Source organism: Molothrus aeneus, chromosome Z, assembly GCF_037042795.1.
Source record: "Molothrus aeneus isolate 106 chromosome Z, BPBGC_Maene_1.0, whole genome shotgun sequence".
NCBI lineage: Eukaryota > Metazoa > Chordata > Aves > Passeriformes > Icteridae > Molothrus > Molothrus aeneus.
Window position 1 is genome coordinate 1,115,950 of NC_089680.1, and position 131,465 is coordinate 1,247,414.

The 131,465-nt window shown below is 48.6% G+C and overlaps 1 protein-coding gene across 1 annotated transcript; it reads left to right on the plus strand.

The window, feature by feature from the left end:
* Positions 1-12,458: 12,458 nt before the first annotated feature.
* ZBTB7C (zinc finger and BTB domain containing 7C) lies at positions 12,459-108,065 on the plus strand. The gene is made up of 4 exons (XM_066569675.1): positions 12,459-12,513; positions 29,445-29,502; positions 94,956-96,149; positions 101,589-108,065. Exons 1-4 carry the CDS (start codon positions 12,462-12,464, stop codon positions 102,223-102,225), a joined length of 1,941 nt encoding a protein of 646 aa, XP_066425772.1. The 5' UTR covers positions 12,459-12,461; the 3' UTR covers positions 102,226-108,065.
* Positions 108,066-131,465: the final 23,400 nt, after the last annotated feature.

Genomic DNA, 131,465 nt, shown 5'->3' on the forward strand with positions numbered 1-131,465 from the left:
ACATGCAAGTGGAAGTTTTATGGCTGGATAATTCACAGCCCGTTGGGCATCTTATTAGGAAGGGCTTGGACTTTTAAAAAAAGTGACTCGAGGTTGTTCTTTTAGTGTTGGGAAAGTATCCAGTCTCTAGGTTTTCTTGCTTGATGACTTTATTTTTAAATTTTTTTTTCTTTTCTTAACCTCACCCTTTTTTGTTAACTTTTTGCTCTCCCTTTCTCTTTCCCTCTGTGTACTCTCAATCCCTTTTTCTTTTCCCCCTTTCTTTTCCCTCTTTTCTTCCCCCTTTCCTTACCATTTTTTGTTTCCCTTTTTCTTTTCTTTCTTTCTTTCTTTCTTTCTTTCTTTCTTTCTTTCTTTCTTTCTTTCTTTCTTTCTTTCTTTCTTTCTTTCTTTCTTTCTTTCTTTCTCTCTTTCTCTCTTTCTCTCTTTCTCTCTTTCTCTCTTTCTCTCTTTCTCTCTTTCTCTCTTTCTCTCTTTCTCTCTTTCTCTCTTTCTCTCTTTCTCTCTTTCTCTCTTTCTCTCTTTCTCTCTTTCTCTCTTTCTCTCTTTCTCTCTCTCTTTCTCTCTTTCTCTCTTTCTCTCTCTCTTTCTCTCTTTCTTTCTCTCCCTCTTCCTCTTCTTCTCTCTCTTTCTCTCTATTTCCCTCCTGTTTTTTTTCAATTTTCCCTTTATTTTGCTTCCTATTTTTTTATTTATCTTATTTTCTCTGTTCTTTCCCTTTCATTCTTTCCAGTGGAGCACAAGTTGAACTGAGGGCTTGCTCACCTTTCCATGTGAGAGCTTCATGAACATCAGCTCTGAAGTATGACTCCAAACCCACAGCGAGGACTGTGTTACTATAAGAAATAGATGTAACACTGAGAAATAGATGAGGATTGCAAATAATGATTTTTATCACAAGCATATTTGATATGCCTTTCAGAGGTGGTTCATGCCAACATCTTGACCTCTGGCTGGTCTTTTTGGGCAGTGTAGAGTGAATACCCTAAGCAGATATTTCCAGACGTGACGTTGCGTGGGGGTTCATGGGCAGGGCTGGGAGCAGGGTGAAGCCTCTGGTGCTCCAGCTCAGAGTGATGGGGTGTCTGTGTGTGCTGGGTGAATCCCAGCACAGGAATACCCAGCAGGCAGCTTTGTCCTTTCCTGCAAGTCCTCTCTGGACCAGAGTGTCCCCTGCAGCCACGCCAAGGGCAGGTTATGCCCTTTCCAGCTGCGAGGCTTGAGAACAGATGGCATCTTGTTCCACTTTCACACCACCCCTGGCTTCCTTTCCAATTTTCCTGAGTCACCTTTTTCACAAAAGGGATTGAAAGGAAGAGACTGGCACGTCCATGGGGGCAGGTAGCTTTTTCCCTCCTGTGCTCCCTGGCACATTGCAGTTGGTGAGCATCTGGTCCGAGTTTCTGCAGCGCCTCTCTGCCCTAACGCGTCCCTGCTTCTCCAGGGTTTTCCATGCTGGTTTTCTGTGCCAAGCAGGAGACAGGAGGTGAGCTGCCTTGGTGACTGTCTGGGGGGAAGACAGTGCTGTGGCCTCGTTTTGTGTCAGATGGATTCAGGCATTGCTCCACAAGGAATTCAAAGACTGCTTCCTTCCTTCTCTTCCTCCCCCTTCATCTTCCTCTCCTTCTCCTTGTCCTCCTCTGCTTCCTCTCCTTTGGTGCTTCCTTTCCTTCTCCTCCTCTCCTTTTTCTCCTTCTCATCTTTTGCCTTCTGCCTTCTCCACCCCTTCCTTCCTCTCCACCTTTTCCTTCTTTCCCCTTCTTCCCCTCTTTCCTTCCCCTCCTTCCTTTTCTTCTCCTGCCCTTCTCTCATCCTTTCCTCTCCTTCCTTCTCTCCTTCCTCCTACTCCACCTCTGTCACAACCACTACTACATGCTGGCACATCCTGCTGCTGCAGGATCCAGATGCTGCACAAATCCAGAGCAACATTCCCAGCTCTGACGGTCCACAACCCTTATCCCATGCCAGAGCTCTCCCCCCTTGCACTACAGTGGCAGCTTTTGCAGAATCTGGGAGACCCCAGAGCATCCCAGCAGAGGGCTGGTGGTGTGGGACCCCCAGGAGCACTTTTGAAGGCTCCTCCCTTCAGGTCCCAGGGGTGTTTGTTGCCAGGATCAGTCCCATTGTCACCCTCCAGTTGCTGCTGGGGTGGCCAAATAGGACAGCAGCCTTGTATCTCCTGGTTTACACCTGTGGGTACAAGAAAGGTGTGAAACCCCATGATTGTGAAGGTGCTTTCAGAGGGCTCCTTGCACAGGGACCCATTTTCAACAGTCTTTTATCCCCTGCAGGGTGAGGGCAGGGCTGGCTGGGCTGCATCCTCAGATGTTCAGAAGCTGCTTTGGGTGGTGTGTCAGGTCATAAAACCCAAGTGCTGTGCCTGGAAAGACAGACTGCTGCCACAGCATAAACAAATCTATGGAGCCCAGGCAGCCAGCAAATTCACCATGCGCAACGTGTGTGTTTCTCCACCCCTCTTGTTCTTTCCTGTCCACACTGAGAGTGGCTTGAGCACTGGGGCAAAGTCCTGTGGGGAGGGGCTGAGGGAGCTGGGCAGGGGCTGAGCCTGGAGCAAAGGAGGCTCAGGGGGGCCCTTGTGGCTCTGCACAGCTCCTGACAGGAGGGGACAGCCGGGGGGGTCGGGCTGTGCTCCAGGGAACAGGGACAGGAGGGGAGGACAAAAGCTGCACCAGGGAATGTTCAGGTTGGGCATGAGGAATGTTTTCACACAAGGGGTGGTTAAAAATTGGAAGAGGCTTCCCAGGGAGGTGTTGGAGTCCCCATCCCTGGAGGTGTCCAAGGAAGGCCTGGACAGGGCTCTCAGTGCTTGGGGCTGGTGACAATGTGGGGATCAAGCACAGCTTGGACTCGATGATCTTAGAGCTTTTTTATCTGAGATGATTCTGTGATTCTCTGATTGCTGCCCTCTGGAGAGGGAGAGAGGTGATGTGTATAGGTGGCAGGTGCCTGTTACTTACAGTGAGCCCCACATGGGTCCCACGGAGCTGGGACTGGCATGAGGTGGCACTAGAGCTTTGTCAGAGCCTTTGTCATTCCATCTGCATCAAACTCCTGGAGCAGGAGTGAATCTCCTGTCCTCTAGGTGGTTTTGGAGGAGCTGTGTAACAATTGCTGGAGCGTGGATGTGCAAATCCCTCCTTACAGGTCCCTGAACCTGTGGCAGTGGGTAGGGATTAAAGGCTGTTTCTGTTGAAGGATTGATGAGCTGTGTCTGGCGCTGCTCTTTTGTGCATCTTTTCCATCCCCTGATGGGTAGGGTGCAGTGGCCACTGGCAAACTGAGCAAAAGCTCTGCAGAGCACCTGAAAAGGGCTGTGTCTGTGTGTGTATGGGCTGCAGAGGGGCAGTGCACACCCACCTGGGGGCTAGCAGTGCTTAGAAATGGAAGTTCTCCTTTGGAAGCCTGGTGAGCACCATTTCCCGGGAGTTGCTTAATTTAAATCATCTTTGCTCTGTTTTGTCCTATCCATTATTTTCAGCTGTCAACATTAAGTGCCACAAAGACCCTGTAATAGGCTTCTTTCTGCTTCCCTCTAATAATCCCAGAAGCAGTCACTGGGCCCTTTGTCTGGGGCTCTGTGATGGCTCTCAGTGTTCAATTTGCTGGAGAGGAACCACTTTGTGGAACAGTAGGACAATCAGTGAGGCAGTGGCTCGAGTGCTGCCATCCTCCCTTTGAAGAGGCAAGAGAGGAGCGAGATGGAATTGTGTTTTGCCCATCATGGTTAATGACTTCTAAGAAAAGCTTCAGTGGCAGCTCAACAAAAGTGATCCTGGCTTACAAAAATAGATGCATTTAATTTGCCCCAGAAGTTGTTGGGGTTTAGAGTGATCCTTGGAGCTGAATGAGAACAGTGAGATCTGGTGGTCAGGTCAGGGTTAGGACTCAGAGTCTGCGTCCAGCAGGAGGGTCCAAGCCTTGTATGTCATGGCCAGGATGAAATTCAGCAGAGGTGAGTGTTGACAGATTTTCTTGGCTTTTTTAGGTGTTGGTAGGACCCAGTGAAAGGTCTTTACACTGATACCAGGTCCACTAAAGAAGAGGTGAAAGGTAAAACAGCAGGGTCCTGTCAGTGCTGTGGATCCATCTTTGGCAGTCCTGAACTACACAGACATTTCTCTCAGCGATGCCTGCTTGGGGCTGGGGGTGATCCAGGAGGTTTCTTGAGGGCTCTTTCAGTACTTGGATGTTGCAGACCTTTTGTCTTCCTCGGGGCAGTGTAAGGCATCCCATGCCTAACTCAGCATAGATTGAGGAAACTTTACTCTGGCTTCTTACTCCTCATCTTTTACTGAAGTGGAGAAACAGCAACTGCCTCCATTGCATGAAATGTCTCAAAACATCCAGCATTCCATGTGATTCCATACGGATTTTGTGCTAAGTTTTCCTTATCTTACTTGTGCTGCTGCCCTCAGCCGTGCCCATCTCCTGCCCCTTCTGCCATCAGTTGTTGCTCCAGGTATGCCCTCCCAGTCTGAGGGAGTCTGATTCAAAATTCTTCTTCAAAATTTCTGCTTCAAAAATTCCCCTTGTCAAGGGATCAGCTCAAGGCAGCTAAAAGTACCCAGATTACAACTAAAAGTACTCTAACAGTGCTGCATTGGGGATTAGAAGGCTGTTTGTCTTCACTGGTCAAGAATGGCTCTGTGACAACCTTCTTCCAGAGATTTTAGGGAGAGTAAAGGTGTGAGGATGGAGCTTGGTGTGTTTTTGAGGAGCTCCTCCATGCACTACCTGTCATACTTTTCTTGCTCAGCCCTCTTGGTCCTGGATGTGAAAGGTACAAAGATGGAGGGAGTCAGGGATGGCTCAGAAAGCAGGTGAAGAAGACTAATAATTCAGCTTTTCTGTAAGTGCATAAATTAGCTATTATGGTGGGAACACAAATAATGAGGAGGAAAACTTTGATTTTTAAATTTGAGCTGTGCATGCAGAAGCACAGGATGGTTTCTTCTGAGTCTATTTATCGTGAAACTTAATTCTTACAAGGACCATTGTCAGGGTTTGGTTGGTTTTTTTTTTTTGCATTTGTTTTATATTGACTGGTGCTACATTTAATCTGCCACCACTCTGCTCAGACCCTTTGCCTGCTGCTTCGCTTTCTTGAGTCCTGCTGGAGTGTCTGATGGGTTTTTGTGGCCTCGAAGCCTTATTCCACGCCATGCTAAGACAGCAGCTCAAGGAATGAAAAACGAGTTCAAAAATGCTATTAAAGAAAAGCTGTTGGTGTAACATGATTTTTGCTCAGTCCCATATGGCTTGGGGGTCCTAGCCTCATTAAAAAAACCCACTTAAAGTGTGCTCTGCCTCACAAATGTCCCACAAATATCCCCTTGATGTTAGCATGTCCCACAGCTACACCTGGGTGCTTTCCATGAAGTCCCAGGTCTGCACTTGGGTGGAAAGCTAAAAATCTAAGGAAAACTGTCATGACAAAATCCAGGCTTGTTTAGCCCATTTGGTTGTGGAAAGAAAAGTTGCAAACTGGACCTCTGAGCAATCCCAAAGGAAAAGAAAAACAATATGTTAGAAGGAGGAAAAAAAAACCAAAAAGAGCTGTAAGTGTTGAGGGCAGTCTCATGGGCTTGGGATGGCATGAGCACTCAGCTCTGGCCACGGCTGGCAGTAAAGCTGAAGCTGTGGTCGAGGAGAGAACTCGCCCTTGGGCTCTTCCTTGGAGTCAAGGAAGGTGGATTGTTTTCCAGCGATGAAATTTCCTATTGAAAAATTGAATGTTTCCTTCTCTCCCTTGTGAATGGGATGCCTGGGAAGCGAAGCACGCTGGTTCCAATTACCAGCACAGCCAGCCCAGGTGCTGCAGTCAGTCAGGAATTTATACCTTTTCATACGTTCTAGAAAAGATAAAAACTTTTTTTATGATTATTAATTTTTTTATTCTTTTTACTTTTCAATGTATGTAATGAATTCAGAGCGGGAGCACAGCCAGACTGCTTTTGATTTGCTCCCATGTTAATGTTTTATGTCTGAATATGTGCCTGGTCACTCAAATTAGTCAAACATGCTACTGCAGTTGAGCCCAAAAATATGATCCCAATCAGTGCAGGCTCATTGAGAGGGCTGGAGCAGCTCTCCTGTGCAGACAGTGTGGGAGAGGTGGGATTGTTCAGCCTGGAGAAGAGAAGGCTCCAAGGTCTCTCCAGAGAACTGATTGTGGCCTTTCAATACTTAAAGGAGGCATACAAGAAATAAAAAAAAAAAGAGTTTTTAGTAGGTAGGAACAAAGGGTGATGGTTTTAAACTGAAGAAGGGGATGACTAGAATCTAGGAATTCAGACTAGATGTCAGGAAGAAACTTTTTGCTGTGAGGATGGTGAGGCCCTGGCACAGGCTGCCCAGAGAAGTGGCGGATGCCCCAACCCTGGAAGTGTCCAGGGTGAGTCTGGACAGGGCTTGGAGCAACCTGGGATAGTGCAAGGTGTCCAAAATCCCTTCTCCCCAGGCCTTTCCCTGCCTGCCTGGGCAGGGTGGATGGCCTGATTTACAGGCAGTGCTGGCTGGAGCTGGTGTGAGCTGTGACTGCAGATGGGCCCGCAGGCTCCAGCTTTGCATGATGCCTTCTGCAGATACCTGGCAGAGCACAAAGGCCTCGTTAAGGCAGCCAGTTTGACTGCAAGTGCACACCCCTTCCAGAGCACAATTGGCTAAGTGGTGCTCCAGGACCAGGCTGCTGCACCCCCACGTTCCAGTTGATATTTAAAACAAGAGCATACATCTCTGGCATTGTTTCCATCCAGGATTGCCTGCAGCTCTTCAGGCAGGATCCCTACTTTCCTACAGGGTTACACAAAGCCTCCACAGTGGCAAAACTTGCCCTGCAGTCTGAGACAAGGGGCAGCAGGCAGATCATGGAATCAGAATCCTTTACAATGGGAAAAAGATCTTCGAGTCCTGCCATTCCCCCAGCTCTGCCAAGGCCATCCCTAACCAGTGTCTCGACACAGCTTTTAAATCCCTCCAGGGATGGGGACTCCACCAGTGCCATGAGCAGCCTGTGTCAGGGCTGGACAATGCTTTTCACCAAGAAATTTCCCCCAGTATCCCATCTAAACCTGCCCTGGTGCAATTGGAGGCCTTTCCCTCTCATCCTGACACTTGTTCTCTGGGAGCAGAGCCCATTCCCAGCCTGGCTGCACCCTCCTGCCAGGGAGCTGTGGGGGAAGAGAAGATCTGTTCCCTCTCAGACTTCTTTTCTCCAGGAGTAACTGGCTGGAGGAGAATGAAAGAATACACAAAGCAGCTTACAATGTATGGAAATGTTGCATATAGATGTGTGTGATTGCAGGAGATTCCCGTTGTACGGTTGTGTTACTGGGAGTACACGGTCATTAGGAGTGAGCTGGAGTGGGAACACCTGCAGGGCCAGAGTTAAGGGTGATTATGCAGCCCAGCCCTGGCTTTTCTTCACTTTGGAGAGCTGCAAAGCATAATTTCATCATGGATTTATATACAGCTAATTGGCATATAGTTTGATATGCAAATAAAACCATATAAATATCAAGAGAAGGACTTAAAGCTGTGCTTTCCACTGTCATGCTACAATCCTTGCTTTTCTGGTCAGTCTAATCTACTCGATTGCTCCTTTCATCATCTTGTGTTTTGAAGGCATGATATCTCTTTCAAAGAACATCTGTCAGACGTATATTAATTAGTTAATTTTTCTGCATGGAATGTAAACACGAGAGTGGAGAACCCAAAGCCCTGAGGATCCAATGAGGTGTGTGGCCAAGTAATTATTTTGGGGTAATGCAGAGATGTGGTCTGTGCTCAAGCTGTAAAGGCTAGAAACAGGTTTCCTACCAGATATATCAGTTTATGCTAAAGACTGAAGTGAAATTTTCTTGATGTGGGCACTGGAGCCTGTGCCATAGACACACCGTAGAGATGGCATTTCCAAACTGAGCTTTCTAAGCCAAAGATGCTACTGGCAGTGGTGCTGAAGTATGTTTAAATTCAGTTTTTAATTAAGAATATTAAGTTTCAGTAGTTCAAGAATGGAAGACAGCATGGGGAAAGCCAATATTTTTATGTTGAAGGAAAATTTAAGGTGTAAATTTGTTAGCTGGTAGCACCAAGTTTCACTCCTGACTTGGGGCTGCCTGGATGTTTCTCACGTGGCTCACACTGAGAGCCAGATTTACTGGGATTTTTGTGTTTTGATCTTGGGTGAATGTCTTTTGCTGTGAGTCTTCAATCAGATACATCTTGTGTGATAACAAGAAATAGGTTTTTGTGTGAGGGGACTGTGAAGTGGTGTACAAGCACAGCAGTTGGGCTGTAGAGGAGCTTGGTGTGCAGTTCTGGGGCCAAATCCAGTGCTGGCAGTAGGGCAGAGGGGTGAATTGAGGCAGGGCCATGCACAGGTAGGTGCAGTACAGGAATTCCCAGAGGATTCCCCAATCCCAGAGCACATCACTGGCATTGGAGCATGTCTTGCCATTGGGGACATTCAGAAATCCTGCTAAGGCAGGGTCCTATCTGTCAAATCCCTCCTTGGCCCCTCTGGCTCTCTTGGCAGAGGTGTTCCCAGGCTCACGGGTGGTCACTGAGCTGGGTTCCCATTTCTGACCCTGTGTGGGGCAGCTGCCCCTCTATTCTTGACAGCAAGGCTCTTCCCTTTGGCACGAAACAGAATGCAGTGTCCTTTCAGTAGGATGAATTTTGGATTTCTCCAGGTTGCAGCAAAACAGTGTTTTAACTTCTACCATCTGTCTTTACCACTTCTGCCTTTCCTTGTGTGTCCTTTTAAATTTTTTTTTTCTTTTTTTATTTGCTTCCTGGCTTCCAGTCCTCTTGGTAATGTGTTCAGTGTGGACTATTAATATATCCCAACAGGAGCAACCCTACTTATGTTTTCCTTTTGGAGTAAGGATTAGGGAATATCCCTTAGCCCTCCTTTTTTTTTCCCCATACTTTTTTTATTGTTTTCTTTTTTCCATCCTTCTCCTTCAGAGCTGAACTCCAGAGGAGGCCACGGAGCTGCTGCCAGGGCTGGAGCCCCTCTGCTCTGGAGCCAGCCTGGCACAGCTGGGGCTGTTGAGCTGCACAAGAGGAGGCTCCAGGGACACCTCAGAGCCCCTGCCAGGGCCTCCAGGGGCTCCAGGAGAGCTGCCCAGGGACTGGGGACAAGGCCTGCAGGGACAGCACCCAGGCAATGGCTCCCATTGCCAGAGGGCAGGCACAGATTTGGGGCTCTTGGCAATTAGGAATTGCTGGCTGGGAGGGTGGGCAGGCCCTGGCCCAGGGTGCCCAGAGCAGCTGTGGCTGCCCCTGGATCCCTGGCAGTGTCCCAGGCCAGGCTGGATGGGGCTTGGAGCAGCCTGGGACAGTGGAAGGGGTCCCTGCCTGTGGCCCTTCCATTCTGTGTTTCTGTGAGCTGTGTAATTATGCAGTAGAGTGCAGATCGGTGCTAAGGGCTATTTTTTTTTTTTTAAATAAGCATTGTTTTGTCATACCTGTCCAGCCAGATAATCACAAAAATGCCTCAAGGAGAAAGAGAGGTGGCATTCACCATCAGCTGGGGATCTAAAATGCCGTGTATCACGAGATTGTTGTGAAGCCACGACACTGGCAAAGCTAGGCAGAGGATTTTTTCTGGGTCTCATGGTTTCCTTGCCTTGCTGGATAAAATAAAACCTGCCAAAGCAGCGGCAGTGAGCTCCCATCTATCTGTTCTCATACTCCCAGCCGCTTCTGCCTGAATTATTCATGCTCCGTAAGTGATCTGCAAACAGCTCCTGTGATCTCCCTGTGATCTGTGGGTATGCCAGACTCACCCCTGCTTAGGTCAGGGCATTTTCTTGTTTCCTTCCCCGCGGCAGGGAGTCTGTGGGAATCTCCAGATTCCTCACCGCCTCTTTCTGATTAGCCCCGACGTGTATTTTATTATTTACGTGGCAGGATTTGTTCAGCTGTCCCAGGCACACGGTATTATCAGCAGATAAGCAGGAAGACTCACTGCAAACATCTGTAGTTGTTGCTTGACAAATCCTGTTTGTATAAATAATATTAAGGAGCTGCAGAGGCTGTTGTGGAGTAAATACCCTCGTGACTGAAGGCAGCACTGCCAGCTTTTCACCTGCGTGTGCATCTCAATAGAGATTTACTGGGCTGTTTTACACACACATACATATACATAAAAAAATACTTCAGTTTATTTTTTTTTAGTGTAAAGGCCCCTTCCAACCCAAATTATTCTGCTATTCCAATATATATGTGTATATGTTTTATGTATTTACCTTTTTTTCACAAACTCTTTCCCTGTATTTATTTAATCTTTTAGGGTTTTTTTCTAGTGATTTGATCATGGAAATAGGTTGGCAAAGCCAGGGAGAAGGGCAGTTTATGGGCAGGTTATTGGCAGGTATTTCGTGTGCTCTGCTATCCATATCATTAATGAAATGGGCTATAGGCCCACCTCTTCCACCACCAGGTACCACTTGGATCTGCCTCTCCAGTGTCATCTACTTCAGCCACTCTTTATTTTGGGATGAGGACTGGGATGCTTCAGGAACCCTTTGCCAGTGGAGCTGCAGCTAATGCTCTGAGCAAGGCACGAGGGGCCCCCTGGTCCCCTTGTCCAGCTGAGGGAGTAATTTGGGGTGAAAAAAACTTCATTTAGGCTACCTGCTTTTTTATGCTAACCCATAGGAGGACCTGTGCCTCGTTCAGGATATCACTCACCTACGACATAACCGGGATACAGTGAGTTTGTTAAAATGTCCTGTCTCTCTGCGTTCTGGAAAGAGGATTTTCTATTAAACCTTAGGGAAATTACTGGCCTTGTTAACTAGCGTGGAAGTAATGAACCACAGCAGGGTGACTCGGGAGATTTGGGCCCTCGCTTCGTAAGACTGCATTGTTTCTTCAAATGAGAGAAATAATTTAAGCAAACAAACGAACAAAGAATTTCTGGAAATTAAAGTACGGTACAAATGGGATGATTTGCTCATCCTCTGTCTAATAGGAGCGGTGCAGTGAACAATTGTGTGGTCGACCTCAGAAATCTATCCATGGTAACTAGTCACAGGAGAGAAAAATAGACAGCCTGCCACCAACTTGGTATTAAAGTTCTATTTTCCCTTTTTTCCACGGTTGCGGGCCAGTCAGGGACTTTCCATGAGCAATCAGCACAGCAGAAATCCCCTTCTGCTCCCTAGCAGCCACCTCTGCTCAGCAATCAAAGGTGCTTTTTGTACTGGTTTTGGCTTAAGTGGGGTTTGGTCCCGGTTTTCAGTGGGATCAGGCTGGGGCAGACCCTTCCTGCCAAATGCATCCTGCTGAAACAGGGCTGTCATAGAGCCACAGAATGGTTTGGGCTGAAAGGCACCTCTCAACCATCCAATTCCACCTCCTGCCATGGGCCAGGGGCACCTTCCACCTGACTGGGTTGTTCCAACCTGGCCTTGCCCCTTCTACCCCATGGCTGAGGTGTGTCTGCTCTGAAGGAACCTTTGCTTTTGTCACCTCTACCAGGTGCTGGGTGTTGAATTCCTGATGGGATTTGAGGTCTGTGCAAGCCCTGCATGACCCCAGAGGCTTTGGGCAGGTCCTGCAAAGAGCTCAGAGGAAGGGCAGAAAGACACAGCGAGGCTGAAGTTCAAAAATAAATACAGCAGAAATACTGGGCCTTCAGGCTCGATGGTCTGTTCCTCAAAAGACAATTTTGGAAGGCATCGCTGTGCTTTTGTTCTTCCATTAGGCAGCTGAGGAGAGAGCATTGTTTTCCTCCCCTCATCTGTTCCCCTTGTAGGGGAAGAAGGAGGACTTGGCCACCCTGAGCTTAGCATCCCAGGGGAGCTCCCAAAACAAAGGGCTGCGTGGAGGAGGATTCCGTCATCCTGTCCCCGCCGTCCCCATCCCTCCCTTCACCCTGCCCTTGGCACGGCCGGGGAGCACGGGGAGGGGAACGTTCCTCATCCTCCTCCCTGGAAACACAGCTAACTTCTCTTACCTCCAGGTTTGCTGCTGCCTGTAGGCTTGGCGAGGCAGCCCTGGGTTTGTCTCCTGCCAGGAAGGTGTGTGAGCCCTGGGATGGCGTGGCAATGTGACGTGTCCAGGTGTGCTTGGGTAGCACAGCACTCCTGAGGAATGTGGTGTGGGTGCTCCTGGATGTGGGTTGAGGCTCTGTGGACACATCCCGCTGTAATTTCTCTCCTGTGTGCTGTGGGCATCCATCCTGATCTGCAGAGAAGGCCTGTGGGTTGGGGAGGATCTCCTCAGCCATGCTCTGTGTGACCCTTGAGTTAATTCCCCGTGCAGGAAAATGTGGCTGGCTTGTGGAGCTGGAATGGTTTTGGGTTGGGTTTTTTTTTTTAGGTTGTGTAGATTTATTTACAAGTAGCTGGACTAACACCAACCTATCTTGTTTTGCCCAGGCTCCAAGACTGACCCTGCTGAGAGCCCCTGAGATACTGAACTCTATGAGTGGAGACCACTTGACTGCACTCAGCACCTTTCAGGATCAGGCTCTAGGTAATTGTTCTGATTCTTTGCCTGGATGATGGGGGAAATTTGCTGTTCTGGGCTACACAGATCATGTGAAATGACATTTCTAGTTGTTTGTCCCATGAACCTGTGGATTTTTTTTTCCCTGCTGAAGGTTGTCACTCTAGATCAGTGGCTGGGCACTACAATAAAACCTCTGATCCCTCAAACATCAAGCAAAATACCAGCCTTGCTTCCAGAGGGGGAATCATAGAATGATTTGTGTTGAAGGAGCCCTAAAGACCATCTAATCCAAGCCACTTGTATTGGGACACATTCATCTAGACCAGGTTCCTCAGAGTCACATCCATCTTGAATATTTCCAAGGGAGAGGCATCCTGGAATTGCTGGATCACCATTCTGGTAATGGTCACCAGCTGTGGTGCTTGGGAAGTTCTCCTGAAGTTAACTTGCAGAGAACTGTAAAAGCAAGGAATCAATATCAAAAAAAGGTGTTTGCTACCATCAAAAGCAGTCAAAGGCTTAAAATACCAATATTTTTTGGCAAGGATGCTTGTTCAGATCAGGCTTTTAAGAATTGCTCAAAACCTACAGCTGGAGGAGCCTTCTTTTTAAAATAAACTCAGCATCTTATTTGTCTGGGTTTACAGTAGCTTCATTCTCCTCCAGACCTGACCTCACTGTTGTGCCTCTGAGGATCTTTAAATCCTTCCTCCAAGGTGGATAGATGGAAATGGAAGAGCCTGGGGCCTGGCATTGTCCTGCTCTGCATCTTCATGGAGATGAAGATGGTGCTTTGCCTGGGGGGGTATGGGCAGGATTAGACCCAAGATTTGTGCTTTTATCCCAGCAAGGCCAGCTCAAACACAGAGCACCAGCTGGAGAGGTGAGGATCTCAGGGGTGTGTTTTAACGGGAGCAAGAAGGAAGCAGGATGCTGTGGATGTTACTCCAAAGCACTAAGGATGAAAGATTTCCTGTAGGATTGACTTCCTGAGTGAGATGACATTCCATACAAAATTCTCCACGCTGATAGAAGTATCAGTCAATAGAGGGTTATAATTTTTAACCTGCTTTGCTGAGTTTTTCCCCGAGTCAATAAGAACCAGCTCCACACTGATTTCAGCAGAGGCTCAAGCCCAGCTCTCAGATCAGAGGGGCATGAGGGTCTTGCTGCCCCCTCTCCCAGGGCATCCTCTGTCCATGCAGGAGCAGAGGGCTTTTCTCCATCCCTTGCAGCTCTGTGTGGTGACACTTTCAGGTCTCAGGCAGGAGGACATTGACTGGGTTGTTTCCTGTTTTGACAGTCTCCATTTCAAATCCTCTGTGCAGGGAATTAGAACACCACATCCCATGTCCTCCTCCCTTGAATATTGCATTGGGGAGCTAAGCTCATGTTTCCAGTGGGGAGGGAGAATACACAGGTCATGAAACAGGCTCAGAAAGTGAAAGAGAGGAAAATGAAGAATGAGAAAGAAGGAATACATTCAGCATCAGGGCTGCAGTGGGATATTTTACCGTATCCACGCAGAATTTGTGGGAATGGGGTGCTCCCTTGGTGCCAAAAGTCACGTACTTTGTGTTTAAACTGCTGCTGTCAAAGCTTGGAGAATAACTAAAAGAAAATCATCACAGGTCAAGTGGATGTTTTCCAATTAACCAGAACTCAGTATAAATCCTGGGGAAGGAAATAACCCCACAAACATCCACCAGCCCTGTGCCTGTGTCCCCTGCTCAGGTGCTGGCTGCTGGTGGCAGCAGGTCCTACTGGGACATGCCACAGGCAGGCAGCTGCCTCAGCATCCTGAAACAGTCCTCAGGCAGCATCCCCTGCCCAGTAAATTTTTGTGCAAGAATTGGTTTCAGATTTGATCTAGGTCAGCAATCAGGAGGGTCAAGAGGTTGCTTCAGGTGAGCGTGGAAGGTGAAACAACACCAGTCTGTGGGCTGGAGGCTCATCCTAAGCCCCTGCAACACATCTTCAGCTGAGGGCTGGTGTTTGCTGCTCTAAATTCAGCAGTTTTGGGTAGGCAATACTTCAGGGGAGCATCAAGGCAAATGTGTCTCTGCCACCGCTGCGCATCACCCCTTGCAAAGCCCCCCCCTGAGGTTTTGGTGTGGCCAATTGCTCTTCCCTGAGTTGTAGCCTGAAAATAGGGATAGATGAAGGCAAAGTGTTCTGGGAGCCATGCCAAGCCAAGGCACCGAGTTGTTAAGAGATCTGTATCTCAATAACAGATTTTTTTTGGTCTTTATCAGCTTTTAAGAGAAAACACAGTGTTTGCAGGAGCAGATTGGGATCATCCTAAGGAATGGAGCTCTCCTTTTAAAATTGTATTGCTTTTATTACTATTATTTTAATAATAATAATAATATAATAATAATAATAATAATAATAATAATAATAATAATAATAATAATAATAATAATAATAATAATAATAATAATAATAATAGTATTTCTGCGGTGAAGCCATATATGAGAATGTTATTTGTGTAGGAGCTGGAAATGAACCTGAAATGATCAGCTTTTTTTTTTAAAGGCACTTTACAAGTCATTTGGCATTGGAAAAGGTACAACTATCCATCAAAGCAGGGCTTGGGGATAAAATAATTAGAAATCACACAACCATAGCAAAGGAAGATTAGTGCTAAAATTAGAAGCCAGAGAGTTGTTTTTAGATTAGGCTGGAATCTGGGCAGGCTGCTTTATTGTAGACTGTTACTTTAAAAATGTAAGGTGAGAGGTGTGAATTGTCTGCATTTGGTCATGTCCCAGTGGAAATGCTGTTGTGAGTGCTGGGTGGGATGATCTATGAGGTGAATTTCAGGGAAATCCTGAGGGGATGGAAGTGCAGTCCCATGTGAAAGCTGACCAGCTGCTAACGGAGCTGGGTTCAGTGTCGAGCTCTTCTCCACCAGCGTGTCTCCGTAAGTTTGGTTTGCTCCTAGTTTTGTTTCTGGGTTGCAGTGGCCAAACACCCACACTGCATCCAGAAAAGGTGGTGGGGTGGCTGGAATTTGGAATTTAGGTTGGAATTTCCACCCACAAGTGGGGGTGGGTGTGAGTTGGAGCTGCTCTGGTCCCCAGACGTGAGCTGTGCCCTTGGGTCCAGACAGTGACATCAGGTGGACACAGCCCATGGAGCTTCATCACTTTGTTTTTCTGCTGGACCTCCTCAGGCATGAATAGGAACGAATCCTCTATCAGAAACAAATCCAAAATTCATCAGAGGACAGACCAGGAGAGCTTGGGGTGTTCATCCTGCACAAGAGAAGGCTCCAGGGACACCTCAGAGCCCCTGCCAGGGCCTCCAGGGGCTCCAGGAGAGCTGCACAGGGACCGGGGACAAGGCATGGAGGGACAGGACAAAAGGGAATAGTTTTACAGCAGAAGGAGAGATCCAGACTAGATAGAAGGAAGACATTTTTTGTGATAAAGGGGGTGAGGCCCTGGCACAGAGAGGTGGATGCTCTATATATAAATTCCTTCAGGAGAAAGGGCCTTGGTACTAAAGCCCTTCTGGTATAGCTGGAAGGGTGTAACACGAGCAAGAGATTGGAGGACGAGGTCAGGCACATCCAGGTGTTTTCACTGAGGAAGATGTCTCTATCTCAAGTAGAGATCCCTTCATCCAGAGAAACATGACTTCTTCAGGGCTGATGCCTTTAGATTTGGAGTGGGGGATTTCTGGGATAGAAACCCGAATTTTGTGGGATGTGCTGCCTAAATATGGACACAATTAGGTCTACACCTCTTCCCCTGGTCCCAGCAGAGGTACCAAATGGAAAGGGTCTCAGGTTCCCTGCTGTGTGGGAAGCACCAGCCCTGTTGTGACCACCCACAGCATCTTCCCTGCACGTGCATTTCCCGGTGCCTGCAGGGGAAAAGTGGAGTTGAGCAGACTGCCTGCTCCCCCCAGCACACTCCCCGCTGTGCCTCCAGCTCAGTGAAAGCAGGACAACTCCTCATCGACTCTTTGTAGCCTGAGAACAGAGCCTTGGAAAAGTCCAGCAGCGGGAACTTTACTAATTCCAGCTAATGACTCCGAAATACTGACTGAGGGGAACAATTGCGCATCATCAAAAGTCGCAGACAAAAGAAATGCAGTGCATTGTGATAGCAAACGAAGCTGAATCTGATCTGATGGAGCACCTTTCATATTCCAAGCGTTTCAAAGCCCTTGGCCGAGTAATGAGCTGCATGCTGACAGCAGGGCCACTGGACTGGGCTTTATGTGGCCAACAATAGCCAGCACAGTTGTTGGCAGAGGACTGCTCATAGTGGGAGAGGGGATGGATGGTGGCTGGCATGTTGGGGCTGTCCTGTGCTTTCCAGGGTTTTTAGTGCTGTTGGATCTCTGGCTAGTGTTTGGATGAGTGCTGCAGGTGACCAGGCAAGATATTTCTTAAAGGGGGCATAGAAGAAAGATGTAGACAGAGTTTTTAGTAGGGTCTGTAGTGAGAGGGCAAGTGTTGATGGTTTTAAATTAAAAGCAGGGAGATTCAGACTTTGTGTGATTGAGAAAGTATGATGATGGTGGTGAGCCCCTGGCACAGGGTGCCCAGAGCAGCTGTGGCTGCCCCTGAGTCCCTGGAAGTGTCCAGAGCCAGTTTGGACAGGGCTTGGAGCAACCCGGGATAGTGCAAAGTCTCCCTGGCCCTGGCAGGGGGTTGGAACTGGATATTAAGGTCCCCTCAATGCAAACCATTTCAGGATTCTTATTTAAGAGGGGTGGAGAGACACATTCTGACACACATGAGGATCCCTTGGTGCAGCTGAGAATAGCCCTCGGCCTCCCAGGTCACCATCTGGCCCTCTAATCTTGTGGTCCCCATGACAGTTTCATGAAGGCCCACGTACAACTCCAGCTCTTTAATTTTAGCTAAGCCAGAATAGCATTGGTGCAGCTGTGGGAACAGATATCTTAGTCCTCAAACTATTCCTGTGGCAGGGAAGTTTCTTGCCAGTTGCGAGGAGAGGAAAAGGTTAATTGCATATTTTTTTTTCCTTTTTTCTTTCCTTTTTTTTTTTTTCCAAAGAGGAAATAAATGTACCTACCCCACCCTAAGGAGACAGCACAAATCTGTCAGCCCTTGTTGGGTGGGGGCAGTCAGCTGGGCTGTGTTAAGGAAGTCACCCTGGGGAGGGAAGGGGTTTGGGGCATGGGTGGGGGGCCTTGGCTGCCTGCCCCGAGCTGCAGGCAGAGAGGGGGCTGTGGTCCTGGGCTGCATTAGACAAGGCTCTAATGCTGTCTGCAGAGCCCTAGAATCACAGAATGGTTTGTGTTGAAGGGCCCTTAAAGCTCATCCAGTCCCACCCTCTCCATGGGCAGGGACACCTTCCACTGTCCCAGGCTGCTCCAAGCCCCATCCAGCCTGGCCTGGGACACTGCCAGGGATCCAGGGGCAGCCACAGCTGCTCTGGGCACCCTGGGCCGGGGCCTGCCCACCCTCCCAGCCAGCAATTCCTAATTGCCAAGAGCCCAAAATCTGTGCCTGCCCTCTGGCAGTGGGAGCCATTGCCTGGGTGCTGTCCCTGCAGGCCTTGTCCCCAGTCCCTGTGCAGCTCTGCTGGAGCCCCTGGAGGCCCTGGCAGGGGCTCTGAGGTGTCCCTGGAGCCATGGGACTTCTAACAAGTTAATCTCACCCAGGGTTGCAATAGAAAATCTGTAGAGAAGCCTGGTTTGGAGTTAGGAAATATGCTGAGGGGTGAACGAGATCTCAGACCTTGTCCTGTGTGACCCAGGTCCTTCAGTAACTCCTTCCTTCAGCTCCCTGCTAGCCAAGACCACCAGATTCCAGCAGCTTCACGGCTTTCCTGGAGGAGCACATGGGTTGGTGTTTGCTGCATCACCCCCATCCCAGCAGTCAAGGGAGGGTGGGAAGCTGAGCTGCTTTGGAAGCCTGGATCCTCCTCACTCCATCTGTGTTTCTGTGCACTCCAACTGGGTCGGGCTGATGCCATGGCAAGGCTTCCTCATGCAGACAGCAGTCTTGCAGGCTGTCATCCTGCAGCAGGGGCTTGATGGTGTGCAGATGGATTTGCTTTCCTGTTTCCCTTCCTGTTAGCCTCGTGCTGAGGCTGGCCAGCCCTGCTTCCCAGGCAGGAATATCTCAAGAGGCCAGCTCACCATCTCCATCATGACCCAGCCTCGTGTAGGTGTTCTGTTTCCACCTCTGAATCAATGCCCAAAGGAATATAAAAGGAACCAACATTTTTAGTTTCTCAGGGAGCTGATTGCAATTAAAAAAAAAAATACACAGCCCATCCAAATATTTCTTTTTGTGGTTTTATATCAGCAGGGCTGGTGTAAGCAACCTGTGCTCATCATCTTCTGAGTGTAATCAGAGGCAAATCAGCTCTGGGGGCTCAGGAGAGACTGTGCTCAGAGAAGGAGCAGGGGAAGGTGGAGTTGATGCTGGTCCTGGTGGTGCGTTTGAGGTGGATTTACATCCTTACACTTCTCCAGAGGGATGCTTTGCCCATGGTTCTCATTTCAGCTGAATGTTGTGGTAAGGACAGGAGGGAAGATGTTAGGAAGGGGAATGTTGGATTTTTAATTCCAAGCTGTCACTGTTTGGTCCAGGAGAGATCAGTGGAGCCTGGGTGCTGTTTCCCAGAGGAGGGGTGGATCTGCTGAGCCTGTGCCTCCCTATGGGGCTGGGGGACAGTGCTGTGCCCAAAGCTGAGCCACAGCCCTGGGGCAGAGGGGGCTCTCACTGCCCCCTCTGGCACAGCTCCAGGGCAAGGGGCTCATCTGGATTCTGCCAGATAGATTTCCTTGCCTCCTGTCTGGGATTCACCATGTGTCTGAGCTTTTAATATCACTTCACTCTGCCTCCCTACCTCCCATGCCCCCGTCCCAGATGTATTTGTTTAAGTGGCTTTAATTAACTTACATTTTCCTGTGCGTGACAGCTCCTTGAGGCTTTGGTAGCTGTTTTCTGTCCTTCCACAGTTGTCACTGACATGTAGCACTTTCCCTGCAAACCAGCTTTCAAGCCTACCGTGTTCTTCCCTTCCTCTGCAGAATTATTTTAACATACTGAAAGGAATTGTTTCCGTGTGAGCATAGTTGCACGCTCTCAATTGATTATTAGGTGTGATTTTCCTGATCCCTGCTGGTATCTACGAGGATTTTGAGCAAGGAAGCCAGAGTGGCGTGGGATGATGGCTCAGGTCAGATAGATTTATCTTCACCAGTGACAAGACTGATAACTCTGGAGTGGCATGGCTACAGGTGTTATCATTTGGGTGTCTCCTCAAGAATGAAGGTTAATGTCTTGCCACTACTGATCCATCACAGTGTTGTCTGCAGGATTTACAGGTCTTCTCAAGTCTTTCCAGCAGCAGCAGGTCCAGTTTCCTGGAGCTCTGAGCTGGCTACCTGCTCCGTGCTGGCAGCAGCCATAGGGATCACGTTGGCAAGCCCTTGCTCTCATGGATTTGTTTGGAATCAAAGCCAGAGGAAATTCCTGCTTGTCACTGCATAGTTTTGTGGATGGACTGGGGCAAGCCCAGGGGTTCAGTGCTCTGCCAAGGGAAGGCATCACAGGACGGGGTGGGTTGGAAGGGACCTCAGAGCTGATCTCTTCCACCCCCTGCCATGGGCAGAGACACCTTCCACCATCCCAGGTTGCTCCAAGGCATCAGGCAGGTGAGGCAAGACAAGCCTTGATCCTGCCTTCCTGAGGATCACCCAAGAAATCTGACCAGGAAGATGGAAAAGAGCAAGGAGGGACTCAGATCTGAAGTAAAATCTCCCAGGGAAAAGAAAAAAAAAAAGAAAAGAGCAATAAATCCAGCAAATTAAAATGAAAAGGCAGCTAACATGAGTGACAATTGTACAGCATCAGATAACGCTGCATCCTGAATTCCAGTGGGATAGGAAATATGAAGCAAAAATCACTCAGGTGCTTCTAGATAGCGATAAGGAAAGCAATTCCCATTTACTGGTAGAAATAAAATAAGAGGTCGTGATAAACCCTCCATGACTAGACTGGATTAGGGCTCTGGCTGTGAAAATTCATTACAGGCATGCAAAAGAATGCGTATTGTGCCAGCTAAACTGACTACAAACACCATTTATTTGGAGAAGAGACGATTCAGTCAGAATAAATAGATTTCTTTCAAAGGGAAGGGAGGGCGATCTGACACAAATCTATATTCCTGCCTTGTCATTTATTATGCAAATAAGTCTCACACCTCTCTAAGACATGAAGGATGAGTTTATGTTGGAGTTTTATGTTGGAAGAATAATCTTAAACTGCTCCAAGGATTCCAGGGCCAGGCTGAGGTTTCTTGCACACGGTGGCAGGAGATGCTGATTTCAGGAGGGGTTCTGGTGGCAATGAGGGTCATGCAGCTTGGTCAGATGTTTTTTCATATTTCCCATAAACAAACCCATCCCTTCACATTTCTTCTTACTGTTTGTGGTGTTTTGCTTAGGATTTTTTAATATTTTGCATTTTTTAATATTTTATTTTATTTTATTTTTAAAATTTTTAATATTTTATTTTATTATTTTATTATTTTATTTTTGCTTTGTTCTATTCTATACTAGAGACATAGAATCACAGAATGGTTTGGGATGGGAAAGACCTTAAAGATCTTCTACTTCCACCCCCCTGCCATGGGCAGGACACCTACTATCCCAGGTTGCTCCAAACCCCACCCAGCCTGGCCTTGGACATTTCCAGGGATGGGGCAGTCAAAGCTTATGTGGGAAATACCTTTTCTTGTATTTTCTAGTATTTAATTTTACTTTATTTGCTCATTCTCTGTAGCAATGACTATATATGGGGGTCATGTGCAGATGGGAGCCTGTGGTGTGTTATCTATCCTTGTCTTCAGTTCTCTTTTTTTTTGGCATCAGCACTCATTAAAGCTGCATCACTCTGCTGGGCTCAGTGGAGCAGGACACGTTTGAGGTTCAGACTCTGAGGTGGTTGTAGGTGGCAGCAGAAGCACTTAGCCTGATGTGCAGGGACCGAAAAGTGACCTAACACCTCCTGTTCTGGCAATTACATCTCTCAGGATGCTAATTTTAGAAAGAGAATTGAGCTGACAGGGGCCACAAACAGTGGATGAAATCCTGATATTCCGCTCGGCGGAGAGAAGGCTGAGCCAGTGTTAAAAGAACAAAAAACAACAACAAAAATGAAACAGAAAAGTATCTCTAGAAGGTTTTTTTTCCTGACAAGAACATTGTAATTTTTGTAGCTGTGTTTTGGAAAAACTCCTGATGAATTGTGTGGTCCTGAATTATATATGTGTGAACAAAGCTCCAGGGGGGGGAATCCTGACTCACAAATCCACCAAGCTCCCATCTCTGAGATGGACTCTGAGCGTGACTCGGGACGTGTGGGTCTTCTCTGTAATGGAGCATGGAAGCCAGGGGGATGCTTGGGGAGTAGAGGGATCCAGGTGAGACACTGTGCAGTTGTAGGACACCCAGACAACCTGGTTGTAGCAAACACACACTCGAGGGACTTCCCTAAATGCTTGATCCCAGATCCTTCTCCATCACGGCCAGTCAAGGTATTTGCATGGATTTCTGTTTCTGGTGAAATTAGGAGAAGATAGATGGGCAATAGATGGCTTGTGATGGGAGTGAAGGACAGGGGGACAGGTCTTGGATGAGCAGGAAGCACCCAGCTTCTGCTGCAGCCAAGGAGGAGGACAGTGCACCACACTGATGTCTTACTTCTCCAGGGGTATTTTACACTTGTGTTGGCCCTCAGCATTTCTCTGCTGCTGGGCTGGCCAGGCTCTTGCAGCGCTCTGGAGAGATTCTGCTAATGGGATCTGACCTGATGGCTTTGCATGTTTTAAGTAAATTAAACACAGCTGCTAGGAAAATCCAGTAACCTTAACAGCACCACGGCTCCGTTGTCTGCATTGTAATTACAGCGGCAACCGCTGGGAAGTTCTACTTTCTGGTTTATTTTAAAATAACTTCTGAGCCACCCTTTGATCAACTACTTCATCCCCAAGTCCTGCCTGTCCTCTCCCAAGGTTTAACCCTTGCTGTATCTTTAAGCATCTGTCTGATCACACTTTGTCAGTCAAAGGCAAGCAGCTGATTGCAAAAATTACTTTTCCCCCCAAATATATCCCGTAATTTTTGAGCTGAGGGAGAATTTTAAGCCAGAGCTTACAGGGTACATGCAGACTGCAGACACTGAGCAGGGTTTTATGGCTCCTGGGGAAGGGCAACTTGAAATATGCATCTTTTTCTTATGCTTCATCCAAAATCCTTTGTGCCCTGCAGAGAAATGGGTTTTCTGTCACAGTGACAACAGCAAAAGGACTTAGATTTATGTAGGAAGCAAAATTAGGAGCCTAATTAGTTTTTCCCTTGTCAACCCTTGAGTGCAACCCATGCTGCAGAAGCAAGTGGTCATCTCATGGCATGGCATAGCTGTGTGCTCCTTCCCTGCGTTAAAAACTCACACCAGCTTCTCTGTAGGAGCTGCATGAGCTTGAATTTCTGAAGGGCACCCAGGATTAGGGAAATGGCTCAGGGTATTCCGTCAGACCCTGCAAAAGGGCATGAAACAGCTATGTTTTGAGCATGTCCCAGTGTAAGAGGGTTGGCTCAGCATTGTGGGGTGATGGTAGCACCTCGACAGCAGCGGGTTCAGGGCGCCACAGCTGCTGCACCTGAGGACATGTTGTATTTGGTTATATAATCATAGTTTGGTTTGGGTTGGAAGGGACCTATGTGGTTCTATCCCTCTGCCATGGGCAGGGACATCTTCCACTGTCCCAGGCTGCTCCAAGCCCCATCCAGCCTGGCCTGGGACATTCCAGGGATCCAGGGGCAGCCACAGCTGCTCTGGGCACCCTGGGCCAGGGCCTCAGCACCTTCATCATAAATCGTGGTTATGGCTACCCTTCATCCTGCTGGATGTGGGATGAGCTGTCTCACAGAGATCTGAGGGTATGTTTTCCATCTTGTTTTCCAACCTGATTCCTTCTCTTTGTATCCAGGCTACTCAAGACAGGCAGATCCCAGCTGTGGTGCCCTGCTCTGCTCTCCCATCTGCTGTCAGCAGCACGTTGATGTGTGTCTGCCTTGGAGAGCAAGGCGGGGGCCTGTGCGTGTGATTTGGGTGAAAACACTGGCTGAGTGTGATTGAGGTTGTAAAGTTTATGAGATTCTGCATTTTATGGTAAATTTTAAATTGACACTGCAATCAGGAGCATTAGGGTCTGTAAAGGAAAGTCGGTGTGATGTGTTGCAGAGCACGAGGTGGTAATTTCCTCTCTTATATTGATCCTATCAACAGCAAAGAATGAAGCAGCTGCTTCTTGGAGGATTGGTTTTTTAATGTGTTAATTTTATGTAATTTGTAGAGTATTATTTATTACGTGGGGTTTTTCCCCCTCTGCTGCCTTTCCCTCTCCCCCCATTTCTAGAAGGGTGCAGCGCTGTCTTACCTACACTTCTCACCTGTGGATTTCAAAAGCCCTTTCCAGCCACAGCTGATGCTGCTGTTTCCATTTTCACAGAGGAAGGGGAAAACTGAGCATTGGAGATTGGAAAGGATGTCAGCCCAAAGATGCAGCCAGGTCACTCCTTCTGAGCACAATCCACACACTCAGTTCTTTCCGAGCTGGGAGCGATGATCTGTTTCAGGGCAGGTTTTTTTTTTTTTTTTGCTGGAAGAAACAGTCCTTGGCAATAAAAAAAACCCAGCAGTAATCATCTCAAACACTCTCCTAGGCAATGAAATGTCCATGTGTGCCAGGGCATGGTAGAAATGCCTTTTCAGAGTATGTTTTCCATGTGGGATTTTCTGCAGGGGTGTGGGTGACTTGGCTCCTGTGATTCTAGAGGGCATCTCCAGGGCACTGCCCTGTTTGAGGCAACAAAGGCTTTCAGTGAAGCTCAGGAAGAGTTTGAGGAAGTCAAAAACTCTTTAGAGCATATGAAGGGAATGACATCTTTGGGAGGAATTAGGGATCACCTGGGTATGAAAGATGTGAGATGAGCTCTTCCCCAGGCTTAGACCCATTGCAGATGAATCATAGCAAAGGGGTTTTTTTTATGATGTTTGGTTTTCAGATATGCCAAGAAGATTTAAAAAGAACTGATTGCAAAAGTCATGGGCATTTTAAAGTAACATTTGATGGGGATTTCTTGAAGATGCTGTAATACAGCCTACTGTAGAAGCAACTGCTTCCCAAATTAACAGAGGGTTTGCAAACAGCACTTGGGAAGCACCCTCTAAGACTATTTCAAAAGTGCAGAACAGATTTGGTGAATGATTTATGACATGGATTTGCATATCAGCTGCTCTTTCTCCTTTCTTTGTCAAATTTACTTGTTTCAGACCTATTATGCACAAGCACTGGAACCATCCTGGAAGTGTGGATGTGCCAGGATTGGTGCTGCTCATCACAGCAGGGACCTGAGGGTGCAGAGCATCCACATCACATGCAGATGGGTTTTATTTAGGAGCTGTTGAAACTTAGACCAGGAGCTGGAGGTAGGCTGCAGTGGCAGATAAAAATACTAACTTGGTGCTCAATCTGGAGTCTGGAGGGTGTTTCACACCCCAAGAGAGATACTGAAGTTTGGGCAACCAAATGGCTCCCCAAACACCCAAAATGGTGCCAACTGCATCCCCATGGGCTGCAGTAAGAGCTGGGGCAGCCACCACATGTGTAGCCACAATCTGCTGGCAGTAGTGTCCATTTTTACCCTAGGACACATTGCTTAGTCTCCATCTGTCAGTCAGGAGGGATGCAGGCCCAGGGTTTTGCCCAACAAAGCCAGGCATGGGGTCTGGGTTAGCTCAGGGAGTCCAGTGTAGCAATGAGAACCTGCATTAAGGCAACTAAAGCCAGGATCTGTGTGGGCACCCCCTGAGATGCCTTAGTTGGAGCTGAGCCCTACCTGGTGTGCCAGGGACTGGTGTGGGTTTATCAGGCTGTCCCTGGGAGTCACCTCCTGGCCTGGACACTGGGGAGGGCATGCCCATGGTCTGTGCTGGCTGTCAGTCCAGGGCAGTCCTGTGCTCCAGGTGACCTAAATTCCAGCTGCTGGCTGCTCAGGGCTAGAGCATGGATGGCAGCCTTGGAAGGCCACTGGAAATATGTGAGTGCTTGTTCTGTTGAGGACAGGGCTGTTCCCTGGAGAAACCTCTGGTGTCCTCAGCATGGACATGGACCTCTTGGAATGTCCAGAGGTGCTCCAGGGGCCAGAGCCCCTCTGCTCTGGAGCCAGCCTGGCACAGCTGGGGCTGTTGAGCTGCACAAGAGAAGGCTCCAGGGACACCTCAGAGCCCCTGCCAGGGCCTAAAGAAGACTCAGAACAAAGATGGAGACAAACTTAACAGGGTGTGTTACAATAGGACAAGGGGTGATGGTTTTAAACTGAAGGGGAATCAATTTAGATCAGCTGTCAGGAAGAAGTTTTTTACAGTGAGTGTGGTAAAACTGGCACAGGCTGCCCAGATGCCCCAGTCCTGGAAACATTCAAGGTCAGGCTGGACAGGGTTCTGAGTCACCTGGTCTAGCTGAAGATGTCCTTGTTCATGGTAAGAGGCTTGAACCAGATGGCTGTGAAGGTCCCTTCCAACCCAAACTGCCCTGTGATTCTGTGATAGAGGCTGTTTCTTCACGTTTCTTCCTGGCTTTTTCTGTTTCTTCCTGGCTGGAGGCCAGGACAAGCATTCCACATCACTACTTTATTTGGGAATGATCTCTCCCAGCCCAGCAGCTCAGCCCAGCCAGGTGATGGGGAGGGAGGTCAGTGTGCTGAAGGGGGGCAGAAGCTCCACTGCTGGGGACACGTGGTGAGAGGAGCAGCCCCGCGAGTGAGCTGATGTGGCACGTCAGTGATGTACCCAGGGAGGGTAATTAGAAATCTGAATGTCATCTGCAGGAGGGCGTGTTCAAGTCTTTCTGCAAACCACTCCAAGAAGCTAAAAGGGGCCTTGTGGCTGAGGGGGAAGCCACAGGCAAGCCTGGCTGATTTGTAGCCTCTCATTGCACGTGTGTTTTGGGAACGGGAGAATGAAGCCTGGGCTGCCCTCAGCAATGCCCGTCCTATTTTGGAAACTGCTACAAGAGCATCAGGGCATCTTCTGGTGCGGAGGGTGGATCATGGGTGTGTTTATTCTCAGCCACTCTTCTTGGGTTGATGAAACTGAAACCCTCTTGGAGGATTGATGAAAATGTGATTCAGGTGCAGCCTTTTCTTAGCCCAGGAACTCACATTTATTGTCCCATGAGAATTCTTCTGTGCCTCAAACAGGGCTTTGAACTGTTTTAGGTGGAAACATAGAGTCCCAGAATCATTTAGGTTGGAAAAGTCCTCCAAGACCATCGAGTCCAGCCACATCCCCAGCTCTGCCAAGGCCACCACTAACCCCTGTCCCCAGGTGTCACGTGCACGTGGGTTTTAAATCCCTCTAGGGATGAGGACTCCACTGCTGTCCTGGGCAGCCTGTGCTATGGCTGGACAGCCCGTTCTTTGAAGGAATCTCTCCTCATATCCAGTCTCAACCTGCCCTGGCTCACCTTGAGGCTGTTCCTTCTTGTCCTGTTGCTTGTGAGAAGGCACCTACCCCACCTGCCCACAACAGGGTGTTGAATTGGAAGCTGAGCTCCTCTTGCTCTGGGGAGTGAGGCAGTGAAGGACCTGTGGGGAGAAGGAGGCTTTGGGCAGAAGTTAGAGCTGAAGCCCAACACTTCTCAAGGGAAACGTGGTGCCAGCCTCTGCCCTGGTGCCAGGGGGAGGTTTTGTGCTGACCCAAGCAGAGCTCATGAGCTCTGCCATGAAGCCAGGGTCCACTGCAGGGTTTTTGCAGCCTCCCCTGTGGTTTTTGCCCCAAACAAAGATAATGGTGCTGGCCCAATGTGGGTGTGTTGACAGTGGCCTGCATTAAGCTCTTTGCCTGTTGTTGATCACTTTTGGCTGTTGAGTGGCAAACAAGCCATTAGTCCAGGACAGTGGTGGCTCCTTGTGAGTTAATGAACTGAAGTAAGGAAGGAGGCTAATGAACTGGCTTAGGAAGGAGGTCCTGCTGGAGGGTCACAGCAGCTGGATGCTCTTGAGAGCATGTGGACTCACTGGCTGCAGGGAAGTCCCATTCTTGAGGCTGATCGTGGCCCTGGGGCTGGTCTGCAGCCACTCCATGCTGTACCACTCACATGTGCTCCATGAATATCCTCAGACTGCCTAAATGTCCTCAGGCCAGTGCGAAGGAGAATTAGGGGCCATCACAAGGGTTATCCTTCATGGTTTTGCTCTGTTCCTTGAGTGTATGTGCAGAGCAGTAATTTAACACTGTCATAGATTGGGTAGGGTGATCAGAGCCTGTTGGTTTCTCCATCTTGGCATCCAGGTGTCAGCCTGGCTTGGAAAATGTTGTTGACACTTCCCCATGAAAATAATGAGAATCTCATAAAGGCTAAACCAAGATCGTTGGCTCATTCTAAAAGCTGGGAGAGGAATCCCATTTGCTTCCTTCTGTCATGAGTAATGGGAAATAGTGCTGGTGGATCCTGCACTAGTAAACCCATCAGGGGCTGCCTGGAGAAGAAAAAGAGATGCTTGGGTGATTGATTCAGTCAGGAACCTCTTGGGGAACTGGGGAAGAGAAGGCAGTGTCTCCACCTCCAGCTGCCCCATGATAACAAATGTCTCCTTGTCCATGGATGTGGCACTCGGTGCCATGGTTTAGTTGAGCTGTCAGGGAACGGGCTGGACTTGATGATCTTGAAGGTCTCTTCCAACTTTGTGTGATTCTGTGATTCTGTAATAGAGAGACTGCACACAATGAGTGGCTCTTCCTTGCTTTGCACACCACTAAGCCTTGGCAGAGAGATTCTGTTTCATTTGCAGCTTCCTTGAGTAGGAGGGAGCCTCTTCACCCTGTCCAGGACTCAGGTACAAACCCAGGTCCAAGGACAGATGTGAGCTGGTGGTGCCATTTTAGGGAAAATAGCCCAGATTATGGCTTCTTTGGCATGCAGACAGTGCTTTTCTATCTGACTGCTGAGCCACAGGAGCATTTTCCAGCTGAGCACTACTGCATCATATGTTCCCAGTGTTGTGATAGCCACAATGGTCTTCCTCCCTGTCCTCACCCAGGAGAAGGCCTGGGCCAGCCCCCCAAATTGTCCTAGGGGATCCTGTTGATATGTTGGCTACCTGCTGGTGGAGTTCTCACACCTTGAGGCTGTTCTGAAGTGGAGTAAAGCACCCCAAAACATCCTTCTGCCAATCTCCTTCATCAGCCCTGAGTCCAGCCAAGCTGCTGGGCCTCCCACATGGAGCTGTCAGCTTCTGGAAATGCAAGCCCCCATCTCCATCATTTGAAGTGCCAGTGGTGGCCAGGAGCTTCTGTAGAGGTCCATTTCTCCGAAAGGTTTTCCCAAGCTAAGAGGGGCAGGGAACTTATATGGGCAGAGCTGGGAGGATGCTGGTCATACACGTGTTGGTCATACATCTCTGCACCCCTGCAGTGCAGAATGTGGATTTGTTGTGGATTTGCACTGCAGGTACACCTGAGCTGCCACTGGTGACTGAACTGTGGATGTGGGAATAAGCTGACAATCCTGAGGGGCCAAAGTGTAATGTTGATCTGGGGGAGGGATGGGTGAAGCAGCCCAGAGCTTCCCTGGTGTGATCCGTTCCTGGGGCCTTCATCTCCCAGCTGTCACTGGAGATGTGATACAGGGGGAGGATGGGTGGGCTTGCCCTCCATGGCACAGTGTTGCTAGGTGATTTTGAGGTACAGGGAAGGAGGGAAGGGTGATGAGCAGAGGAACTGACCCTGGGAACACGTGTGGTGGGAGAGCAGGAACGGGCCTGGCTCTGTTTTCTCATCATCCCAGCAGAGGCTTCTCCAGAGCTGGCCCTTCTTAACACATAATCAGTCCTGGATCTGATGAGGGGTTTTGTTTTGGTTTTTTTTCCTCTCTGTTTTTCCCTAGGAAATGGTCAGAGGAGCGAAAGGAGCATTACCATTTTGAAACAAAACCAAGGGTACTGGTGAGTACACACTGGGGTGAGCCTTGTGGGGAGAGCTGGCAAGCAGGATGCAGACTGGGGAGAGCTGTGTGGTTGTCCTGATACCTTTCTGGGGTCTTGGGGTTCTGATCTCCCCTTCAGTTATTGAGATTTCCTGTGGGAGAGGAGGTAGTTTGCTGTGTTAATGGATCAGCACAAATCATCTTTACCACCACCACCACGATTCTCTGCTGTCGTCAACGACCAAACCTCTAATTGCTCTTCCTGTAAATCCGTGGAAGATGCTCTCATCAATATCTGTGTTCTGAGTGCTGAGTGCTGGAAGGAGCAGGCAGCAGATATGCTGGCAGCTGCACAGGAGTGCACCAAGCAACAATATTTGTTAATGCTTGGAGTGCTTTTGGCTGTTGTTGTGCTTGGCCCCGTCCAGACCCAGTCACGGGGCTGCGATCTGGGTGGCATTTCAAGGTTCTCTCCAGACCTGTTTTCTGCAGCTGTCACACAGGAGGCTGGGACTTGGATGTTTGCCTAGAGGTCTTGAACAGGAAGAAAGGAGAATCCTTTTTTTATCATCTGAGCTAGCTCAGATATGCCAGAGCCAGACCCTGAGCTGATGTTTTTGAACTGAGATATTTTGCATTGTGTCAGGTGGGAGGCTGGGGTTTTTTTCACCATCTTCTCCTGAGAACTTCCTGGTTTACACTGGCCAAACCCTCAGCAGAGCCATGCTGTGAGCCCCCGCAGGTTCCCATCCCTCAGGGACCAAATTCCCACGTCTTTCCTCTGTGCATGTGTGATGTATGCTGAGGAGCATCTTGGTGCTGGGCTATCACAGAATTGTAGGACCGTGGTTTGGGTCGGAAGGGGTTTTAAAGCTCATTTCATTCCAACTTCTGCCATGGGCAGGGACACCTTCCACTGTCCCAGGTTGCTCCAAGCCCTGTTCAGCCTAGCTTTGGGCACTTCCACAGATGCAAGGGCAGCCACAGCTGCTCTGGGCAACCTGTGCCAGGACCTCACCATCCTCATCATAAAAAATTTGTTTCTTACACCTACTCTTGTATCTCTGCTGTCCCCTGGACTACTGGAGTGATGCCAGTGGAGGTTGGATCATGGAGAAATGCAGATTTTTAAGACACCCCTCAGCTGCTGTAGTACAGTTTGAGTGCAGATGAAAGGAGAAACTTACACAATGTGTTTTCAGGAAGCAATCTTCAGACATTTAAAAATGTAGGGCCCCTTTATAGTTAGTGGAGGTGTTTTTATCCCATGTTCCATCTGATCTAGTTTGGGCAGCATGCGAGGATGAGCAGAAGTCTGTCCCTCTTCTCTGGCTGCAACAGCAGCCCAGGTGAGGGGATGGTGTGTCTGCAGGGTCACCTCCTGGCAAGGCAGAGAGGATGCTGAGACCCCATTTTCCCCCAACATTTCTTCCAGCAGAAGAGCTTGAGAAGGGATGCTTTGTTCACATCCCTGACTCCAAAACAAGTTCTAATCAGTGCCTGGAGCACAGACTAAACTCCTTTCTGTCTCCCACACCTCCTACAGCTTCCCTGCTGCCTCTCTGGAATCAACTAGAAGAAAAACCCAGACTGTTCCTGAGAACAGCAAGCCCTTCTGTAAACAGGGCAGCCAGCAAGGCTGCTGCAGAGCTGAGTGCTGTCAGCCTGGGGTGGTGAATGTGCACCCATCTGCTCCCAAATTCCAGCTGTTTCCCCTCCATGCCCCCCAGTCTCCTGGCAGAGGTGGTGATGACTGGCAGGGCCAGTGTGTATCTGAAGCATTGGGTATTTCATTGTGCTGGCTTTCCAGAATTACACCAGTGGGGATTTGGCCCCTTGAGCTCCAGCAATCCTGAAGTGATGCAGCTTATTAAGCATCCATTTGCGCTGTCTTTAGCATTAAATAATTGGTTCCTCAGCATATTTGAGTTGGAGGGTATCTGATAATCCTCTGAACTATCCATCAGGCTCCATTATCATCTCTGCACTCCCGTGCCAGCTGCCTTGTGTCAACTCTGCCTGGGGTTTACAAATAGATTTTGTTTCTCCTGCAGTTTTGCCTCTTTTCTTCAGTCTCCCTCTCTCAAAGGAGCTGTTTCAGGCTCCTTAAAAATTTGTGCAGACACCCTTGTCAGCATCTTTCTGCTGCTGGTGAGTGATGGGTCCCATCCTTGTGCTGCCTTCTGCTCCTGACGGGGTCCCCAAGCAAAAACTCTTCGTTTACCTCAAAAGGAATAGAATTGTTGTCTCGACTGAAAGGATTGATAAATCTTCACATTGTTTGAGTTTTCTTACTGGCTCAGAGGATTTGTAGCATGCACAGTGATGACTTGTCAGCTGTCCTCTGGCAGACCAGCACTGTACATGCATGTGGGGCACAAACCATGTATGTCCTCATGGTATTTTAGTAAGGATGCTTCAGAGGGCTCCTAAAAAGCCCCTAGCCAGGTGGGTAATGTGAGAGTAGAATAATTAGGATAGAAAGAATAGAATAGAATAGAATAGAATAGAATAGAATAGAATAGAATAGAATAGAATAGTTGGGGTCAGAGGAGACCTTTAAAAGACATCTTGTCCAACTCCCCTGCAATAAGCAACATATACCATATTTAACTATACGAGGTAGCTCAAAGCTCTGTCCAGTCTTTATCATATTATTTTTGTTACCTGTTGCTGCTACTGCCATGCCAGCTGTGAGAGGGATGCTCAGCATCCTTCAAAAATCAGGCTTGTGCTCTCCAGTTCTGCAGCATCCTGGAGGAGGTGGATGGGTTGGGAGATTATATCCTTGTGGATCTGATTTGCTTTTAGAGCTAATCCTAAAATCACACACACCAGGGCCAGGGCCTGCAGATGCATATATTCCCATTTTACAGGAGGTGCTGCTGGATGTTTTGCCAGTATCAGGAAAGACATAGCTGGGTTTTACTCATGCAAGATGAACTTCTTCCTTTTTATATGGTTTAAGAAATGTTTTTCCCAGTGAAATGTTTGGGGTTATCAAGGCTGGTCTCAGGCTGACAGGGTGGGATTGCAGATCATACCAGGGTGTAGCACTGGGGCAGGCAAGAGGAGTCAGAAAAACAGGGCCTGTCTCTTTTACAGACATCTTCCCATGTAGTCTGAACCCTTGATTTCTGACTTGTTCTAGAGGCATCTTTTGCTCCTAGGGTATAAAACATGCAAGGCAAATTTCAGCATCTTCCGCCCATTTAGGAACTCTCCAGCTTGTACATTGAATTTTACCCCTGCATTTCCATATTGCCTTTAAAAATTTTTTCTTAGTTCTAACCTGTCAAGAGGAGATTGATAAGAGGAGATTAATATCCTAAAATAGCCACCTGGTACTTCTGTAAAAACACATTGGTGCGACTGTCTAAAGGACAAAACCATGGCATTTTGTACCAAAATGTATTTGCTTTTGCAATAGTAAGTTTAACTTTGCATCCCCGCCCTGGGTGCAGTGTATTGTTGGACAGGAGCCATCTCTTAAGTGAGCTTGCAGTATGAAGAAGGAAAAACAGGGTGAACAAAACCTATAAGCAGGGTAAATTATTGTGGAACAAGAGGTATTAATTCTGCTTAACACATGGAGCAGAATGATGCTGGATGGATGTAAAGTGACCCAGCAGAGTCCACATGCCTTCAGCAGAGGCAGAGACCTGCTTTTCTAAGGCATTTGCAGCGTTTCAAAGCCTGCAAATTCTGCTTGTCCTGAAGACATGACAGCGCCCCGGTGTCACTGTGAGACAAAAACCTCCCCGATTCCTGCGCCTGTGCCCTAATGCCATTACTCCCCTTCTCTTGCAGATCCGCATAATGACATTCATGGTCACACATGCACACAAAAATACTTTATATAAAGAAAATGAATCTGGCTTCAGCCGGCTCTCGCCTTCTGCCGCGCTTACCTCCAGACCCCGGCTCGCCCAGGGTGAAATGAGAAGGGGAGTTAATGTGGCGGGGTCATTTCTCACTGCTGAATTGGTCAGCCGTCTACCGAGCCAATTTCTGCAGCTTTTCAGTGGCGTGGCAGACCCCTGGGTAATATTTGCCTGAATAGAGCCCTAAGTGTTTAAGCTGTATTGCTAGGAATGGCTGTTTTATCCTATGCATCTGAGATTTCAACTCATCAGACATGAAGCAGGTCAAGACTCTCATGCCATTGTGTGCATTATAGCGAACAGAACAGAATATGCTTGATAAAAGGGAGGACTTAAAAGAAATGCTTCTTTAGACCTGAAACTTTCAAGTCCCACAATGCATCAAAGACCCCTCGTATAGACTTTGAAAGGGGTGAAAGGCATTACCTAATATTTGGAGGAAATGAATAATAAAGCATCCCAAGTGCCTGGAAACTAATTTAGGAGTGCACGCTGCACTGTATTGCCTCTGCTGGATTTGCTCCCCAGAAGAGTTGCTAACAAAGGGTTTAAAAAATAAAATAAAATGACGTTTGGCGACCAACTTTTCTGCCTTGAAATGCCCCCTTTTTTGTAATGTTTCCTGGTAAGACTTACTTATGAAAAGATGAAATACAGCCTGTGCTGCAAACACCAGGTCTCAAATGAATCTCGGGAGCCTGCAAGGTTTCTCACCATTCTCCTCCCCACCACAGCCTTTTGTTCCTTCATGTTGAAAGCACTGCTTGCAGGATGCTTGCAGGATGCCCAGGCACTACCTGCTCCTGGAGTTTAGTCATATCTCAGGAAAAAGAGGAAAAAAAAAATCAACCTATTTCTGTGGCCTCTGCTTTTGTTCCAGCACAACCACCTTTGTGTAAAGCCGGGGCTGCTCTGTTGGTGACCTGTGGCTCCTTGCAGCTGGAACTGGGAGCTGGGTACCCTGCTGAAGGCACCAGTTGTGTTTCTGGCATCCCCACGGATGCTGGAGGTGCTGTTTGGAGCCTGAGATATTTATTGTAGAGTCACAAAATGGTTTAGGTTGGAAAGGACCTTAAAGCTTGTCTAGTTCCAAACCCTCTGCCATGGGCAGAGACGGCTTCCACCAGAGCAGATTGCTCCAAGTCTCCATCCAGCCTGGCCCTTCCAGAGGTTTCTTTCCATTGCTGGTTCTGAGATGCACTGACTCCTAACACAGTGTTCTCCAAGGCTCCCATGGGATTTGGGAGCTGCAGATCTTGTGTGGGCTCCAACCTCTGCCTTGTGTCATGAGATGGGAGTGTCTGGTGGGACATCCACCCCCTTGGGATTGGTGGGAGAGGCCTGATGGCTCTGGGATTCAGCAGAGGGGAGGTGGTGCTGGCAAAGATAACCTCCTTCAGTGCAGAGAACCAAACCTTGTGCCATACAAACTTTCCTCAAATCTCATGAGGTGTTGGGAGATGAGGACAGCTGGGCAAGGATGTTTGGGCCTGAGGGGCTCTGCTGTCCTGCTTGCCCTGCCCTTGCCCAGCCCCTCTGCCCGTGCTTGTCTCACTGAGCTCTGCTTTCACCATCTGTGGAGATCAGTTAAATCTGAGTGCTTTCTTACCTTCTTCTCCCCCAGGCCATGGTTAATTGAGGGCAGGAGGGCAGGCAGGAGTGCTCAGGCAATATTTACAAGAAGAAGGGGATGTTAATGGGCCAGCAGGGCTGGAGCAGTGGGGTATGGAGATGATGGGCAGTGGTTGTGGGGCAGTGAGTTTCCCACTTTTTTTTTTCCCAGTTAGAAGAGGTGATTAAAACCTCAGCTTTCTGTCCAAAGGAGTTAAATCTGGACTTCTATCCCCATAAAATTTCCAGTGCTGGGGCTGCTGTTTCAGTGGGACCTTCTGTAGTGGGAAAACAATGGGATATTGGGATGGGGGAGGATGCCTGTGAGTTACCAGTCATTGCAAGATTGGGGGAAGGAGAACTTTTAGCAAAATAGTGGGTTTTTCTAATCAGAGTTCAACCCAGCAGCCTTGTTAGGCTGGGGCCAGTTATTCTAGTTACCAGTTATCAGAGGGGCACAGGATGCCCCATCTGTGGCCATGTTGGACAGGACCTGGAGCACTCTGTTCTAGTGGAAGGTGACCCTGCCCGTGGGCAGGGGGCTGGACTAGATGGCCTTTAAAAGTTTCTTTTCAGCCCAAAGCATTCCATGGTTCTGTGGATCTGTTTAGTGTATCTCCATGGCATCCTTCCTGACCAGGGTGTGTGCAGCTGCTGGTTCAAGGCACTGATGGTCTCAGCCACAAATCCCAGTGGGGTGGGTGAGGCACAAGAAGTGGTGTACAGGGTGACAAACAAGTCCCAAGCTTTTCCACCACCTTTTTTCCTTAACACTGGAGAGCCAGCTGACAAAGCCTGACCCATCTTTGACAAAACAATAATCAGAAACCAGGATAATTTCTCACAGAAAGGAAACCTCACAGTGCTGCGAGGGGAGTTTCATGCCCTGTCTTAATAATACATCAGTGTCTGGGGACTTTTTAGTCTTGTGCTTGCGTTTTATGATCCATATTACGTCTCCTTTAATTTTTATTGCTTGGCTTTAGTTTCTGATACAGTGCTGGAAGCACCTTGGTGGGCAGGGATGGCTCCCTAAGCACTGGCTGTCACCTTGTGGCTTGACCCACATTTCAGGGAGGAGCAGAAGGCCCGGATGTGGGCTCGACAGCCCTTTATGTGGTGACACCCCTGCCTGTGTCAGCCCCTGCCTGCCAGCACTGTGAGCTGAGAGGGTGGCCTTGCTGATCACCCCCCCAGGCTCTGCTGCTTTCTCCTGGGCTTCAAGCAGAGCGTGGCAGGAGACAATCTTCTCCCCTGCACAGCATCTCCTTCGGGGGGTCTGTGACCCATGATCATTTTCCTAGGACGTGTCTGAGCCAGGAAAACCAGGTAAGGAATTGGTGCTGGCTGGTCCTGGTTTCTTCCTCCAAGCAGATCAGGTGAGGTTTGCCTCTCTTTTGTGTGGGCCATCCTTGCTGTAGTTTTGCTTCTGGTTTGCTACCCACTGCAAAGAGAAATAAAATCTTCTCTAAGATCATTCTGATAGGTAAAGGTAGTGAAATGTGGAAAACTCTGAGGTTCATCTGGGAAACTTTAACACTTCAGGAGCACAGGGGATCAGCTGTGCTCTCCTGAGCTGGACCCTCAAACACAATTCTGCCAGGTCTGCTGGTGTCTCAGAATAGCTCTGGATAAGATGTGCTGTCAGAGGAAGCAAAAAGGGATTTATTTAGCCTGACTGGGAAGCTGGCATTGCCCAAGCTTTGTGGTGATGGGGTGACTTGTGTAAAGGAGATATTTGGGCTGCACTCAGGTGGGCACCTGAGTGTGAAGGAACACCTGCCCTGGCTGGGGCTTCCTCTGTGCCAGCTGATAACCCATGCTATTTAGGAGAGCTTTCACTCCTTGCTGCTTGGCATTTCTCCTCGCTGCTCCAGGACAGATCCAAACCCCACTGGCACCAGGGAAGATTTCCTCTGACTTCAGCTGGCTCCGTCCTCCCGGAGAGAAGACGTGACACAACTTGTGCATTGCGGTTTATTCCTGGTGACAAGTGCACCTTCCCCAGTGCCCTTTCACACCCCTGAATGCAGGGGCTGGGATGCTGGTCCCCTCCCAGGCAGCCCAAGAGCAGGGCTGTCAGAGCCAGGGAGCTTGCATGCTGTTGAGAGAAACCCTCCCCTCAGTACCCAAGGGACCTGAGTGCTGGTTCAAAAGGTTGCCAAGCACTGTCAGCTCCTGTTTGGGACTGCTGTGCTGAAGGGAGATCCTGCCAAGGAGGTCACAGGCTGAATTTGAAGTGATTGTGGTTTGAAATTATCTTCCAGGTTTGTCAGCCCCATCAGAATTCAGCTCATGTAAGAGTGGCCAGAGGTTTGGGGTGCATGGGGCTGGGAACCACCCCAAGGAGGGGTGTCCTTGCAGGTGGCACAGCTGGGCCCTGGGCCTTCCCCAGCAAGGCAGTGCCCCAGTTCACCTGCAGCAGGTGATAAAATGCAGGTGGCCACAGGAAAGGAAGGAGCAATGATATCAACCTCAGCATCAAGTCTGCCATGGTGCTGAAGTCCTTCTGATGGCAGCAGTATGGTCAGGATCCATCCCTCCATCCATCCATCCATCCATCCATCCATCCATCCATCCATCCATCCATCATCCATCCCTCCATCCATCCATCCATCATCCATCCATCCATCCATCCATCCATCCATCCATCCATCCATCATCCATCCCTCCATCCATCCATCCCTCCATCCATCCATCATCCATCCATCCATCCATCCATCCATCCATCCATCCATCCATCCCTCCATCCATCCATCCATCCATCCATCCCTCCATCCATCCATCCATCCATCCATCCATCCATCCATCCATCCATCATCCATCCATCATCCATCCATCCATCCATCCATCCATCCATCCATCCATCCATCATCCATCCATCATCCATCCATCCATCCATCCATCCATCCATCCATCCATCCATCCATCATCCATCCATCCATCCATCCATCATCCATCCCTCCATCCATCCATCCATCCATCCATCCATCCATCCATCCATCCATCATCCATTCATCCATCCATCCATCATCCATCCATCCATCCATCCATCCATCCATCCATCCATCCATCCATCCATCCCTCCATCATCCAGCCACATAGTTCCCAGACTATGGGTATCCTTCCCCATGCATGTGGCTACATCTCTTTCCCTCTTCCCCCAATCAGATGTGACATTTGCTCATGCCCACAGTGGAAACTCCACTGATTTATGCAGCTCAGGGTGAAGCTTTCTGTGCTTGTCTTCCACCAGCATTTCATTTGAAATCCAGCCTGCTCATGAATCCTCTTGCTCCACGTTTCTTTATTGAAACACTTTGTAAATAAAATTAGAATACCAAAGCAGTAGAGCCTGGCAAAATGTAAGGAGGAATGTTTCTTGGCATGGAAAAATATCCTCAACCAAGAAAAAGCCTAATTTATTCTGGTGAAGCAGAGAGAATCCAGCAACCTCCCTTTTATTGTGCAGTTCACATGTATTGCTGTGCTCACACCTGAAATCTTCTGCTGAAAGTTTGGCATCATTTCTTCCCCTTTTGCTCAGAGAACTGCTAGATTCGAAGTGGCTTCATCCTTTCTGGCTCTGTAAGAGCTGATTCCCACCGAACCCACAGCTACCACAGAGGAAAGGACTCGTTGGGCTGGGAGCTGCAGCCTGCATTTCATCACCTACCAGGAGTCCCATCTGTCAGTGGGAGCTGCACAGTTCTCCCCTGCTAACAAAATTATTTATTTTTGTCCCATCATTAAGGATATTCATGCAGCAGAAATGGGAATGATCTCTGCTTTGTGAGTTTTAGAAGCCCATTTTGTATTTGTCTTGGTGGTAGAGGAGCAGTAAAGAGGTCTGTGATCTCGCCTGTTAGGATAAGTGAGTTTTGGAAGAGGTTTTCTGTCTGATACTCTGTCTAAAAGCGTGGGGAAATGCCATTCTAAAGGCTGTTAAAACACAATTGCTCACTGATTTACACCATCAAGGAGTGCCTCTTTACTGGGAGATGTACACTGAATAAAAGCAGTTCAAGTGGTGCTTTTAATAAATAGATAATGGAACAGCATTTTATCTTCTGCTTTAATCCGTTATGTTAGCATAGGGTACTGTATCCCTCTGATAGATTTTGAGATAGCAGAAACTGCCAGTCAAACCACTTTCCTTCTGAGTCTATGAAGAGGAATTGCACAATGGTGAAAGGTACTGGGCTCTCAGTGGACTGGGATCTTTCTCCCCTGGATGGGTTCAGTTGGGTCCCAGTGCGTTGGGGTTCAGGGCACTGATCTTAGAATCATGAATATCATAGAATAACTTGTGTGTCCAGGGCAGGGAACGGAGCTGGGGAAGGGGCTGGAGCATCAGGAGCAGCTGAGGGAGCTGGGCAGGGGCTGAGCCTGGAGAAAAGGAGGCTCAGGGGGGACCTTGTGGCTCTGCACAGCTCCTGACAGGAGGGGACAGACTGAGGGGGTTTAGATTGCATTAGGGAAAATTCCTTCATGGAAAGGGTTGTCCAGCTCTGGCACAGCTGCCCAGGGCAGTGGTGGAGGGGTTTAAAAGCCATGTGGATGTGGCACTTGGGGACATGGGTCAGTGGTGGTCTTGGCAGTGCTGGGGGAATGGTTGGACTCGATGGTCTTAAAGGGCTTTTCCAATATGAACAATTCTGTGATTCTAAATTGGAAGGAACCCATAAGGACCATTAAATTCAACTTCCCCACCACTTGCAGGACTGTCTAAACATAAGAGCATCACCCAAATGTTCCTTGAATTCTGTCAGGCTTGGGGCCATGACCTGGGGAGCCTGTTTTGGTGCCTGACCACCCTCTGGGTGAAGAGCCTTTCCTGATTTCAGCCTGAAACTTCTGTGATGTAGCTTCATTCCATGATGCCTTGGCTTTTGCCATGGGGCTGTTGCCTTGCTTGGTGGCATCACCCATGCTTCCCATCCCAAATGCCATGTGGAGTCCTCTGTAGCCCCCAGCTCCCATGGTTTTGAGTGGAAAGGGTGTGGAGCCACAGGGGAGGAGGTTCCTCTGTGGAAAGCTCCTCTCTAAGCCCTTGGACTTCTCTAGAGGCACCAGGTTGCTGGGGCTGAGTGCCTTGAAGCTAAATGAGCTGTTGGCTGCTCAGTTAGGAAAGAAACAGGACACTTTGGGAGGCAGGAAAAAGGTCATTTATCCTGTTGCTGCTCATCCTTGTTAATTCATTGTTTCCGTTGAAAACCCTGCACTTAGCTGCTTCATGAATGAGCCCAGTGTCTGTGCCTCCAAAAACAACTTGGCTTGGTGAAAAATAAGACCTCCTTTCACCTCCTTTCTGCTCTGCCGTGTTTTTTCCCCCCTTGTTTTCTTCCACTCACATCCATCCTGCCAGGGTGGCAGTCCCAGTTTGTCCCTGTGGAGCGGGGCTGGAGCCCAGGGCTGGGTTTACAGAATGGTTTGGTTTGGAAGGGACCTTAAAGATCATCTCATTCCACCCCCTGCCATGGGCAGGGACACCTTCCACTGTCCCAGGTGGCTCCAAGCCCCATCCAGCCTGGCCTTGGGCACTGCCAGGGATCCAGTGGCAGCCACAGCTGCTCTGGGCACCCTGTGCTGGTGTTTTGTTACCCTCAGCATGAAGGATTTCATCCCAGGGGCTGCTCCCCTGTGTGGGAGAGGTTTGCTGTGACCCTGCAGGGATGCTCCAAAGCCAGAGGGGATGGGAAAGCTGGAAGGAAAGGTCTGGAGAAGGGGAAGTGACTCAGATGCATGGCAGGAGGAACTGTCAAGGAGGAAGGGTGGATAGGGAGATGGAGATATAGAATGGGGAGTCTTAGGGTGGAGAGCAGAGGGGTTGGAGGGTGATCTGGGTGCTGGAATGGGGCTGAGACATGGCCCAGCTGTGGTGAGCAAAGCCTTTTGCAGCAACTGCCTGGGTGTGGAAGGGCACATGGAGCAGAGGAGAGGTGTCTGTGCAGTGGTGGCTGGTCTCCTAATGCCCTTCAGCAGCTGGAGTGGAGCAGAGCTGGCACCACATCAGCACTGAGCTCTCTGAGCACCATCTGTGAGCCAAGGGCAATGAGAACAATTACCAGCCAGAGGAAAAAAATCACCAAGAGAGAGGCTGGAAAAAGCTGTGGGGGAGGCTTAGAGCCAAGCAGAGGCAGAGAAAAGGGGATCTCTAAGCTAATGAGTGGCCAGAGAAAGTACACTGTCTGGTCTCCCTATCTCATAACTCAGGGGCAGTTTAAGGAAACAGCTGTGTCCATGAGAAAATGCCTTTCCCCTTGGGCTGAGCCTGTGAAAGTGACTGGCAGGGGATACCTCCAAAGCTGGGAATTCAACACTCAGATAAGGCTTGGATGTTGTTTGGGAATGGTAACGAAAACAAGAGCTATAAATGAAACCTAGAAGAGTGATTACTCTTTAGTCAGGGGTTCAAAACAATCTTGAACTTGTTGGAGTTGAGAGAGCACCTTCTTGGAAGCACAGCTGGGGTTGGCTGGGGTAGTTTGCAGGTGTATCAGCCTGTGGGTGCTGGGCTATTTAGGGCAATTGATAAAGCCTGGATGGCACCTAATGCCATAATTCCAAGCTGCTTGGACACAGGGACTTGGAGAGGTCAGCCTGGAGAAGGCTCCAGAGAGACTTTCTACCCCCTGCCAGGGCCTCCAGGGGCTCCAGCAGAGCTGCACAGGGACTGGGGACAAGGCCTGCAGGGACAGCACCCAGGCAATGGCTCCCAGGGCCAGAGGGCAGGGTTAGTGTTGAAACTGGGAAGAAATCCTTCCCTGTGAGAGTGGTGGGGCCCTGGTCCAGGGTGCCCAGAGCAGCTGTGGCTGCCCCTGGATCCCTGGAAGTGTCCCAGGCCAGGCTGGATGGGGCTTGGAGCAGCCTGGGACAGTGGAAGGTGTCCCTGCCCATGGCAGGGGGTGGAACTGGATGAGCTTTAAGGTCTGTTCCAACCCAAACCATTCTGTGACTCTGAGATTGCTGGCCTTGTCCACAGAGCTTTTCTTTGAGGAATACTGCCAGCAGGGAGAGCAGCTTTGAAGCTTTTCCCAGGGCAGGGAAGGAACCAAGAAAAGAGTAGATATTTCCTAAGAGTAATCTGGCTGGTCCATCTGGTGCTCCCAAAAAGGCCGGTGAGATGGCACAGCATGGGGGAAGGCTGTGAAAGATTGGAGGCATCAAAGTAGAAGGTGATTAGAACCCAAGCAGAATAGCAGCAAGGATAGTCCCCAGGGAGGGAGGAAGCCTGGCAGGGTTCCATCAGGGAGGGTTAGCAAAGGGAGGCAGGAAATTAAAGCAGGGCAGTAATGAAGGTCAAGCTGCTATCTCCAAGGCTTTGGCAAGTAGGAGTTTCACTGACTCTGAGCTGCAGAGCCTGCTGCTCCTGGGAAGGGGGATGGGAGGGACACATTAATTTGTTAAATGGGTAGAAATAAATTAGTGTATAAACCTGTAACGTTTGTTTCCCCAGTCTGAAGGGGAGAGCTGTGCTGATCCTGGCTAGGCTGATGCTTTAACCAGGTTTGCTGAGGTTTTGCAGGTTTTTAAGCCAAACCTCCCTTTTGGATAGTCTTGATTATAAAATCTTCTCCTTCCTGTCTCCCAGTGTGGATGGAGATGCTGCTTTTCTGACCTCTCTCTTAAGTGTTTGCTGGCTCTTTTCTCCCACAGCCCTAGAGTGCTGGGGAGGGAGCCTGCAAGGGGGTGGACCAGTTGGGTCACCTTGTCCTGGATGTCACCCCAGCCTTAACCTGGCTCAGGCTGCAAGCCCCTCCAGAGCCTGTCACCTTTCCAGGGCTCTTTTCTGGCCTGAAAGGGTCAGGATTCTGCATCCCCCACACACATCCCACCCAGCTGCAGAGCCAAGTCCTCCCTGTTAATGAGACTCGTTAGGCTCACACGGGGGAGTGGATGTGTGGGGCCCAGACCATCTCTCATTCTCTCCTCCCGAGTGTGCATCTCTCATTCCCTCCTCCTGACTGTTTCAGCCATCTCTGCTCCATCCTTCAGCTGGGACAGGGCCTGCTCTGGCGCTTGGACTGAGGGGGTGCCACTGTCCCCACCATGAGCAGGAGCCCATGGTGATGGGGTTCAGAGGAGGGCAAGGGAAGATGCTGCCACAGCCTTTGGTCCTATTTTGCAGAGTTTTGCAGAGAGGTTTTCACAGCCACCCACTGCACCTTCTAGCTCTAGGAACCTCCAGGAGTAGGTGGCTTGGTGTTGGGATGGGTCAGAAGTTGTGTTGAGGTAGCCTGAAGTGCCCTCATCCCCAGCCGTATTATGGCTGATGGAGGGCAGTTCTGGCCCACACGGGTTTGCTACAGGATCAGAGCCTCACTGCCCTTCCCCAGGGACCCACCACAGACAGGCAGGACCACCCCCTTGGCCTGGAGCAGCTGGAATTTGAGTGCAAATTACCCCAACTAACCTGGCCTGGCCACCCCACCACCAGCATGGGGGTGCAAGGTCTGGGCTGCCACCACTGCCACCACAAGCTGAGCATGACCCAAATGGAGAAGCCTTCAGCAAGACCAAGCTCTGCAAAACAGCTTTCTCTCAAAATAGCACATCTCTCATGATTGTCCTCCCTGAAGTGACTTCTTCTCATTTACAGGATCATGACCTAAAGACCTGTCCCAGCAGGAGGAGAGCAGGGGGAAATCACAGGGCTCCCTGCTTCTCTGAAGATCCCGATTGCCTTTTTGTTTCTTTGCCGACTTTCTCTGTTCCCATTATCTAAGTTTTTTAAGTGAGTGTCTTTGGGAACAGCAAGGCCATGGAGATAAGAGCTGAGACAACTCCTGTGCTCAGAGATTCATTACCTGCTCCCATGTAAGCCAGGAGGGAAGCAAGCCTGCTTTCCTTTTTCTTTTTGTTAATAAAAATATTGCAGTGGAAATTTTAAAAAATCAAATTAAAGCACAGGAGGACCTGAGAAAGTGTAGGGGCTACAAACTACTGCTGGAGCAAAAGGGCTCATTAGAATACGAATTATTTAGGAGGACAAACTGGAATGCCATTTTACAAAGTGTCACTGACTGAGTCCAGCCTAGTGTTTGGCTGCACTTGATAAATGAGTCCATTCTACTCCTCCTCCTCTCTCTCTTTTATATAGGGGAGAAAAATATGCAATTACAAGTTCAACCTGTTGAAAAAGTCACGTCCTGCTGGAGCAGTCAGACCCAAACCCTTTGGGTCATACACACCTCCCTAAACGTGAAATCTTGGGTTTTACCCAGCTGCTAAAATCTGGGTGAGCACTGGGGGTCCCTGCTGCTGAATTTTGGGGGGGGGGGGGGTGGTGCTGCAATGGGGTTCCCAGAGCAACCCCAGCACAGCCCCTGCCCACACAGCATCACCTGAGCACAGTGCCAACCTGCCCAATGTGCTGGCTGAGTGAGGGCTTTGAGACAAGAAGCCTTTGTCTTCTGTGGTTATTTAATTTTACTTTTTTTCCCCCCTTCTCTTCTAAGTAATTTACTCTGGCTGCACCCTCCCTCGGGCTTGAGTGGAGCAGGGGTGGGATGTTCTGCCTCGTCAAGCACTGCTTGTGGTGGAGGAAAAACACTCTGTCCCAGGGACCTGAGCTGGAGGCAAGGTGGGAGTGAAGGAAACACCTTTTTTGGAGAGTTTGGAGCACTTGTGGTTGTGCTCTGCTCCTCAGCCTGGCTGCTCTTGGGCGCAGAGTTGGAGAGGAAGAGAAGGTGGGAGGCAGGCAGGGCAGTGGGGCCTTCCCTGGCAGGGCTCTCACCTGCTGAGGGCTTTGTGCCAGGCACAGGTACTTAAAGGCATGCCCAGGAGTGAGGCTGTGGTGATCCTATCTCCCCCTTAGTGCACAGAAACACAGGATCCCAGAATGGCTTGGGTTGGAAAGGGTCTTAAAGCTCATCTCATTCCAACACCTTGCACTGGAACAGGTTGCTTGAGGCCAAATCAAACCTGACCTTGAGTGTTTCTGGAGATGAGGCAGATACATTCAGGTGAGATAGAAGAGGCCATCAAAATCAGTGACTCTTTGGGGAGATGAAGTTTCTTGTGAGCTCCTGACGGTTTGGGGAGTGGAGACCACAATGGGGGAAGATGATCCTGTGTCTAAGGTCTTTGATCAGTTACTGCTGCATCTTCCTAGTGGCATTTACAGTGAGACCCCAGGTGATTTTTTGGGGTTTTTTTGGATGGGCACCTGTTTTTTACCTTGCATCTGGACAGCCCAACAAGGTGGCTGCAGTTTTCTTTTTACCTTTGGTTTGGATCACCTCACCAAAACTCTGTTGGTTGGCATTTAGTGATTTTAAGACAAACTGGCTTTTTTTTTTTTTTTTTCCCTTTTGGCAAAGGTTGAAATATTTTGTAATGTCTAGCATTGTAAGACTTGTGATTTAATGCCTCATCCCTTCAATTCACCTTCAGCAATAACAATGTATTCTAATCCACTGCTCAGGTGTTGATGGATGAGGCCTGTTTGGGTTAAACAGTTGGGATTTGAATAGTTGACCTCATTCTGTCCCTGGAGCAGGAGCAGTCAGAGGAGCCCTTGAGGAACATTGTGTGCAGCAGGCTCTCCATCACCAGTTAGTGGCAGAGTCAGATGGAAATGTGAGGCCAGCCTGGCCCTCAGCCACATTTCATCTCCAGCTCCCATGGGAAACTGCATGTGTAGAACAGGTGCCATATTAAGAAGCCTTCTGCAAATCCTGAAAAAAATAGGTTGGAAGCTAAATTTTTCCTTGAGTTGGATTCAGGAGGATGGAAAGACATAAGATCAAAAAAATTCCATTTTTTTTTCTGTGAGGTTGTTACACCATTGCCCACCTTTGCTCTGTTGGTGCATGTGGCAGTGAGCAATCTTTGAGCTTGGTTCAGGCTGGGATCAGGGAACAAACATCCCACATCACTCTCCAGGAGAAATGGCACAGTGCCAGTCCAGTTTGAGATCTTGGACCTTGCTGCTCTGGGACCTCCATGAGGTCCAGTGAGGGTGCCTAACCCTGACCCTTGGTGTGGTCATGACACTGGTCGGGGCTTTCTTGGCTCTTGAGATGAAGAGATTTCCTCTCACCTTTGGCATGACCGAGCCAGTCTGGTCCTTTCCAAGGAAACTGCAGAAGCAGCAGGAGGAAGGGGAAGTACAGACTGTCCATCCAGACCCAGAGGAAGACACAAAGGAAGGCTGGGCAAGAAACTGCTCCTGTGACCTGGCTTGGTGAGTCCAAATCACCCCCTTGCTCCTGTGATGCTCTGAAGACCAAAGACATGAACCTGAAAGTGAGGAGCACACGTGAGCTGGTGGGCATGCACCCTTCTCTCTCCCACAGGGCCCTCTTCTGCTCTGAACCCAGGGAAATGCACTCTCACTTGAATTTTCTGAGCCTCACATCTCTCCAAAACCCACCCAAGCAAGGGATAGATGTTGGCTGGCCACGGCCAGGATGAGTGAACAGCTTTTCCTAAACTCGATGTGCCCCATGTGAATATGAGTAACCTTTGGTTTTTGAAGATCAAAACATAGAAGTAAACCAAAATAAAATTGAATTGAATTGATGATGCTTTAGGAAAAAAAAAAAAAAAAGAGATGTTGCTGAAGGGAGTGGTAAGGGTAGTTTAACTGATTCTGATGCAGAAAAGCTGCTTCACATAGGGTTGTTTGAGCATTTAGACTTGCTAAAGGCTTTTCAGAACCTTTTATTTCTTGTCTGGAGCAGCAGACAAGGCTGTCCATGTGTTCAGGCTGCCCAGAGGGATGTCAATCCATGCCTGGTACCCCTGCACTTCCCTTCGGGGTGTCACTGAGGTGTCCACCCATGTGTTGAGTGTTTTCCCAAGGAATGGATAAAGTTCAGGGATGGGAAAGGCCAAATGGGATATTCCTGTTAGATGAAGCTGGCTCAAGCTTTAGTTGATGTCCTCAGGGTCACTAGGGTCAGTGTCAGAATAAAGTGTGGAAAGGGCTGGTCTGGGTCATGCATCCTTTCCCAGGCAATATCCAGCCCCAGATGCAAAGTCCTGCAGCAGACCTCTCTCATCCCAGGCTCTGATTTACTTCCTAAAACTCACTCCAGGAAGTTTTCCCTGGGGATGTGTGACATCCAACCTTCTGCCCTCCTGCTGAGCCTGGGGTCTGCATCTCCCCACCACCACCTGCTACAGCATCACTGCCCTGGTTCTGAGCATCCTCTCTCTGCTTTTCCTTGACTGTCCCCTTCTCTTACCTTCTGAGGTGCAGTGATGACCCCAGCCAGATGCTGAGCTGTCCTTATCTCAGCTCTGCTGAAATGGCCTGGCCTCTCCTGTTTGTCTAGTACATAGCTGATTAATCACCAAGGATGTTGTATTTGCTTCCAGATAAGAAAATGCTGAATCTTAGAGCTGGGATTGAGCCTCATGAAATTCCCCTAGAAGCAGCCTGATTCCCCTCTGACAGCTGTTTGTTGGGATCCCCTCTGAATCCCCTGCAGATGTGCTTTATTCTTGTAATGCAGTGCTCATTTTATAATCAACCTGCCGCGCCCTGGTAAATCGAATGCTGTACAAAAGCATATGTATATTACCTGTAAGCAATTAACTTTATTAACCACACTTGTAATCTAGTCAGAGGACGAAATCAGCTTTGTTTGACATGGTGTGTTGACTGCAGAACCTCTCTGACAAACATGAGCTGTATTTCCATCCTTTAATTCCTCCTCTGGGTGACTCTTGGGACGATTCCCATTATTTTACCCATGACTGATGGCAGGCAAGCCAACCTGTTCCTCAGGCCATCCCGCTTGCCCCTTTAGCAGATCAGTGCAGTATTTTCATGCTTCCATCCATCTGGATCTTCCCTGGTACTCCAAGATTTATTAAAAATTAACATCAGCAGGCCAGAGAGCTTCTCAGCCAGCTGTTGGAGGGCCCTTGGGAGCAAGTTATCCAGGCCTGCTGATTCAAAATTGTTTATCACTGGTAGATGGTGTTTAACAACCTCCTTGGTTACTAATGGACTGGAAAGTACTTCATCCTCCTCGTATGATACAAGCACCTCATCCTGCCTTTTTCCAGATGTGGAGCAGAGATATTGATTGAGCACTTCTTGCCTTTTCTGCATCATTACTCTTCTCCCCATCTGAGGCTGCGCTGCTGATTTATGCAAAGGCATTACAATATGGCCTGGATTGTTGGCTATCCCTTCCATATGCAGCTGAACACGTTGGGTGCTTTGCTCTGTGACTCTGCACAGAGCAGAAATCTCTGTTTTGACCCCATTTCTGGGAGGGCCATTCCTTGGTTTGACACTGTGTAGGACTCTGTCCTGAGGACCAGAAAATTCCTCTCTCTGCCCCCCATCGCTTTTCACTCATTAAGGAGGAGTTATGAATTTTCAGAGCCACCTCCAAGAGTTCCTAAACCATCAGCCCTGCCAGAATGGATGAGATTTGCCCCCAAAATTTTTTAAATTCTGTTAAGTAGTGACCATTCTACATGTCAACCCATCAATCCCCATCTCCATGCTGCCATGCTAATTTTGGATTAATAAACCCTGGATATACAAGCCCTCATCTCTCCTAGCAACTTGTGGCAGCTTTCTCTCTCCCCTGACCTAAGACAGAGCTGCTGTTGTTTTCTCCCATCTTACCTTTGCCATTTTCCTTTCCTCCTGTTTCCCCATCTGTGGGTTGTTGCAATAATCAATCCCACATCTTGTGGCGGGGGGACAGAGATCTTCCAGGGCCTTCTTCTACTTCCCTCTGGTAGTAGGGAGAGGGAGTAGTTAACCTGGAGTCCTGAATCCAGCTCTGGGACCTCTGACATGAGGAGGATGTGGAATGAACCTGGAGGAGGCCATGAAGCATGCAAGGGCTGGAGCCCCTCTGCTCTGGAGCCAGCCTGGCACAGCTGGGGCTGTTGAGCTGCACAAGAGAAGCTCCAGGGACACCTCAGAGCCCCTGCCAGGGCCTCCAGGGGCTCCAGCAGAGCTGCACAGGGACTGGGGACAAGGCCTGCAGGGACAGCACCCAGGCAATGGCTCCCACTGCCAGAGGGCAGGCACAGATTTTGGGCTCTTGGCAATTAGGAATTGCTGGCTGGGAGGGTGGGCAGGCCCTGGCCCAGGGTGCCCAGAGCAGCTGTGGCTGCCCCTGGATCCCTGGCAGTGTCCCAGGCCAGGCTGGATGGGGCTTGGAGCAGCCTGGGACAGTGGAAGGTGTCCCTGCCCATGGCAGGAGGATGTAATGGGATGAGCTTTAAGGTCCCTTCCAATCCAAACCATTCTGGGATTGTCTTGTGAGATACTGTGGGAGATGCTCACAGCTCTCATACTTACTCACAGGATTGTAGCATTCAACTCTCCACTTTGGGAAGAGATTCAAAATGTTTTAGCAGAAAAATGGTGTGATGAGATGTTCAGAAACAAGAGCTAAACGTGGGAAACAAAATAAGTGCAATTTTTTTTTTTTAATAATGAGACTAATAAACTTCTAGAAACAGTTTTCAAAGGATCAGGGCAAGTCCCCTTGATTTGAAATCTTCCAGCCAAGATTGCCTCTGCTTCTAAATACTGGAGGGCAGGCAGGAATGAGAGCCTTGCTGCAGAAATTGCTGGGTGAAGTATTTTATTTTGTATTAAGCTGGAGGGCAAAATGCATGATCATAATGGTCCCTGTTGCTTGAAAATACTGATATGAAATAAACCTTCGTTTTGTAGCCTAAACTTCCTATGAAGTGTGGTCTGAAATCCAGGAGTAGGTTTAACATGGATGTCAAAACCTTGAGTAATGGAGTTAAAATCTTGAATAATGGAAAAAAAACCCCACAAGTTCTGCTGTAAAGTTTGGGATGATGAGGGATGAGGATGCTTGGGAAGCAAAGATAGGAGCTGTGCAGGAATATCCTCCTGCACCCACTGAGGGGGGATTGAGCAGCCGTGTTCAATATTGTGTGCAGCTCAGGTCCTCCCTCCCGAGTATGGAGTGAAAGCAGTGGAAATAAAAGCTTGGCTTTTGCTAAGGAAAAGAATGACCCACAATGTCAATTTTTTTTTTTTTTTTTAAATGTGGGAAGAAGGGCTGAATTCAGTGTTTTCCTTTCTCGCTCCATCCTGCTGCAGCGCTTCGCTGTGCGGCCGGGCAGGCTGGCGAGCAGATAATGAATCTGCCGAAATGTGGTTATTGATACAGCTGAGATCATTATACCTGAGGGTCTTGTGAGCTTTCCCATCTAAAGGGGCATTTTTCAGAAGGTTGTGGTCATGACATAAACAGTCTCATTCCGTCTGAAATCTCAGCTGGCAAAGCCCTGGGCCCGGGAACGTTTTTTTTAAATACATTATCAGGAAGGTAAATCAGGTCAGCTGCATTTTTATTTTTTTCTTTTGGCTGGGAGAAGTAAAATGGTTCATTTGCCTCTCACTATTAATGTGTTGCTCTGCAAGGAGCTGTGGCCTGATCCACAGCTTTTGAAAGCAAAAGAGATTTGTTTCCACCTACACCAGGGAGCTTCTGTGGAATTTCCTATTCCCGGGTATGGATAACTTTCCAATTTGGGAAGGAAAGCAAGAGATCTGTGCAGAGGGTTACCAGCACTTGGAGGCTGAAATGCTGGCTATAATGGGCCATTGTCTTGGTTGTCCTTAGCCCATCCAGGTGTGGGATGGTGTGAGTGAACCTAGTAAGGAGCTGTGGCTCATTTTGTGTGAGAGCAAAGGAAAAATAACCCGCCGAGAAATTACGAGGCAGAGAAAGCATTTCAAAATTGCAGCTGGGACTGTGAATTGCACAGGGAAGTTTAAAGTGATTGCAGTGGAGGTCAGGCTGCTCTCTGCAGCCTCAGTAGCATCTGATGCTCTCTCCCTTCCATCCTGCAGCAGACTATATTTGGGGTTTTGCCACCTGTCTCAAATTTGGCCTGAGGTGCTGGGGAAGTTTTTTGGCGTTGGGGATGGTGACAGATGTAAAGTGAATGTTCAGAAGCTCTTTGTGATCTGAACCTCCTTGGGGGCTTTCATCTCACCCAGCTTCAGCTGCCCTGGGTCATGAGAGGTATCCTTGATAAAATTATGCATCAGGCCATCAAACCCTGAAGAGAGGGTCTTTGATCCATGCCATGCCTTTTATTGTTAACATCCATTTGTGTTTAAATTTCATTTATTGCCATTTATTCTTAGTTGTCCTCACCCAGTCCCAGTCCTGCACCAACACAAACTGAAGCAAACTCAAAAGTCTTTCTCAGTGAAGAGAAAGGCAAGACTGAAACATTAAAAGGAAGTAAAGTGACCTATTCTAGTGGAAGGTGTCCCTCCCAATGACAGGGGGGTTGGAAAGACATAGTCTTGCAAGTCCCTCCCAAACCAAGCCATTCTGAGATTTTTTTGACCAGGATGTTGCCTTCAGGCATGTGCTGTCTAGACAAATACAGGTTTAATGGAAAGTTTGTGCAGAAGTTTTGCCGTGTTCTTGCTAACATGAGATGTTCCTCATACCCTGAAGCTGCACGGGCCCAAGAAAGGCTGGGAACTGTGGATCACAAAAGATTTGGGAGCTCTGGGGGGACCAGAGTCGGCTGCATTTCCAGGTCAGGGATGGTCAGGGGGACAGCTCTTTCAAGAGTTTCTCAATGAAGCCATATGATGCAGGGAAATCCTTCCGTGTAGTTGCACATAGTTGCACATATATATTGTGTGTGTGTGTGTGTGTGTGTGTATACACATATATATATATATACACACACATATATATATATATATATGTATGTATGTATTCGTACACCTGTTCAATATCACCTTGGCTCCTTCCAGCTCCTTCCAACTGTGCTTCCATTCTTGGAGAAAATTGGGTAGAATAATTGACTGTCCTTCTGCTGGAGACATTGGAGCCTTGTTGACTCCTGCTTTCCATAACAGAGCACTGGGGATCCCTCAGGATCAATCTGTATTGCATCCACTGAGGTTTCAAATATGAAATCACTGAGGCTGTTTAGGGAAAGCACTTCATCAGCATTGGTTTTCACTGATTTCCTGTAGAGCTTTTGGGGTTTTTTTTGGATAAGGGTATTGTGGCAGCAGTAGCTTTGTGTATGGACACATCCTGGACCAGTGAATCTGCCCGGTCTGTGGCATGGAGTAACTGGTAATTCAGCCTCTTGCTGGAAACTGCTCCTCATCTGCAGGGTGTGGGACTACTAGATAGGAAATCTCTACCCATTCATGCTTCCCTGAGGTCCACAGGTCTCTTTAGAGTTGGAAAACCAGCAGCTTATCTCTGCACCAGGGGGACAGAGACCTCAAACAAGTTGTGTGGTGTCCCCATCCTCCTCCCTTCTGCCCTGCACCAGTGATGGTGCCCCAGTGAGGAAGGTGTTTGTCAGGATTGTGGGCTTACATCTCTTCCTTCCCCATACACTTTAAAATAAGGCCAGCATTTGGAAGCATTTAGGCCAGGTTTAACTTTATTGCCACGTTGGAGTTAATGGGGACATGCACCTCTGCAAATGGAAACCGAGTGTGTGAGTGTGTGGGATGGACACCTTGGAGGAAACCTCCCCAGGCTTTTCCAAATTTCCCATTCCAACCATCTTCAGTGAGATTTGTGGCGGGGGAAATATTTTTATGGGTTCCATTTCTTAGCAAAATCAACCTGTAAAAAAAAAAAAAAAGGTGTTTTTTTTACCACCACAGATTGGCAATGAAATAGGGATGTTTGAGGAGGAAAATTATTTTCCTTTGAAAAATGTGACTGATGCAGCAAATCTTGTTGCAAAAAATATCTTCCTCTAGCTCTGAGAGAGCTGTATTCACTGAAGCTGATTATTGGGCTCCAACTAGAAAGTTTAAAATCAGCCTGGAAAACTGAAGTACAAAAGGAGAATATTGTATAAATTCACAAACCAAAAAGAAACCCCAAAACTCTGTGAAAATTTATTTTGCCCATGAAAATCTTTACGTTTGATGATTGCTTATTTTTTTTTCTGATTAGACAAGCTTCCTTAAAGTACTCTTCTGTAAAGTTTTCAATATACTTGAAATTAGAGTTTTCCTTATCTATGGTAAGCAATCATTGTAACCTTTTCTATTATATTTTTAGGTGTTTCCTTTTGTCCTTGTAAATCAAGGTGGGGTCTGGCACAACCTTTTCTTCTTTTTCTCCTGCTGTTCTTATTTCACACCTTCTTAGAAGTACTTTATTTTCTCCTCATTTATAGTGTAGGAGACCTGTTCAACCTTCCATTAATGCTGATCAAAAAAAAAAAAAAAAGTGTGCTAATTTCATATGGAAAAGGGCAAATAATTTCCAGGGTTCAGTGGGGAGTTAATTGGTCTGCAGTGGTTTTCGAGTCAAAGTTGTCACTGAGATGTTTCAATTGTCACAGTCCATACCCAGGTATTTTTCTATATTAAAGTACTGGGTTTGGCTTGCAAGAATTTGGAGTTGGAATAGTTCAGGCTAAAAAAAAGCCCTCAAGTCCAAGGCCACCACTGTCCCATGTCCCTATGTGCCACATCCCCACAACTTTGAAACCCCTCCAGGGATGGGGACTCCACCACTGCCCTGAGCAGCCTGTGCCAGCTTTGGACAATGCTTCCAATGAAGAAATTTTCCCCAGTATCCAATTTAAACCTCTCCTGGTACAACGGGAAGACGTTTCCTCTCCTCCTGTCCCTGTTCCCTGGAGCACAGCCCGACCCCCCCGGCTGTCCCCTCCTGTCAGGAGCTGTGCAGAGCCACAAGGGCCCCCCTGAGCCTCCTTTGCTCCAGGCTCAGCCCCTTCCCAGCTCCCTCAGCCTCTCCTGGGGCTCCAGCCCCTTCCCCAGCTCCATTCCCTGCCCTGGACATGCTCTGACACCTCCGTGGTGCTGAGGACATTTTTGTACACCCTGATTATAAACCATCTTGAGAAGCAGCACCATGAGCAATGTGCTTTGCTAGCATGGCAGAGATGCAATTTTTTCTTCAACACCTTGGCTTTGGTGAAATGATGAGGGCAAATCCTTTCGATGGGGGAGGGAAAAAGGAGTTGTGTTTTGTGGGAAGTGAAGAGTTGCATGGTTTTGTGCTTGAGGAGCTTGGGTGGGTGGTTGCAACGGGTGCTCCCATCCCACAGGGGATGCCAGCTACAGGAATACCAGGAAAAGCAGTGGGTGGCAATTGGTGTTCCTCTCCATGCCGACTTTGACAGTCACTGGATGCTGCCCAAGTTTTGCTCTGCCCTTATCTGGGGCCAGACACATTGTTCACTCCGACTTCATGTACTGATTTACCCAGACACTCCTTAGAAACCCAGTAGTCAGAGGAGCTGCAGATAGTGCTTTGGGTGTGGGGATGGAAACAGCATTAATGTTTTTTTCCCTACAGACTGAGAAAGCGTGTAATAAAAGTTTCAAAAGTAACCATGCGCTGAGCACGGAGCTCTTCCAAGCCCTGTCTGGGAGTGCCAGGTTGCCCCAGGCTATCTTACACTTGATTTTGCCTTGTGCTTCAGAAAGATTTCCCTTGTATAAACAATTTTGGTTGTGATTTGGGTTTTTTTTTTTAGTGTGCCCCTTTAGAGGAAAACCATCAGAAAAGCCTGTAAAATGGAATTCGGTGTCCAGCTGCTCTCATTGACTTTATTGTATTAACAAAAAACATCTATTTCCTTGTTGTTACTATACTTGTGCCAGAAAGTAACTAGCATTTTATGAAATGCAGTGTTTTATTCAGTGTGACTGCTTAATTTGGGGCAGAACCTCAAGAACAAGCTGCTCCCTGGGGCACCCAGCAAGGAGAAGAGGAGGGAGCCCAATTCTTTATCACTCAACACGATGGCCAACCCTTTGGGGTTGTGTGCACACCAGCGAGCTGGGCTTAGCCAGGTGAAGCTGCTCAGGCTGCTGGGATGGGCTCCTGAGGGGTGAATCCTCCTCTGGGAACATCCCCGTGGCCAGGGGTTGAATCCTCCTCTGGGAACATCCCTGTGCAGGATGAGGTTGTTGGCCGTCTGGTGCAGCTGAGGTGGCCAGGAGTTGGCTTCCAAACCTCAGTCTGCTGCGGGTGGGGCTTGGAAGCCTCACACTGGGCACTTGGGAAGGTTTTTCAGTCACTCATTCCTTGGATTGGACACTTGGGTTGGGGCCTTGTCACCAAGACAGCTCAGTGGCTCGGGTAACCAGCCTCCCTGTCTGAAGATATTTTGCGTCCATCTTCTTGCTTGTTTGGGTCATTCATGTGCAAACGTGATTTTTTAACCGAATTACAGCCAGTTATTTTTTCAAAGGAGGTGGTTTTTCACCCCCCTCCCCACATTTACCTGACTCAGATGGGTGCAGTTTGCAGGGGAAGTGGAGCAGATCATAGCAGAGTCAACCACAGAGTGACCTCTGTGGGGGCAAACCGGGGGTCACCAGTTAGACCAGGGAGGGGATTGTCTCACTGAGCAGAGAACAAAAAGAACAAGATAAATCTGCTTTAAGAAAAATGAGACACAAAAAAAAAAATCTTAAAAAAAATAAAAAAAAAAAATCAAAACCACAGCACCCCCCCCTCAAGTTTTTCTTTCTGAAGAACTCTTTGTGCTGGTTTAAAAAAGGAAACTTGAACAGATCCGGTAAATATCAGCCCGCGTCCCGCGTGTTGTTTAGACCTTAATAGTACAGGTGGACGAGGAGGGCTTGGTGCCAAATACTTTTGGTTTAGAGGGAGTGGTGGGAGTGAATTCTCCCAACCGCTCCTAGAAAGGCTTAACTTTCTGCACACAAATCAATGACAACCTCCGCTTGGCTGCAGACACCCGGGGAGCGACGCTGCCGGATTCCCCGCGCAGCCACGGCAGCCGAGGGTCGGCACCTGGAGAGGGAAGGTGGGTCAGATGCTGTCTTTTTGCCTTCTGAAATACGTGATTTTTTTTTGTTTTTAAATCCTCCTCCCTCTCCCCCCAAAGCTTTTAGGGGTTTTTCAGGATATTGACGGGAGGGAAAGGCACTTGAATTTATTGCTTGGAGGCTAATCGTGCTCGTGTTGGAAATCTTTGGCGCGTCGTAGCGATCCTCTGTACTAATCTATCGCCATTTACTTGCGTTCTTAATTGCTGTTTGAACTCAAACCCGTGAATCTCTGTCTGATTTCCTTCCTTGTATCTTGAATCTTTTACCAAGCTTGGAGATTTTGGCTGTACATCAACACCTGTATGATACTACCTCTCAATTCGCGGGGCTTGGGCTCTTTTTTTCTTTTTGAAGTCTAGCTTAGTTATATGTTTATTTGCTTTAGATAGGAAATACCAGTGCAAAAACAGATCTGCCAGTATGTCCAGCTGTGTAGGCAAAAGAGATCTCAGGAGGCAGTGGATTAATATTTAAAATTAGAATAGAATAGAATAGAATAGAATAATAGAATAGAATAGAGTAGAACAGGAATATATATTAATATAAATGTTTCAGTACTTGGAAACATGTAACAGATGAAATATACATCTATAATTATACAAGATAATATTCCGCTATATATTTTTAATACTTGTTTGTTAGTATTTGTGTTGAAGGAGTTTCTGTTTCAGTTGTTCTTTGCGAAAAACTTGCGAGAAAAAAAATCCCATTCATGTCTTGAATAGTTAAAATGTCTTGGAAGATTTAATGCTGGCAGAAAAATTGTGATTAAAGACATGCTGGGAAGCATGGTCGGGAGGAGGCTGATGCTTGGTGCAGGGTTAAGCCCAGCTCAAGCTGACCTGCTCCACACTGCCCATGCTGCAAGCGGGGCTGGCATGGGGAAGCCACAGCTCCTTTATCTGGAGACCCCATATCTGGAGCTTGGGTGTAAATCTCAGCTTTTTGCTTCTTCTCTGGCAAACGGGATGCAGTAGGGCAGCCTGATACACCTAGCTAAGCGCTTACATTTTTAATAGCTCCTTCTGGAGATGAAACTCAGTTTCAGCAGCACAAATCCCCTCTCCAGCTCCGCTGACCCCATGCAGGCAATTCCCAGATCCGCACCGCGGATAAAAACAACAGCGGTGGTTTTGTTTAAGGTTGGGCTGAATGAAAGCAGGAGGGGAGGAATGTGCCCAGCAGAGGAGGAACCGGCGCTCGGCCATCCCAGCGCTGCTGGGTGGACGGGAACGCTCAGCGCGGCCGAGCCGGGACCCGCAGCCTCTTCTGCCCCCAGAAAGGGGATGTGATGTGAACCCCCCTCCAGTTCACTCAGGTGCAATATTTGGGGGAATGAAGCTAGGCAGGACTTTTTCCTTCCCTCTGCTTGGTGGGAGTGGAATCAGAGAGGGGTTTCTCCTCCTGGAAGGATTTTGACGTTGCTGGGTCTGTCCAAGAGCTGTTTGCAGGGAGTGGTACCATGGGCATGGCCAAGCCTTTGTGCCTTCAGCATGTCTAGCACCCCACATCAACCTTTCATAGGCTTCTCAGCACATATCCTGATGTATCCACACCTGGACAGCCCAGCAAGACTCCTGGGCAGGTAAAGGAGATGCTCTGTAGTCTCTCCCTGGTCCTTCAGTTCTTTCCATCACTCTCACCACTGCAGCAAGGACTTTCCAAACCCCTGATCCAGAACAGGCAGCGTTTAACGCTCACTTTTTGCCTGTGCTTGACACTGTTTACTTCAGGTGCCAGGCAGTGAGGAGTCAGACCCAGCGTGTTTGAGCACTGAGCAAGCATTAGCTGGAGAAACCTGGGATTTTCCAGCAAGCCCGGGGCTGTCCAGCACCTAACTCCCATAGCCTCCTTTGAAATTCCTCCTCTAATTAATAAATAAGTAGCAAGTTTCACTGACATAATTTCAGAGCTATTGCTCTTAATTAAATAACAAGTTATTAAAATAGTTTCAAAACTGCAGTCTTCCCTGCCCAGTTCATAGTCCTGGTCTTTTTCCCATTAAGTGTCCTTGGCGGAATGCTTTTGTACGCTTGGAAGAAATTAGAAAAGGTGAAGGATCTCAGACCGCAGAGAAATATGATATTATTTAGTGTGTGGACAATAAATTGAGTGTGTGGATGATCTTGGAAAGCAGGCAGTGATGAGAAGACTCATCCCTGCTCCTGCCACTGTCCCTGCCTTCCTGGCAGGATGGAGATGGGAATACGGAATCCCGATGGGTCTCATCTGCGTGTCATTATTCCCCTTAATATTTGAATTATTTTATATATATATATATATATATATATATATATATATATATATATATATATATATATATAAATATTTTCTATAAACACAATATATAATATATTTATAAATATATACACCTGTATAATGTATCTTTTTGTGTATAATACCTATTATGAATTTACACACAATGTAAAAATTAACATAACGTGCATGTATGGTGTTACATTGTTGTTTAATGTTGGAGAAGGGGCAGCCAGCACCCAGCTGCACCCTGCTGCAGGTCAGGTCAGTGAGGTAGCTGCACGGTTTATTTTCCTTTGCCTGAGAAAGCTTTAGTGATGAATAGAGGGAGGGGATCTGAGGCTGGGATGCTTCTGCCAAGAATGATTTGGAGGCCTCTTTCTATTAGTCAGAGCTTTTTTATTCCTTACTGGAAGCCTGAGAGGAGCTGCGTGCCTGATGGCAACTTTGCTCACAAGTCTGCATAAGTCTCAAGTATTGCTCGTGTGAGCAGCTTGCCTTAATTATAGATTTATTTCTCGCTGCTCTTGGATTGCCTTCTTCCCTGTTCCTCAAAAAGATGCCTTTGCACCTGAGGAATGGGTGTGTGGTGGTCCTGAGTGGGTTTTTTTGAGGTGGGTGAAGGCCACCATATCCCAGCTGTTGGTTTTTGCAAGGGACTTGATGTTCTTGGTAGCTGCAGAAGAGGAGGAGGAGGGAATGTCCACACCATGAAATCTCTGCGCTGTCTCCATGTGGGTTCAGGCAGATGTTGGGACCATCAAATGACTTCTACCTCCCAGGCAGAGGCAGCAGTCCAGCACTGCTGTCCCCCACCCTGCCCTGCCTAGCAGGAAACCAGTTTGGGAAGTGCCTCTGTGTTGCCTGAGGATGAGCCAGCCCAGGAGGAGGAAGGAGACCACTTTGGATTGAGGTCCTGGCACTGCTGGGAGGAGGCAGGGTGGAGGGATGGAGACCAGCCAGCTTCCTAACTATGCAAACAACCCACACCCATGTTCAGTGTTTATCCCTGCTGAGCCCGTCACCATGGTATCTGGGCACCTTCTGCCAAGGTGAGTTGAAGCTGATGGAGCAGATCCTCAGCCAAACCCCAGGCTCTCTAGGCATGTGCCTGGGAGGTCTCCTAGATCAGCTGGATCTTCCACAGCTACTGCTGCAGGGATAACCCCAATCATTTTGCTGTTCCTTTGGACCCCCTGCTGCTGCCTGCCCAGGCCCTGGCTGACTCCCGTTGCCATGAGCTCCTCCAAGCAGGTGCATCCTCACCTCTGCCATGGAATTTCTTTATGTGTCACACCAGAGTGTGGAGAGGTAGATCCACAGGACCCTGTGCTGGCACTGCTGCCTTCATGCAAAATTTGGGCCCTTTCTCCACCATGTGGCTCTGGGAGGGAAGAGGGAGAGGAAGAGGGAGAGGGAGAGGGAGAGAAGAGAGGAGAGGAGAGGAGAGGAGAGGAGAGGAGAGGAGAGGAGAGGAGAGGAGAGGAGAGGAGAGGAGAGGAGAGGAGAGGAGAGGAGAGGAGAGGAGAGGAGAGGAGAGGAGAGGAGAGGAGAGGAGAGGAGAGGAGAGGAGAGGAGAGGAGAGGAGAGGAGAGGAGAGGAGAGGAGAGGAGAGGAGAGGAGAGGAGAGGAGAGGAGAGGAGAGGAGAGGAGAGGAGAGGAGAGGAGAGGAGAGGAGAGGAGAGGAGAGGAGAGGAGAGGAGAGGAGAGGAGAGGAGAGAGAAGAGAGAAGAGAGAAGAGAGAAGAGAGAAGAGAGAAGAGAGAAGAGAGAAGAGAGAAGAGAGAAGAAAAAAGAAAAGAAAAGAAAAGAAAAGAAAAGAAAAGAAAAGAAAAGAAAAGAAAAGAAAAGAAAAGAAAAGAAAAGAAAAGAAAAGAAAAGAAAAGAAAAGAAAAAGAAACAGCAAAGAGGGAGGAAAAGCAAGAGCAAATGTTTTTCTGCAAGTCTGTTTAGCTTTAAAAAACCCAAGAGATTTTTGTTAGGGATGTTGGGCAATTTCAAAATGGGAGATGTCCCTTCCTGCCTTAGCAGCAAGTCACTGTCCTGGCCCCTCACTGAGGGGTGTCAGAGGGGATGAGCCACATCAGCTCATCCCTGCCTCCAGGCTCCAGTGTCCCTCCAGATCTTCCCCCAGCCTTGCAGGGATGCAGACTCCTGGTGCAGCTGCTTTCCTCCACAGAAATAATCATTCAGGGGATGAGACTCAAGGCAGCTGTGGGTGGATTTGGTGGCTTCTCATTTCCAAGTGGCTGCCCAGCAATTACATGATGGGCTGCTGTTGCAGTCTGTGCTGAGGGACAGAGTGCCAGCTGGGAGGGGGCTCTGGATGCCCACCTCAGCTGGGATTAGTACCTCTGTGCACAGCTGGATGCTGAAGAGGAATGGACTGTGAGAGAAATGGATCAGAATTGCTTTCCTTTGTTGCAGTATGATTTGGGTGGGAAGTGGCTTTAAAGATCATCTATTCCACACACCTGAAGTGGGCAGGGACACCTTCCACTACCCCAGGTTGCTCCAAGCCCTGTCCAGTGTGGCCTTGGACACTTCCAGGGATGGGACATCATCACTTCCAACTCTCACTGCTGTCTGTCTTTAGGGAGATCTTTTGCTTCATGTTGAATTCATGGATGAGGCAACCTCTTCCAGGGACAGGAGGCAGATCCCAGCCTCTTCAAGGTGCTGGGTGGCTTTGGGAGCTGCAAGGGAACATGAGAACCTCTGAGTGTTGCAGGGCTGTGATTTACTTCCTGGACAGGGCCTGGTTTACTTTGGGCAATTTATACCCTCTTAGTCACGTCTGAAGAGAAATTAAAGAGATTAACTCCTCTGAGCCTTGATTTCCGTGGATGTAAAGTGAGCCAGTAGTTGCATTCCATGAGTCTTGGTCTGGCTTTGAGAGGTCTTGGAGATCCTCTGGTGGTAAAGTGAACTTTCTCGAAGTTTTGTGTGGAAAGAGGATGACAGATTTTATGCTTGTGGCTGCAACAGAGGAGTCAGGTTGCAATATTCCAGCCTTTCCACTGTGCACATGCACTTTCCAAACAGTTTTGTTGCAATTAATTACAGTGCAATTAAAGCAGAACGACAGTGCTAACTAAGGGCAAAATCTTGTGAAACAAATGGTGTTTGGGCTGATTTTGTAATTGCTCCAGGTTCCCCAGATACAAATTACAGTGTCAGGGCTCCTGATTTATGGCAGAGCAGTACACACGCAGATAACTCAGGGCAAGAGCTGCCTGTGTGGGCTGCAGAGGCAGAGGTCCACGTCCCATCAGTTCTCCTTGTTGCTGACCCGTGAAGGATGGGTTCTCTTTGAACTGTCCCTTGGCCAGCAGGACACAGGTGGCACCAGCTGTCCCTCTCTGCCTCATCCCCAGGGCCTCTCGCGAGGTGTGGGTGCAGCTCCATTCTGGGCAGAGGGGTACAGCCATGAATGGGGGTCTGGTGGGCAGAGGGATCCCCTTCATCCGTGGTCCAGCTATGGGGAACATGGCTGATGATGCAGGACCATGTCCTAGGAAGGGCAGTGGGGATCAGGAGCACAAGTCTGATGAGGAGCAGCTGAGGGAGCTGGGAAGGGGCTGAGCCTGGAGCAAAGGAGGCTCAGGGGGGCCCTTGTGGCTCTGCACAGCTCCTGACAGGAGGGGACAGCCGGGGGGGTCGGGCTGTGCTCCAGGGAACAGGGACAGGAGCAGAGGGAACGGCCTCAGGCTGGGCCAGGGCAGCCTCAGGTTGGATATTGGGAAATTTTCTTCCCAGAATGGGTGGTCAGGGATTGGCACAGCTGCCCAGGGCAGTGGTGGCACCCCCGTCCCTGGAGAGGATTGAAAAGCTGTGTGGCTGTGGCACCTGAGGACATGGGTCAGTGTTGGGCTGGGCAGTGCTGGGGGAATGAATGGTTGGACTCAGCAGGGTTTTCCAGCCTGAATGATTCTGTGATTCTACTGAGTGGTTTAGCCCTTGGGTCCCTACCTTTAAGTGCTTGCAGAAGGCCCCTGTGAGGGTGAGCAGGTGAGGCTTGGCACTGCTGAATCACAGACCAGCCCTGCTGCTCAGTCCCTGTCCGTCTGTCTGCTGGGGCTGTAGTAAACCCCGGTGGGTCACAGTGGCTCAGCTGGGGAAGGTCACCAGCAGAGGGAATACAAAGAGGTTGTTCCCTCATCTGCACAAGGGGTACACACAAGGGGTCCAAGGGGTACCAGGCATTTTGTTCCGTGGATTGGTTCCCTCTCCTCCTGTTTCCAGCCCTGCTGGGAGTATCATGCTTTGTTTTCATGTGGGAAGTCCCTCTCCAGATTAAAGAGCTGGAGTGGGTGTTTTCTCACCTGCAGTTAAAAGGAGCAAGCCTGTGACTTTTTAGCGAAGAAATCCTGTGTTGTGAGTGTTTGGAGATTGTTAGAATTAAAGAATTTCAAGAAATCCAAACAAAAACCCCCAGATAATTCAAATATCACTATCTGGAATTTAAAAATAAGTGATACAAATTTCTGAAAACATCACGAGATCAAGCAAAAAATGAGATGAGCTTAAAGCAATTTCTTGTAATTAAGCCCTTCTGTGTTCATTTTCTACTCATGGACAATAGGGTTTGGGCTGTGAGTTGATGTTCCAGTGCTGCCATGAACCTATTTGGACACACTAAGGAGCTCCCCACAGGGCCATAAAATGAAATCATACACACACAGAAGAGTTGTTTGGAAAGGACTTTAAAAATTACCTAGTTCCAACCTCCCCTAGGACAGGGGCACAGACACCTTCCACTGTCCCAGGCTGCTCCAAGCCCCATCCAGCCTGGCCTGGGACACTGCCAGGGATCCAGGGGCAGCCACAGCTGCTCTGGGCACCCTGGGCCAGGGCCTGCCCACCCTCCCAGCCAGCAATTCCTAATTGCCAAGAGCCCAAAATCTGTGCCTGCCCTCTGGCAGTGGGAGCCATTGCCTGGGTGCTGTCCCTGCAGGCCTTGTCCCCAGTCCCTGGGCAGCTCTGCTGGAGCCCCTGGAGGCCCTGGCAGGGGCTCTGAGGTGTCCCTGGAGCCTTCTCTTGTCCAGGCTGAACATTCCCAGTTCTGCCAGCCTATCCTCTTAGAAGAATTTTCAGCCAGGACTGCTAATCTGTCCTGTGGTGCTCACGAACATCCTTTGCTGTGGGTCTCAGGTGTCCCTGGAAAACCAAGGTGGGTTCTCAGCACCACCCCAGCTGCAGACTGGAGTTGAGCATCTTCCCCCAGCAGGCTCTGGTGTTGGCTACCAATGCTCCCTGCTCACATCCCACCATCAGCTGGGCTCCTGCTCTGAATACTAAATCCTGAGACAGAGAGAAGAAGCCTGAACACTGATTAATTTGAGCCTGCGCTGCTCTTATCCCGGTTTCAAAGTAATTGTCTCTCTTGTCCACAATTTTCTCTCCTTACATTTCACTGCATATTTATTAGGTTTTTGTGAGGCTATCTGCAGCCACATTAAACCAATTTACTTCTTGAAATGTCTGACCTTTGATCTTCCAGCCACTGCCTTTCGGAGCCAGAAAAAGAGCCTTTAATAACGTGTCACATGAAAGGCTGGCTGCAGAGCCTGTCACTTGCACACCCCAACTTCAGTTAATAAACTATCGGATGAATCAATTATTGCCTCATAATTGTTACCTATATTTTTGTGCTAAACAGGAAGAATATTTCCCCCCTCTTCTCCCAGCCGCTTTGTAAGGCCAATGCGTGCAAACAGCTACAGCTAATATTTCTCAAAAAGCATCCTCAATCTTTTCAGCCAGTTCTGGTCTTGGCAGACGTGTGTTGAGGGCAGGGGGGGTTTGCAGAGACATTATACTATCTATGTGCACCTTATTTTAGAAGTGCCTGCAGCATCCCTCTGTGCTGTGTCTCCTGAGCCCCTCCAGCTGCCCTCTGCAGCAGGCACAGGAGAGGAGAGGGGAGTTAGTGGGTGGCAGAGTGCTTTGCTGGAGGTATTGTGGCTTCTTCCAGGCAGCAGCAGTGAGGCAGGGGTGTGCCTGGGCTTCTCCATCACAGCAAGGTTGGCAGCTGCCACCCCAATGACTGCACTCCTCAGCATCACCTGCCAGCACCTCCTGGTGTCCTTGTGCCTCAGGGCTGGATGCTTCTGTGTCATTGCTGAGCTGAGGCATCCTGCTCCAGGGGTGGAGCCTCACCTCCCAACCCATGGAAAGGACAGGCTGGGGACAGGGCCCCTTTCAGTGGGCTGCTGGCACTATTGGGACAGCCAGCTCTCCGTGTTATGAGCCAGGGCACCTCACATCATGGTCTTGGCTGCATCCAGCCACACCACGGACCTTTTATTTTGCATTCCAGTTATGGCGTGTCAAATATGTTATCTCTTACTCCTACAGAGCAGTAGACCTCTTGCTGTGAAAAATAGAAGCAGATGTGGCCAAGCTGCTGTTGAAGTAAGGACTTGGGGATGGGGCTGGTGGGATGCAGCGTAGCTCCCTTGGGGTCTCTGCAGCCTCTGCATGCAAGACACTGCTGCCCTGAACCCCAAGAACACACTGGGTCTAAGATCCCTTTTTTTTTCAGGCTGCTAGCTCTCTGCACCTGGTTTGGGCTGCTGTTGGGGAGGATGGAGAATGCTGCTCGGGTCCTCATGGAAACCAGAACATCCACGAGGCCCCAGGGGTACAAGGAGCCCTCTGCTCAGGCTTTGGGGAGAGGGATCCCTACCAGCTGCCCCTGGTAGGGGCACATCCTTCCCTCTTCCTCTGAAATCAGCAGCAAAGCTGGGTTTCACAGGGGTGGAACGGGCCAGTGAAGTTTAAGCACAGCAATTACTGTTTCTGTCACCCGCAAGGTTTTCTGACGCATCACTCTGGAACAGTGTCTTGCCCAGGAGCTCCATTTCACTCCCAGTGACATCTCTCCAGGGCAGGAGTAGGCAGCTGTCCAGAGGGTACAGATCCATCCTGGAGGTGGCCTTGGCAACACACTTCAACATCTATGTATTATTTATTTCCCCTGACTCTTCACTTCTCTTACTTAGTTGCTTAACAGCACCAGCCTTTCACAAAGGGATGGAGAAGGGCTGAAAAATGCAGAGGGCAACCCAGGTCTTCTCTCTCTGCTTTAATCTTCCCAGGGTGACTTCTGGCTTGCCAAATGGGGAAGGCTCCTGACATCCCCAGTCTGCAGAGCACCACAGCACTGAGCAGAAGCAGTCCTGAGTTTCAGGGGAAGGAAAAAGCCACTGTATTGCTCTCTGGCACATCTGTGCTGATTTGGCTCTGTGTTGACATGATTTCAAGCTTGTAGGATTCAGCCTCTTCAGAAAGGCTGGGATTAATTGCTGAAATGAGAAATGCTAAAAAGCTGGGTGAAGACGAGGTGGAGGGAAAGGGAAGCATGGAAATACTCTGAGTTGATAATTCCTTGTGTCAGTCTTGAGTTTATTGGCATTCATGGTTAAGATAGTTCTGTAGGATATCATCTGCTGGGCTTTGCCTGCTGTGGAAGCTGGGGGAGGCAGAAGTGAGCCTCACTGGGGAATCATAGAAACATGGAGTTGTTCAAGTTGGAAAAGCCATCCAAGAGCATCAAGTGCAACCATTCCCCCAGCACTGCCAAGGCCACCACTGACCCACATCCCCAAGTGCCACATCCACAGGGCTTTTCAATCCCTGCAGGGATGGAGACTCCATCACTGCCCTGGGCAGTCCATGTAATGACTGGACAGTACTTTCCATGAAGAAATTCTCCCTAATTTCCAACCTAAACCACCCGCTGGCCCAGCCTGAGGCCGTTCCCCTCCTCCTGTCCCTGTTCCCTGGAGCACAGCCCGGCCCCCCCGGCTGTCCCCTCCTGTCAGGAGCTGTGCAGAGCCACAAGGGCCCCCCTGAGCCTCCTTTGCTCCAGGCTCAGCCCCTTCCCAGCTCCCTCAGCTGCTCCTCATCACTTGCTCCAGACCTCCACTATAAGTTTTAAAGTAAATCTCAAATTTGAGATAAGATTCAGGTGGCTCTGAAGACCTTAATAAACTTCAATGAAAAAAATAAATGTGCCAAACCTTACTCTATTCATTATTGATTGCATTTTGAATAGACACACTTAATCTACTTTCCAGCTTTCATCCTGACTCACACCTTGCTTCCTGCTTTCTGGGCAGGGAAAATGTCATGATTGGGCACGCATTTGATTCAGGACTGTTTCCAAGTTGAGCTTCATAGAGGAAGTTAGCCTGGAGTAATAAGACAGGGAGAAATACCTGTGTTAGTTTTCGCTGTGGAAAGCCACGTGATCACATTGACATGGAAGTCCAGGAACCCCCTGCAGAGACTTCCACCTTGTCCTTGGGTGTCCCAGAAATGAGCACTTTGCTTCCAGGTATTCCAGCAAAGAGAGTCCTGGCACTGTGGGTTGATTCTCCTTTAAATGATGCTATCACTTCTGCCTCTTTTACATTTAACATCCTGTGGTACCCTGGCAGGGCCATCCCAGCTGAGGTGCTGGGCATTATTTTCCAGCCCTAAATCCATGAATGTTCTGCCTGTGGCCCCCACCATACCCCATCCAGGTGGGCAAGGAGAAATTCAAGCCTTTTTGACCTTCAGCTTTCCTCCTTGGGCGATGAAATTAATACTCCCTGCCATACCTTGGAGGGATGCTGCTGGGATTAATTAGTTAATAGAACAAATCTCACTCACCTGCCTCTGTGAGGGCAACCGTCATGTGCCTGAGTCTAACCTTTCCAATGACCACAGGGGACCTTGGGTCTCTGTGGCTGGGATTTTGCCACGACTTGGGCGGGAGCATCCTGTGGATCCTGCCAGGACCCACCCCTTGGGTGGCAAAGGGCTGAGGCTGTTGCAGAGATGCCGCGGGTGCCTCCCTGCAGCCCCACACCGCATAATTCCAGGGTCGCAGTGCTGCCTCTGCAAAGGTAGATTTGGTTTCTATTAATAAGGGGATAATAGCACGGGAAACCTGGCTGCAGGATGGCCCATGCCCAATTACTGTGGTCGCTGGGCTACAGCAGCAGCTTCCCTGCAATTATCCCACCGCGCGCCAGCACAGCGCAGCCCTCTGTGTTTTATTCTTAGCAACAGAGCCCCAGGCAAGGTCAGGGGGGTCCCTGCAGCGAAAGTCTCTGGCTGGGGGGTGATGGAGTTGAGATGGGGGATGGCAGAGCCACCTCAGTGTCACCTGCTGGAGATGGGGCCGGCGGGGATGACAGTGCTGCACCCCGTGCCCTGGAATTTGCAGTCATGAGGCTGGCAGCAAAGCAGTGCCCTGCTTTGTCCTTGTGCCCAGCCAGGCAGTCCTGGTAACTCCCAAGAGGCATATGGGCTACTGTGGGGTCATAGCAATCAGCCTCATTTTTTGGGGAGGCACAGAAATCCCAATCCAGGCAAAATGCAGGGGTAGCCTTGGCCACGCTGGGTTAGCACTTAGACTTGATGATCTCAAAGGGCTTTTCCAACCTAAACAATTCTGCAATTCTGTGATTTAAGGCTGGATGTGATGCTTGGTCTTGGTCCCAGTGTAAAATGGGTTGTATGGAAGCTCTGCTGGTTTGCACCCACTTAGCAAGCCCATGGTGGAATTAGGGGTAGGAGTGGCAGGGGATAGTCTGGAGATTGAGATTTGGGAAACCCAAGGTGAATTTCTTTTCCAGCACGCTCCCTGTGCATCTCTGGGAAGTCACTTTCCTTCTTCATCCATCAGGTGGGTATCCATAAACATGGTTAATGGCCTGGCAAGAGGGATACAGGGAGAGGAGGTGCAGTCTGGACAGGGAGAAAGCCAAGCCACCCAAATCACTCTGAAAATGCAGAAAGCCCTTCTTAAGCTTGTGCTGGCTATGGGAAAAAGATGAATGAAAAATATGTGCCAAGGATACAAAGTGATGCTTAAAGGGCAGGAGTAAAGCCTTTCTGTGAGAAAAGTCCAGCTTGAGCCTGTGCTGTTTCAAATTAAGTTTTTGGTTTCCTAGAGGCAGCAGACAATGGTTCACTCAATTCTCTCCCCACTGTCATTAAAACTCGAGTGTGTTGTCTGGATATAGTATTTTGCCCTACCTTAAGAGCTCTAATCTTTTTAGGACCATTTCTTGCCACTATCTGCAGACACTCGAAAGCCTTCTCAACCGCGGAGTGAAATACAATCCCTGTCTTGGGGAGCTTTCCCTCCCCTTTGTCTTCTGCACAGACAGAGGGAAAATTACCACTTAACAAATCTGCCAGGTCTGAAATTTTCTCCCCCCCCTCCTTCACCCCTTTTGCAGCTATCATTTGTCGGGGGTTGCTTTCTCCCAGTACCATCTGCCTTTTGCAGGGAGATGGCGAGGAGCGTTTTATTGTTTGCCGAACAATTCCCTGCAATTTGCTGTTCACTATTTCTTCTGGGCTCCTTTAATCCCTTTTTTCACTTTCTGCTGCTTATTTTTAGCTTGCACACCATTTGTGTTTGTTCCCCAAAACTGTTTATATTTTTTAAAGCCTCACTTTGTTGGTAATTCTTTTTTGAGTATCCCTGCTTGCATGCAAAAGCCTCCCTGTCCTGCCCTTTCCCCAGCACCCTGCCAGGCTGGGTGGTAGATGGGACAAGCTGTCGTTCCCAGCTTCTCTGATTATCTCTGTTTTTCCCTGGAATCTCACTCTTCTTTCATACCCACACCATTTTGGTTTTACTCAGTGAAAATCCCAGCTGAACTGTGGAGGTGCTGAGTGATGCCACCAGCACAAACCTTGCCAGTCCCGGCTCCCTTTGGGTGATTTACTCTGTCCTGGTGCACTTGAACATCCTCTGGCTTTGCCAGGTGCCAAAACACTGCCAGTGATGGGCTGAGCCACCTGCCTGCTGGGCTGGTGCCACCAAGCATGGGGTGTGGGCTTGAGGTCCAGCACATGGCAACCACCTGGCACATGGGATTCATTCAATGGCTTGGGTTGGGAGGCCCTGCCATGGGCAGGGACACCTTTCACTATCCCAAGTTGCTCCAAGTCCCATCCAGTCTAGCCTTGGACACTTCCAGGGATCCAGGGATAGCCACAGCTGCTCTGGGAAATCTGTGCCAGGGTGTCACCATCCTTGTTATGAAAAACTCTCTCATACCTAATCCAAATCTCCTCTTCTTTAGTTAATCCCTTGTCCTATCACGGCGCCCCTGCTAAGAAAACTTTGTCCCCATCAAAACCCATGGGATCACCCTGACCTGAAGCCCTCTGAGCTTTAGGCTGCCTCTATCCTTGAATAAAGCTGAGCCTTAGATGAGAGCTAGTTCAGGCTGATAGTCTAGACAGAGGTCTGAGTTGGGATTTGTAAAAGCTAACATCAAATTTTGGCTCTGCCAAGGGCTTCATCCATGGCCTTTGCAAATCATCAAGTCTTTCTGTTCCTCTTCTGCACAAAATAGGCAATCTCTTTTTTTCTCCCACTGTTTCTTTAGACCACAAGCATTTAGGAATGTATTAATTCCTTCCTTGGTCTCACTCACACAGTGCCTTTCAGGGAATGAGCATCCAGCCTGTAGCTATAAGACAATGGTGCAGTTTAAATGGTCACTGCAATTAATAGCAAGAATAATAATAACAGTAATTTCATAGTAGTAGTAATAGTAATAATAATAATAATAATAATGATAATAAAACCTTGCCCAGTAGAAACTTAGTCAGATCTGAACATGCTCCGAGCCACCATCAGTAAACAATAATATTCGATATTTTTATTTCTTTGCTTGTATGTGCACCGGTAGGGCTATGCCTCACTCCTGTTATTCAGTGCTGCAGCTAGAGAATTAAAATTCATCTTTTCTCCAGCCCCCTCTCAGGATTCAGAAATTGGAGCAGGAGTTTTATTATCTGTACAAACCTCTCCTGATCTGCCCCAGTTGGCTGCCCTGAGGGCAAGTAGCCACGTCCAGCATGACCCCCTTGTTCCTGAGCTACCCAAACTCTGTGTGCTGTGCCAGACAGGAATATATATTTCATTTGTCCCTGGTGGTCCCATCTTCTCCCTCCTTAATATTGCAACAGCCATTCCTCCCTGGGAGCACCACCTGGCCCCCAGGAAGGCTTTGAGCCTCCCTTTTTTAGGCAGGTACACAGTAACTCTACTAGCTCCATCCTTCCTGCAGACTCAAAGCCACTGCCTTTTTCCTGGGATCACTCAGAAAGTACATTTATTGCAGTCATCATCTCTTTTTTTTTTTTCTTTTTTTTTTTAATAATCAGGTGGGTTTATGTTGGAAAACATAAATTATGTTGGAAAAACAGCTTGAATTTCCTGACTTCAGAAATTATTAGGCATAGGTCTGGAGACACTTTCATTTTGCTGCATTTTTTGCTTTTCCTGGAGGTGCAACCCCAGAGCTGCATCTTTAATTGCTGTTTTTGTGAGCATCACAGAAATGCACTGGGGTTTAGAGGGAAAAAAAAAGTGGGATCTCTGTTAATAACCAACACATCTCGCTGCCGATATCTCAGACCAACAGAACAGTGTTATTTCTCCTGTCTCCTAAGAACAAACTGATTTTCTCTGTTGTCTTTCAGCATCTGATGAGTTCTTGCTCCCATTTCCCTTTAATAAGTGCTATTTTGTTTCCATTATTACTCAATAGTAAAATCTTTTCCCGGCAACTTTACCAGAAGTAGATTTACAGCTGTGAAAATAAGCTTGGGTGTGATGAGATCTTGTCGTTTTATTATCTATTAAGTGCCTCACATGACTTTGTTGTTATCAAAATGTAATTACACATTTACATAGGTCCATCACCTCTGTTGGTTTGTTTGTTATTAGGGTTTTTTTTTTTCTTTGGGAGGGAAATGATGAAAAACTCCAAAATTGATGCTTAATGTAACTCAAAATATGAATGCCACTGACTTTGCTGGCCCGTTCTAGGGGAAGGGCCTAAAATACTGCGTGCAACAGCGGTGCGGATCTGCCTGGGGTGGCGTTCATGTTAAGACACATCTTTGGTTTGGCTTTTTTTCCTCCGTGCACATGGAAAAAGCCGTCGTTTCCTGGTTGGAGATTTGGTATTTACTGATCCGTGCGCGGCGCTGGATGTGAATTGTCGTCGGAGGCTCTGGGCGTGGGCGAATCATTGTATAATGCCCACACCCTTGGGGTGGCTGAGGGTGTGGCGCTGTCTTTGCCTCACCGTGCAGCTCTAAGATGTATTATTACCCAAAAGGAACACGCCCTTCCGTGCCTCTTTTGTTTTTATTAGGGATCGCTCTGAGCCAGCGCTCCCAGCACCTGGCAAAGCTGCCGCTGGATGGAACTGAGGCTTGCCCGGGCTTCCCGCTGGGATTCCCTGTGGAGCAGCTCTCACTGCCAGTGCTTTGGGGTGGGAGTGAGCCAACTGGGGCACCTCCATGGGCTTGATGGCTTCTAACCAAAGGTGTCTGGTGTGGCTGAAGACCACCAGGAATTTATATTGGGCTGGTCTTGCCTAGGATGAGCTCGCAGATGGCACTTACCTAGGCAAAGCTTTCCGTGATGAGGAGGGGTAGGAGATGGAGAGGTGGGAAAGTATTTCTGTCAGAAGTGGATGGGGCAGGAGAGGATTACCCCTTTGCAGTGGGCTTGCAGCCTGATCCCTGTTTTGGGCTGGAGATGCCCTGTGTGAGGGCTTTTGAATCAGTGAGTTGCTCCACCTGAGTTTGCCAACCTCCTGGCAGCTGCCCAGCTGCTTCTTCCACATGGTGCAGGTCCTGAGGGTGGCCAACACAACCCATTCCTTCTTCAAATGGAGCCATTTCTTTCAAACTGTTTAGGAAAGAAGTGTCACAGTTAAGAGCCCACTGGATACATCCCCATATTGACTTTTGTAGAAGAACACCCCACAAATGTCACACCTTCTCCACCCTGGCACAGCCACTGTGGTGACTCTTCCACCTGGACAGCTCTCAGGAGCATCCCGGTGTCAGTGGTGACGCCCATCAGTGCTGACTTCTTTGCTCACATTTAGGTTGCTGCCACTTCTCCAGCCACCCAGCTTTCCTTCTGTGAAGAGTTTTATTACTTTTTCTTGCCTGAAGCAGGAGGCCGTATTTAAATGAAACACATCCAAGGCAAACTTGCGGAGAAGTCTCACCTTTCCTGTGCTGCATGATTGAATAGGGGGGCAAAGATGCAGCCCCCTTATTAGAGTAATATAATTTTCCATCTCAAATAGGAACCAGAGATGTTTTAATGATTGGGCTCATTAGGTGGACTTTCCACTTAAAGTGTCTGTCTGGCAATTAAGTCTGGAAAAAGCATGACTGATGACCACACCTTCTGTGACTTAATGGGGAGTCTGAAGGCTGATCTTATTATCACACTGATACAGTCTGTGATAAAAAAGAATTTAAGATACTCTCCAGAGATTTATTTGCCCATTAGGAAACTGCCAGGAGAAGGTTAAGGGAACTCGTAAGGTCAAAGCTGAACAGAGGAAAGTACTAAACACTTGGGATACAGGTGGGCAAAAACAGGACGACAAGATTCCCACTCTTGGCTCCTCTACTGACTTGCCTCATGGCCTTTATCAAGTCACTTTCTTCCTGTGTTTTTTCCAGTGTGAGTGGTTGCCACCTTTTTGGGCCTTGTGGTGGCCCTGCAAATACTTGGTGTAGCAGCACCACATCTTTGCCTTAGAGACACAAGTCCCTGCTGCCATCCACCACTGGATGAGCACATGGAAAAAGTGGTGTGGAGTGGAAGGAAGCACAGGCAGTCAGTCTGAAAGCAGTGGTGATTAGGGCAGGGAGATGAAAAAGGCAAAATTTCTGTTCTCCTCCAAGAGGATCCTCATGGGTCCTCAGTGATTTCCTCACCTATTCTGTCTGCTTTAAAACATGACCTGATGTAATATTTTACTTAAACGTGGTGTTTAAAGGACTGGAACTTATTGTAGAGCTCACTGTGCTGGCTTCAAACCTCCTGTTGGGTACCATTTTACTGACATTAGCTTGCCATAGCTTGTCAGTGATTTTAACTCTGCCGATGGGTTGAACGCCCCAGGATAGAGGAGCCGACTCTTCTGGCTTTGTACTTCACTTCAGCTTCCTTAAGTACAGTGGGGAGAGATAATTCAGCTAAATACGTTTCAGTACAAAGTGAAGGTTTTGATGACAAAAGAACTGCTCTGCGTCTGGGTCAGTTTTGTCAGATTAATGGTGGAATTGTGAAAAAATGGAAGCGTTTCATTTCAGCATCTACAAAGTGAAAGTCTTGACTCTCACAGGCAGCATGATTTGTTTAACTCAACATTTGCTGTGTTTTTGATTAAACAGATGCCTGGAATTTAGGAAAACATTTTCTTTTCAGGCTGAGCAAGTAAATTTTTAGCATTTTTCAGTTCCAGAAAGAATAAGTTGTGCTCACTCCCATCGTTCCTCTCCTGAAAAGCCTCCTCCGCCTCACTCTGTATCCTTTGCAAGGGGGTCCTGCCAACTCCAGCCCTGTCTCGTCCATTAGAAAAACAAAGAGTCCTAGACTTCTCTTATCATCCTTCCACTTTGTCTTCCCTCTGTGCCAACTAGAATGTTGGGAGGCAATCCCCCCACCCCTCCCCCCCATATACTATTTAGATTTGTGTGAAAACGAAATAATTTAATATAAAGGCATTTGCTCTATGTCTTTAAGGAATCCTTTTGAAGTTGACTCTTTTGACCTTCAAGGCCCTGCATAATTTTTTCCTTCTCCATTTCCCTCCTCTTTGTTGTTCCCTGCGCTCCTGTAATCTTCTCTCCTGCCTGCTTCCTTCACCTCCTCCCACCCTGCTCCATGAATCCATGTGTTATCTGCTCCCCGTGTTTGAAGCGCGCAGTGGCTGGTGCAGCCAGCATCCTCCTCTGCCCCACAAGCTTCATCTCACCCCTCTCTGTGAGGAGCCTCTCCTGCCCACCCCGTTCTCCCCAGATGATGTTTTACCTGCTCTCTTTCCACCCCTCAAATTGCTTTTTTTTGTCTCCCTCCCATTGGGAAATGTTCAATTAGGGGACCTGCCTTAATCTCCTGGCTGGCCAAGTGCAATACGTCCACCCACAGCTTTCAGCAGGGGACGGGCTCCCTTCCCTCTCTCTGGACAGAAGCAGGGCTCCACCCTCCCGTGCTTATGGCCTTGTAGCTGTGTGAGCTTCCTGAGCTGAATCCACATCTTGTCCATCCCCACTGGCTTCTCTGCTGACCCCGTGGTCTCCCTGCAGGGGGCTGTAGGGTTGTACATTCTCACACTGCCCCACACGCAGTGGGGTCCTGCATCCCCTGACCAGACTCTGCCATTCACAGAGTTAGGAGTGATTCAATTAAAGAGGTTTCAGACAGTGAAAAAAAAAACAAAAAACCCAGATGTTTAGGTAATGTGTAAGAATTGATGGAGAGTCTCAGTTTTACAACTTCAGGGAATGTTTTTCTCTGTTTTGCCAGGAGTTGCAGCATTTGTGGGGTGAACAGGAGGACTCGGCTGACCTATCACAGGGTCATAGATTGGTTTGAAAGAGACTTTTAAAGCTCATCTAGTCCAACCCCCTGCCATGGTCAGGGGCATCTTCCCTTATCCCAGGTTGCTTCAAGCCCTGTCCAACCTGGCCTTGAACTTTTTCAGGGATCCAGGGGCAGCCACAGCTGCTCTGGGGAAGCCTGTGCCAGGGCCTCACCACCCTCAGTGTAAAGAATTTCTTCCTTCTTTCTGGCTTCAATGGGACAAGCAGTCTTCTTTCTAAAGAGTAAATACACCTCTGAACAAAGGATGTGTACACATGCACACACACAGAGATTTCATGGAGATATTTAGGCATGGGAGTGCTGGTTCTGGAGGGGAAGCCAAGCTCTCACCCTGCATTTATCTGGGCAAGGTCTTCCTGCTTATTCACCGGGAGGGAGGAATATGGATTTGCTCCTGGTGGAGGTAAATATTCGCAGTGATTTCACGAGGACTTGCACTCCTCCTGCAGCAAATGTGTGAGCTGAGAAAGGGCAGCAGTGGTGAGCTTCATGAGGAGCTGCTCCCCCTCCTCGCCAGGGTGCAGAGTTCATTTTTCCACTGACGCATCCCTGACAAACGCCCAAGGAGAACTGGCATGGGAAGCCAAGTGATTGTGTTGTCACAGCAAAGACTAGTGAAAGAAGAGCAAGATTTATATCCTGGCTGCTCAGAGGGCTGGAGAGAAATAGCCCAGTGCCAGGAGTCATGCAGGCATGGCTGATACTGTCTTCAGTCTTCTGCCAAGTGTGGGCTGGATGGTGGCTGATGTGAACTGGGCTGCACAGTCCTCGTCCAAGTCTTGGTGGGCATGGTTCCACATCACAGGAACCAGCCATGCAGTTGACACTTTCACTGACAGTCTTAGCAGAAAGATGAGTTGCTGAATTGGCCCTGAAGTTGAAAAAAAAATTAAAAATCCAAAGAACTTTGTAGCAGGAGAAGCTCAGCCTTCTACCAGGGAAGCAGATGACCCCAGAAAGCCCAGCACACACAGACATGACTGTGGTGATGGGTTTAATATGTTCAAAAGCAGTGAGGGTAGGGCTTTAGGTTGCTCTGTGGAGATGTGGCCTCAGGTGCAGGTTGCCTGCATACCTGTGGTTGTGTTATTTCATCTGCTCTGTGCCTTGGCTCCCTGTCTGCACAACTGGAGCACAGAGTCAGGGAATGGTTTTGGTGGAAAGAGCCTTTGAAGACTTCTGATCCAACTTCCACCTCTCAGTCAGGCTCGTGCCTTTGTGTGGTTGAGTTTTGAGCATCTCCAGGGATACAAATCCCAGCATTTCTCCGGCTGCATGGTTCAAGGTTTGACCAGCCTCTTACTAAGAAATGTTTTTCTTATGTCTGATATAAACTTGCTTTGCTGAAACTTCTTCCCCTGGCTTCTTGTGCTCCGAGACCAGTCTGACTCCTTCTTCTCTATAGTTTTACACTAGGTAGGTAGATGAAAAAAATTAGATTCCCCCTTCATGCTCTCTTCTCTGGGCTGAACAAAACTCTCTTCTCACCTCGCGTGCTCCTGCTCCCTGACCATCTTGGTTGCCTCCACAATGGCAGGGTCTCTCTGGACACTCCAGAGTGGACACAGCCCTTCAGCTGTGGTCTCACAAGTGATGGATGGAACAGAAGGTTCACTTCCCTTGACCTCTGGGCACCACTTCTGTTCATTCAGCTGAGTGTGTGCCTGGCCGTCTTCAGTGCAAGGGCATGCTGCTGAGTTCTGGGCACCTTCTTGGCCACCAGGTCTTTGTCTACAAGGTGCCTCTCCAGACAAACATGGGTTTCTCTGGACAAATTGCTTCCTTTGAGGTGGGATGGATGGGAATTGCCAGGGTCTTGGCAGAGTTTGGCAGGTTGTCCATAAAAGTGCAGGATCTGGAGGATCAGATGGGGCAAGAGCTTGGCCATGTCATCTTCCCATCTATGTCAAGAACCAAGCAAGGCTCAAATTTCTTCTTTGAAAGACTGAAGCCCTGCTAACTGCAGAGAGGTGAGATAGCTGTAGGAGCTGGAAAGCACTGTAGAAAGGATGAGGACACACAGAAACACTTGTTTTTTTTGTCTCAGGCTTGTTCAGAGAAGGTGCAGCTCATGTAGCCAGTGTGGCTGCTGATTCAGTACCTGCCCTGTGAATATAATAGGAAGATTTCTGTCTCCACCACTGCCCATCTATCACCTTTCACAAGCCTAGGAGCAAAAGGAAGAATAAGAGGAGTAACAAGAAAATAAAGAAACACTGCAGCCAGACAGCTATCCTCTGTGTTTCACAATTCTATAAATTATGCCCTTTCCTTCCTCTTTAATCGCCAGGCATATAAAATATGCTTGCAGCAGAATCATATCCTTCCATTAAAGTTTCAGAAGAGAAATACAGGTCCCATCTGCCTGTTTAGCAAAGCAGGGCAGTGCACAACCATTTCTTTCCTTTCACCACCCCCCCTCAAAATCTACTTTATGGCAGGAGTTTTGTCTTTTAGGACTGGCTGTTTATTTAATTTTCTAATTTCAGCATGGTTTTCCAGAAGCAGTCTCCTCTTTGTTCTCACATGGGTCTTCCTCCAATGCCTTCACACTCAAATGCACCTAAAGAGCAGAGGTCCAGTCTGCCCTTGGTGAAGGTCAAAGGAGAAAGAAGCCTTTTAGGTCTTGAGCAGGGTTCTTGGGGGTGTGTTTCTGCTCTGCAGACAGGGCAGACACTGTCTGAACAGCAGGAGTTGGCAGTAGTGAGAATTATTAAACTGGACTGTGGAGGCACCCATGAGCTTCACTGCCCATCCCTGTTTGCTCTCGAGGATATTCATGGATTTTTTGTGTTGTTCTGGAGTCAGGATGGGCGTAAGATCTTAGGGCTATGTTGCCTGCATGGCAGATGAGTGAGTGTGGCATTGTCCCCATTCACACAGGAGCTGCCCTCCCTGTGCAAAGGGCAGGGAGGGGAGGGATCTTTGGGGTGCATCTCCCTCTGTGTGTGGGGTGGGCACATCCTGGGGGACGTGTGTCACAGCCCGTGCCTGGTTCTGCATGTGGACAGGGCTGGCTTACAGTTTTGGGAGGCAGTGATGGGATGAGAGGGCACAACAGCCTCCACTTCTGGTTCAACCCACAAAGTCCCTGTGGAATCAAACAATGATTTGGGTTGGAAGGGGCTTTTAAAGCTCGTCCAGTGCCACCCCCTGCCATGGGCAGGACACCTTCCACTGTCCCAGGCTGCTCCAAGCCCCATCCAGCCTGGCCCTGGACACTACCAGGGATCCAAGGGCAGCCACAGCTGCTCTGGGCACCCTGGGCCAGGGCCTGCCCACCCTCCCAGCCAGCAATTCCTAATTCCCAGTATCCCAAAATCTGTGCCTGCCCTCTGGCAGTGGGAGACATTGCCTGGGTGCTGTCCCTGCAGGCCTTGTCCCCAGTCCCTGTGCAGCTCTGCTGGAGCCCCTGGAGGCCCTGGCAGGGGCTCTGAGGTGTCCCTGGAGCTTCTCTTGTGCAGCTCAACAGCCCCAGCTGTGCCAGGCTGGCTCCAGAGCAGAGGGGCTTCATCCTCCTGGTCATTTTTGTGGTGTTCTCAATACCTGTTCAGTGTCTCATCCTGGGCTGCAGAAGACATTTGCAAACTGGCTTGAATCATTATTTATAGCACTGCACCCTTAGAAATCTCTCCTACCCAGCAGAAGGACATGTACCTCTTTTTTTGCCATAAAGCCTCATTTTTATTCAGTGGCATTCAGAGCAGAGTGGATCCAAGGGCTGGGGCTGTGTGTCGGATTTTTCCGTGCCTGGAGATTTACACCCGCACTCCTGCTGCCATTAAAGGTGCCCTGCTCCAAGTATAAATCAGACTGTGCTCTGGTGGATGCTTTATGTGTTTCCCAGAAGTCATGTGCAGAGGTAGGAAGGACCCACTGCAAATTTTGCACTGGCTTTTGGGGGCTTTTTTGAGTGCTGCTGGGGGAACACAACCACAGGGGGATTTATATTCCCTTTTCCTGAAGGGTTCACCATTGCTTTTTTTTTTTTTTTTTTTTTTACCACCTTAGGCAAGAAGCTGTTTGGTTTGATTTAGGTTCAAATTTTATTTTTAAGCAAAATATGAGAAACACAGGAGAGGAAACCGCACTCTGTTCCTTAAAATTAGTGGCAGAAAAGACAGGGCTACAAAAATATTCTCTGATACATGCATTTGATGAGCATGTACCTTGGCTAACACAGCATTGAGGAGCTCTGGGTGTCCAACAGGATTGCAGCTTTCCATCTAAAGGTGTTGTTTGTTTTTTTTTAACAAGGATTCAGCTCCTGGGCTTACCATGTCCTGTAGTCCATCTCTGTGTGTAAAATGTCAGCAGCTCACATTGGGCTCTGATTCTGCAATACCATTTGAAAGAGGGAGTTGAAACCAAACCCATCTCAGACCTCAGCCTTCCACTACTTACAAGGAGATGGTAAAAAAGGACAGAAGGAAACTTTTCACATGGGCAGATAGTGATAGGACAAAGGGGAATGGCTTAAAACTGGCAGGGGGCAGGATTAGATTGGACTTTGGGAAGAAATTTTTTCCTGTGAGGGTGGTGAAGCCCTGGCCCAGGGTGCCCAGAGCAGCTGTGGCTGCGCCTGGATCCCTGGAAGTGCCCAAGGCCATGTTGGACAGGGCTTGGAGCAATCTGGGACAGTGGAAGATGTCCCTGCCATGTCATGAGGTGTCACTGTGTGATCTTTAAAGTCCCTTCCATCCCAATTCACTCTCTGAGTCTCATGACCTACATGAGGGAGCCTGTGTTCAAGGCCATGACTTGAGGAAAAACAAAAGAGAAAAGTTGTGGGTAATTTTGTCATCCACCTCCTTCTTTAATCCCCTTCCTGTTGCTCCTGACCCAGTGAGACAAGAATCTTTTTAATTCTCCATGCTTCGCCTACCCTGATTCATTCCTCAGCCTTCAACAACCACGGAGGAAGACTCCAAATCCCCCTTTTTCCCTTTTTTTACCGTCCACAAAAGCTGGACCCACCAGCAGCCACCTGGGCAGGGGGAGCAGCCCGGCTCTTGGCCGCGCTCGCGCACACGCCCACGGCACCGTTCCCTTGTAATTAAATCTCTTTTTTTCCCCGACTGGAAGGATCCTGCTATAAACAAGCGTTTTCTCTAACCATAATTGCGCCCGGCGGAGGGCACAGCTCTGCAATCACTCGGGGCTTTGTTCAGAGCCAGCGCCTCTGCCTCTCCTCAGGTATGCCAGCAATGCCAGCGGAACTCCCCGCGACCTGACATGAGTCCCAGGGCAGGGCTTGCAAACACAGGCAGTGGTCAAAACGGGGCTTAAGTGCCTTTATAAATATTTTGAAGAGCTGGCTTGGAAAAGGAAAGTCCCCGGCGTGCGGTGGTGCCGGTGTTTCATCCAGCGCTGGTGCGCGACTTTGAAGTGTGGTGTGAGCAAGCTGCTGGGCTCCTGCCCATCCCTGGGAAGGACTGGGTGAACAAAAATATACGTATCTGTACGTTTAGAACTATGCAAGAGATCGTATCCACACCCCTTCTGGCCGTGTGTCTTCGTGGACAAACAGAGGAGGGTAGAAATTAACGTGCTGCAGAGGGGTGTTCTGTTCATGTGGTGGATGTATGGAACTACATCAGGTTGGTTAGGGAGATCCACAGGTGGGAGGTGGGGTTGGGGGAATGGATAGGTAGATGCTTCCAAGTGTCTGGTTTTATTGTAGCCCCTTACCTGACGAGTTTTTCTGTCCTAGAGAATCATCACTGCAATATATTTAACCAGAGGCTGTCGTATTTGTGCTGTGGAGGGAGATGCAAAGCACGGACAGTGAGATGGCAGGCCAAGTGGGGTGAAACGCTGATATTTTCCCACCCAGGACAAAAAGTAGGTCCTAGGATAGTGTGAGTGGTTCCACATGTGTGCTGTTGCTCTTCAGAACATTGCCCAACAATAAACACACACCCAGAGCATCCTCCATTCCTTTGCTCAGGAGGTGAATCAAACCTGCACCCTGGGAAGAGTACAAAGAAGCAGCCATGTGCTCCCCATGCACGTGCAGTGCCCTTTCCACCCCACAAGCCCTTGGTGTGTTGCTGTTGTGTTAAACATCTGCTTTTTTTTTTTTCCCTCTTTTTTCTCTTTTTTTGGTGTAAGAGAGCAAGGCAGCTGCTCCATAAAATAATCTGTGTAAGAGCTGAGAGCCAAAACATCCAGAGGTGTGGATATCACTGAAGAATTTGGGTGGGAAATGCCATTAAAGGTGATCTGATTCCACCCTCTGCCATGGGCAGGGACACCTTCCACTGTCCCAGGCTGCTCCAAGCCCCATCCAGCCCGGCCTTGGGCACTGCCAGGGATCCAGGGGCAGCCACAGCTGCTCTGGGCACCCTGGGCCAGGGCCTGCCCACCCTCCCAGCCAGCAATTCCTAATTGCCAAGAGCCCAAAATCTGTGCCTGCCCTCTGGCAGTGGGAGCCATTGCCTGGGTGCTGTCCCTGCAGGCCTTGTCCCCAGTCCCTGTGCAGCTCTGCTGGAGCCCCTGGAGGCCCTGGCAGGGGCTCTGAGGTGTCCCTGGAGCCTTCTCTTGTCCAGGCCAAAGATCCCCAGCTCTCTCAGTCTGTCTCAGTATGTCACAATGCACTGCAAGTTTGATCTCTAACATTTTCTCTGGAAGTTGTAGCACTTTAACTGGACCAGCCTAGTCAGACTTGTACCATTTCCCCCTGAGCAGATGCAGTCAGAGCTGTACAGATGTTGCCTTATGCACCCAGCTGTGCCACTGGAAGATAAGCCTCTCTTCTGGAGTTTGCTGCTGGATCCATACTCCAGGAGCACCGGCCAAGTTCTCTTCACCCAGCTGCCCATAGCAGGTTGGAAGAAATCTGATTGCTGCTTTTTCCTTAGCAGAAATTTGGATTTTCTTAACACCTTAAAGGCTGAGCTTTGTGGAGCAGTTACCTCTGGCCTAGAAGTGGATGAGAAGCTGGGGTTCCTTTCTCATGGCTCTAGCACATCCTGGATCAGAAGAGAGCATCTCCCCTCAGTCTTGAAGTGCTCTGTAGGGGCAAATGTGTGAAAGGGGATCATGTGCCTTGATAAAAGATGGTTTTTCAGTGGTGTAGCTATCTTCATTCTGCACTCCCATATCCCTTCCCTGGAAGAGTTCCAGATCATCTTGGATGGGGCCTGGAGCAGCCTGGTCTAGGGGAAGGTGTCCCTGCCAATGGCAGGGGCTTGGAACTGGATGAGCTTTAAGGTTCCTCCAAACCATTCTAGGATTTGTGACCTCCATGGTGGCTCCAGCACAGAATCCCAATGAAATTCAGATCACTCTACTCCATCTGTCCTGCAGACCACTGTAATGTCCTGATCCTCTTTGTGCTGGTGCACATCCAGAACAACATCAGTTAAATCCTGGGAGTCAATCCAAAATTACCCCAGGATAAATAAGAATACATTTTACCCAGAAAAGCCCCTCAAAAATGTAATTCAGTTCCAGCAAGGCCAAGTTGAGGCTGTAGGCAGTGCCCTGTAATTCATTGACTCCTTTGGACATCCCCTTTGAGCTGAGGCATGTGAGCAGCTTCCCTCTTCCCTTGAAGCTGTTTCCTTGTAAAGCCTCTGTGAACTTGTGCATGTGTCAATGTTATGGTTATCACACATGTAATTTCATCTGACATTGTAATGACAGCATGGGGAGTTCAAAATGTAACAGTAAATACAGTTGTTAGGGGAAAAAAAAATACCAACATCCTAGCCCATCATCCTGAATGCCTCTTCACGTCATGGGAGGGATGCAGACAGACTCCAAACACCATCAGCATTTCTGGGTTCCAGTTGGAAACTGCCTGGAGTTCAGCATAGGCCAACACAAACAGGCGAGACTGTCTCTCTCTACATGTCAGGGCTGCCTTTTCTCCTCCTTTTCCCTGTTTTGTTTTTTGTTTTGTTGTTGTTTTGGAAGAGTCACCCCTCTAAAGAGGGGAGAGGCTGGGAGTTCTCCCTGTTTGCTTGGGGTGTTTGGTAGCCTGTGGCACGATGCATCCCAGATCTTGCACTCACCCTTGGCCGAGAGCTGAGTCCTGACTCGACCCCTGATTATTTTTGAGTGCTGTCGGTTTGTGATGCTGTATTGAAGGGTCATTTGCCAATTCCATTATAAGCCTCATTTACAACTCAGCTGGTTTAAATCAGATCAGACTGTGAGCTGGCATGTGCAAAGAGTCAGCTGGGACACAGGACTTGCCTGCTGAGGGACCTGATCCCACAGACCCCCTTCTTGCTTGCAGAAGCGTCGGTTAAAAAAGTTAATCCCACTGATTTTCAGTATTATTTTTTTTCCATGTGTTTGAGAGAAAAATCTAAGCAGTGGATATTTTTCTTTTCCTTCTTCCAGGGAGAGTTCAAATGTGTTTTTTTTCTGTTGGTTCTCCACCAGCTTTGACTATATTTACCAAGCTGGGCATGGGTGGGCCCGGCCGGATCGCACGGATTGCTCAGGCGGGTGAGGCTTTGCAGGAGCTGAGGGCTGAGCTGAGGACTCAGCTGCTGTTTAGCTTGCAACCAGCTTGGCAGAGAAACCAGGGACTTGGCACACAGATGGAGCTAAGATACAAATGAAATCTGAATCTGACCCCAGATCTTCAGTTAAATTGCTCTGTAACTCTGAGAGCTGGATTAAATCATCCCTGGAAGACAGGGAGTTACCTCTGGATATTTGGTGCTTGGGCCATGCTATAAGGTTATGCCCATATATTACCTGTGGTCTTCAGAGAGCTCATTAGATGGCTGGTTTACATATAAAAAGTCCGGATGAAAGTCTCATCCCCTTTCCCTGACCATCCTGTGCTGAAACCTGGCAGTATTTCAACCAGAAATGCCCAGCTTAAGAGTTAGGGATGTGATGCATCTCACTGGGGCTTCAGTGTGGTCAGGACAATGTTGGCTTGCAGAAAAAATGGTCATGGGACCACAGAATCATCAGATGGCTTGGGCTAGGAGTGACTTTTGAAGGTCATCCCATTCCAGCCCCCTGCCCTGGGCAAGGACAGCTTCCACTAAACTGGGTTGCTCCAAGTCCCGTCCAGCCTGGACTTGAATGTTTCCAGGGATGGGGCAGCCACAGCTTCTCTGGGCAACCTGTGCCCATTTTTTACACCCCTCATCATAAGAGTTTCTTCCTCCTAGCCAGTCTGAATCTCCACTCTTTCTGTTTAAAGCCATCACCTCTTGTTTCCATGGATGGAGCATCTTGTGAAGCTGCTCTTTGGGGCAGCAAAGGATGGAGAGATGCAATATTCACCCACTCTAACTCCCCTCTCTGATGGGATAGGGCCTGTAGGTGACTCAGGGGAGACACTCACAGGTAACATCTGTGTCTGTTGGGTCTCTTCTCTGAGCCAGGGTCCTGAATTTTCATCCTGTGTTGGGTTTGACTGTGACACCACCACACAAGCCCAGGACTATCATTCTGCCCATGGTTCAGATGATGGGGTGGTGGTGCTGGAGGGGCTGTGTCTTTGCAAGATGGATTGCCATTGCAGGATGAGATGCTCTGCACAGGCACCTTCCATGAACACACCTGTCCAAAATCCACCTCATGTCTATGTGGGAACTCTTCCAGCCCAGCCATAGCACGGGAGCTCGTGTGTTTAGAGCTCCAGGACTGAAATGGCAATTACAAACCAATGAGGCTGCAAGGGCTCTCATGAGAGCCGAGCAGGAATAGAATATTTTGAGTTATGCCAGAGTTAAATAGACCAATTTGAGATACCTTTCTCCTAAATACCTGTGGGATTTATGAGCCTAATGAACGGCAACACGGTGTCAGCAGCACAGGGCACAGTGGGAGCTGAAAGGAGAAGCTGAGCTCGTGTTACAGGGCTTAGCCCAAACCAGGCAGGGCTTTAGAGAGGTGCTGAGCTGCTGAGGTTGTCCTCCTGAGAGAGAGGACAAAGCTCCTGCCTCTGCCTTGCTGTGAGTCTGGAGATACCTTAGGCTTGGCAGCATCTTGGCCAGCACATGGGGATGATTGGGTGCTCCTCCTGGAGGTTGATGCTGGGGGACTGAATTCAGATCAGCAAGAAACCCCCCCAGAAAGGGGTGTGTGCCACTGGGGATGCCCAGTGATGCTGCCAGGGAGCCTGGGCAGGGTCGGGAGGAGCAATCCTGCCCGGGCAGGGGATGGGGCGCAGCTGCTGCCAATGCCACTGCCGAGCTGAGCTTCCCACCCCTCCGCTGCTGGAGCCTGCCTGTACCTGCTCCCAAGCCGATATTAAGCCTGCTCAAACACTGCACCGCCTTCTCCTCACATTGTTTTCTGTACCCCACACCCAGCACCAAAATAGCGATAACCCCCCCTTCCCCACCCTCCCGCGGTGACTCAGGCTGGCGAGCAGGCACACATCTGCTTCTGATTTAATGTGCGAGCGCTCTGACCCTTTTATTTTTGTTCCCAAAGTCCTCCCATCATCGGTGGCTTTCTCTCTGGGGGCGAGGTGGGTGGGGGGAGAAGAGGAGGGGAAGCTGGATCCCCATCCTTCGTGCTCTGCTTTTTCAGAGCCCTCAAAAAATGTATTTATTTTGGAGCTGTGTTTTCATGAGCAGGCTGGTGACAGCCTCACCCGGATCTGAGTCCAAGTCCCTTGCAATCCTGTCCACTCCGGGGGGACGCCAGCCAAGCCAGTTTTCCATGGTTAAGCTGGGCACATTTTTCCGCTGTGGTTGGTTGGTTGGTTTTTCTTTTTTTTTTTTTCTTTCTTTCTTTTTTTTGTTGGGTTTTTTTTTTAAATTTTTCTTTTTGTTTTTTTGTCAGGAAGCAAACCCACCCAGTGTGTGCGGGCCGTTTAATAGGAGCCCTTTTTTTTATTACAATTTCTTTTCCTTTTTCTGGCTCTGAAGAAGAACAGGACAAGAGAGAGTGAAGGGGCTGGCGTGTTTTCTCAGGAGAGTTCAGAATGGGAGGAAATGGCTTTTTTGGCTATTTTTAAGGCCATGCTGGAAGGAGGTACCTACCACTGATGTGCTCATTGGATTGCAATGCTGTGTGTTAATAGGGATGTATCCTATATATGTCTCCTATGTCACTCCCTGTAGCAGGGTCTGGGCACAATGGGAAGGTGTTAGAGGAGAGTGGGTGCACACACATGGGCAGAAATGCCACCCACAATGTCACATACCTCATGGACCTTCATCTGTCTCATGTCAGAGCTGCTGGGGAGACCAGCAGCCAGATGTTCAGCCGTACCCTGCATGGGCATATCTCTGGTGGGGATTTTCCTCTTGCTTTCTCTTTCTTTTCCTCATTTTGGTGGTGTGGGAGGGGTAGCGTGTCACTTGAGGTGTGAATGAGTTTCCATGAGAGTGGGGTGGTTGCAGAGGATGTCTGGAAACCCTCTTGTTTCACTTAACATATTCCCCCTTCCCACACGTGTTTTGAGTGTGTGCATATAGATTTGGGTGGGGGGGAGACACTCACCCAGCATCATTGCCTGTATCAGCAACGTCGTATTAAACATGGACAGGAGACCATCAAGGCCACACAGAGCTGTGTAGACAGGGTTTCCAGGGTTTCAAGAAAATGGGTTTCAAGGAAAAAAAAAGGATCTTGAGCATCTTCAGCCGTGCAGCACCTTCTGGAGCCTCAGCAGAGAGGAGCAGTAGGAAGCTGATGCCCAGAGCACCATCCCCCCAAGCTCCAGACCTCTAAAGAAATGTTTGAATGGGGGGACAAGAAAAGACTGTGGTCACTGTGTGACCACTCTGTAAAGTCTTCTCTCTGGTACCTGCCTAGATGCTGTGGTTAATTAATTTGCCCCTGCTCTGTGTGTGGATGAAGCCCTCAAAACACCATCTGGAGCCAGGTGGTGCCTTTGATGTAGCTCCACTAATTATTTATATTTATTTGACCATTTATCACCAGGATGCCCCTTTGCCAAGGCCTGCTCAGCAGATCAGATGGCATTTGTCATGCAGCATGCAGACTTCATCAAGCTGCCACCCAGAAGTGACCTGGAGCTCCTGATTTTGGAGCTTTATATAAATTCTGAAACTGGGCACTGTGGGCAATTTAAGGAAGCTGGGAAAAGGAAACCAAAGTGAAAACATGGCCCTTCAATTACAGCAGGCACTGAATTCTATTCTGGCCCTGACAGGGCTGGTGTTGGTGTTTATCTGGGCCTGAGAACTGGTTCCAAGGAAATGGGAGGGGCATGGGACTTGGTGATGTGATCACCAAGTTGGTTTTGGGTTGGGAAGGATCTTAAAGATCAAGTAGTTCCAACACCCTGCCATGAGCTCAACCTGTTCATCACCCTGTGCCACCCAAGAGCTCAACGTCAGCCACAGGTTCCTCCCCAGAGAGAAACTGAGGACAGAAGGTCGAGTTTTATATGGACCAGGGTCAGGTCCTGGTGGTCATGGAGCAGCAGCACCCAACTGTTCAGCAGGCTGAGGGGTGATTTGATTCATAATTTGCAATTTTGCCAGATCATATCTGTATGCAAACAAATGATGAAGTGCAGAGTACTTCATTTGTAGGCTCTGGGTCGCTGGAGTCAGCCTGCAGGGATGGATTTGTTCAAAGGTGCACATTTGCTGAGGTGTGTAAAGAGGGTTTAAAAATTCCCTGGGATGGATTCACACAGGATGGATTCACACAGGAGCTGCTTTGGCCTCCACATCCTGGTGAGCAAATGAGTGGCACCTTCCTAAGCAAATAATCCCCGTGGAGCTTCCCAAGTGATGTTGTACCAGAGATTCCAGCAGATCTCCAGTACTGATGTGCCCCAGATCTGCTTGGCTGGATAAACTCCTGCATGGATTTTGGAAACTGGGAAGATAAAGGGTTGTTGCTGGGATCACTGGAAACTCTGAAGGTATTTCTAAAGCACCTTTTGTTTTGGACTCCCTGATGGGACTTCAGTGAATATGGGTTTTTTTGTGGCCTGCTTATAGGAAACTGGTAGTTCCAGCTGGAAAAAGGTCAGTTTTATATAGTATGTGCAAATATAAATAGTTCACATAGGCTCAACTTGCCAGCCAGATGTTGGTAAGGATGAATCCTTGTATGCCCAAGGATTTTGTTCAGAGATTAGTATGAATTCTGACAAGTCCAGTAAGTAATGAAGAAATAGCAGGGTGAAGGTCACCCCTGTGATTTCACTCCCTGAAGCCTAACCACTTTAATTATGTGATCAGACCACGCTCGACTTCTGGGTCTTTTCCATCTCACACATCCTGTGGAGCGCTGGGCTCCTTGGCCACCCCTCTCCTCTGGCACCAGAGGGAGGTCTCCATCTGTGTCAGCATCCCAGGGACTCTGCTTGCCCTTTCCCCTGGTGTCCCACAGAGCATCCCTTCAGACTGTGCTGAGCTGTTCCCTTTGCACAGCTGCTCCCTTGCCAGGAGACCTGCAGGGTGATGCCACCTCTGCACCCACCCCCGGGGCTGCCTCCCCATCCATGCTGCCAGCGAGGAGAATGCCACCTTCTGTGCATCCTTCCTCGCCAAAGCGTCGCTTTGGAACCATCTTCCCTCTTCTGCTCTGTCCAGATCCTAGCAAAATCCATGGGGTTTTGGCGTTATCCTCATTTCTGTGTGGATGAGCTCAATTGAAAGCTGAACATCCCAAATGTTCCCAGCTCAACCCCGTGTCTCCCAGACTGGTCGCAGTTCCTGGAGCGGTAAAACCCTGCTGGTGTTGCTGTGAGGTGGTTCCCTCACACAGAGCCACCTTTGGGTCTGCAGAGGGGTGGTGTCCCTCAGAACAATCTTTGGGTCTGCAGAGGGCTGGTATCCCTCAGGACTGTGGTGATTTCCCTTGCACAGAACCACCTTTGGGTCTGTAGAGGGGTGGTGTCCCTCAGAACCCTGGTGATTTCCCTCCCCCAGAACCATCTTTGGATTGGCAGAAGGCTGGTATCCTCCAGAACTGTAGTGATTTCCCTCACACAGAACACCTTTGGGTCTGCAGAGGGGTGGTGTGTCTAGGAACCATGGTGATTTCCCTCCCCCAGAACCACCCTTGGGTCTGCAGAGGGCTGGTATCCCTCAGAACTGTGGTGATTTCCCTCACACAGAACCAATTTGGGTCTGCAGAGGGGTGGTGTCCATCAGAACCTCAGTGATTTCCCTTGCACAGAACCACCTTTGAGTCTGCAGAGGGGTGGTGTCCATCAGAACCATGGTGATTTCCCTCCCCCAGAACCAATTTGGGTCTGCAGAGGGGTGGTGTCCCTCAGAATTCCAGCGATTTCCCTGCGAGGGAGGCAGCGGTCCGATGTCGCCACATTTTCCTCGTCGTTCCAGGCATCCCAGGGAAGTGATTGAAGGGCAGGGAGCTCTCTGCCCCACCTTCCTGCTGGAGGGCAGAAACGCTTGCTGCTGGGGTGGGTGGTTTAATAACATGTTCTTCTGGAGACAAGATGTTCAGAGGGGAGGTGTGCCCCCATAGTAAGGAATAAATATAAAGGCAACATTCACCTTTTTTAGGTTTTACACCTTCCTTCTTTTTCAAATAAAAAGGTAATCCCACCTCTCTGCTTGCCTTCAAATAGGCATTTGGGGATCCCAAGTCTTTCTTGGTGTTCCCAGTTGGAGTGAAGTGCTTGGCCAAGGCAGTGGTGTTGTCCCTGTGGGGCTGGCTGTGCATGGGGTGTCAGTGTGGGTGGCTTTGCTCAGGGACATTTGCACAAGGGACTTGCTCAAGGTTGTGGATGCAGGAACAGAGCCTCAGCATCCCTATTCCACCAAAATAGAATCAGAGTTTGGTTTGGGTTTGAAGTGACTGCTGTGTCCAAGCCCCATGCCATGGGCAAGAACACCTTCCAGTATCTCAGGTTGCTCCAAGCCCTGTCCAGCCTTGTCCTGGGCACTTCCAGGGATCCAGGGGCAGCCACAGCCTCTCTGGGCAACCTGCGCCAGTGTTTTTCCACCAAGTAACAGGAGCAGGAGTGATCAATCACTGGCCAGCATACCCCGGTGAAAGAAGCTGTAATATTTTGACAGATTACGGTGATCTCACATGCACATCTTAATTGCCTCATTATGAAGAGACACAAATAAAACTTGGGGGGAAAGAAAAAAATAACCCACATACATTTATGGGCTGATGGATGTAGCAGGCAGGTCTGCACATCCATGGGTGGATGCAGAGGGAGAGCAGCCAGCCCACCCTGGCTGCTGCCTCCGCTCCTGCAGCCTGGAGCAGGGATTGGGAAAGAGGTGCAGGTAGCAGAGCAGCAGAGCCAAAGCATCTGAGCCTCAGGGTGCTGAGCGCCCTGGGCTGGGGAGGTGGTGCTAGAAAATAAATCAGAGTGAGGAAAGGTGTTGAGATCTCCTCCTGACTCTCCCGTCCTTGGAAGTGTCCCAGGTCAGGCTGGACAGGGCTTGGAGCAGCCTGGGACAGTGGAAGATGTCCTTGCCCATGGCAGGGGGTGGAAAGAGATGAGCTTTAAGTCCCTTTCCAACCCAAAGCATTCTGAGATTCATTCTGTGGGTCTCTGACTCCCTCTCCTGACAGGGTCAGCAGCCTGGGGTGGCCTGGCATGCTCAGCACCCCAAAGCCTCGTTCTGACACCTCTGGGATGCTCTGCTGGGTGGTCTCATGCTTCAGGGGTAAAGCTGGAATTCCTCCAGGGGTTTTGTGTCAGCGAGGACCGAGGGATGCTCAGGTAGCGGGGGCCAGCAGCTGGCTGGGATGGGGGAGCAGTGGTCAGGGATGTTCAACCCCCAGCCTTGACCCTGGCCTTGCACCCTGAATCCCTCTACACACACAGGCTGGGTGAAGGGAGGAACTGGAGGCACCTTGTTTTGCCTGGAAAAAGGACATTTTGACACCAGGAGCAGGCAGAGATCAGCCAGAGCCTGAGGCTCCTTCTTCCACTGTGCTGAATGCAGAATGAGCCTGGCATGGGGGGGCAGCTGCTTTGCATCCCCTGCTTGCCCTGGGGCACCCCCATATCTTGGGGGGGCAGTCCCACAGAGATTCACTGGAGGCACAGAAAAAAGAAACACAGTCAGGAGCCAGCACTTACCTGAGGGAAAATCACAGCAAACAGAAGGCCAAGCAATGCACATTTTAAAGGGAGATGCTCAGAAAATCTCAATGCAAATAACAAAAATATAAAATAAAAACACAAAAAAATATGAACATATACAATATTAATGCAAAATTATAAATATCTAAAATATACAAATAATAAAATATTAATGTACCAGAATATTAATATATTAAAATATTAGAGTATTAAAATATTGAAACGCTGCAATTATGTTGCATGCCAACAAGCAATTAAAAGCCAAAATTGCCATCTCCCAGCCAAGACTCAGAGTGAAGCGCTGTCCCCGTGGATGGTATAAGGGGACATCCCCCATCCCTGACACAGCCCTGAACCAGCAGCCACACCTCGCACAAGCCTGGGCTCCCCCTGGCAGCCTTTATCTCCTCCAAGGGCTCGGCTTTCCAGGGCGTTGTCACCGGGGCTGAGGAAGGAGATGGGAAAGGGAAGTGCTGGTGAGGAGCCCTCACAGGTCACAGGTCTCTTGCTCCTGCCATTGAGCAACGCTGAGACCCGGGGGCAGGATCCTGTCCCTCCCCAGGGCTGGCACATCTTTCCACATCTCCGAGCTGTGCCAGTGCTCCACTTCCACCCCTACAAACAAGCAGAGGCAACACCAGTTTGCTTTATCTGTTTTCTGTGCATATGTCTTTATAATCTATTGAGTGTACTTCTGGTTTTTACTTACCACGGTGCTAAAATCAGCATTTCGCCTCTCTCTGGTATTTCAGTTTTACATTGCAGGTTTGGAGATGCTGAGATCCTTCAGTATTACAGTGAAGGAGGTTGGAGAAAAAAAAGATTATTAAAGAAAAAAAAAAAAAAAGAGGTTTTGAGCAGCAGAGTGTCTGGATGAGCTTTGGGTAACCCAGGGAGTGCATGTTGCAGGTGGTTTATGATAATGTAGTCCCTGGCTTGTATTTGGCGTTTTTCACACAAAAAGAGAACAAATCTTAGCTCCCCCAACCCCTCTTTTTTTTCCTGTTGCAGCTTCAGGTGTCTAAATCTGTTGGCAGAATGTTGGGGGAAGCAGTCCAGTATCCCACCACCATTTTTTTATAAGTGGGGCTTTTCCTGGCAAGAAAGTAATGAATGAGTTTTAAGCATGACCATAAATGCAATGTTTCACAACGTCATCTGCAGAATACATTTATTTTAGGTGCCCTCCACCCTTTCCACCATCTCCCTCCAGTTTATTTTAACAATGCTGTAATTTTCTATTATAAAATGGGATTTTGCTGTTTAACTCCGTGTCGCCTGCTCAGCATTTGCTTGTGTGTGTATATGTGTGTGTGTGTGTGTGTGTGTGTGTGTGTGTGTGTGTGTGCATGCACTGGTGACATTTGTCACCATCAGATGCTATTTTTAAGCCTGTTATTATTGAGGACCCCACCCTTGGCTTGGGGATGGGAAGGGGGGAGTGCAGGAGGAGGGAGAGGAGGGAGGGGAAGGAAGGAAAACGTCAGCCTCAGCACACTTCCAGCCTCTGGCCATCAACCTCCCCGGGGGCATGGGAACCATAAGGTCATTTCTCAAGCTCACTGAGCTCCAGAGCTGTCAAACCACCCCGAGAGTTTAAAAAATGCAAATGCATGCAAATGAATGGGCTGTTTCTCTCCCTCTCCCCCCCTCACCCCCGGTTTAAATGACATGAATCACCTTCAATTTTGCCAGCATCCTGTAAAGTTATCGGCTTGCCTAAATGCTGCAGTTAACAGAACCACATCTCAGGAGGACCAGGGAGGGATAAGAAAGGAAAAATAGCTCATTTCCACCAAAACCCCGTAATTTTAAAAATATATTTTATACATATAAATCATATGTAACTATGTATATAATCACCCCCTAATCTCCCAATTCTAATTTTTCTTGCTGTCGAGCAAATAACCCACTAATTAGGGAGAATGAAGCTTAATGTCCAGAAAAAACCCTCTATAAAAATGTTTCTCAGGGTAGTCTGATATTCTGCTGTTCTGATTTTTGGCACTTAGGGTGATCTGGCAGTGAAAAATGAAAATAGGAAGACACATTCCTTCATGCAGGAAGCTCCTTTAACACTCAGGCTCCTTCCAAACAAAAATAAACAAGTAGATGATAAAAACAGCAATAGAAATTTAATTGCTCACGCTTATTATTTGGGATACAAAGCCCTAGAAAGGAAGCTGTCTTTTCCTCCCTGGCTCAGGGGTTATTTATTATCTTACACTCCACTTGGAGAAGGTATTAGATTTACTGTCACTTATTGGCGATTTTCAAGGAGGATTTGATACAGAGCTGGTCGGGATCGCAGAGGAGCGTTGCTGGTTAACATGGTTAAGCACAGCACACTGTAATGAATCAATTTGTTTCAGACAACAGACGTAATTAGCGTGGAGGTAATGGGCACACCATGGGATGAGGGGCTGGAGCATCCTCCCTCCGCTGAAAATGGCCGGAGCTGGGTGTGATTCCTGGTTCCTCTGCCCAGCTCCAGGCTAGGGGAGCTGGCTGGAGAGGGCTCCCGTGGCTGGGGCTGCCCTCCAGCCCCTGTGAGGCTTCCCTGAGCATGGGCAGCTGGACACTGTCCCCCATCCCTGTGAGGTTCCCTGAGCATGGGCAGCTGGACACTGTCCCCCATCCCTGTGAGGCTTCCCTGAGCATGGGCAGCTGGACACTGTCCCCCATCCCTGTGGCTCCCTGCAGACCTGTGGTCCATCACCTCCCTGCAGGTTGCAACATCCTCCAAGACCTTCACTCTCTGCCTCCCACACACCCGCTTTTGGCAGTGCTGGCTAGGTGTGGGGGAGATACCTACAAGGTCTCCCTGGGGAGGGAGGAAAAGGGAGACAGCGTTCCTTTTCCCACGGGAATGTTTCCTGCTGAGTCTGATCCCCTCTACAGGCCTCCCAGGCTTCCCAAGGGTTGCTGGCCAAGGTGAAGCACAGGTTTTCATGGACAGCCTCCATCAGACCAGACTCTTTCCATCCCCGAGGCAGCTGGGAGGGCAGGAGCCAGCTGAAGAAAACCAGGTCCCCACTGGTGGCTTGGAAGGAGGTTTGGAATCAGCAGAGCCAGAAGCTGAGCAGGGAAGGATAGCCAGGACATGGCAGTGGATCCCAGGAGAGCTGCAGATGTGGCATGGTGTGCAATTGGGGAACCTGCCTGATGGTGTCAGCCTTGCAGAAGGGATGGAGTGGGGCTGCAGTTTTGCTTTCACGTGCCCTGAGTTCTCCTGGAGATTAACTGCTCTGTGCCTTGGCTGTGAACCAAGTGTCTACCTGAAGCAGGGCCAGGGCTGGTAGAGGTGACACTGCATGAACACATGCTCTGTGTCCTGGGGGTTTCCAAGGGTTAGTGTATTCAAAGTTATTCTGTCTGTTTGATGTATTCTGTCTGTGAGGGGATTAATGTATTCGTCGCCTGCTGGAGGAAATCGCTTTCCTTTCCTGGGATTTCTCATGTGGAAGGGCTACTGGAGCCATGTGAAAGAGGAAACATCTTACAGATTAAAAAATGGCAAAAAAAAATAAAAAAAGAATCAGGTTTTCCTCTTGGGTGTGGGCTTTTTACTTCCGAGTTTTCCTTTGAAGCTAAAGCTGCTCTAGCAGGGGAAGAGGTCTGCCAGATGCACAGGGCATTTTGATACCATGCTGACAAGTCCAAGCAGGATTGGGAATGGAGAGAGCTCAGCTCATGGGAAGAGATAGTAAACAACACTCTGTGTCTGGCCAGGTCCTTGCTACCTGGTTGTCTTCCTCTGAATGTTTAGGTACACACTGTGACACAAATCCTTGCTTTCCTCCCCATTCCCAGATCCCTCAGGAGGACATTCCTACGTGGCATGTCCCCATGTGAGGTGACATGTCATAGCTTCCAGGCATGAAGTAGAACTGGAGATCCATGAGGATCACTCTCCTGCTGCAGCAGGAAGCTGTGACCCTCCTCTCTGGGATGTCCAGTTGTACCAGCCCCAGGAACAATCACATAGATGAGATGGGCACTCCCTGACTCATCTCATTCAAGCAGAGTAGGTGCTGCCTCTTGGCAGTGTGAAGCAATACAGCATCACACTTTCCCCACACAGCTCCTGGCAGGGCAAATCCAACGTGTGCCTGGAACAATGCTGGCTCCAGGAGGACTCAGAAGAAATGTGGTGGGTAGGGAGTCATTGCACAAGGTTCCTGGGGGAGGGGTGTGAGAGAGAAGAGGGAGCTTGTGGTGATTGTGAAAAGGTGAACAGGGTGGGAATTGAGAAGGAGATGAGGAGATGGGGAGGGAAGCAGAGGATCTGGAAGGAGCTGAAGGTGGCCTGGAGATGCACTGAGACATGCAGGCAGGAGGTGACAGCAGGTGAGGTAGAGGAGGGAAGGACTCGGGAGAAGGCAGCATCCTTTTGGCATTATCAGTTGGCAATGCCCTGCTAACGCTCTGCTGTTGGTGCTTTGTCCTAGGGCACTAAATGAGAATATGGCCAATGGCATTGAAGATCTTATCGGGATCCCATTCCCGAACCACAGCAGCGAGGTGCTGTGCGGCCTGAACGAGCAGCGGCACGACGGGCTCCTGTGCGATGTCATCCTCATCGTGCAGGACCAGGAGTACCGCACCCACCGCTCCGTCCTGGCTGCCTGCAGCAAGTACTTCAAAAAACTCTTCACTACCGGCACTTTAACAGACCAGCCCTATGTTTACGAGATTGACTTTGTCAAGCCTGAAGCACTTTCTGCCATCCTCGAGTTCGCCTACACCTCAACCCTCACCATCACCACCTCAAACGTCAAGCACATCCTCAGCGCCGCCAAGATGCTGGAGATCCAGAGCATCATCAACGTCTGCCTTGAAATCATGGAGCCCGACAGGGAGGCCGAGGAGGAAGATGACAAAGAGGATGACGACGACGATGAAGACGAAGATGAAGACGAGGAGGAAGAGGAAGAGGAGGAAGTGGAAGATTTTGTCAACCAGGAGAACCTAGCTGATGTACAAGAAGTAAGCTGCCACCAAAGCCCTTCTGAGTCCGATCTCACCGAAGAAGCTTATACAGAAGCACCTAAAGATTTTCCAAATCACTTCCCAGCCAGTAACTCCTCTGGACACTTGGGCATGATACGAGACTTCTCCATAGAGTCCTTGCTGAGTGAAAACTTGTACCCTAAGGCAAACATCCCAGAACGGAGGCCAGCTCTGTCTCCTTTCGCCCCCAGCTTCTTCCCCCACCTGTGGAATGGTGACTTTAACTCCTTCTCCCAGCTGGAGGAGCCACAGGTAGACAACGGCCCCTTGGATCTGGTGATCAAAAAGAGGAAGATCAAGGAAGAGGAGGAGAAGGAAGACCTGCCTCCGCCTCCTTTCCCTAATGACTTCTTCAAGGACATGTTTGCCAACACCCCAGCAGCTCCCTTAGGGCATATTAAGGCAGAGACTGACTACAGCGCTTATCTCAATTTCTTAAGTGCTACCCAGTTTGGAGGAGTTTTTCCCCCATGGCCTCTGGAGGAAGAGAGGAAAATAAAGCCCAAGGCATCCCAGCAGTGTCCCATCTGTAACAAAGTCATCATGGGGGCTGGCAAGCTGCCCAGGCACATGAGGACCCACACGGGGGAGAAGCCCTATATGTGCAATATCTGTGAGGTTCGCTTTACCAGGTGTGTGTTGGTCACCTCTGACATGTGTGGGGAGTGGGGTGGTGGCTGGAGGGGCCGCATCATAACCCATGACTGATTTCTCTGCTGCTCATCAGAGAAAACTCACCAGAGTTTTTGTCCCAGAATAAAAGTAGGGAGGAAAGCAGGGCATGATCTCTGTCCCTTTAGAAAAAAAAAATTAAAGGGGAGGAAGGGAGGGTGGAGGAAGAAAAAGAACCTACTGATTTTTGTGGGTTGTGGATGACATCCACAGCTCACTGGATCCATCCCCTCGCTGGACAAAAGCTTAAATAAGTAACAGGATATTTTCAACCCCACCATAGTTCACCACAGTGGGACCAGAGTGAGCTGGAAAACAGATGGTCAAACAGCCAAGGACGCTTCATCTCTAATGTGCTGAGAGATGCACTGAGTTGGGAGGGCCATTTAGCCACAGGATGTAATTAGTTTGGGTTTGCACTTTTTGGCATCAGTATAGACCACAACCAAGTTGCACACATTTGGACGTGACAGTATCTGGGCTCTCTGGGCTTTCTGGGGCTGGAGTGGCCCTAATTATCATGTCTTAGTAGTGCAGTTGGGGTCTCGGTCTCTTCCCCAAAGTAACAAATGACAGGATAAGGGGAAATGTCCTTAAGCATCACCAGGGGAGGTTTAGATTGGATATTAGGAACAATTTCTTCATGCAAGGCACTGTAACAGCCTGTCCAGGGCAGTGGAGGAGCCCCCATCCCTGAAGGGATTTAAAAGATGTGTAGGTGTGACACCTGGGGACGTGATTTGGTGGACTTGGCAGTGCTGGGGGAACAGCTGGACTCACAGAATCATGGGATGGTTTGGGTTGGAAATGGCTTTAGAGTTCATCCAGTTCCACCCCCTGCCATGGCCAGGGACACCATCCGCTATCCCAGGTTGCTCCCATCACTGTCCAACCTAGCCTGGGACACTTCCAGAGATGGGACAGCTGCAACTTCTCTTGCCAAGTTGTATTTAGCTGTGCAAATCAAATGTTCCAGCCTGAAACCGTGCTCTGCAAAGCTGGGCAAATTTAATCGGTGAGCGGAGACAAATAGATTCCTGGACCTGCTCTTGCTGAGTGTAATTAATATCTAATGAGAACAATCTTTACCATAATAATAAAGCTTTCTGACAAGAGCATGGTATTTCAGCTCCTGGCTGCATGTGAGAGAGAGAGAGAGCCCTATTAAGCTGGGGTGAGAAAACCAGAGGAAAATAATCTGCGCAGTAGGCAGAGGCGAGCTCCTGACAATGGCCGGACACCTGGGGTGCTCCTGCATTCAGCCTGTCTTTTCTTCTCCTGTCCCTATGATAATATTCGAATGGAAGATATGCAGATGATGAGAATTTGACCTGAAAATAAATTTCCATGCTCCCCTCCATTAACACAGCAGACACCATATTATAATGCGGGGAGCATCGTGCCTTGGGCGGGCATGTGCAGCGTGAGCCAGCTCACCCTGGTATTTGCAGGGGAAAGGCCACTGCATGGTGATAATTCTTGCCTGCAGGAATTTGGATCTGGCTCCTGCTGGTGCTGCATCCCCAGGTTAGCACTGTTGTCTCTGTGGGTGTGGTGGCCTCTCGGACTGGAGGGACAGCCTGGCCAGCCCCATCCTGTGGTCCCTGTCGCTCTCTTGTGTGTGCTGCTGCAGGTGCTAATTTTTGGATGAGGGAATAGCCTGCCTAGATCCATCACTGACATCTGCCCTGTAACAGGAATATAGAGCTGAGCCCTCCCAGAGGGCTCCCAAAGTCCTTTACAGGCAAGGGCAGCATTGTTCACTTAGTTCGGGGAAACTGAGGCACGACGCCTAATCCAGTTGGGTTATATCAGCATGGTGGAGGTTGAAAACTCCACGCAGAGCTGGTCTAGCATGACTCATTACTAATACAGGACTAAACCTGGTATTTTCAACATCCCCCATGTGCTCAGCAGCTTCTAAACACAGGGCACAGGGGTAGAGGGACTTCATCCAAGGGGAAAAAAATCAAAAAAACTGAGACTTGCCCAACAGTGCAGTCTCCCAACACCACTGATGAAAACTGGTCTTGTGGGTCACTCTGTGCAGAGCTGGGTCCTAGAGGGTCTTTTCCTTCTTTAGCACCCTGAGCAAAGCAGATGTCTTAAAATATTGATTTGTTTTTAAATGTGTTTGGAAGGATTTTGAATAGCGTGCAGCTAATTGGCTTTGTTTGGGGTGGGGTTTTCTTAGCTGTTTTCATCATTACTCTGGTGTGTGAGAGCTCTCTTTGAGGAAAAGGTGTAGTTTTAAGCAAAGTGGAGTGATTGAGATGCAGAAAGATAATTCTACTGGGATTTCCGGAGTGCTGCCACTTGCATTATGTGTTTTGCTCTCGGGGGAGGGGGGGAAAATCCCATGCTTCTGAAAGCATTGGACTTGCACCCACAGTGCCTTCACTGGGGAGATGCAAGCTCAGGTGGTCCCTTCTGGAGTCCCCTGGGAGAGAGGGTGCAGGGAAGCAGAGGTTCCCAAATGGAATTTCAGTATGAATCAGTCCTTTGCATTACTTCTGCATGTAAGGCACTGTGGAGGTGAAAATCTGCTGGGGAAATGAAGATTTATTTTCCTGGGTGAGGAGTGCCCCAGCCTCCCCAGCAGATCCTTCCCCTCCACATCAGTGGGATCTCTTATCCCTCAGCAAGAACCCTACGTGCACCTGGACCTGCCACTCCTGCTGCCCACGGACATCTGATCACAGGAAGCAGGACTTCATTTAATGGCTCATTAATTATTTTTTCCTTAAACAAAGGCTGCTCAGCTTCTAGTCTGCTGTTCCACCCTGCTAGAACTCCAGAGAAAGCTGCAAATATTTCAGCTTTTCCACCAAGACCACCCCAGAGTGCTCAAGGAGATACTGTTCCAGCTGGAAAGGTTAACATTATTTGTTCCTATTATTTGTGTTGTGACAGCTCACAGAGCCCTAATCTCTCTCCTAATGCAATTGCATTAAGGTTATTCACACACAGAGTGCGGATCTCCGTCGGAGCGAGCCTCCAGCCCAGCTCCCAGCTCACAAACCCCGTGTTCCCCATGGCACATCCCCCTGGGGTGCTTCAAAACAGAGCACCTCACCCCCCCCACCCCAGCCTCTGAGCAGCTCCACAAACCTCCCTTGCATTCCCTGGAGATGCTGCCAGGGCAGGGAGGATTGGGTTTCTCCCCGTCTGCTGCCGGAGATGGGTAATAGCCTGAAAAGAGCTTTGCCTGTGTGTACATTATGCAGTCCTGGCACGCAGCGTGTTTATTAGGAAAAGCGATCCTGCTAGGTTAAACATTACCTACAGAGGTTTAAATTAAATTATAGGTGGGGTCGGCAGCTCTGCTTTTTATTAACACTCCCCCCCTCCTTTGCAGCACGAGCCCCCGCGCTCATCCGCGCGCGACTTCGCCATTCGGGGTGAAATTTCCCTGCTGCTGCTTTGTCTGCTGCTGAGCACTGGCTCCAGCCCTTCCAGAGAAAATGCACCTTTGTGGAAACCTCGGGTTAGCACCAGCTTGAAAAGTGCCACAGTGGGAAGTTGCCCTGAGCTTGGCACAGGGACTGAGAGATGCCTTTTTTTCACGTCTCCCTAAAAAATCTGTAGGTGCAGGGCCAGGCTGGGATCAAGTGTCCCAAGAGCAATACAGCATCCTCTGGTGAAGAAGTCACTCTCCTGCTAGGGATACTCCTTTGCATCTTTGATCCTGAGGGACTGGTGTGCCGGGATGCCCAGCCCAGAGCTGCATTCCTCATGGTGTGGCCAACACCTCTGTGCTGCTGGGCACGTCACCAAAAACTGTTTCAATATGGGCTGGGTGGCAAAAACTAGAGGCAGCACCTTGCAAGTGTTCAGGGCTTGACCTGGCAGAAGAAACAGATTTTTGTCTGGTTTTTATGTTATATAAATTAAATCATCATAATACATATTAACATTATGTAATTTATAATATAATTATATTTTAAAACAATAATGAATTATATATTCTTTACTGTTTATATTAAAATACACCGTATAGTATTTTTGACATATCTGTAATATATAATATATATTTTATATCTAATAATGAAATTACTCCACAGGTTCTACATATTATTAGCCTCAATAGTAGCGTGTTGGAGGGTTCATACTGAAATAATTTTGGAAAGCAATATGAATTTTCCCACTTTGCTCTTTACTTGAACACCACTGGTGCAATCCAGGAAGCAGTGTTCAGCTCAGCTGGGCCATAAGCAGCTTCACTTTTTTATAATCATTCTCTTAAACTGTGATTTTGGGTTTTTTTGGTTTTTGGCTGCAGAAGGAAACATTTATTTTTTGGGGGGGAAAAAGCAGTGATTGGATTGCCCGTATGGGAAAACATTCTCGCTTTTAGATGTTCCCCTTAAAAAATACATATATAAATATTTGTAAATAAGTGCTATTGGGATGGATATTACACTTTTCCATGGCTGGACTTGAAAAACTTCTCCAAACTGTGTGGGAGGTTGGATGTGTGCTGGCCTTGGAGACCCTGGCAGGGAAGGGCAGAGTGCCTGGGTGCTGCACCTCTGGCAGCATCACCCTGTGTGCTGCTCCTGCTCCAAAAGAAGGCTCCTGAGACACCATGTGGTCAGTGCAAGAATAAAAGGAGAGGAAAATCGGCTCCAAGAGGGACTGAATTTAAGCAGTATTGTCCTGCATTTCCAGGCTCTCGAATCCCGGCTGATTTCGTTATTTGCAGGCCGGAACAGAGCTGTATTTATGTAATAATCCCAGATATAGTTATATATAGATGTATTCCCGTATTTAGAATCTTGCTCTTTACAAATGTGTGGAAGGAGGATGTAGCCTAGTGGGGGTCAGGCTCTTCTCGCAGGGAACAAGGGACAGAAGAAGAGGGAGCGGCCTCAAGTTGTGCCAGAGAAAGCTGAGCTTGGAAAATCAGGAAAAATGTCTTCCTGAAAGGGCTGTCCAGCCCTGGCACAGCTGCCCATGGCAGTAGTGGAATCTCCATCCCTGGAGGCATTTAAAAGCCATCTGGATGTGGCACTTGGGGACATGGGTTAGTGGTGGCCTTCACTGGCGGTGTGGTTGGACTTGATGATCTTAGGTCTTCTCCAGCATTAATGATTCTGTGTTTTTTGAGTTTATTACAGGGATTTTTTTTCCCCTCCAATTTAAGCTGTTTTGAACTCTCTGGGATGGGCTGCAAACTCCTGACGTGGAGGGCTCTGTTTGTATGATGTTTTAGTGCCCAGGAAAGAGGAGGCAAACGCAAACATCACCCTGCAAGACCATCCATACATTGGGAGAGGCCCCATGATGAGCTCCCCACCTTCCCATCACCCTGATCCCAGCCAGGGAGCCAATCCCAAAAAGAGCAATCCCAACCCTTCCAGCCCACACCGCCTGACCAAGCACCTTTTCTTTTGCAGGCAGGACAAGCTCAAAATCCACATGCGGAAGCACACGGGCGAGCGGCCTTACCTGTGCATCCACTGCAACGCCAAGTTCGTGCACAACTACGACCTGAAGAACCACATGCGCATCCACACGGGCATCCGGCCCTACCAGTGCGAGTTCTGCTACAAGAGCTTCACCCGCTCCGACCACCTGCACCGCCACATCAAGCGCCAGAGCTGCCGCATCGCGCGGCCCCGGCGCGGCCGCAAGCCGGCGGCGTGGCGGGCGGCCGGCCTGCTCTTCGCCCCCGGGGGCCCGCCCGTGGAGAGCGGCTTCGTGATGCCGCCCACGCTGGAGGAGATGAGCAGCCACCTCGGCAGCACGGCCATGTGCCTTCCCGGGCCCAGCCCCAAGCACTTCCTGAGCGGGGCCAAGGCGCCCTTCAGCCTGCAGGAGCTGGAGAGCCAGATTGAAGAAACGCAGATGAAGCTCTTCAGGCGGGCCCAGATGGACATGGAGAGGAACGCGGGCATCTTCGCCTTCGCCCTGGGCCACAATGAAAACCTCGCTGCCCAGCCCTTCTTCCCTCTCCCCGACCCTTGGAGCACAGGCTTCAGTGGCTTGGCGGGGCTTGGCCACGTGGCTCCCATCTCAGAGGCCAGCAACTAAACCCACGCCCGGTCCCACCATGCATCTGCTCCCATCCCAACAAGGCAGCCCGCTCCCCTGGGCTCCCACCCACCCTTCTGCATCATCAGGCTCCCGAGAAGCTCTCTGTCCTCTCACTGCCCTGGGGCTTGGGGCACGAGGCCGTCCCTGGGGCGAGCAGGGCATGGGCAGGTGCGGTGCCCCGTGGCCACCGGCACTTTAGACTCCGCACTTGGCTTTGGGGCCGTCAGGCACTCCCTGTCCCATCCCTCCACTCATGGCTCCATATGGGAAGGCCAGGCCAGGACTGCTGCTCTCTTCAACACCCCCAGAAATGTCACTTGCCTTAGTCCAGGGCTCGGCCATCACCATGAGATGGCTTTTCTGTGGGAAATGTTCCCCATTTTCCCGCGCATGGAGCTCGCTGGATACTGACAAGCCGTCCAGACTTGGGTTTGTTATGTTGCATTCCTTGGCCCTTTTGGTCAAAAGGACTTTTGTGTTTTCTTTCTGGTTTTATTTTCTTTTCTTCTTAATTAATTCCCATGTCTGGCAACAATGTTTATTCTACAAGGGATAAGGGGGAGGTCTAGCAGCCTTACTGGGAGAGGGAGAGAGGGAGGATACTGGCCACTGCCTTTCTCAGCAGTATATCAGATTTACAGGGCTGGTGAAAGCCCTGACCTGCAGCATGAGTTGGGACCTTAAAAACATTAAAAACATAAAAAAAAAAAAAAAAAAAAAAAAAAAAAAAAGGAGATTGAACACCTAGCGCAAAGCTGGGTGGAAAAGGGGGATTTTACTTATTTTGGTTCTTTAGCTATTTCAAAGTTTCAAAAGGAGAACCAAAGCCTATTTTGAGTATTTTAACTTCAGTTGCTTGAAAAGGTGAAGGAAAAGTTTTGGAAGAATCAGTAATATTTCGATACTGAGCTTTTATTAAACCCTTGCTTTGAAAAAATGAACCAGTGGGAATTTTGAAATGAAAAAGTCGTTTCAAACCAAAGAGTCAGAATTCGCTGCCGCTGACCATTCTGAAATGTCTGGGGTTCTGTCCTTAATTCCCTCAAATTCTTATGTGATAGTGATGAGAAAAGTTTACAACACACTCACGTGTCCCCAAATCTGCAGTGTTGGTGGGAAAAATTCGGGTGTCCACATATCCCTGCTGTTTGTCTCAAGGGATCTTTGTGGAAAAGAAGTTCACTACTGGAGTCTTGATGGTGATATCATCTACTTGACAGCAAGTAGAAATGCTGTTTCTTCACTGTAGTTGTTTCAAAAGAGAAGGTGGTGATACATGATAGGGTACTCCAAGTTGAAGGTCACCCATGCTGGCCAACAGGTTTGGGATGACGCCCCAGCATCCCTGCAGACCCCATCTGGTAATTCTTTCAGGGCACAAAAAGTGGCCAGTTGGCTGGAATCACCCTGTCCACCTCCTTCAGCCCCAAATCCATGAGCTGCTCTGAAAGATAAAGGCTTTTGGTGGCCATCCGCGTCTGATGGCTCCTCCTGGACGAGCCGTGGGAGGCAGACATGGTGGGATCCCACTTCCACCCCTGGCTGAGGTGGGTTGCAGTGGTTGTTTTACACAAAACCAACACTCGGAAATGTAAATGTTACAAACTGGGGCTTTTTATTTCTCTTTTTACTATGACCTTTCAACGTCAGCAAAATCGAAGGGAATGCGAGGAGCGCGGGTTCATGAGGTTTTTGGTTTTTCCATCAGTGACGAGGTGGCTGGATGAGAATCTGCCCACCAGAGGCAAGGAAGGGGACACAGGGAAGTCAAGGGTTCCACAGCCCTCAGGAGGGTTGAGGGACTTCTGCTCTGAGACCACCCATAGCAGAATGGTCCCAAGGAACTGCCCAACACTTGGCTTCCTCCTCCCAAAAGAAATCCTTAAAGACTCCACATGCAACAAAAGTCAATGGAGAGAAAAAAAAAAAGAAAGTAAGAAGAAAAAGAAATCTTCTTAAAACTGCATCAAAGTTTTTCTTTTTAATCCACATCAACTTCTTAAACAAGCGACGTTTTGCAGATGATTGGTTCCTTCAGGTGTTTTTTTGTCTACGATTTGGAGTCATTGTAAAATATCCAAAGATGCTGAGTACTGTATGATCTGCAAGGACTTGAAGCAAGGTGTTTTTTCTGTCTTGGTTTGTTTGTTAGGTTGGTTGGGTTCTTTTTTTTTTTTCCTATATGTCTAAGTGGGGATAAACCTTTGCAATTTTTCTATTTATAACTATTTTTATGTGATTGCTTTATGTACAAAACAATGGAAAAAAATCAAAACAAAAAAGTAGAGAGGAACACGCACGTACACAAGCAAATTTGCCTTAGTTACTCATGGGACAATCACCCTTAACTTTGATTGATGCTAAAAAGCTGATGGGAAAAAAAAAGAGACTAGATCATTTTATGTATTTATTAAACTGTATTAATTGATGCTTTTAAATTATTAGCAGGACTTGATTCTCTTGCCTGTGGCCATGGTGAGAAGGCAAAGCCGCTGCGGTTGCTGAGCTGCCAGCGCAGCCACCCGTGTGGCCTCAGCTCTGTGGATGTTTGCCTGACACCTTTTGGAAAGCCAGAATAATCACTTGTTAATTAAAGATTGAGCTGTTATGGCCTCCAGCCCAAGGGGCTGATGCTGATGACAATTATGGAGTTAAGGTTGATTTTCCCACGTTGGCGCTGGGTTGGACAGGGCTGGAGGGAGCTGAGCGCTGGCAGTGATCATCTTTTGGGGTGTAGAGGGATGATTTGAGAAAACTCTTGTTTCTTCCCGTTTTGGTGTTGTGTGGTGAGTCCAGGCCACAGGTATCCACGTGGGAGCCCAGCTGAGTGTGAAGGTGCCTTCCTGGGGATCTGCTCCCGTTTCCCAACCAGGGCGGGTGTAATGAGCACCAAACCTCGGCTGGAGGGACACGAGCTCTGTCCCAGCTCATGGTGTGGTGGCTTCTGGTTCATCCCACCCTGGCTTCTACAGCCTGGCTGCAGCGTGGGCAGCAGGGCAGGGGGGATCCTGCCCCTGTGCCCCTGGGCTCAGGTGAGAGCCCACCTGCAGAGCTGCCCCAGCCCTGGCTCCAGCAGCACAAGGAGCTGGAGCTGCTGCAGCCAGTGCAGAGGAGGCCACGGAGCTGCTGCCAGGGCTGGAGCCCCTCTGCTCTGGAGCCAGCCTGGCACAGCTGGGGCTGTTGAGCTGCACAAGAGAAGCTCCAGGGACACCTCAGAGCCCCTGCCAGGGCCTCAAGGCATTTTAGAAAAAAGATGGGGCAAAGATTTTAGCAGGGCCTATTGTCATAAAACAAGAGGAGATGTTTTAAACTGAAATAAAGGAGATTCAGTCCAGATAGAAGGACAAAGTTTTTTACAATGAGGGTGGCAAAACACTGAAACAAGTTGCCCAAAGAGATGGTGACTGCCCCTGGATTCTTGGCAGTGTCCAAGGCCAGGTTGGACGGGGCTTGAAGCAACCTGGGATAGTGGAAGGTGTCCCTGCCCATGGCAGGAGGTGGGACTGGGTAACTCTTAAAGAAAGGTCCCTTCCAACTCAAATCTTCTGATGATTCTATGATTATATAAACACAACTGACACAAACATGAGCCCTCTAATTCACATGGTCGCACAGAAATTGCAGAGTTCCTTTGCTGTTTTTGAATGAGGTGCAAAAGCCTGGAAGATAAGCTCCCGCTAGGAACAGTGGGACTCATCCCACATTGTTCAGCCATTTGGAGGTGAAGTAAACAGGTGCCCTGAGCCTGTTGAGACACCTACGTGTTGTCCTGCAACCTGCAACGTGATTTCCAGCCTGCCTCTGAAGCCATCCTGGCTCTGGAGGGAGGCAGGTTCTGGTGGAGGGTGATTCACCCCACCTACGCTGGACCTCCCAGGGCTGGGATGAATCACCTTTGGGCACTCTCTGCTACCTACCAGCGTGCTGTGCTTTCCCAGAGCTCACTGAGATAAGGTTAACCATGGGGAGGGATGTTCCCACCAGCACCGCTCCCTCGTCTCTGCTTAGCTCTCGGGACAGTCCCTGGAAAAACCTTTCCCAAGAGGATGAGATGCTGGTACAGCCCAGGGACCCAGGTGAGGCTGCTTGATTTCTTCCCAGTCTGTTTTAACTGGGAACACTGTGGGAAATAAAGGTCTATGTCAAGCCTCCCAAGCCTGGGCACCACGGATTCAGGCTCATGGATTGTACACCCTGCTGCAATCCCAGTAAAACTTCCCAAGTTCTTCCAGCCACAGGTTATTTTCCTTCCTTTAGACTTCAGAGAAGGACTACACAGCATCAGGTGCTCGGGCAGGGGTCCAGATCTGCAGGCAGAGTCCAGAAGTGTGACTTGGGAACAAAGAAATACCAATCCCCCTCCCAGGGCAGGTGGTTGATTGTTGAGCAGCTCCTCTGTGCTTGAAGCCGACAGGACCCTGGCAGGGTCAGCCCATAAACTCTGTGGTTTTGAGCACAAAAAAAATATCCCCAAATGAAAATTGTGTGAATTACTTTTTAGCTATTTAAATACACCTGTAACTTCTTTTGTTTCAGCTCTTGTGGCTTTTAACCCCATTTGATGCTCGCATTCGGGTTTGCTTATAATGCCAGAACAACAACAACAACAACAACAACAAAGAAGAAATAGATTTGCAAGGGGAGGGTGAAAAAAAAAAAATCTAAAAATCGCTTGGAGGAGCTGTGCATTAATCAGACACTTGGGAATCATGGGAAGAAACCAGCTTCAGTAAATGCTTGTTAGCAACAACATATGGCTACATGCTTGCTCCTGAACAGCTGCTGTTATCTGCTGGAGCATCCAGGCTGTGCAGGGGGAACGGCTCCGGGGTGATGCTGCGCATGCAGCGTTTGCTTGGACCAGGTGTTGCTGCCAAAGGAGCATCTCCTGGCACGAGTGGCAGGGAGCTGGATGGGCAAACCCTTTCCCTGGGCTTCAAACCCTTTGCTGAGCATTGCAAGAGCCTCTTCCTGCAATTGTGCAGAAGGAAATTACAGAGAGAAAAAAATACTTATGTTTTAAGAAGGGAAGAAAGAGCCTGCAGTTTGGGAAGTGAGAGGCTTTTCCATTTGGCAGTCACCTGCAGGAAAAAAATAAAGGGAATAATTTTGCAAAGTACAGCCTAAAATGTTTTAGACTTGAATGTGTCAGCAGGACTCCTGGCACTACCAGTGAGGCTGCAAATGCTGCCCAGTGTCTGCTCCACTTGTGCTCTGCCTGCAGCCCCCTGGGACCTGCTGTGCCCCCCATCCTTTTCTGTCCACTTTGGAGGGGATTAGTGCTTTATTTACAATCTCGGTGCCCTGAAGCTGGAATATTGTGTGGTTGCAGGGGAAACTTTTAAGGTAAGAGAGTACATGAAGCAAGACCCCAACCATCTCGTTTTAAGAAAATTATGTGCTTGGCAGCAGGTCACCCGTGGCTGGGTTTTTAAGATCTGCCGTTGCCTTTTGGTACCTCTGACTGTGTGCACCTGTGTTTCTTTCCAAGCCAGAAACAAAAAGGGAAGAACTGAGAAAAATCCCTTCTTGTAGAAGATACACCCTATATAGTCTGAGCCCAAGTGAACTCATCCCCATCCCACCTCCCAGCCCCACCTCTGGGACCTCCAGCAGAGGGAGAGAAAATACCTGTGGCTTGGAAATACCTTTTTTCCCCCCGTGTTTTCCTATGTTGAACCAATGTTTTACATGACTTGCACTATTTGCTGTAGAGCAGGATACTGTTTAGGTTTCTTTGTTCCAGTCTCTTGTTTGGTTGCGACTCCTCTTGGCGGTCCTGTACACATACCTGCTGCACATCTTACACCCCTGGAGAAAATAAACTGTTACCTGAAGCACTGAGCCTCTCGTGTGTCCTTAGCGCTGCTCTGGAGCTGGGGAATTCGGATTTCAGCATCACATTCCTGGTTAGACTCGGTGATCTCGGGGGTCTTTTCCAACATAAATGATTCTGCCATCAAATGATGATGAGCGGGGTGATGGAGCATTTTGTGGTGGCCCTCCAGGGTGACCCTTCATGTGGCACCTGGGCTGTCACCACGAGGGTGCAGGGGCTGAGAAGAATGAAATTTTGTGCGGAGCAAATAAATGCTCTGTGGTGTGCAAGTACAATTGCTGGGGGTTTGTTTCTCGGCGCATCTGCTCGCTCAGCTCCTGCACACTCGAACTTGGGCTGCCCTCGTGTGGTGGCCTGGAGGCAGCTCGGCCACCGGAGCGACACCGGGGACAGCAGAGGGCTGGGACCCACATCTGGAACTGTTTGGGGGGGGGTCTCAGCAGCACCAGGACACACAGGACCCTCCATCACCCCCCGTCTCACCCAGCCACGTCTGCTTGCCAGGAAGAGGAAATGCAAACCTCAGCCACATCCAGAGGCAGTTTAATGCTTGAATTTGATGATTTTAAGGGTCTTTTCTAACCTAAATGATTCAATGATTCCTAAGAAGTTTTTACACCTCAGTTAACCACCACCAACCAATAGGGCAGTGAGGCTGGGAACATGCCACAATTGTTGGTGGCCTCATAGGAACCCTGATTTTTTAGGGAATTATTCCTGCAGGGTAAGCCAGGACTGGACCCTCTGATGCTCAATGTGGCCTCAGCTGATATTTCCCACTTCCCCTCATGGTACCACTAATAATTTTGCTCAGTTCAGGCAAGCAGGGGTTTCTCATGTAAATCTCACACAATTATATAAAGCTCATTTCCTTAGGAACTGAGACTAAAAACCATAAATGCAAATGCCAAGGAAGAAGCCAAACAGCAGTGCTGAGCTGCAACCCCCAAAGTTTCATTTTATTTCCTTCTTTCTGCAGGGATGACACTGACTGAGATGTCACAAATCCGATCAGGCTTCCTAATAGTTCATGCAGTGCCTCGAGCCCCAAGGGTCATCTGAAATTCAGGCAGCCAATTTGCAGGCAGGAGATGCAAAGCCAGACCAGGCAGGGGCTGAGGTTTTTAAGGACAGACCCTGTCTGTCAGATAAAACCTTCCTCTGCTCTTGGGTAACCTCTGGCAAATCCTTGCAGGGGTGGCTGTAAACCTGCCTGTCTTTAAGGGGGAGCTGTTAACTCAGTTTCCATAGTGAACAGGACAGGGCTGTCTCAGTGGGACCAACTTCTGCAATGTTAGCTGGAGTTCTGCATCGTTGGGGAAATATTTAAGGCTTCCCCTCCGAGTTCTCAGAAATGGGCTTCTCATTTAGGCAGCTTTTGTGATGTTTTTCTGGAGGTCTTGATGATATATTCATTGAAAAATCAGTTGGAAATGCAAAGTCCTCACATGCTTTCTGAGACAAGGCCCCTGCATCTGAAGTGAAGGTGAGCAGTGATTTGCTCTGCGTGTTGCTGCAGGGGTGTGAGCCAGTCTGTGACACCCCGAAATTTAGGATGATTAGGTTTCAAACAGGACCTGGATGAGAAAAATGAAGAGTGAACAGAAGCTCTGTGGGAGGTGGGAGAAAATCTCCCATGGAGAGACAGGCAGGTGACACCTCCAGTGCTGGGGACAGCTCTGGGCCCTCAGGACAAGAGAGACCCTGAGGGGCTGGAGCGTGTCCAGGGCAGGGAACGGAGCTGGGAAGGGGCTGGAGCCCCAGGAGAGGCTGAGGGAGCTGGGAAGGGGCTGAGCCTGGAGCAAAGGAGGCTCAGGGGGGATCTTGTGGCTCTGCACAGCTCCTGACAGGAGGGGACAGCCGGGGGGGTCGGGCTGTGCTCCAGGGAACAAGAGAAACAGCCAAGACAGATTTAGGTTGGATATTGGGAAAATTCCTTCATGAAAGGTCTGTCCAGCCCTGACACAGCTGCCCAGGGCAGTGGTGGAGTGCCCATCCCTGGGATTTAAAGGAGACTTGAAAGATGTCTACAAATGGCACCAGGGGACATGGGTTTGGTGGACTTGGCAGTGCTGGGGGAATGGTTGGATCTGATGAACTCAGTGGCTCTTCCCAGCTAAATAATTCTGTGATTCTGTGAGCTAGGGGCAATCATCACTGCTGCAGCAGCAGTCCAGATGCAGATGAGCTCCTCGTGCAGCTGCCCAGTGCTCTTCATGTTCAATCAGCTCAGCCTATGACAGAGATTTGTAGCTCCAAGCACTTGGGATGCTTTTTCCCTGGAGTGAAAACAGCTAACCTGGATAATACATATATTCACATATGTGTGTGTGTGTGTACATATATATATAGATACAGACTTTCAGGTGGATTCAACAGCCCTAATATATGTATGAACATGCTAATATTATAATACAATAATATAATATAACCCTATATATGTGTGAATGCATTCACAGACTTGCGCACATCTAATATGCATTTAGCTGTTACCGTCACCAGATTTTAAAGACAACAGAATTTCTCCTTTGGGAAGGGAAACTGAGGCACGGGGAGGCACAGAGATTTATTCACAGTGCCCTTGCAGCACTCCGGTATCTGTGTGTGTGCTGCTGGCCTACCCTTTAAACAGGTGCAGACCATCCCTGGGGAGTGCTGGGCCTTGGCAATGGCTTCATCAGCCTGTTAAATTAAATGTTAGGAAGGAGAACTCCCAGGAACCCCCACCTCCTTGTCTCCAGCATCCCTGTCTGATTCAGCAGGCCACTGCACACATCGCCATCCGGCTGGTGAGGGTGAAATTTGGAGCAAGAGGGAAGAAGAAAGTAACCAAGAGAGGGCGTTTTTTAACCGAGAGGAGCCCACGCCAGGTGAGCGGGGAAGCAGCGGGACCCGCACGGCTGCGGGGGCTCAGCACTGTCCTTTATCTGTGATAAAGGCTTGGCTCCGAGGGTGGACGAGTCTCTGCCAACAGCCCACCCCTGAAAAAGTCCCACCACCAGAGGTAAACGCCCGCGTCCCTGGTGATGCTCTGAAGCACCCGTGCGACAGTGAGGGAAAATGAAAGGCGAGCATCATTCCAAATGGCAGGGAGGAAGGAAGCTCCTTCCCCGACGTCCCTATAAGCAGCATCCGAGCAAATCCAGCAGCAGGGAGGGGCTGCAGACACTGCCACCCACCCCCCGATCAGGCAGGGATGTCCAGAGCAGGGGATGTGGCCATGTCACACACGGGGGCTCCTTGTTTGCAGCGAAATCCTGCACCGGCCTGTGCCAGCTGCTGCATTAACGCCCCATATGCCCGGCCATATGCTCCATCCACGCAGGGGGGTGCTGGGGGGGCCTCCGCGGGAGGAAAAGGGACATCCCAGCACGTGGGAGCAGGTAGGGTTTAGATAGGGACCAGAGGTGTGGGAAGGATGCCCTGCGATTGTGAGATGGGGTGAATGTCTCTGTGCCCAGCAGCAGCACAAGGGGACTGGAGGGTGTTGGGGGGGTGTTGAAGGGCACCACAGGCCTTTTGAAATGGGCCCCTGGCATAAAGCAGCTAAAATCTGGGCAGGAGATGCCAACAGGGTGTAGGAGGGCACCACTGACACTTTGCAATGCGTTTCTCTAAAGCAGTTCGGCAGCAGGTGGCAATTGCAAAATTTATTTTGAAGTGGATTTTCAGGACATGAACAAGCTTGGGAAAGTGTCACGGTGGGAATCAGAGGGTGCTGGGTGCTGCTGCACTTTGGGAGCACAGCCTGCCCGGGTGGCATGGAGGAAAGGGTGGATGGAGGAAAGGGTTTCAGCTCATCCAGGTCAGAGACTCGCAGAGGTGTTCACTGGTGTTCCAGCTCCTCCTACAGTTAAGGGGAGAGCAGTCCGAGCAATCCAGCTAAACATCTGGAATGGGTCACATAGACACACTTTGGAAATGCTGCTTGCTCTCCAGCGGCAGGAGGGGAATGTGTCCCTTCCCATGCCCTGTCCCCTTTGCCTATCAGTCTCCTGGTCTCCTGAACCCAGCATCCAAAGCTTTCCCCAGTCACCACTGAAGATCCCAGCACATTTAAACACCCAGGATGGGACACAGCGCGGCACTAAAGGACACATTCTCTCTGTGGAACAGCAGATCAGAGAGGCAGGAGGCTGTGGGTGCACCCAGAGCTCTCAGGTGCTGGATGAAGGGCTGGTAAGGGACACCACCAGCTGAAGACCCACAGGTGCAGCCCAAATAGCCTGGGGTTGTTTGGCTGTGCTGTTAATCCCACAGCACAGGGAGAGAGGAGGGTGGGCTCTGCACCATCCTCAAGCCATACTGTGGGGTGAATGTGTTTTTTCCTGCATTCTTGGTAGCTCAGACAGGTACTGGTGAGAGAGAGAGAGAGGATACCAGCATCATGCAAGAGGCTGGTGAAAATGCTTGAAAAGACACTTTTTGCTCTGAAAATTCAATTTATCTGGGCAAATTAAGGTGTTGGCTTCAAACAAAACTGGGTACCTAAGCCTCATTACATTTAATAAACTATCATGTGTTCTCTCCCATCAGCCTGCACCAGGCTCTCTATGATTTACAGTCCACAGCTGTAACCTGAGCCATCTCCCTGCTTAGAGAGAAACTCATTTAATCTGGGTCCAGGTCTGAGGCTCCTTGAGGGAAGGCAGCTAATCTTTCTGCCTTAGCTCCTCTATTTGTAAAATGGAAATGGTGACTTTATCCATCTTTGTGGATGGCTTATCGCTTAATCTGAGACTCTGCTGTGCCTTGATCAGGGAGCCTGGTGTGAGGGGCTGTCTTAGCTGCATTGTTTGGGATGCTGGTTCCTGTTATGGCTCCGAGGATGGGGAAGGATTTGTGAGGGGAGGAGGGGAAGGAGGCATTGGGGAGCTGAGTTCAGTGTCAGGAGAGCAGGTACAGGCTCATGCCTGGGGAAAAGTGAGGAGCTGCTTGCTCAGGAAGACATGGGGAATATTGAGTATAAGGACAAATGAGTCTTGCTGTGGCCCTAAACCCATGGGGGCCAGTGCAGAGGAGGCCACGGAGCTGCTGCCAGAGCTGGAGCCCCTCTGCTCTGGAGCCAGCCTGGCACAGCTGGGGCTGTTGAGCTGCACAAGAGAAGGCTCCAGGGACACCTCAGAGCCCCTGCCAGGGCCTCCAGGGGCTCCAGCAGAGCTGCCCAGGGACTGGGGACAAGGCCTGCAGGGACAGCACCCAGGCAATGGCTCCCACTGCCAGAGGGCAGGCACAGATTTTGGGCTCTTGGCAATTAGGAATTGCTGGCTGGGAGGGTGGGCAGGCCCTGGCCCAGGGTGCCCAGAGCAGCTGTGGCTGCCCCTGGATCCCTGGCAGTGTCCCAGGCCAGGCTGGATGGGGCTTGGAGCAGCCTGGGATGGTGGAAATTGTCCCTCCCTGCCCACGCAAGCGTTGAGCTCAGTCAAGGCAAGAGGGACAGAGCTGTTGTTGTCCCTGCCAGTGCAGGACCAAAGGAGGATCTGCATCTGCATGTTGTCTTCCAGTGTCTTTATAATTCATGATGGTCTGTCTGAAAGAAGATTCTGGCAATGTGTTTTTGTTACTGGTCTTAAAATAGGATGCAGAAGAAAGGTTTCTGGGACATAATTCATTTTATTGGCTCTTCTGCGCCAGAATTAATTACAGCCATGTTTATTGCTCCAGCAAGTAGAGATGAGTTAGATAAGGGAGTTACTTTGTTTAGGACAATGAATAATTTATGTCGCAAATTTGCCAGAACCTTGAAATTTGAAGGCCTGGTTTTGCTTCCTTCCATGTCCAGGGAGCAAGATTGAGCCATAATCCTTGTTTGTGACAAACTTTTTATGATTTTTCCATCATTGTAATCATGTCTTCAAACTCCTGTAGCACAAAACATGGAATTTCTCTGTGTAGGGTGCCTTGGCATCCAGGTTACTTCTGTGTGTGGTGGTGAGAGGTTTGCCCAAGGAATAACCCACTCTGTCCTAGGACAAGCATCTAATGCACAACAAAACACACAACTGGCTGCAGAGGGAGTTTTGATGTCTTTGGTGGCTCATCAAACCGTTTGCCAAGACACAGGTCCTGTGTCAAACCCACAACTCCTAGTTGAGCTGGAGGAAAAGGTTTTAGAAAGACACCCTGAGCATCAGGGACTAAAAACCTCCCAAACTTTACCATAAATTTGCAGGTTCTTTCCCAAAGTGACTTTTCCCCAGGCTGTGGGCTTCTGATGAGTATTGGATTCATAGAGTATCCTGAGTTAGAAGAGACTCACAAGGATGGTCAAGAACTCTTGGAATACTATTAGTATTTGTGCCCAAGGGGAAAAAAAATTTCCCAAAGAGGATAGAGCTGTTGTTGAGAGTTTTTCTGTCCCTGGGGTGGGCACAGCTGCCTGCCCACCTCCCTGAGAGCCTGCACAGCCGTGGGCTGTGTCCCAGGATGGGATCTGGGTGGGTTTGACAGCCTTTTCCTTGGAGATGGATGGTGCATATGGGTTTATCAGTCTGGTCTGCCTGTGTTCTGGAGCAGAGCTGGAGGGCTCTCAGTCAGGCACACATTGGTGTCCCTTGGATGATCCCTCACTTCAGAATGAGGAGGGTAGGTAGGAGGGAGAGACAGAGAAAATCAGAAACTGTAACTTCAAAGACGAGCTGGGATGGGAGCCCGTCAGCTTCTGAGAGGAAAAACAGGGATGGTTTTCATTAGTGAGAAGGTAAAACACATGGCTAGGCAAATAGCAATGCCCTTGCATAGCTCTCTTCCAGTCCAAGAAAGGACAGTGGTGGGGGACACTGGCACCCTCAGTGGAAACTGTTATGTCTTAGGAGAAAAATCTATTTATTTTAACCAACTGACAAATAGGCTTCAGCCTTGGAGTGGCTCCCTTTTTGTGGCACCAGGGTTGCTGCTTCTGCAGAGCAGAGGGCTCTGATATTGAACCAAGGCTAAAAGAAGGGACTGAGTGAAGAGAGAAGGACACTGAGGCCTAATCTGCCTCTGCAGAAGCTAACACTGCTCTAAAGAATGCAAGCTGAAGGCTGGTTATCCAGACCTTACAGTCTGCAGGGAGGTCACCAGCACGTCCCAGCTGCCACAGGGTGTCCTCTGTACCATCCAGGATGGGCAGAAATCCTTTCAGAGCACACACAACAGGTGGGTGGGCAGTTGCAGGGAATACATGTATTTTTCAGAGTCACTAAAAGCAAAAAGCAGCAGTGGGATCGTGGTGTGGAGTGAGCAGGCCATGGGATGGCAGAAGAAACCCAAGCCAGATAAAGCCCAAGTGCTGAGTGCGGAGGGGGCAGTGGGGAATGGTGGCACTGCCTGACAGATGATGGCAAACACCAACACTGGCTGAAAATTAACACTTAGGGCTTGGATTTTGGATGTGGGAACCTAAAACAGGATTCAGCTGCCTGATTTGGCAGTGCTCTGGTAGCTCTAAGTCTGGCCCCTGGGTTTGTTGCTGTGTGTTGCTTGTGCTCGGGTCAAGCCTGAGCTGTGTCCTGAAGCCCTCAAAGGTCTTTGCTTCTAACACCCATCCTCACATCCAAGACACAGCTGAAGCAAAACACAAATAACCATGGGGAAAAGGAATCTCACTGTTTCCCAATTTTTTTCTTTTAAAGTACAAGTATGCTGGTGTTGCTCTCCTTCTTTGCAGGTGCAAGGAAGGCACAAGCGTGTTGGACCCCCACCATGCACTTTCTCAGATTTGCAGGTCAGGATTCATCCAGCAGCTGAATTTTTGTCTCCTGCAAAGGCAGAGAGGAGGAAAGAAAAGCATGACAGCTAAAAAGCCACCTGTGGATCAGTCACAAGCCGACAGAGCTGGAGGCTGCTGGGGGAGCACTTTTCACTGGCAGAAGTGAACAAAGTGGGCAGCTCTTTCCCTTGCTTGGTGTTGAGAGCTGTCAGGCAGTTGTGAGATGGTCTCTGTGCTGGAAATTTCTGTGACAGGAGAGGTAATTTAGCAGCTGCTGAAGTGTGTTGGCCCTCAGCTTCTCCTGCCCTCCTGGATGTGGCCTTAAAAGCCATCTTCTGTGTGTGGGAAGATTGGAATGCTCCTGGCTCCTCCAGGAGGATTCGCTGCTGTCCTGGTGAAGCAGCTTTGAGGCAAAAGTTTGGCATGTGTCAGGGCTTGAACACCAAACTTTTAACTGTGCTGTCTCCCAAATCTGCTGACCTCATCCATGCTGTTTGTTCCCCTGCCTCAGTTTTTCCTCCAGTATTTTTAATTCCCATTTACTCTAGCCTTCAAAACTTACCTGGAGGGGTCAGGTTGGAGGGTGTGGGGAGAAGTGGATCGTCACAGGGTGATCAGAGGGTGAGCAGGTCTCTTTTATTGTCTGAGCAGTCTGTGGTTTGCACAGAGGCTTCAGGCCGGGGCAAGGGTGAGTGTGCCAGCTTACTGCAGGGTTAGATTTTGGTGCAGGGGCACTTTTTGCAAAAGTGTGCAGTGACAGGACAAGGGGGAATTGCTTGCCAACTGACAGAGGGCAGGGTAAGATTAGATATTAGGAAGAAATTCCTGCCTGGGAGGGTGTGAAGCCCTGGCACAGGGTGCCCAGAGAAGCTGTGGCTGCCCCCATTCCTGGAAGGGTTCAAAGCCAGTTTGGATGAGGCCCGGAGTAACCTGGTCTGGTGGAAGGCGTCCCTGCCCATGGCAGGGGGCTGGAACTGGGTCATCTTTAAGGTCCCTTCCAGTCCCAGCCACTCCATGATTCCCCAGCAGCTGTAGGCCATAGGAGGCACCACGCCACAGTCACAACCCTTGAGGGCCCACTCCTTGGGTTATGGGCTCTTTTTTCTTCCCTAACACTGAAATCACTTCTGAGACAAACCACAGCATAAACCAGAATGCAGTGAGCGCTGAGGCAGGCTCTGCCCTCCCTAGCAAGGCTGGGATCAGTGTTCCAATGTATTTGCAAGGGTTAGGCCAGCCTGCTTCTAAGTTAGTTATCAAATCCTCAGGAATTCATCAAAGCTATTAGAACATAAATTGTGCTAAATTAAGAAAGAAGAAGCTAAGAAATGAAATACAAAAACTAGATAACAGATGACTGTGAAACACCTAGACTATAACCAATCACAGGTGCTAAGAAACGGAAGCAGAAAATGGAAGAGCAAAACCAAAGGACCAGTCGAGAAGTGTGTGCTTAGTAGTTTATAGAATCTATAAATATGTGTGTAGTGTAAACAATAAGTGGCTTCTACTTGATCATATTAGTCAGTTATTCAAAAGTCCTAAGTTTCCCACAATAAATCAGTATCTTTGTGATCTCTGCCTCTCTCTGCTCAGCCACAGGGAAGCTCCACAAGAGCTTCCGCTTGCTCCCCTCCATCCAAGGCTCTTCAGGACCATGCAGGGGACAGCAAGAGAGCTGAGCCCACCTGTGCTGTGGGACTGCACTGAGGGAGAGGCAGAGCTGCAGCCCCTGGGCTGACAGGGTGCCTCGTTGTGCTGGTGGGCTGCAACAACATCCCATATGAGCCTTGTGCCCCTCTTGGCAGGCTTGCAGCATGGTTGGCTGGAAGGGACCTTGGAGATCATCTCATTCCGTGCTCCTGCCATGGGCAGGGACATGTTCCACTAGATCAGGTTGCTCCAACCTCTCCAACCTGGCCTGGAACACTTCCAGGGAAGAGGCATCTTCGGATAAGCCCCGATTCCCCTTCTTCTGATGACTCCAGAACTAAGTCTGGAGTGTCCAGGCATAAGCAAGCTCAGCCTCATGCTTAGCCACTAGCAAAACATCTTCTACTTCCACTGTGCTGTCTTGGTCCTCAGATGGAATTTCCAAGTGCTGCCGTGTTGAAATGGCTTTAACAGCATCTTTGGACCGTGTAAGATCAGACTTCCAGGTGTCCATCAGAAAGGTGGCTGCTGCAGCCTCTCCCACAAGAGATCTGTGTCCTTTCAAAACCCAATCCCCACCTGGAATTCTCTGAAACAGCCAAGTTGGCAAACTCATAGACAGAGGTCTAGTAAGGGAGCAGCTAGGGTTACATTAGCACCAGGCTGTACAATGCAGTTTCTCCAACACAGTAAACCAAAAATACGGAGAAAGTTTGTTTTCAGTCAACCAAGAGAACAGATTTGAAATTCCATATTTAAAATCACTGCAATGTAAAGTAATGCTCCAATGAAAGCTCATGAAATATATTTATTCTGAATGATATCAAGGAAAAAAGGGAGCAATTACTTAGCCATGGTATAATTTCATTCATTATTATTAGGTGGATTTAGATTACTTGCTTGCTCGAGATTAGAGATTTGAAATACATGGCTGAAATCCTCTTTCTAATCCAGAATTGCTAAATCCTTGGGTATTTCTCCATGATCATCTTTGATTTGCATCTGTGTTGATGTTCAGGACATAATTTCAGTTCTCTGCCAAATATTTGTTCCTTTCTTCGCCCCTAAACACAGTCCCTGGTTTTCCTGATAACAAACACTGTAGACAAACCAACAGCACCAAGGTTCCACAAGGCTCCCAGCATTTCAGATCTCAGCACACTGTTGTACTTATAAGCTAAAAGCAAAAGAGAATGAACTTTATTGAAACAAAAAGTGCCATCAATATGAAACCACTTGAAAATGTGATTTTCGTTTTTAATTTTAACAGCTCTGTATAATCACAGACTGGGTTGAGTTGTAAGGGACCTAAAAGATCATCTAATTCCAAATGGACAGGAACATCTTCCACCATCCCAGGTTGCTCCAAGCCCCATCCAGCCTGGCCTGGGACACTGCCAGGGATCCAGGGGCAGCCACAGCTGCTCTGGGCACCCTGGGCCAGGGCCTGCCCACCCTCCCAGCCAGCAATTCCTAATTGCCAAGAGCCCAAAATCTGTGCCTGCCCTCTGGCAGTGGGAGCCATTGCCTGGGTGCTGTCCCTGCAGGCCTTGTCCCCAGTCCCTGTGCAGCTCTGCTGGAGCCCCTGGAGGCCCTGGCAGGGGCTCTGAGGTGTCCCTGGAGCTTCTCTTGTGCAGCTCAACAGCCCCAGCTGTGCCAGGCTGGCTCCAGAGCAGAGGGGCTCCAGCCCTGGCAGCAGCTCTGTGGCCTCCTCTGCACTGGCTGCAGCAGCTCCAGCTCCTTGTGCTGTTGCAGTACACAGCACACAGCAAGTACATAAATTTGACAAACTTTCTTTCTTGGGCTGCAGCTGCCAGAGATGAATTCTAACCCCTGTCCCCAGCTGCTGGGTCCCTTTGGCTCTGCCTGCCCACGAGCTGTTGCTGTGTGTGGGGATGTGTCAAAGGAAGGAGAATGCAGACAGAGCTGGTGCTCCAAGAAAGAGGAGCTAAACCGCAGCTGGGTAACTGGGGTGGCTCTCACAGTGCTAACAGGGTTATGCCAATTTACAGTAGGGAAGGTTTTTTTGGTCCTTCACCTTTTCGGAAGAGGGTTTCTAAACCCTACTGGTTCTCACTTAGCCATTTCTCTTGGTGTTAATGTACTCCACAAGGATCTCCAAGGTACCTTGCAGCCAAACTATGCTGCCTGTTTGCCCTTGTCTCTGTTAGGAGGAGAGGTGATTATTTCTGGGTGCTTGTGTGATGTGAATCCTCAGTAAGGTGGAGCAGACTGTGATTTCAGGTTGCACAGTCAAAGGGGAAAGGCATCCAGTCCCATGACTCTGCTCACTGCAGTTTCACCCATGGAAATTTCAGCTACAGAAAGTGTCCCAGCTTTTTACTTTGGGGCACCAGGATGTCATTTCATGTTCACTGCCACATCCTAGGAACTGAACCTCACATCAAGAGAGGGAACAAGGAGTGGTGCTCAGGGACCAGCTCAGAAGGACAGTGTTTAGGCAGCTTCTGAATTGTGGCACTCAGCAGCCTGCTCATTAGTATGGCTGGAAAAGGTATCCATGTTTTCTTATGTAAAATAAAATAAAACCAATAATTGTACGAGGAGGGGAAAAAAACCCAACCACATTTTGTAAAAAAAAAAAATCCCAAAATGAAACCAAACCAAAACAAAACAAGAAAATAAAAACCACCAGAAAACCAGTCTGGTGGAGATGCATCTCCAGCCCTTTTGGTTTTTCATCAGCCTAAACAAATGCTCAGGGCGTGAGTTTGGGTGCTGCCCAGAGCTGTAACCACAGTGGTTGGTGTTTCAGTCACGTCTGGTTTCTAGCTGCTACCTGCTCTCACTCAACTGATTTTTAACTCGCTTGGCATTTTCTGTGCATGCAAGATGTTTGATTAGAGCCCTTGTGTTGCGTGTGTGGAAATAAAAGGCCAGCCAGGAACAGACAACTGATTAGGCATTAGGTGAGGTATAATCCTCCCTAATCACATTTCTAAACGTGGTAGTTGGAGGTGGGATTAGAGTTATTAACATGCGGACAATAAAGCATATAATTTATTTAACAATTACTGGCTCTTTGTGAAGGGGGGGTCTACATGAGGTGTAACCACACAGCAGCTCCTTCATCCTGTGCAGGATGGAGCTGCTGTCAGTGACAAAGCTGGCAGATAGGGATGGATGTCCACTGACATGAAGGGCAGGAAAATAATCAGAAATTCCTCCACAGGACCCCTATTGGAGAACGCCTGACATCTAGATATTAAACAGTAAAGAAATGGAAAAAAAAAAAGAAACCCAAAAAGTGAAAAAAAAAATTACTGAAGTTTTCTAGTCTTCTCTTCCTGAACACAGTGAAATGCAAATGTACAATAATCTAAAAAGCTGTTTAAAAACTTGTAGGATGAAGAACAGGAGGCAAAGGCAACAGCTGGCAAGCAGTGATGTTGTGCAAGTTCAGCAAGGAAGGGAATTCCAGAGCTCCCAGACCAATCCCTGTCCTGACCCTGTCATACAGCTATGCTGGGCACTGTGGTGTTACACCAGAGATTTGCATACCAGGTAGATATTCTGGTAGTCAACAGATTTGTAGTTTTATTCTTGAGTTTATCATGCCTACCTTTGGAGAACTGAGGCTTCATCTTATGATTGTGCTGAGGATGCTTGGGACAGCAAGGGTTTTTTCCTCAGTACATTAAAAAAATCAAAACAAAACAAAAATCCCAAACCTGACAAGCAGACCCAAGGTTAAAACTTTTAGAAACACCAAACCCCCCAACTCTGCACCCCAGCCTGTTGCCTAGGGTAGGTATTACCCTACTGAAGGGTAATTCCAAGTGGCTCCAAGAAGGATGTCAGGTCTGCTGTGCAGCAGGACAGAATGCCAAAGCCTGGGGGCATCTCAGCCTGATCCCAGCACCAAGCAGATGCAGATGAGAAAACCCAACACACAGAGCTCTGCTGTCCATGCTCTCTGATTGCTGCAGTCCAGGAAAAGGCGGGGCCCTGGGCCAGATGCTCTTTGCAGACAAGTTTTGGGCATGGTTTGGGATGTAGGTCAGGCCAGGGACCATTTGCAGCAACGTTTTCCACATGCCTGCCCTGTTTGGAAAGAGGAAAGTCTGGCTCTGTCTGGGTGTTGCTGGTTCCACGCCGGCTGCGTGTCTGGCTGTGGCACCTGCACCATGCTCCGCTGATCTGCTCACACTGCTGCAGGAGGGGGGAAATGAGACTGCTGTGGCCAGCCTCAGACCTGGCGCCAGGTTTAGACCTTGCAGGTTCAGACCCTTCATGCTCTGCTGTGTGTCCGGAGCCAGGCTTGCAGACTGGAAGCAGCCTGAGGAATCTAAAAGTTGAGAGGCTACATTTATAGTCAGGGCAGAAAAATAGAGGGAATTCCTATCATTATTCATCTCACCCTAAAACAACCTCTGAAACAGGCCAGATGAACTGTCCTCTAGAAACTTTAGGATGAGTAACTTAGACTTTGATGTCTAACTCCTAACATTTGGTGAAGTGCATCCAACCATCTGTCTGCTAGGATTTGGTGTTGGAGATAGCCTCAAGGCACTCTCAAAAGCCAGCGCAGGCCTGGCCTGTAAATCCCACAAATGCCTTTTTTTTTTTTGGTATATATTATAGAGCAAAACCATGTTACAAATATTATTCAATGGGAATGAGGTTGGCCCTGTTCCCCTGATCTTCCTCCTCAAGGCTTTGTTCTTGCCACAGACAGCAGCCATGCACCATGGCCCCTGGCTCAGAGCACGGGGATCTTCCACGTAAAGCATTCTGTGAGAAACCTGGCAGCCTCACCAACAGCTGAGGCTGTAGTTGGGTTGTGTCACGGACTTGAGCCATATCAGACGCCAGAAAGTCTTTGTGCTCAGAAAAGGGCAAAAAGACAGGAGAGGAGAATGGCAGGATTCATTCATGGGGACAATCCTATCTATCTGGATCATAAATGGTGCTGGGATAATTCTCTCACTCTTCTCTGCTCCTCACCCTTTTGCTGGGAAGCAAGCTAAGAAGAGATACTGATGTTCTGTTTAAAAAATATTTTTTTCCAAGCCACTAGCCTTAATTTTTAAATGTACTCCGAGTGTAAATTGTCACGGATTTTCTTCTGGCTTTATCTAGCAGCAGGAGACCACTATCTACTGACATTAGCTGTTAAATAAGCGCAAACTACCTGTAACTGTAGCATTGCATGTGCCTGGGGAATTTGTGTAAGCCTGAGCTGATGACAGGGATGGACTTCTGGAAAAAAAAACCAAACCCTGGAACATCTTGAAGAGGCAGAGTTGATTCATTGAATTATGTCTTCATCTGAAAGTGTTGTACTTGCCACTGACACAAATAACCTGTGAGATCATGACTGAAAGAGGATTCATGGGGAAAATATTCTCCCCTATCATTTTGTTAACTTTGTGCATTTGACAGCACATCAGTGTGTCTAGACAGTTCCACGGGTAGGCTGACAATCAGCTGTCTGGCACTGACACGTGGCAGGTGAGACACTGCAGGTGCCTCTCCTCCGGATCAGCTACAGGAGAAACAGCAGGAACATTAGCTGAAGGATGAGAAGATAGCATCCAGGGAAGGAGGATGAGAAAGAAGGCCGAGTGGCTGGCTGTCACTTCTCTAAGCGTTCTCAGGACAGAGCAGTTCTCACACAGAGCATTGTGGCTGTCAGTGCCCGTCAGCAGAGTCATTAGGGCTTGTGCTGGGCACTTTCCTTGGGCAGAGTGACTGCTGGACTCAAACCTGCTCCAGGCATGTCTTCATGGTGTTTCTTAAGAATGGACAGAGTTCAGACTGACATTCCCTGACTCTCTTCCTCCCCAAACAGTGTAATCACCTGCCAAGTTTGGTGCATTGCAAAATCCACCCAGGGCCTGGGTAGCCAGCCAGCCCTGAACTCCACATTGTGCTGGTTACAGCACTCGCAAACCCTGAGATACTGAGCTCCATCGAGAGGTTTTCAATTCTCATTAAACTATAGATGAATCCTGGAAACAGCTTTCCAGATTATTCTTCTGTTTTCTTTAACTTCTAAGGGACTTTTTTCTCTCTGGTGGGCCAGAGTTCGGCTGAACTTCATACACGAAACTAAACAATTGCACCCAATTCAAGGTTCTCCAAAGCATTGTACTGTGATAAAATCACCCACCGAGTGCTTGGGCCAAAATTCTTAGCCTCTGCCCTGCAAAGCACAAACATCTATCCCCTTTCTTATCTAAGGAGAAGTCTGTGGTTACACTGAGCACGGTTAATGTCAAAACTACACACAGAGGACAATGTGGGTCCTTGAGTCCAAAATAAAAAACTTGCTTTAAATCTTTACCTAAATCTTAAATTTAGCTTTTAAGTTTGTAAAAGACACTTGCATTCTTTCTGCAAAGAAGACATAATGTCCTTGGAACATTTCTCATATAATGTCTTTATATGTGCTTGAGGTGCAAACTGTTTTTTTGTTTTGGTTTGTTGGTTGGATTTTTTTGCTTTAATCTTCAAGCCAGTGGATGAGAGCAAGATGCTCCTTCTGAAGGTTGTTACTGTTTTTCTTCTGTTGCTGTAGACTCCAAACTGCTGCAGATTGCTCTTTGTGCAGGCTTGGAAAGCAATGTATCTTGGAATGAACACATAAAGCAGGATCATTGAATGTTAGCCTCTTCCTTTGTTTCTTGCCCTTTGCAGACCACTGCCTCTATTTCAGATGCGGCTCCTTTTTACTGTCCGTGGTGTCATCTCCCATGTTTTCCAAGGTTTTCATCTTTTGCAGCTCATTTTTGCCGTGCTCCCTGGCATGACACACATCAACATGCTGATTAATTCTGAATCTGACTTTTGCAGCCTGTGTGTGGTGATTTCCTTATCTCTGCTTCATAAAACTGTATGATCTGTAATCTGCTTGCCTGCAGCCCTGTCAAACTTGCATGAAGGAGCTGACTCTGCCAGACTGCAGTTTCAGGTTTGGTTTGGTCACATCTACCAGAAGACATACCTCTCCATTTCCATTTCCACCAGCAATACCACTCTAAAGCATTTAAGTTCTCATTTTTGTCCGACCTTTCCTCACCTGTAAGCGTGGAGATCTGAAAAATCAAAAGCTGTCCTTGCCTGTGGCTGGAGGCTGGGAGTCTTTTCTTACTGCCATGTTTCATAAATATTGACAAATTACCTTTACAGACCAATTTTCACAGTGCAGTAAGTGTAGTCACTCAGAATTGGTGTTTTTAAGACAGTTGTCTGAAGGAATCAGGGGTGCGCATCTCAACATGAAGAGCAGGGACTGCGCTCGGGAAAGCAGCAGCTTTAAAAAGAATTTACTGGTCACTGTATCTATTCCTAGTTTTACATAGTAGCCCAGAGTGGAAAGGGGGCCTTTAAATGTGTAAACAAATGACAACTGAACAAAGGCAGAGAACTGTTGTACCACTGTAAATGAATCAAAGGGCTGTTCACGGTTTCAGTGTTCATACTTTAAAAAGAAAACTGAAGAGGTAAAGAAGGTTTGGGATAAACCTGGAAGTTTGGAAATCCTCCTAGCAGGGAAAGACCAAAGAAACTTGGTTTAGAGTGTTTACTTAAGAAAAAATCCTGCTGAGGTGTCTCACTCCCGGTAGCCAAATATTTACATAGGATAAAGATTTGTATGTGAAGACATCAGTGTGACAAAACAAAACCAACAAAAAGGCAAAACGAGATTTGATGGCATGAAGATAAAAGAGAGAGGCCCCCATTTTCACCACACCAACCCACCAGGCAGATAGGGGATCCTTCTGAACCCAGATTTGTCATCAGAGCTGAGCTGCCTTTCCTGCAACAGCTCACAGCTGCAAAGGTTGTGGACCCAAAAAGGGATCCTTTGGGGAAATTATTTGGTCTTTGAAGTGAACAACACACCATAATGGGTGTAATGCTCCGTCTTAGTCATGAATTTGTAGACTCTGGTAAAATGTTAATTTTTGACCTTTCGGTCTCTTGCAGGCAGAACACGGCGTGAGGAGAACAACTGCCCACATATTGCTGAGATGTGGTCTGTGTGGCCAGCAAGGCACCTCCTACATATAACACAGGGCAAAACTTACTGCCGCAGAGTGGAGTTTGCTGTGCTGAGAGGGGACAGGTGCCCACCCCCGGCTTGATCCTAAACTGGGGGAGGACACAGCCAGCTGACTCTAACACCACCCAGCAGTGGCAGGGATCTCTCCTCGTGTTCTCCCCAGCTCCTCGCAAACACAGCGGCTGTCACAGCATCGCTCCAGGGCTGTCCAGAGCAAGGAGCTCCTTCTCCCGTCACCCCAGACAAGGAAACCAGCCCCTGGTAATGCAGGATACCAGGGATGGAGGCTCTGACACAGGCTGCCCTGGGGATTACATAGAAAAACTATCAGTTGACTGCAAGCACTGTGAGAAGGGTAGACATTTTTTCTTTTTTTTTGCATCAGTTATTCATCATGATACATGCCAAGAGCTAAAATAAACAACATGACAGCATTGTAGTGATAAAGCCCCCACTATATTTTTAAGGCCTAATTTTTTTTATGGCAACAGTTTTATTTTGTGTTATCTTCACCTGCTCAACAGTAAAATATGTTTTATATCTATAAATGAATCTAGGCAAGAAAGGATTTGTCAAGTCCTTTAAATTCTTGCTTGATTTATTTAGTCCATCAGAATAAATCTTTTAAGATGATAACTTTTAATCAAAACTTTAAAACTGATAATGTAATACATCACTAGTTTTTAAAAACACAAGGAGAATGGCCAAAATCCGTAAATAAATATTTAGACCAATAAAACAAAAAGAAAACTTCTACCTCAAAGTGTTCTAAACACTTCTTCAACTAGTATAGACAATATACACAGAGATCACTCCCAACTCAGCTACCAATCTTGCACAGATGGTGTAGAAAACTGGGGTAAATCTCATTGAGACTAATCTATACAAACATATGCTTAATTAGCATAGTGCATCTTACACAGTGTAAAACAGAAACAGACTGTATTGCAATAACTGATCACGGCATAAATTGGTTTATTTTGATCCTTCCTACAGAGCCACAAATTATTTGTTCTTGATTATTTTGCAGATTTCAGTGTAATGAATTAATGTTAGTTTCCTGGAAAAAGCAAATTAAAAAAGAAATAAAGATGATAAAAAAATTAATCATACCAGGTTTGCGTTTATACTGAATTTTGTTTCTATGACTGGTCCCACTGGCTTATTCACTGCATAGATTTAAACACGTACTCAGATCCTTCCTGGACCAAGGCCTACCATTAATTAAGAAACAAAGCTATTGTCCCCCAGGCCTGCTCAGAAATTACACTTGTTTATTTAAGTCAATAGAGATAAACTTGTGTAAATCTCTTTGTAAACAAGGCTATTTCACTTTAATGATTGCTTATTTGGGGTTACTATAAATGTGTTTCTAATCAACTAATCCAAAATAGAGGATGTAGGCAGATGAATGGTGCAGTATTTGGAAGAATAAAAAAGGACAAAGGAATAATTTGAGGAAAAACAGAAATGCTGGCAACATGAAAAGTTTCTACACAATGAAAAACAGAACTGGGGAAGGAAAAGCCAGTTTCAGTGCATGAAAGTTTCCTGTCAATTTCAGCACAAAATCAATCAGGTAATGCAGCAGAGGAATTAAAAATTTGAGTGTCTGATTGTGCCCAAGTTGTCTGTCAATTCATTACACTTTTGGTTACTGAGGGCAACTGGGTTTATGTGCACAAAGGCACTAGGAATTAAGGTAAGTTAAGGCAGTTAAATCATTTATTCATCAAAATCATACAGAGTAAATTAAGAACAGATATATAGGTCTTCTCATTGTGCTTTGAATGTCTCAAGGGAGATGTCACTTCTAAGGATTATGTCTAACTCCATTCCATCTGATGAAAGCACTGTGCTTTATACCACAAACACCAACCAGTTTGTGCAATGATGGGTCAAGAAAGGCAGAACTTTGCTTTTAGCTTATTATTTTGAATAGTGGTTATTTCTTAAGTCTGCTTTGCCAAGGGGATAAGACAGACACAGCAGGCTTACATCAAGAGCTGTCAAGTTTTATTTTTTGTCAATATTTTTTTCACTGTGGAACTGATTCCTCTTTATTTTTTTTTTGGCTTTGTTTTGAAATCTTCCAACAGCCCAGTCTGAAATGACAGTGATTTGTGTAATATTGGAAACATACTTCTGCATTTCAGAAGAGGTAGTGAACAGATTTGTGTTTCAAAGTTTCAGAGGTTATTCATTGCATTACTGAAATAATTAATAATTTCAATATTGGAAAGATAAGAATAACAGAAATATGCAATGCCTTTTTTATGTATTTTGCTGTTATTTCCAGCCATAGGTTGCAGCATATTTTATTAAGTTTGAGAAGTTTTGTGAGTATTTAATTTATGCTGGTGTGACTGAGTAAAGTTGCTGTTTATTTTGGAGATTTTTATGCCTCATGCAATGGCTTTATTTAAATTTATGACATTAAATCTCTTCTCTAGTCACTTTAATGCAATGCCCATTTTGACGTTACGCCAGACATTACTTGTCTTGAAAATCAACTGACATGTTCCTCATGATGTGACAGGGAAAGCAGAGTGTGGTTTTCTCTTTAACCCTCTTTGCGCAGCCAGAAGAACTGGTACAGCGTGAAGCTGTGTGCAAGCTTGACGAGATACAAGGAAAAGGGGCTTAATCCATATTTAACCCTCAGAGGGAGACACAATCTCAGTCCTCCAGGAGGTTTTTCATGCTGGTACCAACAATAGGGGTGGTTTTTGTTGTACTGCTTCCCCCGCGGCAGGCAGTCCTGCAATGCCATGGACAGGCTGTTTCCATGTTTGGCCATGAAGTAATGCAGAGTGAAAGGGGATCTGTGCCTTTCACAGCTTCCAGACTCAGTGCCATTCCCTCTTTCATAATGTTTTGCAGATTTGTGCAAGGGGAAAGTTACTTCCATGTAAGTTTGGAGAGAAAATAATGTGCTCAGATGGCATTAAGAGAAAGCAGGGAAGCAACACTGCAGCCAGTGATGCAAGAGAAAAAGCACCTATTGAAGTACAGAATAGTTCTCCAACAGAATGAGCTAAGAAATCTAGGAACGTTTAACAGTGGTTTTCCATGGATTTGTGGTTGTTTTTATACACAGAAGTAAACACTATACCCTGACTTGGATGGGAACCACAAGGACCACGAGTCCAATCTCTGGCCCTGCACAGACACCTCAGCAATCCCACCCTGTCCCTGAGGGTTCTGTCCAAATGCTCCTGGAGCTCTGGCAGAGCCCAGCTCCTGCCCTGCCCCAGCAATCCCACCCTGTGCATCCCTGGCAGTGCTGTCCAAAGGCTCCTGGAGCTCTGGTGGCCTCGGGGCTGTGCCCATTCCCTGGGGAGCCTGGGCAGTGCCAGCACCCTCTGGGGAAGAGCCTTTCCCTGATATCCAAACTAAACCCCCCTGGAACAGCTCCAGCTGTGCCCTGGGTCCTGTTAGCGGTCACCAGAGAGAAAAGATCAGTGCCTGACCCTTCAGCTCCCTTCATGAGGAACCTGCAGACCAGGGTGAGGATTTCCCCAGTCATACATTGTCACCTGGTCTTGAACGGATCTTTTTGTATCACACCTCTGCTCAAAGCTCTTCCATTTTTTTTCAGTTTAACACATCATTTTGACATGTTGGTAATAATGACTTAAACACAAAAACTATCTACTCTGCCTCCAAGACCTGTCCTCCTGGCATTGCACTTTGCACTTGTCTCTACCTCCACACAGGGATACCTGCTAGTGTTGAGTCATTCAGAAATCCTAGGTGTCTTTGAAGGTACCTGATATTGCTGTTGTATTTCCTTTGGTCACAGGCTTTGAGAAGTCAACACGTATCCTCTATAGCACACCATAGCCAGCTACTGCTTCATCATATTTTTCTAGGTCTAGGGTTATTTCATACAATCACAGAGTGGTTTGGGTTTGAAGGGACCTTGCAGATCATCTTGTTCCACAGGCAGGACACCTTCCACTAGACCAAGTTGCTCAACCTCTTTTGTTCTTTTTAGCAGACAGATGAGAGATACAACTGAGCTGTTGCTGTCTCTGCACATGACATCCTTTGTGAGGATGTTGAACTGCTCACACACACTCAGAGACCTTAAGGGAGATGCTCATGTTCTCGCACTGCAGCCTCAAATCCTAATGGGACTGACAGCCATTTGTAGCTAATGTCCAAAATGTGCTGCTGAGCTATGTGGTTTGAGAAACGTGGACCTGGAGTGAGTCCGGAGGAGGCCACGGAGCTGCTGCCAGGGCTGGAGCCCCTCTGCTCTGGAGCCAGCCTGGCACAGCTGGGGCTGTTGAGCTGCACAAGAGAAGGCTCCAAGAAGACGTCACTGAGCACTTTCAGTACCTAAGGGAATCCCATAAAAAAGATGGAGAGCAACTTTTACAGAGCAGATAATGAAAGGACAAGGGGAAATAGTTTTAAATAAAAAAGGAAAACTTAGATTTTATTTTAGGAAGAAATTCTTGCCCTCAGGGTGGTGAGGCTCCGGCCCAGGGTGCCCAGAGCAGCTGTGGCTGCCCCTGGATCCCTGGAAATGTCCAAGGGCAGGTTGGACAGGGATTGGAGTAACCTGGGATAGTGGAAGCTGTCCCTGCCCATGGCAGGGGGTGGAATGAGATGAACTTCCAGCCTTCCAACCCAAACTACTCTAGGATTCTGTGACTAATTAAAAGGACATAGCAATATCCAGCTTTGGTGTCAGGGATCAAGTTTTGCAGTTTGTTTTACTAAATCAAGTATTATTTCACAGAATTATAAAATAGTTTGGATTTGGATTTGCATGAGACCTTTAAAGGTCATCCAGTCTTACTCCTCTGCCAAAGGCAGGGATAACTTCAGTGAGATCAGGTGTCTGAAAGCCCTGTCAAACCTGACCTTGAATGTTTCCAGGGATGTGGCATCCACCAGCTCTCTGGCCAGCCTATGCCAGTGCTTCATCACCCTCATCAAAAAAAACTTCTTCCCAATGCCCAATCTAAATCAATGCTCTTTCTGGAGGTACAGGCGTACAGCTGGGAGCTCTTTCTAGAGGAGGTGCACATCCTGCCTGCCTGCCTGCCCTTCTCCACAGCCCCCCTGCTTCTGAGGTAACTTCTGGGCTCTGGGATTTGCAGCCATGATGCTGCCTTCCTCCATCGACTTTCTTCCTCCTGCTGCTTGCAATTTCCTTTCCTAGAAAAAGGTTTATGCAAATGTTGGATTTGTGTGCATGCATAAGGGTCCCCCAGCATCAGCTGGCCAACCTTTTGACTGATTTCAACCACACCTGAAAGAGAAGTAGAGCTTCTGGAAACACAAAGTCTGTTGAGCTTCATGGCAAGCAGCAGCCATGTCAGGGAAGACACGTGTTGTTAAGTGCTCTGCCGGGGAGAAAGGCAGGCAGAGCTCAGCCTTATCAGCACTCCTTGGCTTCCTTGGCAGTAGATAAGGGGCAGGCAGCTGGCCAGCCAGAGCACACACATCCCTGAACCAAGCACAGCATGTGCTGCTCCAGACAGAAGGCCACACAAGTAGGTTGGGGACATAAAAGGGAGATTTGGCTGTATCAGGAATCAGCCTTGGAGATAGGAGGAGAGGGAGCCATGAATCTGTTGCAGAGGAGAGGTGAAGGGAATGTCTGATGCAAATCCATAGGAGAACTGAGCTTAATTAAACTACTCTTCATAGGAAAAATAATCTCTCTGAATGCAGTGAAACCTCCATAAAGCAAGTGCAGTGTTGCCTGAATAGTCTGTATGTGTTTCCAGGCACAACATGACTGGAACACCTTATCTTTCAAAAACATGATGGCAATCTCTCAGATGCTCTGCTTTGTCTGCAGAGGAGATCTTCTCCATTTCACTTCGCTGTTAATTTCATGACCAGCTTGAATCTCAAACGTTTGGAACTGGCTGAAAATGCTACCAAAAAAATTAGACCACATGTCTGCTTCAAGCTGGGAAAATCCAGGCACAGACGAGGCAAGAGGGGGATTTCTGTGAGTCCACATTCTGTAGAAGGGCTAAATATTGTGAGGT

Bases quoted from the DNA above. Each gene is read 5' to 3' on its own strand.
- ZBTB7C (XM_066569675.1), top strand. From the start codon at position 12,462: ATGAGTGGAGACCACTTGACTGCACTCAGCACCTTTCAGGATCAGGCT. The intron at 12,514-29,444 runs GTAATTGTTCTG...GTTTTTCCCTAG, and splicing joins CTTTCAGGATCAGGCTCTAG to GAAATGGTCAGAGGAGCGAA. The intron at 29,503-94,955 runs GTGAGTACACAC...GCTTTGTCCTAG, and splicing joins AAACAAAACCAAGGGTACTG to GGCACTAAATGAGAATATGG.